Here is a 144,179-nt window from a genome sequence, read left to right as displayed (position 1 = left end):
CGTGGAGCCCCAGATCGAGGGAGATTATCAGTGGTCTTGTATGTCTTCCATTTCCTAATAATTGCTCCCACAGTTGATTTCTTCAAACCAAGCTGCTTACATATTGCAGATTCAGTCTTCCCAGCCTGGTGCAGGTCTACAATTTTGTTTCTGGTGTCCTTTGACAGCTCTTTGGTCTTGGCCATAGTGGAGTTTGGAGTGTGACTGTTTGAGGTTGTGGACAGGTGTCTTTTATACTGATAACAAGTTCAAACAGGTGCCATTAATACAGGTAACGCAGTGGAGGACAGAGGAGCCTCTTAAAGAAGAAGTTACAGGTCTGTGAGAGCCAGAAATCTTGCTTGTTTGTAGGTGACCACATACTTATTTTCCACCATAATTTGCAAATAAATTCATTAAAAATCCTACAATGTGATTTTCTGGAATTTATTTTCTCACTTTGTCTGTCATAGTTGACGTGTACCTATGATGAAAATTACAGGCCTCTCTCATCTTTTTAAGTGGGAGAACTTGCACAATTGGTGGCTGACTAAATACTTTTTCCCCCCACTGTAACCCTAAAGGTTCCGCATGCAGTATCCATACTGTTGATGGAGCATAAGATGGCCTATATGTCACCCGCTAGACATTTATCTTGTATGATAATCCTGTTAAATATGCCTAATTTGACCATTGAACGGTGTACAACACTGAACCCCTCTACTCTGGTTCCTATTGCAATAGATGGCAGCCCATATGATTGTATAACTGAAACTGAGAAACTTGTGTTGCCAAGACCTGACTTGAAAGAACTAGCCTTAGTAGATGGGGAAGTGACTATGTTTGTTGATGGTTCATCTAGAAAAAATCCTGATGGTACGAATGCTACAGGATATGCAGTTGTAACAGAGACCGACGTCTTGGAAGCTGAATCATTACCTATAAATTATTCTGCACAACACGCCGAGATAGTGGCTCTCACTCGGGCATGTCATTTGGGTAAAGGGAAAAAGATTACTATTTACACCGATAGTGCCTATGCATTTAATACAGTACACATATTTGCTGCACAATGGAGAAACAGGGGAATGGTAACCACTTCTGGCAAAACCCTTACACATGCCCAGTTAATTTTGAATCTTTTAGATGCTGTACTCCTACCAGAGAAGTTAGCTATCTGTAAATGTGATGCTCATGCTAAAAGGTGTAGATGGCATAAGCAACAGCAACAGAAAGGCAGACGAGGAAGCGAAAAAGGCAGGTCTCAAACCACGAGCACCCACATACTTAAATCTGAAAGAAGAGGTGGACATTGATAATGCATTACTGATGGAGAGCCAGTTGAGAGCACCAATGAAGGAAGTGACTAGATGGGAGAAAATGGGAGCAGTCAAGAAGGGGGAAATTTGGCATCAGGGTAATTTACCTATATTACCAAAATCTCTGTTTAGATATGCAGCAATTTTGATACATGGGCAAAGCCACGTATCAACCGGGGGGATGGTGGAAATAATTAGAAAGCACTTTGTAGCGTACGGGATAACAAATTACTTAAACTTTTTTTGTTCTAGGTGTGTTATATGTGCACAAAGTAATCATCAAGGAAAGCAGAGAGCACCAAAAGGGGAATTTCCCCAGGCCAGATATCCATTCCAACAGTTGGAAATTGATTTTATAGAACTTACAAGAAGTGAAGGGAAATAATGGTGTTTGACTGTAATAGACAAGTATACCAAATGGGTAGAAGTCTTTCCAACCTCCTCCGCTGATGCATTAACAGTAGCCAAAGCTTTATGTCAGGAAATAATCCCTAGATTCGGATTGCCAGAAACTATCTATTCCGACAATGGGTCTCACTTCGCCAACCAGGTGATAGATAATATTGGACAGAAGTTACATATTAATATGAAGAAACATTGTTCATATCATCTGGAATCAGCGGGTTTGATTGAATGCACTAATTCAACGATTAAATCACGTCTGAGAAAAACGCACATGAGTACAGGAAGAAATTGGGTACAATGTCTACCAATAGTATTAATGACGATTAGGGTAACACCGGATAAAGATGGGTTATCCCCCTTTGAAAAAGTGTTTGGGAGACCATATAGAATGCCCGAGTTAGGCAGACTAGAGCAGGCAGATATAGAAGTAGAAGGGACGTTGGCAGGACATATGAGAAGACTGTTCATTAACCAAACACGTATGTCAAAGATTTTGTGCCCCACAGGAGAACTAAAGGAGAGGGTAACCCACTCTATCCAACCAGGTGACAGGGTGTGGATACAATCCCTAAAGAAGAAAGACTGGAAGCAGCCCCGTTGGGAAGGCCCCTATCAGGTTTTGTTGGTCACCGCCTTTGCCATTAGAATAGCAGAAAGAGCAACCTAGGTCCATGTTACCCACTGCAAGAAGGTAAGACCACATACAAGCACCACTGAACACACACAGAGTTAGAGAGAAGAACTGGACCAATAGGGTCCGGGGATCACCTCTGATAACGAAGATCTCCTACCCCGACCTATCATCACTGTAGTGTGTTCTTAGGGTGTGAGTATGGGGTGGTACCAAGCAGAAGGACTAAGGGCAGGAGAGGGTTGGCGGTTTTTGGGAATATGGGTGACCCTGAGCTGCATCATAGTCTCGGCAATAGTCTTGGTATGTCAAGATCCACCACCACCCGCACCAATTACGCTATGGCCTTACCATTATTAAGAAATAAAAGGGAAGCGACCCGACATACTGACCGTCAAGGACGAGTGATCTACAAAATAGGAGTCAGAGAAGGGTGGGGAGTAAGATTCAAAATTAGGATTAGGGATCTTATCAGGGCGGATAAGCAAGCAACGTGGGATTATAAAATCCCATTGTATTTATGTTCAGCTCCCTCTGCGGATTGTTCCTGGGCACAGGTATTTAGACATACTGGGGGACGGAGATATGAGACGGGGGGTATAACGACATCCCCACGGAGATGGTAGTAACAATCGTAAAGGTCACTAAAGAGGACATGAAAATAACTTACTGGGCTTGCGCGGACGAATGCGGATGGGATACTTGTCTAAGATTACATTTGATGGAGTCGAAAGATATGGAGGGCACAGGTACTGTCATTAATCCATTAATAGCAATAGACCGAGTAGATCAGTCAAGGGATGACGGAGTCAATTCGACTAACCCGTCCACTATGAAAGATTTTCTCCTCTAAGAATGGAATCAAGGGGAAGTAGAGGGAGTCCCTGATGAAAATCTCTGGTTAAAGTGGATGAAGTACACCGCTAGGGCCTTGGGGGAGACCAATTGTTATGCATGCTCCATTGGGCGACCGACAATGTTGACCGCCCCAATGCCAAAGGCAATGTTTCCCTGTGTATTAGACCTGGGGTCCAATCAAAAAGAGCCCAATTGCACAGGGATTGGGCTGGCAAAGTTGACTTACTCGGCCAGCCCACCTAGATTCACTTTAACTCCTGGTGAATACCAGTGTTACAGACATAGAAATGGCACCCGTAACTTGGGTGATTTTGATGGCTGTAAGGAGAGAATTAATGTGACTGATTTAGATAAGGAAGGGAGGGGAAAAATTATTAACCTTACCATCCCTCTGACTGATGTGTGGTGGGCATGTACTAACAAAGGGAGCATTCGACAGACATTACCAAAAGGATTGGTGGGTACTTGTGCACCAGTATTGTTGGTCCAACCTGTAAGAATTAGTCATCAAAGACCAGTGACAGGAAGAATAATCAGGAGGAAAAGAAATTTAGGTCAGGAAGGAAATAGCCCAATTTGGATAGATGGTATAGGCATCCCCAGGGGTGTTCCAGACGAATACAAAGCTATGAATCAAATATGGGAGGGTTTTACGACAACATTTTTCTGGTGGGTGACAATAAACAAAAATGTGGATTGGATTAATTATATCTATTACAACCAACAACGATTTATTAACCAGACTAGAGATGCAGTAAAGGGGATCTCCGAACAATTATCCGCCACCTCACTTATGACTTGGGAAAATCGGTTGGCTCTGGATATGTTGCTGGCAGAAAGGGGCGGAGTCTGTAAAATGGTGGGGGGCCATTGTTGCACATTTATCCCTAACAACACCGCAACGGAGGGGACGGTCACCAGAACTCAGGAGTTAGTACATCTTGGACAGGGTGGTTTGATACCATGTTTGTTAAATGGAAAACCATAGCAGCCACCATCTTAGGGGCAGTCAGCGTTTGTATGGGTATTCTTGTATTATGTGGTTCTTGTTTTGTTCCCTGTGTCCGAGGATTGGTGAGCAAGGCGTTGGTGAATGCAGTATCTCACCAAATGATAAGAGATGGACCGACTCCGGACTCTGACCAGGAGAGTGGGAAATACGATCCTCCAGGCTTGGGGGATAATGAGGGCTTTGACCCTGATGAAACGTTTATTGGTTCTGACGTATGAAGGTCATAGGGAAAATCCTAAAAAGAAGACCTATGATTGGAAGTAGATAAATAGAACTAATCTCAGAGATTAATCATGTTTGTAAATACATTTATCCTGAGTGTGAAAACATTTAGTCAAAGGGGTGGATTGATAGATTAATTTGTATTTTAAGAATAATGACTAAAGGATTTCACCCCAAATACAGTATAAATGTGTAAACGGTGTTAGAGTTATAATGTTGTGTCAACCCACCTACAGAGGGGGGCGGGACTAAACATTCCAGGGTGAAGGAGACTGAGGAAACTGTTTAAGAAAGCCTCCTAAAGGTGGGCGGAGCAAAGTGCCTTTGTGTGTCAAGGGGTATAAAGCTGTATGTACAGTGGGGAAAAAAAGTATTTAGTCAGCCACCAATTGTGCAAGTTCTCCCACTTAAAAAGATGAGAGAGGCCTGTAATTTTCATCATAGGTACACGTCAACTATGACAGACAAAAATAGATTTTTTTCCAGAAAATCACATTGTAGGATTTTTTATGAATATATTTGCAAATTATGGTGGAAAATAAGTATTTGGTCACTTACAAACAAGCAAGATTTCTGGCTCTCACAGACCTGTAACTTCTTCTTTAAGAGGCTCCTCTGTCCTCCACTCGTTACCTGTATTAATGGCACCTGTTTGAACTTGTTATCAGTATAAAAGACATCTGTCCACAACCTCAAACAGTCACACTCCAAACTCCACTATGGCCAAGACCAAAGAGCTGTCAAAGGACACCAGAAACAAAATTGTAGACCTGCACCAGGCTGGGAAGACTGAATCTGCAATATGTAAGCAGCTTGGTTTGAAGAAATCAACTGTGGGAGCAATTATTAGGAAATGGAAGACATACAAGACCACTGATAATCTCCCTCGATCTGGGGCTCCACGCAAGATCTCACCCCGTGGGGTCAAAATGATCACAAGAACGGTGAGCAAAATCCCAGAACCACACGGGGGGACCTAGTGAATGACCTGCAGAGAGCTGGGACCAAAGTAACAAAGCCTACCATCAGTAACACACTACGCCGCCAGGGACTCAAATCCTGCAGTGCCAGACGTGTCCCCCTGCTTAAGCCAGTACATGTCCAGGCCCGTCTGAAGTTTGCTAGAGTGCATTTGGATGATCCAGAAGAGGATTGGGAGAATGTCATATGGTCAGATGAAACCAAAATAGAACTTTTTGGTAAAAACTCAACTTGTCGTGTTTGGAGGACAAAGAATGCTGAGTTGCATCCAAAGAACACCATACCTACTGTGAAGCATGGGGGTGGAAACATCATGCTTTGGGGCTGTTTTTCTGCAAAGGGACCAGGACGACTGATCCGTGTAAAGGAAAGAATGAATGGGGCCATGTATCGTGAGATTTTGAGTGAAAACCTCCTTCCATCAGCAAGGGCATTGAAGATGAAACGTGGCTGGGTCTTTCAGCATGACAATGATCCCAAACACACCGCCCGGGCAACGAAGGAGTGGCTTCGTAAGAAGCATTTCAAGGTCCTGGAGTGGCCTAGCCAGTCTCCAGATCTCAACCCCATAGAAAATCTTTGGAGGGAGTTGAAAGTCCATGTTGCCCAGCGACAGCCCCAAAACATCACTGCTCTAGAGGAGATCTGCATGGAGGAATGGGCCAAAATACCAGCAACAGTGTGTGAAAACCTTGTGAAGACTTACAGAAAACGTTTGACCTGTGTCATTGCCAACAAAGGGTATATAACAAAGTATTGAGAAACTTTTGTTATTGACCATATACTTATTTTCCACCATAATTTGCAAATAAATTCATTAAAAATCCTACAATGTGATTTTCTGGATTTTTTTCTCTCATTTTGTCTGTCATAGTTGACGTGTACCTATGATGAAAATTACAGGCCTCTCTCATCTTTTAAAGTGGGAGAACTTGCACAATTGGTGGCTGACTAAATACTTTTTTCCCCCACTGTATGTTTTTTGGCGGCAGAGCTTTCCATGAATAAAAATACAGATCATTCTTGCTGGTAGCGGACCTCTGTTTAATTCATGATTAAACCAGAGAATTTACACCCTCTGGGAATTATTCAGAGCATTAAGTTTGATTAATTAGAGATAGAAATTATCATGACAGTAGGTAGAGTGAGTCTGGAAGGGCATCTAGGAGTCTTTGGGTTGTCTGAGAATTTATAGCGCGGCTTTTGACAATCCTTGGTTGGGATCTGATCAGATTATTTGTTGCGATTGCAAACGTAGTAAGATGGTGGTCCGATAGTCCAGGATTATGAGGAAAAACATTTAGATCCACAATATTTATTCCACGGGACAAAACTAGATCCAGGGTATGACTGTGGCAATGCGTAGGTCCGGAGACTTTGGACAAAACCCAGAGTCGATGATGGCTCCAAAAGCCTTTTGGAGTGGGTCTGTGGACCTTTCCATGTGAATATTATCTGCCATGACTACAAGGTCCGATAGGTATTCAGGGAACTCCGTGAGGAACGCGGTATATGGCCCAGGAGGCCTGTAAACAGTAGCTGCATAGATTAGTAGCAGTAGAGTAGGCTGCATAGATTTCATGACTAGAAGCTCAAAAGACAAAAACGCAGTCATTTTGCTTTCGTAAATATTAGCAACACCTCCGCCTTTGCAGGATGTGCGGGGGATAAGGTCACTAGTGTAACCAGAAGGAGAGGCCTCATTTAACACAGTCAATTCATCAGGCTTGACTATGTTTTAGTCAGGCCAATCACATCAAGGTTATGATCAGTGAATAGTTCATTGACTATGACTGCCTTGGAAGTGAGGGATCTAACATGGAAGTAGTCCTATTTTGAGACGTGAGATATTATCATTACAATCTACAGTGGGGAAAAAAAGTATTTAGTCAGCCACCAATTGTGCAAGTTCTCCCACTTAAAAAGATGAGAGAGGCCTGTAATTTTCATCATAGGTACACGTCAACTATGACAGACAAATTGAGATTTTTTTTCTCCAGAAAATCACATTGTAGGATTTTATATGAATTTATTTGCAAATTAATGGCACCTGTTTGAACTTGTTATCAGTATAAAAGACACCTGTCCACAACCTCAAACAGTCACACTCCAAACTCCACTATGGCCAAGACCAAAGAGCTGTCAAAGGACACCAGAACCAAAATTGTAGACCTGCACCAGGCTGGGAAGACTGAATCTGCAATAGGTAAGCAGCTTGGTTTGAAGAAATCAACTGTGGGAGCAATTATTAGGAAATGGAAGACATACAAGACCACTGATAATCTCCCTCGATCTGGGGCTCCACGCAAGATCTCACCCCGTGGGGTCAAAATGATCACAAGAACGGTGAGCAAAAATCCCAGAACCGCACGGGGGGACCTAGTGAATGACCTGCAGAGAGCTGGGACCAAAGTAACAAAGCCTACCATCAGTAACAGACTACGCCGCCAGGGACTCAAATCCTGCAGTGCCAGACGTGTCCCCCTGCTTAAGCCAGTACATGTCCAGGCCCGTCTGAAGTTTGCTAGAGTGCATTTGGATGATCCAGAAGAGGATTGGGAGAATGTCATATGGTCAGATGAAACCAAAATAGAACTTTTTGGTAAAAACTCAACTCGTCGTGTTTGGAGGACAAAGAATGCTGAGTTGCATCCAAAGAACACCATACCTACTGTGAAGCATGGGGGTGGAAACATCATGCTTTGGGGCTGTTTTTCTGCAAAGGGACCAGGACGACTGATCCGTGTAAAGGAAAGAATGAATGGGGCCATGTATCGTGAGATTTTGAGTGAAAACCTCCTTCCATCAGCAAGGGCATTGAAGATGAAATGTGGCTGGGTCTTTCAGCATGACAATGATCCCAAACACACCGCCCGGGCAACGAAGGAGTGGCTTCGTAAGAAGCATTTCAAGGTCCTGGAGTGGCCTAGCCAGTCTCCAGATCTCAACCCCATAGAAAATCTTTGGAGGGAGTTGAAAGTCTGTGTTGCCCAGCGACAGCCCCAAAACATCACTGCTCTAGAGGAGATCTGCATGGAGGAATGGGCCAAAATACCAGCAACAGTGTGTGAAAACCTTGTGAAGACTTACAGAAAACGTTTGACCTGTGTCATTGCCAACAAAGGGTATATAACAAAGTATTGAGAAACTTTTGTTATTGACCAAATACTTATTTTCCACCATAATTTGAAAATAAATTCATAAAAAATCCTACAATGTGATTTTCTGGAAAAAGAATTCTCATTTTGTCTGTCATAGTTGACGTGTACCTATGATGAAAATTACAGGCCTCTCTCATCTTTTTAAGTGGGAGAACTTGCACAATTGGTGGCTGACTAAATACTTTTTTCCCCCACTGTATCTGCAGAATATCTGGAGAACAACGTCCCAATCTGTAATATGTTGTTCTGTCCTCCTTTGTTTTAACCAAGTATTTATATCCTATGCCCTATGTAACATAATATGGGTGTTTTCCCTACAGACCAATCCCAGGAGGCCACCTAACAGACTTCCTCGGCTTTAGGGTGCCCCTATAGAACTACTCCCCAGATGCTCCCTTTAAGCTTAGTCAACATCCTCTAAAACCATTTGAAACCATTAGCAAAGTCATAAATTCCTCAGATACCACAGTTGCATTACAACCTGTATGTCAGGAGTGGAGTGTAGTGGGATGTGGAATCACACGCAGGACACAGAGATATAAATCCAAAGGTCTTTTTAGTGAAGTCCGTAGTACACGCCAAACACGGCAACAGGCCACAGGCGAAAACAAACGCACACTAAACTGTACAAAGTAAGTGTGCACAACGTGCAGGACTCTCTATAACAACACGAAATAAGAGAGAACAAAAATCCAGAGGACCAAACAACCACACGACAGTAGAACAATTACACACAACACCTGACCTAACACAAGGGAACTAAATAGGGTGCCTAATGAGACTAAACACTAAACAGGTGTGACAAACAGACAAAACCAATCAAACATGAAACATCGAACGGTGGCAGCTAGTACTCCGGAGACGACGACCGCCGAAGCCTGCCCGAACAAGGAGAAGGGGCCGCCTCGGCCGAAACCGTGACAGTACCCCCCCCTTGACGCGCGGCTCCAGCCGTGCGCCGCCCGGCCTCGGGGACGACCAGGAGACGCGGAGCAGGGCGCGCAGGATGACCACGATGGAATTCGGTCAGAAGGGACGGGTCCAGGATGTCCCTCCTCGGCACCCAGCACCGCTCCTTCGGGCCGTACCCCTCCCACTCCACGAGATATTGGAGACCCCCCATCCGGCGTCTCAAATCCAGGATGGCCCGAACCGTGTACGCCGGAGCCCCCTCGATGTCCAACGGGGGCGGAGGAGTCTCTTCTATCTCAAAGTCCTGGAGTGGACCAGCTACCACCGGCCTGAGGAGAGACACATGGAACGAGGGGTTAATATTTTTGTAATCAATGGGCAGTTGTAACCTGTAACACACCTCGTTCAACCTCCTCAGGACTTTAAAAGGCCCCACAAACCGCCGACCCAGCTTCCGGCAGGGCAGGCGGAGGGGCAGGTTTCTGGTTGAGAGCCAGACTCGATCTCCAGGTGCGTACACTGGCCCCTCACTGCGGTGGAGGTCGGCGCTCGTCTTCTGTCGACGGATGGCTCGCTGCAAATGGACGTGTGCAGCGTTCCACGTCTCCTCCGAGCGCCGCACCCACTCATCTACAGCAGGGGCCTCGATCTGGCTCTCATGCCAAGGTGCCAGAACCGGCTGGTACCCTAACACACACTGGAAAGGGGTTAGTTTAGTGGAGGAGTGGCGGAGAGAGTTCTGTGCCATCTCGGCCCAGGGCACATATCTCGCCCACTCCTCCGGCCGGCCCTGACAATATGACCTCAGAAACCTACCCACATCCTGGTTGACACGTTCGACCTGCCCATTACTCTCCGGGTGGTAACCCGAGGTAAGGCTCACCGAAACCCCCAACCGTTCCATAAACGCTCTCCAGACTCTGGAGGTAAACTGGGGGCCTCGACAGACACTATATCCTCGGGTACCCGTAATGCCGGAAGACGTGAGTAAATAGAGCCTCAGCGGTCTGTAGGGCAGTAGGAAGACCCGGCATGGGAAGGAGACGACAGGCCTTCGAGAACCGATCCACAACGACCAGGATGGTGGTATTCCCCTGTGAGGAGGGAAGGTCGGTAACAAAATCCACCGAGAGGTGAGACCAGGGTCGTTGTGGAACGGGCAGGGGTTGTAATTTACCCCTGGGCAAGTGTCTGGGCGCCTTACACTGGGCACACACTGAGCAGGAGGAGACATAAATCCTCACATCCCTGGCTAACGTTGGCCACCAGTACTTTGTACTAAGGCAGTGCACTGTCCGGCCAATACCTGGATGTCCAGAGGAGGGTGACGTGTGAGCCCAATAAATAAGACGATCCCGGACCTCGAGCGGGACGTACGTCCGACCCACCGGACACTGTGGAGGGCTAGGGTCGGTGCGTAATGCCCGCTCGATCTCCGCATCGACCTCCCATACCACCGGTGCAACCAGACAAGACTCAGGTAGTATGGGAGTGGGCTCCACGCACCTCTCCTCTGTGTCATACCGCCGAGACAGGGCATCTGCCTTCCCGTTCTGGGACCCAGGGATGTAAGTGATCTTAAACACAAACCGGGCGAGAAACATAGTCCATCGAGCCTGGCGAGGATTCAGTCTCCTAGCTGCCCGAATGTATTCCAGGTTACGGTGGTCAGTCAGAATGAGAAAAGGGTGTTGAGCCCCCTCAAGCCAATGCCTCCACACCTTTAGGGCCTGTACTACGGCTAACAGCTCCCTGTCCCCTACGTCATAATTCCGCTCCGCCGGACTGAGCTTCTTAGAATAAAAGGCACAGGGGCGGAGTTTAGGTGGTGTGCCGGACCGTTGTGAAAGAACAGCCCCGATACCGGCTTCAGACGCGTCCACCTCCACTTGGAATGGTAAGGTGGGATCCGGGTGCGTCAGAAGGGACGTTATGGGAGCTGCCACCTGTCCAAAACCCCGGATAAACCTCCGGTAGTAATTCGCAAAACCCAAGAACTGCTGCACCTCTTTAACCGTGGTTGGGGTTTGCCAATTACGCACGGCAGACACACGGTCAACCTCCATCCTCACCCCTGACGCAGACAACTGATAACCCAAAAAGGAGACCGACTCCTGAAAGAACAGACATTTCTCGGCTTTGACATACAGGTCATGCTCCAACAATCTCCTCAATACCCTGCGCACCAGGGCTACATGCTCGGCCCGAGTAGAACTGTACACCAGAATATCGTCTATGTACACCACTACTCCCTGCGCCTGCATGTCCCGGAAAATCTCATCTACAAAAGATTGGAAGACTGATGGAGCATTCATTAACCCGTATGGCATGACGAGATACTCGTAATGACCGGAGGTAGTACTAAATGCTGTCTTCCACTCATCGCCCTCTCTAATGCGCACCAAGTTATATGCGCTCCTGAGGTCCAATTTTGTGAAGAACCGTGCCCCGTGTAAGGACTCCATCATGGTCGCAATCAGCGGGAGTGGATAACTATATTTCACAGTCACCTGATTGAGACCGCGGTAATCAATACACGGACGCAAACCTCCATCCTTTTTCTTCACAAAAAAGAAGCTCGAGGACGCGGGAGAAGTGGAGGGCTGTATGTATTCCTGTCTCAGAGACTCGGCAATGTTTGTCTCCATTGCCTTCTTCTCCTCCTGTGACAAAGGATACACATGGCTCCGCGGGAGCGCAGCTCCTGCCTGGAGGTCTATCGCACAATCCCCCTGTCTATGAGGCGGCAACCGTGCCGCTCTTGTCTTGCTAAACACGAGTGCCAAATCCTCATACTCAGGTGGAATGTGCAGTGCGGGCATCTGGTTCGGACTCTCCACCGAGGTCGCCCCTACGGAAACACCCAGACATAGCCCCTCACACTGAGCAGACCACCCTTTAAGAGCCTTCTCTCGCCACGAAATCGTAGGATCATGGGTAATCAACCAGGGAAGCCCCAGTACCACCGGATACGCAGGAGAGTCGATCAGATAGAGTTGAATCGTCTCCTCATGACCCCCCTGCGTCTTCATCCTAAGTGGCGCTTTGACCTCCCCAATCAACCCAGATCCCAACGGACGACTATCTAGGGCATGTACAGGGAAAGGATTATCAACCGGAAGGAGGGGAATCCCTAACTCAACACAGAATTTACGATCTACAAAATTCCCAGCTGCGCCTGAATCTACTAGCGCCTTATGCTGGGAACGAGGTGCAACCTGTGGAAAACAAACAGGTATAGTTATGTGTACGACAGAAAGCTCTGGGTAAGTGGGGCGCCTACTCACCTGGGAGGACTCCTCACTGTGTGGCCTGCCGTCTCCTCCACCAGGGGACCCTCCCCAGCACCTAGCCGCGGTGTGCCCTCCACGGCCACAGTTGGTGCAGGGGACGGCCCCCCTCGGGCTCCTTCTTCTCCCTCCTCTAGCGCCAGCACCTCCGAGCTCCATCGGGCTCGGCTCGGAGGCGCCGGAGGGTGGAATGGGCGGCCCCCACCTGGGACGTCCGCGGGTAGCGAGCAGGGTGTCCAGCCGAATGGCCATGTCCACCAACTGGTCAAATGAGAGTGTAGTATCCCTGCACGCCAACTCTCTGCGGACGTCCTCCCGGAGGCTGCAACGAAAGTGGTCTATGAGGGCCCGCTCATTCCACCCTGCATCTGCCGCTAGAGTCCGGAACTCCAGCGCAAACTCTTGAGCGCTCCTCATCCCCTGCCGGAGGTAGAATAGACGCTCCCCCGCCGCCTTCCCCTCTGGTGGATGGTCGAAGACCGCACGGAAGCGGCGGGAGAACTCCGCATAGGTGATAGTGGCGGCGTCTATTCTCCTCCATTCGGCGTTGGCCCACTCCAACGCCTTGCCGGTGAGACAGGAGATGAGGGCGGAAACGCTCGTGTCCCGAGGGCGCCGGGTGTACGGTGGCAAGGTAGAGTTCCACTTGTAACAGGAACCCCTGACACCCGGCAGCGGTGCCGTCGTACGCCCTCGGGAGCGAGAGCCGAATCCCACTGGGTTCCGGTAGTTGTACGGGCGGGCTGACCGATGGTGATGGTGCGGTAGGTGGGGGTGTGGGTACCCCGCTGGTCTCCCATCGATGGAGGGTGTTCATCACCCGGTCCAGGGCGTGCCCGATTTGGTTGATCCGATCTTCTTGACCACGAAGGCGCTCCTCCATGATCTCGGTGGGTGCGGGTGCTCCTGCTGATTCCATGAGATGGTGTGTAATTCTGTCAGGAGTGGAGTGTAGTGGGATGTGGAATCACACGCAGGACACAGAGATATAAATCCAAAGGTCTTTTTAGTGAAGTCCGTAGTACACGCCAAACACGGCAACAGGCCACAGGCGAAAACAAACGCACATTAAACTGTACAAAGTAAGTGTGCACAACGTGCAGGACTCTCTATAACAACACGAAATAAGAGAGAACAAAAATCCAGAGGACCAACAACCACACGACAGTAGAACAATTACACACAACACCTGACCTAACACAAGGGAACTAAATAGGGTGCCTAATGAGACTAAACACTAAACAGGTGTGACAAACAGAAAAAAACAATCAAACATGAAACATCGAACGGTGGCAGCTAGTACTCCGGAGACGACGACCGCCGAAGCCTGCCCGAACAAGGAGAAGGGGCCGCCTCGGCCGAAACCGTGACAATGTAATTTAAATTGATTTTTGTTTGGATTTCATGTAATGGACATACACAAAATAGTCCAAATTGGTGAAGTGAAATAAAAATAAATAACTTGTTTCAAAGAATTCTAAAAAATAAATAACGGAAAAGTGGTGCGTGCATATGTATTCACCCCCTTTGCTATGAAGCCCCTAAATAAGATCTGGTGCAACCAATTACCTTCAGAAGTCACATAATTAGTGAAATAAAGTCCACCTGTGTGCAATCTAAGTGTCACATGATCTGTCACATGATCTCAGTATATATACACCTGTTCTGAAAGGCCCCAGAGTCTGCAACGCCACTAAGCAAGGGGCACCACCAAGCAAGCAAACAGGTCAGGGACAAAGTCAGGGTTGAGTTATAAAAAAAATATCTGAAACTTTGAATATCCCACGGAGCACCTTTAAATCCATTTTTAAAAAATGGAAAGAAAATGGCACCACAACAAACCTGCTAAGAGAGGGCCGCCTACCAAAACCCACGGACCAGGCAAGGAGGGCATTAATCAGAGAGGCATCAAAGAGACCAAAGATAACCCTGAAGGAGCTGCAAAGCTCCACAGCGGAGAGAAGTCCATAGGACCACTTTAAGCCGTACACTCCACAGAGCTGGGCTTTACAGAAAAGTGGCCAGAAAAAAGCCATTGCTTAAAGAAAAAAATAAGCAAACACGTTTGGTGTTCGCCAAAAGGCATGTAGGAGACTCCCCACACATATGGAAGAAGGTACTCTGGTCAGATGAGACTAAAATTGAGCTTTTTGGCCATCAAGGAAAACGCTGTCTGGCACAAACCCAACACCTCTCATCACCCTGAGAACACCATCCCCACAGTGAAGCATGGTGGTGGCAGCATCATGCTGTGGGGATGTTTTTCATCGGCAGGGACTGGGAAACTGGTCAGAATTGAAGGAATGATGGATGGCGCTAAATAAAGGGAAATTCTTGTTTCAGTCTTCCAGAGATTTGAGACTGGGACAGAGGTTCACCTTCCAGCAGGACAATGACCCTTAGCATACTGCTAAAGCAACACTCGAGTGGTTTAAGGGGAAACATTTAAATGTCTTAGAATGGCCTAGTCAATCCAATTGAGAATCTGTGATATGACTTAAAGATTGCTGTACACCGTCGGAACCCATCCAACGAAGGAGCTGGAGCAGTTTTTCCTTGAAGAATGGGCAAAAATCCCAGTGGCTAGATGTGCCAAGCTAATAGAGACATACCCCAAGTGACTTGCAGCTGTAATTGCTGCAACAGGTGGCTCTACAAAGTTTTTTGTTTTCTTGTCTTACTTCTTGTTTGTTTCACAATCAAAAAATATTTTGCATCTTCAAAGTGGTAGGCATGTTGTGTAAATCAAATGATACAAATCCCCCCCAAAATCAAATTTAATTACAGGTTGTAAGGCAACAAAATAGGAAAAATGCCAAGGGGGGTGAATACTTTCGCAAAAGTCCATCTTTCCAAGTCCATTCTTGGAAAGGAATCATCAGTTATTTAGCAACTCGGACAGACAGTGCACAGTAACATAGCTCCCGTGAACCTGTAGAAACTAGAACGGCCCCCGTTTTGAAAAGCCCGCCTTCGAGGGTGGGAACACAATTGGACAAGGAAGTAATGCTCCCGTCAGGCTGTAGTCTTTACAAAGTCAGGGAAAATGAGTCAACCTAGATACTGTATCTTGCAGTGGAGGCTGCTGAGGGGAGGATGTCTCATAATAATGGCTGGAATGGAGTCAATGGAGTGGTATCAACCACATGGAAACCACATCTTTGGTGTGTTTGATACCATTCCATTTACTCCATTCCAGCCATTATTATGAGCTGTCCTCCCCTCAGCAGCCTCCACTGATATCTTGCAATCATTGAGACAAGTCCAGTGGCTCTATTGAATAAGGACAACCATATCTACTCGCTGCTAGCATGGTCGTGTAATCGGCGTCATTTAGCAGACGCTCTTATCCAGAGCGACTTACGGTTAGTGAGTGCATACATTTTCATAGATCAGACAGCAGGCTGTGTTCTGTGTTTTGGATTGTTTTTATTATAATTATAATTTTATTTGTATTCATTTTTTGCGCCTTGGGTCTGAGAAAAGCGCTTTATAAATTAAATGAATTATTATAATTATTATTGTTATTATTATTGGTTGAACTCGCTCACTACGAAAAAAAAAAAAAAACGCCATAGTGCAGAATTATGTCTGAAACACCTCTCATCACTCAGAATTATGTGTCTAGCAATGAAGTTTCCCTTTAAGCAGTTAACATCCCATCATACTTAGGTTCATGTATAAAATGCCCAGTTGCCCATTATTTTGGCTACCATGACTAGAAGAAGAGATTTCAGTGATTTTGAAAGAGGTCTCTCAAAGGAGCATAGGGGGTTTAAAAGTGTGTGTGTGTGTGTGTGTCTCTCAGTCACCAGATCTGAACCCAATTGGACACTTATGGGAGATTCTAAGACAGAGTTTTCCACCGCCATCAACAAAACACAAAATTATGGAATTTATTGTGGAAAAATTGTGTCACATCCCACCCATAAAGTTCCATACACTTGTAGAATTTATGCCAAGGCGCATTGAAGCTGTTCTGGTTCATTCAGATCAAACAGTCACATTAGCGGAGAGAAAGGCCAGTGCCTGTTGCACACCGCACACATCCCCCACCTTGCAATTTGAGCAGTATTTTAAAACTATTTACCATGAACTTAATTGTTTCAAACCTGGAGGTTTTATGTCATTTTATGAGGCATGTCTTACCTTGATTCAAAGTGGCCTAGCCAAAATTATAAACACTTCCGTATGCCATTGAAACCAGCATTCTCTCATGTTCTTTTGGTTTACAAATTAACTTTCTTTCATTCTCCAGCAGCCAAAGACATAATCCTAGTCATATTAGCAACCCATGCTAGTTGTTGCATCTTTAGATCTCCCATTTTTCAAAATTTCCAATGGATATTTTCATCTCTGTCATATGAAACCATTCGCATGTGAGGTGCTCTTTTTTAGAATGGTCCGTTCCCGCTAATTGCATTATGGAACATTCGCGCGTAGCCTACTGCCGTGTGCACATTGCTGGCTTATAATGTGAAGAGATAATAGTTTATCAACATTTTAAAGGCGCTACACCTAGAATTTCTCAGAATTTCTCCCCTATGTGGAAGCTAGGTGAATTGCAACAGTACAAGGCTGCATTCAAAACAAATCTCCCCCTCCCCCTCCCCCGCATCACATTTCCCGTAACATGGCGGAGACTGGCGCTTGAGCCTTTTACTTTATAGGTTTTGGTCCACCAGCTTTAAACAGGTGTAAAAATGTCTCACATTAACTGAAATTTAGCAAACAGTGTAGAATTTTAGCAACCAGGAATTGACAGAGTGATTTCTACATTTAGCACTTGACCTGATTTCCACTAGATAACACAGCCAAAAAGTAACAGTGTTCCCATTTTGACAACAGATGCTGGTCCGGCAGGAGAAGTCAATAGGTGAATATCACAGCCAATCATAACACAGGTGGGTAAGTAATACTGTGAGACACTATCATTCCACTGTTACTGCAGATATGTTCTGGACATTTTCTGAAATTACAATGTATCGTCTGAGATCCCCAGAGATTGGAAAGCTGCCGCGGTCATCCCCCTCTTCAAAAGGGGGTGACACTCTAGATCCAAACTGTTACAGACCTATATCCATCCTGCCCTGCCTTTCGAAAGTATTTGAAAGTAACAAACAGATCACCAACCATTTCGAATCCCACCGTACCTTCTCCGCTATGCAATCTGGTTTCCAAGCTGGTCATGGGTGCACCTCAGCCACGCTCAAGGACCTAAACGATATAATAACCGCGATCGATAAAAGACAATACTGTGCAGCCGTCTTCATCGACCTGGCCAAGGCTTTTGACTCTGTCAATCACTGCATTCTTATTGGCAGACTAAATAGCCTTGGTTTCTCAAATGACTGCCTCGCCTGGTTCACCAACTACTTCTCAGATAGAGTTCAATGTGTCAAATCAGAGGGCCTGTTGTCTGGACCTATGGCAGTCTCTATGGGGGTGCCACAGGGTTCAATTCTCGGGCCGACTCTATTCTCTGTGTATATCAATGATGTCACTCTTGCTGCTGGTGACTCTCAGATCCACCTCTATGCAGATGACACCATTTTGTATACATCTGGCCCTTCATTGGACACTATGTTAACAAACCTCCAAACGAGCTTCAATGCCATACAACACTCCTTCCGTGGCCTACAACTGCTCTTAAACGCTAGTAAAACTAAATGCATGCTCTTCAATCGAACGCCGCTTGCACCCGCCCGCCCGACTAGAATCACTACTCTCGACGGGTCTGACTTAGAATATGTGGACAACTACAAATACCTAGGTGTCTGGTTAGACCGTAAACTCTCCTTCCAGACTCACATTAAGAATCTCCAATCCAAAGTTAAATCTAGAATCGGCTTCCTATTTCGCAACAAAGCATGCTGCTAAACATGCCCTCGTAAAACTGACTATCCTACCGATCCTAGACTTCGGGGATGTCATTTACAAAATAGCTTCCAACACTCTACTCAGCAAATTGGATGTAGTCTATCACAGTGCCATCCGTTTTGTTACCAAAGCCCCATATACTACCCACCATTGCGCTCGTTGGCTGGCCCTCACTACATATTCGTCGCCAAACCCACTGGCTCCAGGTCATCTATAAATCACTTCTAGGCAAATCCCCGCCTTATCTTAGATCATTGGTCACCATAGCAACACCCACCCCTAGTATGCGTTCCAACAGGTATATCTCACTGGTCATCCCCAAAGCCAACACCTCCTTTGGCCGCCATTCCTTCCAGTTCTCTGCTGCAAATGACTGGAACGAACTGCAAAAATCTCTGAAGCTGGAGACACTTATCTCCCTCACTAACTTTAAGCATCAGTTGTCAGAGCAGCTTACCGATCACTGTACCTGTACACAGCCCATCTGTAATTAGCCCACCCAACTACCTCATCCCCATATTGTTTACATTGTTATTTATTTTGCTAATTTGCACCCCAGTATCTCTATTTGCACATCATCTTCTGCACATCTATCACTCCAGTGTTAATACTAAATTGTAATTATTTTGCACTATGGCCTATTTATTGCCTTACCTCCATAACTTACTACATTTGCACACACTGTATATAGATTGTCTATTGTGTTATTGACTGTACGTTTTGTTTTTGTTTATTCCATATGTAACTCTGTGTTGTTGTTTTTAATCACACTGCTTTGCTTTATCTTGGCCAGGTCGCAGTTGCAAATGAGAACTTGTTCTCAACTGGCTTACCTGGTTAAATAAAGGTAAAGAAATAAAAAAATTAAAGGAACATTCCAACCAGTCTGGTCTCTGTCAGGCCCTGTCTATTGTAGATATGTCCTGAGAAATAATGGACAAATGCCACTGTAAGGTTATTTTTGATACGAAAATATCTAGCCGTAGGGACAACAACCAAAAACAGAAAGCCATTGAAGTGAAGTGCAGACAATCACCTTTCTCACCCTTTATTAAACTACTTTAGCGAGGGCCATTGTTAAACTCCAACAATTGTCATTGAATTAAAAGTGTTGCTGTCTTTTGTTCTGGCGATGTGTGCTGCTGTCAGGGTCCTGTCGTTAATGTGCCAACACCACGCCTCAGTGTGTGTGTGTGTGTCTCTCTCTTTCTCTCTCTCTGTCCTACATATCCCTCAGCAGGAGAGGAAGAGCCTTACGGTGCGAGATGGTCATGTCATCCAACATCTGAGAGACCTGGGGCTCTGTGATACATATATTGTATACACATACAAACGCGCACTCACACCACACACACACACACACACACACACACACACACACACCCACACACACACACTTACACTTGAGAGACCTAGGCCCCGTTTCCTTGCATTTGCCTAATAGGAATGGAGATTTTTTTATATATTTTATCGCATCACTACAGTTGGATTCAGATGTTTTATTGCAAATGAAAAGTTAAAATGTCTTGAGTCAATAAGTTTTCAACCGCTTTGTTGTGGCAAGCCTAAATAAGTACAAACTTGCTTACGAAGTCACATATTAAGTTGCATGGACTGTTTAACATGATTTTTGAATGACTACCTACATTTATCTGTAAGGTCCCTCAGTCGAGCAGTGAATTTCACACACAGATACAACTACAAAGACCAATAAAGTTTTCCAATGCCTTGCAAAGAAGGGCATCTATTGGTAGATTGGTTTTTAAAAAAAAGCAGACATTGAATATCCCTTTGAGCAAGGTGAAGTTATTAATTACACTTTGGATCGTGTATCAATACACCCAGTCACTACAAAGATACAGGTGTCCTTCCTAACTCAGTTGCCGGAGAGGAAGAAACCTGCTGAGGGACTTCACTATAAGGCCAATGGTGAATTTAAAACAGTTACAGAATTTAATGGCTGTGATAGGAGAAAACTGAGGATGGATCAACAACATTGTAGTTACTCCACAATACTAACCTAATTGACAGAGTGAAAAGAAGTAAGCCTGTACAGAATAAAAATATTCCAAAACATCCATCCTGTTTGCATTAAGGCACTAAATAAAACTGTAAAAAATGTAGCAAAGAAATTAATTTTATGTACCAAGTGTTAGGTTTGAGGCAAATCCAACACAACACATCACTGAGTACCACTCTTCATATTTTCAAGCATGGTGGTGGGTGCATCATACTATGGGTATGCTTGTCATCGGCAAGTACTAGGGAGTGTAGGATTTTTTAAAAACGGAATAGAGCTAAGCACAGGCAAAATCCCAGAGGAAAACCTGGTTCAGTCTGCTTTCCAACAGACACTGGGAGACAAATGCACCTTTCAGCAGGACAATAACATAAAACACAAGGCCAAATATACACTAGAGTTGCTTACCAAGATGACATTGAATGTTCCTGAGTGGCCTAGTTACGGTTTTGACTTAAATCGGCATGAAAGTCTATGGCAAGACTTGAAAATGGCTGTCTAGCAATGATCAACAATCAACTTGACAGAGCTTGAAGAATTTTTAAAGAATAATGTACAAATATTGTACAATCCAGGTGTGCAAAGTTCTTAGAGACTTACCCAGAAAGACTCACAGCTGTAATCACTGCCAAAGGTGATTCTAACGTGTTGACTCAGGGGGTTCAATATTTATCTAATCAAGATACAAAGTATGTGGACACCTGCTCGTCAAACATCTCATTCAAAAATCATGGGCATTAATATGGAGTTGGTCCCCCCTTTGCTGCTATAACCGCCTCCGCTCTTCTGGGAAGGCTTTCCACTAGATGTTGGAACATTGCTCCGGGGACTTGCTTCCATTCAGCCACGAGAGCATTAGTGAGGTCGGGAACTGATGTTGGGCGATTAGGCCTGGCTTGCAATTGGCGTTCCAATTCATCCCAAAGGTGTTCGATGGAGTTGAGGTCAGGGCTCTGTGCAGTCCTGTCAAGTTCTTCCACACCGATCTTGACAAACCATTTCGGTATGGACCTCGCTTTGTGCACAGGGGCATAGTCATGCTGAAACAGGAAAGGGTCTTCCCCAAACTGTTGCCACAAAGTTGGAAGCACAGAATCGTCTATAATTTCATTGTATGCTGTAGAGTTAATATTTCTCTTCACTGGAACTAATGGGCCTAGCCCGAACCATGAAAAACAGCTCCATACCATAGGCTTGTGTGCGGCTGCTTGGCCATGGAAACCCATTTCATGAAGCTCCCGACGAACAATTATTGTGCTGACGTTGCTTCCAGAGGCAGTTGGAACTCGGTAGTGTGAAGACCCTCCTACTCTATCTGCCGAATTCTTTCTCCTGTTCTTCTTCTTCTGTGGGTGTTATGGCGGATTATAATCCAAAAAGGTGTATTGCCGCCACCAACTGGACGGGTTGAAAAACCAAAACAAGGTAAAAAGAAAATCCATATGTGATAGGGAAACTAACTTAATCCACCTAAATAAAAATTGTACATTTACAAAACAAGACTCCCGCTTCTTCCATCTTTCAAATCTCCATATCTCCCTTCTCAGTCTCTAAGGCCTGAGAGGGTGGTATGGCTTGTGACAATATTCCATGTAACTCCTCCTCCGAGAAATCTTTCAGTCCCAGCAACCGCTCTGCCGCATCCACAATGATTTCTATCTTCCTGGACCTTCTCTCCACCTTGGCAGTGCCATTAATCACCATAGCTATAAAGGCCACAAAGTCCACCTTCTTAACCTTTAAAATGTCAGGGTCCTGCTGGTGAAAGGCAACCCCTGAAGCGTGTGTAGTGTCGAGTCAATGTTGCTAATTATGCTGTAACAAAGGAGTCCGCTTATACTGAGCTTTGATCATAAGTTTTATTTATATCACAAGATTTCAGCATAAGTTTACAGATGTCTATAGCATCCGGAGAGCAGAGTCCCAAAATAATATGTCTGCTCTGATCTTCTTTGTTCCCTAGCCCATACTTATAATGTTTCCCAAAATATGGGTGGCTCCCTCTACTGTCCAATCCCCTGTCTACAACACACAGACTCCCTCTGTTCTATGGGGCGTCACTCTAAAACAACTCCCTCTGAAACTGAATAAACATCCTCTCAGGTTCCACTTGAAAACATTAGCAAAGTCATAATCCATCATACACTACACATGCAGTGAAGGCCTATCCACCATCATGGACTCTTCAGGAGCACCATTAAAAACCCTCAAACCTTTTGACAGCTGCTGCATATGAAATACTCTGGACAGCCCTGACTTTGGCAACCTCATTCTCTTTCACCCTTGTCGGGCAATCGAAAGATGTAGCCTCATGGTTCCCACCACAATTGCAACATGTCACATTTTCCTCACTTTTATAACACATGATATGATCTTTTCCACAACTTGGACGTCTCGGCTTCTCCTTTCTGCAAACACTTGAAACATGACCAAAAGCTTTACAATGATCACACTGCATTGGTTGCTCCTGTAAGTCGCTCTGGATAAGAGCGTCTGCTTAATGACTAAAATGTAAATGTTACTTTGTGACTATGGCGTCTAATGTAGATGAGTTCATTCGCATTCCATCAGAGGAACTGTTAGAATTATGTACTAAAGAACAGCTGTTGAAGATCGCTGAACACTACCAGGTTGAAATTAGTGATAAACGTCAAAAAATTCTATTAGGTTGATATTGAAGGCCAATCTGATGGAGAGTGGTATACTCGTAGTTACCACTGGGGCAGCCTCTTCCGAGGACTCGCCACTTCCCCAGCCGTCTCCCGGTTTCGCTACAATGGCCGCTCCGTCTGTTAGCCCTAGTAGTCTTTCTTTTGAACAGCAGAAAGAACTGCTTATGTTACAGCTAGAGCATGATCGTGTTAAGCATGATAAGGAATTGGAATTTAAACAGGATTTGGTGCGTGCTGATTGTGTTAAGCATGATAAGGAATTGGAATTTAAACAGGAATTGGAGCGCGCTAAAATCAAGCTGCAACAAGAGCGGCTATACTTGGTTAGGGATGGAAAGCTCTCGGGGGAGAGTTTGCTTGGGGAAGAAGACGAGTATGTTTTGACTCACAAAAGTGGCTTTGCAGCGCCCTGCATTCAGAGTGAGTGGGGGCATTGGGAGAGATTTGGGCCTGGCCCACCGAGACACTCTGGTTCACGGGCAGAGCTTCACTCATCTAGGGTTGAGCCTAGCTCCCGTGGTAAAGCTGACTTCAGTCAAGAGTGTCACTACTGTCAGCGTTCAGGACATTGGAAAAACGGATGTCCTGTTCTCAGGGCTAAGGGTAAATTCTAAACCTACGGCGTTAGCAGTGCCTGTCCCACATCCATTCACTCCTGTCAGTCTGTCTCATGCACAGGTGCATGTGAAAGTCCCAAATTACACAGATTATTTACCTTTCATTATGGAGGGTTTTGTGTCTGTTAGGAAGTAACGACCCAGTGCCAGTGAAGATCCTAAGGGACACAGGTGCCCTCTGAGTCGTTTGTGTTAGTCTGTTACCCTTCTCTGCTGAGACTGATTCGGGGGAATAGTATTTTAATTAGCGGAATCGGGAACACTGTCAGTTCCATTACATAAACTGATGTTGGATTCTGAACTGGTGAAAGGCGAGGTAGTTGTAGGGGTGCGTCCTTCGTTGCCTGTTGAGGGTATCGACGTTATCCTTGGGAATAACTTGGCTGGTGGGCGTGTATGGCCTGTCGTGTCTCCATCTCTAGTGGTTTCCGCTAAGCCGTTTGTAGGGATGTCCCGATGAGAGCGTGCTGAGTTTCCCCAGAGGTGTTCTCTGCATGCGCGGTGACGCATTCCATGAGCCATGGCGACCTGGTCACAGCGCCGGCTAATGATTGTACAAAGAAATATGTCACTACTTTCCCTGTTATCCCGTTATCTGTGCCACGCTCTGATCTAATCAAGGAGCAGTGGGCTGACCCCACATTAGAAGAGTTGCGTGACCATGTTGTGCCTGTGGAACAGTTGGGAGATGTCGCCCATGGCTATTTTCTCCAGGATGATGTCCTGATGAGAAAATGGGTGCCTCATAGTAGTTGTTTTGTGGGGGATGCTATTAGTCAGGTTGTTGTACCAGTTAAGTTACGTGAGTTGGTGTTGAAAACTTCCCACAACGACGTTGCTGGACATCTGGGCATGAGGAAAACCTACAATCGCATACTGAGACATTTCTTATGGCTTAGGTTAAAGAGTGATGTTTCTGTGTTCATCAAAACCTGTCACACCTGTCAATTAACGGGTAAACCTAATCAAGCTATTAAGCCAGTACCGTTGTTTCCTATTCCTGTAGTCAGCCAGCCTTTTGAGTATCTGATTGTTTACTGTGTTGGCCCTCTGCCTCGCTCTAAGAATGGTAGTAGTTACCTGTTCACTATGATGTCAGACCACTAGGTTTCCTGCTGCCTATCCTCTCCGGTCTATCACGACTAAGTCCATGCTAAAAGCTTTGACTTAGTTTCTCGCTGTTTGGAATCCCTAAGGTTATTCAGAGGGACCAAGGTTCTAATTTCACCTCTAATCTGTTTGGTCAGGTTCTCCAACAGCTCCATATTAAACACAATTTGGCTAGCGCCTATCACGTGCAGAGTCAAGGAGCGGTGGAATGTTTCCATCAAACACTTAAGTCTTTGTTGAGAGCTTATTGTACAGAGATGGATAAGGATTGGGAGGAGGGGTTGCCATGGTTACTATATCACAGGAGAGCACAGGTTTCAGTCCAAATGACCTAGTGTTCGGACATAGTGTGCGTGGGCTTCTAGCAATGCTCCAGGATGACTGGAAGTCTCCCAAGCCACTTCAGTCCCTGTTCTCGTGTGTGATTTCCGGCGCGCCTGTATGCTGCTGGTGAGATGGCTAAAGAGAAGCTGTCATCTTCACAGGGGAGGATGAAAGGAATATTTCATTGGCGAGCTGAGCCTTGTCACTTTAGCCGAACAGTGGGAGTCCGCAGAGGACGTTAAACCTGTTATTTTGTCCGGTACTATTACATCACTGGGTTCAAATGTTTTTCATTCTGTGTTTGTGCATGGTGAGGAGGATGTCCCTGGTCACGACGATTGCGTAGTGCAGGGTAGATTGAAAAATTCAGAGTCACTGGCTGTTTTGGATAGCTTTCTCGGTCATCTACCTGCTGATAGGAGAGACGAGTTGGTAAGTCTGGTCCAGAGTTTTCCCGTTTTGTTTTCTGATACGCGTACACGTACAAACTTAATAGAACACGATATTGACGTTGGGGATGCTGATCCCATCCGTTAGCGGGTCTATAGAGTTTCTTCAGAGAAACGTAGTTGTCTGCATAATGAGATCAGGTACATGCTGGTGAGTGATATTGCAGAGCCTTCTTTCTCCAGCTGGGCTTCTCCCTGTATCTTGGTCAGTAAACAGGATGGGACAAAAATATTTTGTCACTAAACAGTGTCACCAAGCGAGATTAATTTCCTTTTCCTCGGATGGAGGACTGCGTTGATCAGGTCAGAGCAGCGAAGTTTGTGAGCAGGTTTGACCTGTTAAAGGGCTATTGGCAGGTGCCACTGACACGTAGGGCACGTGAAATCTCTGCCTTTATTACACCCTCCGGTCTGTACTCGTATTCGATTATGCGTTTCGGCCTGCGTAACGCACCTGCCCCTTTTCAGCGCCTTATGAATAGGGTCTCCGGTCTGGTCGGGTGCCCTGTTTATCTGGATGATGTAGTGCTTTATGCAGATACTTGGGAGGAGCATCTGTCCCGTATTCAAGCCTTGTTCGACCTCCTAGCTGCGGGTCGCCTCGATATCAACTTGGCAAAGTGTGAGTTTGCTCAGGTGCTGGCTGCTCCTCGCATGGATTTGTTATTCCTCTTGCAGGTGGGGGCAGGTGCAGTCCTGCTGCAAGCAGATGTGTCCGGTGTTGAGAGGCCCGTTAGTTTCTTTTCCAAGAAGTTTAACCATTGTCAGTTGAACTACTCCGTGGTGGAAAAATAAGCGTTAGCACTCATATGGGCGCTACAACACTTCGAGGTGTACATTGGGTCGGGTGTAGTACCTATTGGGGTCTACATCGACCATAACCCTTTCACCTTCTTGAGGTCTATGACATGTCCTAACCAGAGGATAATAAGATGGTGTTTGTTCTTACAGGCATTCCATCTCAATGTGCGGCACATCAGGGGGGCTGATAATGTCGTTGCTGATGCTCTCTCTCGTGTGCCCTGTTCCTGAACTTGTCTGGTCCTATTGATCGGTGGACATGTGTTTTCTCATGCGCGTTCCCGAGTGTTGTGACGTCTGCATGTCGTCCACGTGACCGGCCACTGTTTATTTTGTGTTGTCCTGTTGTCCCGTCGCTCCTGTCATCTGTTCCCTGCTGTTCCCTGCTGTCCTCATTTTCTTCTTTCCTCTTAAAGGTTGCTTCCTGTGCGCAAAGGTTGCTGAGGTCTGGGGAGGATGAGGTTGGTTGAGGCAGTGGGGCAGCTTTAACCAGGGCAGTATGTTTGTGTTTATTTATGATTGGTGTGGTGTTCCGGGGTCCTTGATAGTGTGACGACCCTCCAACTACCGAATTATTTCTCTCTGCTCTTGTTTTCCTTAATAGGATGTCGGTGGGCGAAGCTGGGAGGGTCGACAGCAAAATGGGACACACCTGGACTCGGGTGTGTCCTGGGGGATAAATACACCTTTCCCCCATACATCGTGGCACCTCTCAACACCCCTCATTATCACCATCTATGCACTCACCCACTCACTTACACTACTGACTACACACCATTGTTACTTGTATATAGGTTACTTTATTTAATAAATATATGTTTATTTCTTTATCTCCGTGTTGTCTCCCTCTTTGTTACAGGCTACGAGCCGGTTCGTAACAGTAGTGAGTATTGCAACCGAGGACAGACAATTTTTATGCGCTATGCGCTCCAACACTTGGCAGTCCCATTCTGTGAGCTTGTGTGGCCTACCACTTAGCGGCTGAGCCGTTGTTGCTCCTAAATGTTTCCACTTCACAATAACAGCACTTACAGTTGACCGGGGCAGCTCTAGCAGGGCAGAAAATTGACAAACTGACTTGTTGGAAATGTGGCATCCTATGACGGTGCCACGTTGAAAGTCACTGAGCTCTTCAGTAAGGCCATTCTACTGCCAATGTTTGTCAATGGAGATTGCATGGCTGTGTGCTAGATTTGATACACCTGTCAGCAACAGGTGTGGCTGAAATAGCCAAATCCACTAATTTGAAGGGGTGTCCACATACTTTTGTGTATATATAGTGTATATAATGACTATCAATGATTTTCAGTTTGGTATGTCTGTTGATGTAATGACATGACAACTGTGTCTGAGTTTTGGGCAACCCTTACCCCGCTTTTGTTCCATGCTGGCTGAAGACCTAGCTACCCAGTAATTAGCTAACACCAGACAAAGAAAGCAGAAACCTAGATGAATATGGGTTAGACACACGACATCTGACTGTCGCATGCTTCCCAGTTGAAACAGTTTGCGCGTATGTCATGACGAAATGTTGTGATGTTTTGGTGTTCGGCAGGTTTTTTTTCCGGCTGTTCGCGCACACACATTTTTTTTTCTTGAGGCAAGTCGAAGTTCGGTAGCCGAAGTCTACACCCCTTCGTCGGTGATTGGTCAACAGTTCTACTCCTAGTAGGAGTCGGAACTATGGACGGGATTCTTCAATGAAGTGTTGTAATTTTTTCACTTGAGAAATAATTAACCAAACTTCTCCCAGCTAGCACATTTGTTTCCTTGGAAGTTGTGGGAACGTATGTTTTTTGGGCAGTGGTGTAGTGCAATTATTTTAGGTACAGCAGCACAATTTAATTTTTTTAATTACTTAATTTCTCAATTAAAGTTTCTACAGATTTAACCTATTGAATTTAATTATACTTTATGCATAAAATGCATCCTCCAATTGCAACGTCTGCCTTTGCCCTCCCTTTTTTCATTTTGAGAAAACACAGAGCTGGTAAAAATATTTCAATAAGATCCGGATAAAAAACGTCCCAGGAAAACTTTCAGTGAACCATAGTAAAACGTTCTCAGAACCTTCCTGAAATCTAGAAATTAATGTTCCCAGAACAGGCAAAATTTTCACTTCCGTTCTCAGAATGTTTATAAAAACATTCAATTTTACCAGGTCAGGAAAGGTATGGCTTCGTTCCCAGAACCAATGGGAAACCAAAAATGTAAGTTCCCACAACTTCAAAGGAACCAAATGTGCTAGCTGGGGTTGGACTGACAGTCACTTGGAGCCTAAGTTCAAGTCCCGGTAGAGCTATCCCCAAATTTGCTACATTGGTGTCAGTCAGAACCCAAAGGTGGGATGTCGCAAATATGAATATATATTAGAAGTATATCCCATCAGTCCAGGCACAATGTTTAATAGTGAAGCGTGCCTACACGCTGTTAGTCTGTCGAGCCAGACTGCTTACTTTCGCAATCTTTGAATGGTACACTTTTGTGTCGTTGCCTATAGGCTTAGGTTTCTCCAAGGTCGAGGATATCCAAGACTAACATGCTGTCTGAAGGAAGGGGGTAGTGTAGTAACCTTAGTACAACACTCCCAGCTAGCACATATTGTTCTGAGAACAATATATTTCTTAGAGCATGGTGAGAGCAAAAAAACTTTATTTCTTGGTATTTTATTACTTTAACAGAATGTTTCTTAAAAGTTCAAACATGGTTGCATTTAATTTCAATGTTGGTAATGTTCTACTAGCATTCTCCAACTGGTTTGATATTGGGAATGTTCTCAATTAGTTCGGAGAACGTTAAGAAACAATGTTCTTCTGTGGGAATTTCAGTACTTCAGCATAACGTTTCGTACAGGTTTCCACATGGTTCTATTTATAATAATAATAATATAATATAATATGCCATTTAGCAGACGCTTTTATCCAAAGCGACTTACAGTCATGCGTGCATACATTTTTGTGTGTGGGTGGTCCCGGGGATCGAACCCACTACCTTGGCGTTACAAGCGCCGTGCTCTACCAGCTGAGCTACAGAGGACCACGATTTAAAGTCATGTTCTCAAATTGTTCCGAGAACTTTAAGAAAACTTTCCATAAAAACTATAAGACCTTTAGTAACGTTCAGAGAAAAAACATACATTCTGTTCTCAGCATCAACAAAACTCTCTCTATCCTCTATCTTGTTAAGTGTGTTCGCCGCACCCACTAATTTGCCACACCTGATCTTAATGAGTGCTTGTTTCCTTTGAAATGGGTGTGTTTGAATAGGCTCAAATGAACAGCTTTGTATGCGAATATATATATATCTCATGCTAGCGCCAACCTGGTGGAGCAGTGGAGTAATTCCATGGATAAAGAACAGAAGATTATAGGTTTGAATCTCACTGATGCCGTGTCACAATAAAAACAAATATATAAATGAATTTCTATCTGTGCTTGGAGTTCAAAAAAGTTAACCCCCAAAAAACCTAGCAGTGTTATTGAAACATTCAGTGAAAGTTTAACCTATAGTTTCCGTTCTCAGAGCATTAATAAAACCTCCCGGGAAAACTTTCAAGGAACCATACTAAAACATTCTCAGAACCTCCCTGCAACCTAAACATAACGTTCCCAGAACAGGAGCAATTTTCTCACAACTTCCAAGGAACCAAATGTGCTAGCTGGGCTTAGCGACCGTGTCCTGACATTCAAATCTGTTTTATGGCTAAGATGTAAGACTGACAGTCGCAGGGACCACCACCACCAGGATATGTCCCACTCCAAATGTTGTACTAATGCAAACACTCAAACACACACTTACTTTACTTCAAATATAATCTATAAGGACCATATGCTTCATCAGGGCAAGTTTTGTTTAGGTTGTACTGTTACTATACTCAGATACTTTACATCAGAAGAGTTGAACTGGGCCTACGGTTGTTTTTGCTGTAAAATTAGTTTTTCATTCACATACATAGCTGCACGCGAGAAGTAGTTTGGGGGTGGGGGTGCTGTGTAATGAATACTCAGGGAGAAAAAGGTGTAGATTCACGTGTAGTGCACGGCAGGTGTTTATTTCGCCTTCGCAAAAGGCAGGAATCGTGGTCACAGGCAGGCAATGTGTCACACTCTGGCTCCAGGACTTGTGTATTTGAGCCAGGGTGTATGTTGCTTTGTTGGGTTTTGGGTGATTGTTTATGTTTGCATGTCTGTCACGTTTATTTCTAGGTTGGGAGTTCTGGGTGTCTATTTCTAGGTCGTTGATTGGTGTCGTGTGACTCCCAATCGGAGGTAACGAGTGTCAGCTGTCGGCTCGTTATCTCTGATTGGGAGCCATATTTAAACTGTTGTGTTTCACTGTTTGGTTGTGGGTTTTTGTTCCATGTTTCTGTCAGTGTTACAGAGGACTTCACTATCGTCATTTGTTGTTTTTCGTGGTTGCTTTATTAAATAAAGTCATCATGTTCACTCCACGCGCTGCGTATTGGTCCGCTTCTTCAGACGATCGTGACAGAATAACCCACCACAAGAGGACCAAGCGGCGTAACAAGCGGCAACAGGACCTACCTACACAGGATGTATGGACGCCTCCAAAAGATTCATGGACATGGGAGGAGATACGGGCTGGAAAGGGTCCTTGGGCACAACCGGAGGAATATCACCGCCCTCGTGAAGAGCTGGAGGCAGCTGCAGCCGAGAGGAGGTGGTATGAGGAGGAATATCACCGCCCTCGTGAAGAGCTGGAGGCAGCTGCAGCCGAGAGGAGGTGGTATGAAGAGGAAGCGCGGAGTCGAGGCTGGAAGCCCGTGGTTACTCCCCAAAAATTTTTTGGGGGGGGCACATGGCTTGGGCGCCTGGGCAGCAGGAGGCTGCCACAGGGAGAGCTGGAGAGAAGGCTATCGGATTACGGGAGCCATTGGCGAGTAGAGGGAGGGAAGTTGTTGTGGCACGGCATGAGAGACTGAAGTGTGTTACCAGTCCGGTCCGGCCCGTTCCTGATCCCCAGTTAAGGCCAGTGGTGTGTGTTCCCGGTACGGACCGGCCTGTTCCTGCTCCAAGCACGTATCCTACGGGGTGCGTCACCAGCCCAGCCCGGCCTGTTCCTTCAGAGCCGTCCGCCAGACCGGAGCCGCTAGAGCCTTCCGCCAGACAGAATCATACACCTGCTATGGAATCAGCAGGAGCCGACGCAGCCTATGCTGGACTGGAGGCTCGGGTTCGTGACGGGCAGGAGCGGCTCATGCGGATGGGAGCCGCCCTGCTGGAGGTGATGACTGCTATCCGAGGCTGGTGTCCGCCTCCACCGCTAGCCGCCCAGCCAGCACCATCAGCCAGCCATGAGCAGCCAGACCCGTCAGCCAGCCATGAGCAGCCAGATCCGTCAGCCAGCCATGAGCAGCCAGATCCGTCAACCAGCCATGAGCAGCCAGATCCGTCAGCCAGCCATGAGCAGCCAGATCCGTCAGCCAGCCATGAGCAGCCAGATCCGTCAGCCAGCCATGAGCAGCCAGATCCGTCAGCCAGCCACGAGCAGCCAGATCCGTCAGCCAGCCACGAGCAGCCAGACCCGTCAGCCAGCCATGAGCAGCCAGATCCGTCAGCCAGCCATGAGCAGCCAGATCCGTCAGCTAGCCACGAGCAGCCAGATCCGTCAGCCAGCCATGAGCAGCCAGATCCGTCAGCCAGCCATGAGCAGCCAGACCCGTCAGCCAGCCATGAGCAGCCAGATCCGTCAGCCAGCCATGAGCAGCCAGATCCGTCAGCTAGCCGTGAGCAGCCAGATCCGTCAGTCAGCCATGAGCAGCCAGATCCGTCAGCCAGCCGCGAGCAGCCAGATCCGTCAGCCAGCCATGAGCAGCCAGATCCGTTAGCCAGCCATGAGCCGTCCAGCCAGGATCCGCCAGAGCCGTCCAGCCAGGATCCGCCAGAGCCAGCCAGCCAGGATCCGCCAGAGCCGTCCAGCCAGGATCCGCCAGAGCCGTCCCAGCCAGGATCCGCCAGAGCCGTCCAGCCGGGATCCGCCAGAGCCGTCCAGCCGGGATCCGCCAGAGCCGTCCAGCCGGGACCCGCCAGAGCCGGTCCAGCCGGGGACCCGCCAGAGCCGTCCAGCCAGGATCCGCCAGAGCCGTCCAGCCAGGATCCGCCAGAGCCGTCCAGCCAGGATCCGCCAGAGCCAGCCAGCCGGGATCCGCCAGAGCCGTCCAGCCGGGATCCGCCAGAGCCGTCCAGCCGGGATCCGCCAGAGCCGTCCAGCCGGGATCCGCCAGAGCCGTCCAGCCGGGATCCGCCAGAGTCGTCCAGCCGGGACCCGCCAGAGCCGTCCAGCCGGGACCCGCCAGTGCCGTCCAGCCGGGACCCGCCAGAGCCGTCCAGCCGGGATCCGCCAGAGCCGTCCAGCCGGGATCCGCCAGAGCCGTCCAGCCGGGATCCGCCAGAGCCGTCCAGCCGGGATCCGCCAGAGCCGTCCAGCCGGGATCCGCCAGAGCCGTCCAGCCGGGATCCGCCAGAACCGTCCAGCCGGGATCCGCCAGAGCCGACCAGCCGGGAGCCACCAGAGCCGTCCAGCCAGTATCCGCCATTCAGCCTGGTACTGCCCCTTAGTCCGGTACTGCCCCTTAGTCCGGTACTGCCCCTTAGTCCGGTACTGCCCCTTAGCCCGGTGCTGCTCCTTAGCCCGGTGCTGCCCCTTAGCCCGGTGCTGCCCCTTAGTCCGGTGCTGCCCCTGAGGCCGGTGCTGCCCCTTAGTCCGGTGCTGCCCCTTAGCCCGGTGCTGCCCCTTAGCCCGGTGCTGTCCCTTAGCCCGGTGCTGCCCCTTATCCCGGTGCTGCCCCTTATCCCGGTGCTGCCCCTAGGCCGATGCTGCCCCTTAGTCCGGTGTTGCCCCTTAGTCCAGGTGGGGTTAGTTGGAGGGTGGTCATTGGGAGGAGGCTACCGAAGCAGGTTGTGACTGTGGTGGGGTGGGGATCACGACCGGGGCCAGAGCCGCCACCGTGGACAGACGCCCACCCAGACCCTCCCCTAGTCCTGATGTTGGTGCGCCCGGAGTTCGCACCTTTAGGGGGGTACTGTGACACTCTGGCTCCATGGACTTTGATATTTGAGCCAGGGTTGTTCACTTTCATTTGTTTGGGTGTATTTCATTTGGTGGTGTTGGGGATGGGTGAGTTTCATTTTGTTTGTGTCTATGGTGATTGGTCTATGACTCCCAATCGGAGGTAACGAGTGTCAGCTGTCGGCTCGTTATCTCTGATTGGGAGCCATATATATTCTGTGTGTTTTCTCCTTTGTTTTGTGGGTTATTGTTTCCGTGTTCCTGTTTAGTCTATGTACTGTTGGACTTCACGTTTCGTCATTTTGTTTTGTAGTTACGTGCTTTGATTATTAAAGTCATCATGTTCACTCGCAACGCTGCGCATTGGTCTCCTCCTTCAGACGATCGTGACACAATGGTCATACACAGGTAGGCAAACAGGCAGGAGAATCAAAAACTAGGACTGAAGGCTATAGCTTGTACTCACAAACGAGCTAGAAAAAGGCTTCGTAGAGTCAAAACGAACAATACCTCACAAGGCACAAACAGAATGAACTGAACTGAATAAGGAGCTAATGAGACCAGGTGAGTAACAAACACAGGTGAAATCAATGAACAAAAATTAAAGACAGGACTACGTTCAAGAACACAAAGAAACAGGGCTACGTTCAAGAACACAAGGTTGACTAAGAAAATAAATACAGAACCTTACATGCGGTTTATTTTTATTTATTATTATTTGTTCATTTTTTTCAAGGGGGGGTGCTGAACATTCTTTTTTGCATGCGCTATAGATGCTAAATCAGTCTGCTAATTCAGCACTATTAAAGGCCCAGTGCACTACTTTTGTGAGAAAATGTATCTTTTCTTTTTTATTCTGAATTTTCAGGGGGTGATGCAGCACCCTCTGCACCTCTACTTTTAGCAGCTATTTTCACATCAGATGATTATCACCGATATTTGGCATACAATTATTTTTGTGCAATGGATTTTTTATAAATGGCTGTTTGGAGCACATTTGGAGTCTGTTGCGTGCTTGCCACCACAAGTAGCGTTGTTCAGCAGTATTTTTTTCTATAGACTATGTGGTGTTGTGTCATCGTATTTGCTTATTAAACTGGATGTTTAATAATATAATTAAATCACATTGTGCTCTTTTCAAAGTCGAATTAAGCTACATTGTGGCAACTTGCAGCCTATGATTAACCAATACATTTAAAAGCAGACTTGCAAAAATATTTATAACTAACCCAAGATAGACCACAGCCTGTCGTTTCCAATGGGAACAAATTAATTATAGTGGGCAGAACAAGGAAGGAGGTGGGCAAAGCCAAGCACGAACTAGCGAGGTCCTATTGGCGTGTTCTAGCAATTATTTGCATATTTCCGTTAGGGAATGCCTACTCTGTGAAGTGCACGTATGCAATAACTCAATTCGCCCTTTCGCTCTTTCTAAACAATGCAATCTTTTAAAACTTTGACAAAGGGTAAATTCTACAAAACTTAGTCCACTCTGTTCATAACAGGTTCTAGTTTCGGAAACATAAAACTGTATTGAGATCAAATGTTTAATTGATGAGAAAATTAGCAGAATGTCGGCCAAAATCCATCTCGCGACATCCTCTCCCACTGCCGGCCACTGGGCTTCCTCTCATCACCATATTTGGTGGTGAGTGGAAATGCTAACCGGATGCTTCAGATTTATACATCTGATGAAACATCTGGCTCATTGTTCTATCTGTTGTAACGTCAACAAAATTATGTGAGCCATGTTTTGGTTGATAACATATTTAAAATCTTAATATCTATATAGAATTTTCATAGCTATAAAATTGCTATATCTATAATGAAGATCAGGCTGAATTAAAGAAAAAATACTACATCTGAAGAAAGACTTCTGGAAAACTGCATTGACTGACAATACACATGTGCAGACCAGTTGGCTGGAGTGTTTACGGACATATTCAATCTCTCCCTATCCCAGTCTGTTGTCCCCACTTGCTTCAAGATGTCCACCATTGTTCCTGTACCCAAGAAAGCAAAGTTAACTGAACTAAATGACTATCGCCGCATAGCACTCACTTCTGTCATCATGAAGTGCTTAGAGAGGCTACAGTGGCTTACGAAAGTATTCACCCCCTTGGCATTTTTCCTATTTTGTTGCCTTACAACCTGGAATTAAAATGTATTTTTATAATAATAATAATATGCCATTTAGCAGACGCTTTTATCCAAAGTGACTTACAGTCATGCGTACATACATTTTTGTGTATGGGTGGTCCCGGGGATCGAACCCACTACCTTGGCATTACAAGCGCCGTGCTCTACCAGCTGAGCTACAGAGGACCACCCATGGAGGGTTTGTATCATTTGATTTACACAACATGCCTACCACTTTGAAGATGCAAAATATTTTTTCTTGTGAAACAAACAAGAAATAACACAGAAAACTTGAGCATGCATAACTATTCTGGAATGGGCTACAAGACCATCGGCAAGCAGCTTGGTGAGAAGGTGACAACAGTTGGTGCGATTATTCACAAATGGAAGAAACACAAAAGAACTGTCAATCTCCCTCGGCCTGGGGCTCCATGCAAGATCTCACCTCGTGGAGTTGCAATGATCATGAGAACGGTGAGGAATCAGCCCAGAACTACACGGGAGGATCTTGTCAATGATCTCAAGGCAGCTGGGACCATAGTCACCAAGAAAACAATTGGTAACACACTACGCCGTGAAGGACTGAAATCCTGCAGCGCCTGCAAGGTCCCCCTGCTCAAGAAAGCACATATACAGGCCCATCTGAAGTTTGCCAATGAACATCTGAATTATTCAGCGGAGAACTGGGTGAAAGTGTTGTGGTCAGATGAGACCAAAATCGAGCTCTTTGGCATCAACTCAACTTGCACTGTTTGGAGGAGGAGGAATGCTGCCTACGACCCCAAGAACACCATCCCCACCGTCAAACATGGAGGTGGAAACATTATGCTTTGGAGGTGTTTTTCTGCTAAGGGGACAGGACAACTTCACCGCATCAAAGGGACGATGGACGGGGCCATGTACCGTCAAATCTTGGGTGAGAACCTCCTTCCCTCAGCCAGGTCTTTGAAAATGGGTCGTGGATGGGTATTCCAGCATGACAATGACCCAAAACACACAGCCAAGGCAACAAAGGAGTGGCTCAAGAAGAAGCACATTAAGGTCCTGGAGTGGCCTAGCCAGTCTCCAGACCTTAATCCCATAGAAAATCTGTGGAGGGAGCTGAAGGTTCGAGTTAAAAAACGTCAGCCTTGAAACCTTAATGAATTGGAGAAGATCTGCAAAGAGGAGTGGGACAAAATCCCTCCTGAGATGTGTGCAAACCTGGTGGCCAACTACAAGAAACGTCTGACCTCTGTGATTGCCAACAAGGGTTTTGCAACCAAGTACTAAGTCATGTTTTGCAGAGGGGTCAAATACTTATTTCCCTCAATAAAATGCAAATCAATTTATAACATTTTTGACATGCGTTTTTCTGGATTTTTTTGTTGTTATTCTGTCTCTCACTGTTCAAATAAACCTACCATTAAAATTATAGACTGATCATTTCTTTGTTAGTGGGCAAACGTACAAAATCAGCAGGGGATCAAATACTTTTTTCCCTCACTGTATGTCTCTATAAGCTTGGCACATCTAGCCACTGGGAATTTTGCACATTCTTCAAGGCAAAACTGCTCCAGCTCCTTCAAGTTGGATGGGTTCCGCTGGTGTACAGCAATCTTTAAGTCATACCACAGATTCTCAATTGGATTGAGGTCTGGGCTTTGACTAGGCCATTCCAAGACATTTAAATGTTTCCCCTTAAACCACTCAAGTGTTGCTTTAGCAGTATGCTTAGGGTCATTGTCCTGCTGGAAGGTGAACCTCCGTCCCAGTCTCAAATCTCTGGAAGACTGAAACAGGTTTCCCTCAAGAATTTCCCTGTATTTAGCGCCATCCATCATTCCTTCAATTCTGACCAGTTTCCCAGTCCCTGCCGATGAAAAACATCCCCACAGCATGATGCTGCCACCACCATGCTTCACTGTGGGGATGGTGTTCTCGGGGTGATGAGAGGTGTTGGGTTTGCGCCAGACATAGCGTTTTCCTTGATGGCCAAAAAGCTCAATTTTAGTTTCATCTGACCAGAGTACCTTCTTCCATATGTTTGGGGAGTCTCCCACATGGCTTTTGACGAACATCAAACGTGTTTTCTTTAAGCAATGGCTTTTTTCTGGCCACTCATCCGTAAAGCCCAGCTCTGTGGAGTGTACGGCTTAAAGTGGTCCTATGAACAGATACTCCAATCTCCGCAGTGGAGCTTTGCAGCTCCTTCAGAGTTATCTTTGGTCTCTTTGTTGCCTCTCTGATTAATGACCTCCTTGCCTGGTCCGTGAGTTTTGGTGTGCAGCCCTCTCTTGGCAGGTTTGTTGTGGTGCCATATTCTTTCAATGTTTTAATAATGGATTTAATGGTGCTTCGTCGGATGTTCAAAGTTTCAGATATTTTTTTTTAACCCAACCCTGATCTGTACTTCTCCACAACTTTGTCCCTGACCTGTTTGGAGAGCTCCTTGGTCTTCATGGTGCCGCTTGCTTGGTGGTGCCCCTTGCTTAGTGGTGTTGCATACTCTGGGGCCTTTCAGAACAGGTGTATATATACTGAGATTCTGTGACACTTAGATTGCACACAGGTGGACTTTATTTAACTAATTATGTGACTTCTGAAGGTAATTGGTTGCACCAGATCTTATTTAGGGGCTTCATAGCAAAGGGGGTGAATACATATGCATTTACCACTTTTCCGTTATTAATTTTTTAGAATTCTTTGAAACAAGTTATTTTTTTTATTTCACTTCACCAATTTGGACTATTTTGTGTATGTCCATTACATGAAATCCAAATAAAAATCTATTTAAATTACAGGTTGTAATGCAACAAAATAGGAAAAACGCCAAGGGGGATGAATACTTTTGCAAGGCACTGTAGTTAACAGATCTACAGATGATGCAATCGCCATCGCACTGCACATTGCCCTATCCCATCTGGACAAGAGGAATACCTATGTAAGAATACGGTTCATCGACATCAGCTCAGCGTCATCACTAAGCTTGGGGCCCTGGGTCTCAACCCCGCTCTATGCAACTGGGTCCTGAACTTCCCGATGGGCCGACCCCAGGTGGTGAAGGTAGACAACAACACCTCCGCCACGCTGATCCTCAACACGGGGGCCCCACAAGGGTGCATGCTCAGCCCCATCCTGTACTCCCTGTTCACCCATGACTGCGTGGCTACGCACGTCTCCAACTAAATCATCACATTTGCTGACGACACAACAGTGGTAGGCCTGATTACCAACAACGACAAGACAGCCTACAGGGAGGAGGTAAGGGCCCTGGCGGAGTGGTGCCAGGAAAATAACCTCTACCTCAACATAAAAAAACGAAGGAGCTGATCGTGGACTTCAGGAGACAGCAGAGCGAGCACACCCCCATCCACATCGACGGGAAGAGGATGAAAAGCTTCAAGTTCCTCAGCGAGCACATCACTGACAACCTGAAATGGTCCATCGGCAAAGACAGCGTGGTGAAGAAGGCACAACAGTGCCTCTTCAACCTCAGGAGGCTGAAGGAATTTGGCTTGGCCCCTAAGACCCTCACAAACTTCTAGAGATGCACCATTGAGAGCATCCTGTCGAGCTGTATCGCCGCCTGGTATGGCAATTGTACCGTCTGCAACCGCAGGGCTCTCCATAGGGTGGTGCGGTCAGCCCAACGCATCACCAGGGACAAACTGCCTGCCCTCCAGGACATCTACAGCACCCGGTGTCAAAGGAAGGCCAAGAAGATCATCAAGGACCTCAGCCATCCGAGAGGCAGAAGGCGGAGACAGTACAGGTGTATCAACACAGGGACCGAGAGACTGAAAAACAGCTTTTATTTCCAGGCCATCAGACTGTTAAATAGTCATGTCTAGCCGGCCTCCGTCCAGTACCCTGCCCTGAACTTAGTCACTGTTACTAGCCGGCTACCAACCGGTACTCTACCCTGCACCTTAGAGACTGCTGCCCTATGTACATAGTCATCTAACAATGGTCACTTTAATAATGTTTACATACCGTTTTACCCACTTCATATGTACTGTATATACTGTATTCTAGTCAAGGCGCATCCTATATAACTACTGCTGTACACACCTTTCCTATTCATACAATGTCCATACTGTCTATACACACACCATTATATACACACACATATATATATATATATATATATATATATATATATATATATATATATATATATATATATATATATATATACACACACTACCAGTCAAAAGTTTGGACACACCTACTCATTCAAGGGTTTTTCTTTATTGTAGAATAATAGTGAAGACATCAAAACTATGAGATAACACATTTGGAATCATGTAGTAACCAAAAAAGTGTTAAACGAATCACAATATATTTTATATTTGAGAATCTTCAAATAGCCACCCTTTGCCTTGATGACAACTTTGCACACTCTTGGCATTCTCTCAACCAGCTTCATGAGGTAGTCACTTGGAATGCATTTCAATTAACAGGTGTGCCTTGTTAAAAGTTAACTTGTGGAATGTCTTTCCTTCTTATTGCGTTTGAGCCAATCAGTTGTGTTGTGACAAGGTATACAGAAGATAGCCCTATTTGTCAAAAGACCAAGTCCATTTTATGGCAAGAACAGCTCAAATAAGCAAAAAGAAATGACAGTCCATAATTACTTTAAGACATGAAGGTCAGTCAAAATGGAACATTTCAAGAACTTTGAAAGTTTCTTCAAGTGCAGTCGTAAAAACCATCAAGCGCTGTGATGAAACTGGCTCTCATGAGGACCACCACAGGAAAGGAAGACCCAGAGTTAACTCTGATGCAGAGGATAAGTTCATTAGAGTTACCAGCCTCAGAAATTGCAGCCCAAATAAATGCTTCACAGAGTTCAAGTCACAGACATATCTCAACATCAACTGTTCAGAGGGGACTGTGTGAATCAGGCCTTCATGGTCCAATTGCTGCAAAGAAACCACTACTAAAGGACACCAATAAGAAGAAGAGACCTGCTTGCTCCAAGAAACACGAGAAATGGACATTAGACCGGTGGAAATGTGTCCTTTGGTCTGGAGTCCAAATTGGAGATTTTTGGTTCCGTGAGACGCAGTGTGGGTGAACGGATGATCTCTGCATGTGTAGTTCCCACCGTAAAGCATGGAGGAGGAGGTCTGTTGGTGTGTGGGTGATTTGCTGGTGACACTGTCTGTGATTTATTTAGAATTCAAGGCACACTTAACCAGCATGGCTACCACAGCATTCTGCAGCAATACGCCATCCCATCTGGTTTGGGCTTAGTGGGACTATCATTAGTTTTTCAACAAGGCAATGACCCAACACACCTCCAGGCTGTGTAAGGGCTATTTTACCAAGAAGGAGAGTGATGGAGTGCTGCATCAGATGACCTGGCCTCCACAATCCCCCGACCTCAACCCAATTGAGATGGTTTGGGATGAGTGGGACGGCAGAGTGAAGGAAAAGCAGCCAACAAGTGCTCAGCATATGTGGGAACTCCTTCAAGACTGTTGGAAAAGCATTCCAGGTGAAGCTGGTTGAGAGAATGCCAAGAGTGTGCAAAGCTGTCATCAAGGCAAAGGGTGGCTATTTGAAGAATCTCAAATATAAAATATATTTTGATTTATTTAACACTTTTTTGGTTACTACATTATTCCATATGTGTTATTTCATAGTTTTGATGTCTTCACTATTATTCCATAATGTAGAAAATAGTAAAATAAAGAAAAACCCTTGAATGAGTAGGTGTTCTAAAACTTTTGACCGGTAGTGTATATGACCTTCTAGGCAGAGTTGCAAAGAAAAAGCCATCTCAGTGTCACGAGTGTCAGTGTAATGCGGTGGATCGAAGGACACAGAACTCTAAGAAACGTACTTTACTGAAATAAGTAAAGATCACAATACAGAATACCTTCACACAGGGAGGAACTAACCCGCTCACCAATGACACACAAAACGAAAAAACAAACACGCACAAAACACATTGGAGCCACTGGGTTAAATAGGGAAGGAGTAATCACATAATGGGCAACAGGTGTGTAACAATAGACAACAGGTGCAACATAGAAAATAGATCGGCAGCAGCTAGTATTCCGGTGACGACGAACGCCGAAGCCTGCCCGAGCAAGGAGGAGGGGCAGCCTTGGCAGAATCCGTGACAGTACCCGCCCCCGACGCGCGGCTCCAGCCGTGCGTCGACACCGGTCTCGGGGACAGCCAGGAGGACGCGGCGCGGGGCGAGTCGGATGACTGCGGTGGAAATCCCTCAACATGCAGGGATCGAGGATGTCCCTCCTAGGGACCCTGCACCGCTCCTCCGGACCGTACCCCTCCCACTCCACGAGATACTGCAGGCCTCCCACCCGACGCCTCGAATCTAAGATGGAACGGACCGAGTACGTCGGTGCCCCCTAGATGTCCAGTGGGGGCGGAGGAACCTCCCGTATCTCAGACTCCTGGAGTGGACCAGCTACCACCGGCCTGAGGAGAGACACATGGAACGAGGGGTTAATATGATACTCAGGAGGAAGCTGTAACCTATAACATACCTCGTTCAATCTCGGCACGGTCGGCCCGCTGCAGGCGCACATGGGCAGCGTTCCAGGTCTCCTGCGAGCGCCGAAACCATTCATCCACCGCAGGTGCCTCGATCTGGCTCTGATGCCAAGGTGCCAGAACCGGCTGATAACCTAATACACACTGGAATGTAGTAAGGTTAGTGGAGGAGTGGCGGAGTGAGTTTTGGGCCATCTCTGCCCAGGGGAGGAAAACCGACCACTCCCCCCGCCGGTCCTGGCAATACGACCTCAGAAACCTACCCACCTCCTGGTTGACTCTCTCCACCTGCCCGTTACTTTCGGGGTGAAACCCTGAGGTCAGGCTGACCGAGACTCCCAGACGTTCCATGAACGACCTCCAAACCCTCGAGGTGAACTGGGAACCCCGATCAGACACTATATCCTCAGGTATCCCATAGTGCCAGAAGACATGTGTGAATAGGGCCTCAGCAGTCTGTAGGGCCGTAGGGAGACCGGGCAGAGGAATGAGGCAGCAGGACTTAGAAAACCGATCCACAACAACCAGGATCGTGGTGTTCCCTTGTGAGGGGGGGAAGATCCGTCACGAAAGCCACCGATAGGTGGGACAATGGTCGTTGTGGAACGGGTAAGGGTTGCAATTTCCCTCTGGGCAGGTGTCTAGGAGCCTTACACTGGGCGCACACCGAGCAGGAGGAAACATAAACCCTCACGTCCTTAGCTAAGGGGGGCCACCAGTACTTCCCACTAAGACAATGCACTGTCCGACCGATGCCAGGATGACCAGAGGAGGGTGACGTGTGAGCCCAATAGATCAAACGGTCGCGGACCTCCAGCGGGACGTACACACGACCCTCTGGACACCGGGGAGGAGTGGGTTCGTTAAGCAACGCCCGCTCGATGTCCGCGTCCACCTCCCACACCACCGGTGCCACCAGACACGATGCCGGAAGTATGGGAGTGGGCTCCACTGACGCGGACATGTGGTACTCTAGGAAGGAGATGAACTCCTGAAAGAACAGGCATTTCTCCACCTTGGCATACAGGTCATGCTTCAACAGTCGTCCAAGTACTTTACGCACCAGGGACACATGCTCGGCCCGTGTAGCGGAGTATATGAGAATGTCATCAATATACACCACTACACCCTGTCCGTGCAGATCCCAGAAAATCTCATCGACAAAGGCTTGGAAGACTGATGGAGCATTCATCAACCCGTATGGCATGACGAGGTACTCATAGTGTCCTGAGGTGGTGCTGAATGCCGTCTTCCACTCATCTCCCTCCCGAATACGCACCAGATTGTACGCGCTCCTGAGATCCAATTTCGTGAAGAAGCGCGCCCCGTGCAGTGATTCAGTCATACAAGCTATCAGAGGAAAGGGATAGCTGTACTTGACAGTGATCTGATTAAGCCCACGGTAATCAATGCACGGGCGTAACCCACCATTCTTCTTCTTCACAAAAAAGAAACTAGAGGAAACAGGTGAAGTGGAAGGTCGAATCTATCCCTGTCTCAGAGATTCGGAGACATATGTTTCCATAGCCGCCTTCTCCGCCTGTGACAGAGGATACACGTGACTCAGGGGAAGTGCAGCGCCTACCTGGAGATTTATCGCACAATCCCCCGGACGATGGGGTGGTAATTTAGTCGCCCTCTTTTTACTGAAGGTGAGAGCCAAATCGGCATACTCGGAAGGAATGTGCACTGTGGAGACCTGGTTTGGACTCTCCACCGTAGTAGCCCCCAAGGAAACCCCTACACACCTCCCTGAGCACTGACTGGACCATCCCTTGAGAGTCCTCTGTTGCCAGGAAATAGTGGGGTCATGAGTGGTTAACCAGGGAAGTCCCAACACCACAGGATACGCAGGAGAATCAATCAGATAGAGACTAATCCTCTCCTCATGACCCCCCTACGTCCTCATTAAGAGTGGTGCGGTAACCTCCCTGATTAGGCCTGACCCTAGCGGGCGACTATCTAATGCGTGTACAGGGAAGGGCACATCAACACGAACAGTAGGGATCCCTAAACTATGTGAATATTGACGATCAATAAAATTCCCAGCTGCGCCTGAATCTACTAGCGCCTTATGCTGGAAATGAGGAGAAAACTCAGGAAAAACAACCTCTATACACAACTGACCAACAGGGAGCTCTGGGTGAGTCGGGTGCTTACTCACCTGAGATGGTCGACCAGTGCTCTGCTTACTGCCTCGACTCCCTGGGGACCCTCCCCAGCACCGACCCGCATTGTGTCCTCTGCGGCCACAGTTGGTGCAGGGGACGGCTCCTCTCCTGGTCTCCCTAAGCGCAGCACCTCCGAGCTCCATGGGGGTAGAGTCGGAGGTGCTGGGGGATGGAATGAATGGGCCCTGATCAGAACGTCCACGGGTCTCCAACAGGTTATCCAGCCTGATGGACATCTCCACCAGTTGGTCCAGGTTGAGATTGGTATCCCTGCAGGCCAGTTCCCGCCGAACGTCCTCCCTAAGGCTGCAACGATAGTGGTCGATCAGGGCCCACTCATTCCATGCTGCGCTGGCTGCCAAAGTCCTGAACTCCAGCGCAAAATCCTGGTTTGCTCCTCCTCTCCTGTCTTAGGTGGAACAGATGCTCGCCCGCCACTCTCCCCTCTGGTGGATGATCGAATACCGCCCGGAAGCGGCGGGTGAAATCCTCGTAGCGGACCGATGTAGCGTCAATTCCTCCCCACTCGGCGTTGGCCCACTCGAGCGCCTTCCCCGACAGACAGGAGATGAGGGCGGACACGCTCTCGTATCCCGAGGGCACCGGGTAAATGGTTGCCAGGTAGAGCTCTACCTGGAGAAGGAAACCCTGACACCCGGCTGGTGTACCGTCATATGCCCTCGGGAGCGAGAGCCGAATCCCACTGGGCCCAGGTGGCGAAGGGGTGGACTGTGGTATGGGTGGTAGAGTGGTTGGAGGAGGTGAAGGAAGGCCACCTCTCTCCCATCGGTCCATAGTATTCATCACCCTCTCCATAGCGGTGCCGAGAGCCTGGATTATACTCTCCTGTCGTTGAACTCGTTCCTCCATAGATTCGGACTGACTGGCTGTACCTGCTGACTCCATAAATGGTGCGTGTTTCTGTCACGAGTGTCAGTGTAATGCGGTGGATCGAAGTCAGGCGCAGGACCAGTGGCGGCTCCTGAAAAAATTCTCAGGGGGGGCAATTTTTCTGATGATTTAGGTGACCTACACACATTTAAAAAAAGATATGTCCAGCAACAACATGAAGACAGGGGCAGCATATAAGTCAATGCCAGAAGCATTTATTGACTGATCTCAAAAGTGTTGGCTTACAAAAGCAAAATAAGTTATCACAGTAAAAATAATCAAGGGTGTTCTTTCACATTCCTCAACACTGCATAAACAATATGCATTTCCATAAACAAATGAAATATCAGCTGAAAATACAGCATCTTGGTATTTGTTCAGATTGCAGGATCAACAAGAGCTTTTACCACATTTTTTGCCTCATGGTTGAATTGGAAATATGTGCACCTGAGCATAATTCACAACAAGCAAGCAGGAGCTTTTGATAGAGGCTACTGAAAACATTGATGCAAGTTATTGGTAATAAGAAATTTTTATAGACTTCCATATTCTGCCCTCTTGTATAGATTTGTGAAAATGAACAGTGATAGACATTTTGCCTGAAAACAGAATTTGAAAATAATTTCTAGAAAAGGTAAACACAGCTATCTGTATGGCTTTGTAAAAATGAACAACCATATTCTGGCCAATTGTATAGATTTGTAAATATGAACAACCATATTCTGGCCAATTGTATAGATTTGTAAAAATGAACATGAACAGATTATTATTTTTTTTACTTTTTTAAAATGAAAAATAACTATTTTAAACAACATCAACTGTGAACTGATTTGGGCGTGTGTGTGTTAAAGAGACAGACAGGGAGGGACAAAGAGAGAGAGAGGCTACATTACTTGTACTGAAACTGTTCTCTTCTCTCTTTCAATGCAGCAAAGCGGTCAATGACTTTCTCATTGAAATCAGGCATGCTGAGGACTAGTTCCCTCTCCATGGAAAGCATGGCCAGTGCATTCAGACGTTCCTGGCCCATTGAATTTCGCAGGAATGTCTTAACTCGTGTCAAAGTTGAGAAACATCTCTCAGCTTCAGCTGTTGTCATGGGAGTAGTTATGAGGATGTTCAACAGAGTCACAGTCTCAGAGAACGTCTCCTGGAGGTTGTAGCTCATGAGAACCTGGTACAGTGCCAGTGCACCACAGTTTGACTTTCTCTTCGTCGGCAAAAAGACCGTTCAGTCTCTCCAAAAGCACACTGGCGATTGAGACTGAGGTTGATTCCGAGATGGGAAGGAACTCAAAAAAGCGCTCCTGCACGTTGTGGTTGCTATCTATGTACCTCAGCACAAGCACCAGCTGTGTCTGTGTAGAAACGTCCGTGGTCTCGTCAGCTTGGATAGCTACGAAGTTCGCCGACTTCACCTCCTCCACAATATGTTCCCTCATGACCGCTAGCATACACTCCAGTAGCTCGTTTTGAATGGTCTTTGATGTGAACTTCTTTCAAAGAGACAATCGAGTTGCACTGAACGCTAGCCATCTTTTGATAGTAGTACGTGAATTGATTGACGCTGCTACCCGCTCTTTTCTTAGTTACGTTCATGGTTATGTTACATTTGACGAAAGCGCGTAAGTGCAAGCCCTCAGAAACCCATAGAGATTGTATTGAAAGCTCTGATATTTGAAAAAAAAAGATTTTACATGAGAGGCTATGACAGACTTCTTGGGCGATTTTCAACCTGACTGAAATCGCCCCAGAAGGGGCGGGGCCATTTGAAGCACGACTTTAGCCTGATTGGACATTTAGTGGCAGATCAGACGTCTAGATTAGAACACTGATAACTACTGTTGCCGTGATATAATTGATTAGAAAAAAAATCCCTTCCTTTTCCCGTTTGGCAGTGCGTCGCCCATATCGCCCTAATGAACACACCGCCCCTGCGCAGGACACAGAACTCTAAGAAACGTACTTTACTGAAATAAGTAAAGATCACAATACAGAATACCTCCACACAGGGAGGAACTAACCCGCTCACCAACGACACACAAAACGAAAAAACAAACACGCACAAAACACATTGGGAGCCACTGGGTTAAATAGGGAAGGAGTAATCACATAATGGGCAACAGGTGTGTAACAATAGACAACAGGTGCAACATAGAAACATAGAACATAGATCGGCAGCAGCTAGTATTCCGGTGACGACGAATGCCGAAGCCTGCCCGAGCAAGGAGGAGGGGCAGCCTCGGCAGAATCCGTGACACTCAGACTGCCCATCTTAATCTTTTCTTTTTATTGCCCAGTCTGAGATATGTATTTTTATTTGCAACTCTGCCTAGAAGGTCAGCATCCCAGAGTCGCCTCTTCACTGTTGACGTTGAGACTGGTGTTTTGCGGGTATTATTTAATGAAGCTGCCATTTGAGGACCTGTGAGGCATCTGACACTCTAATGTATTTGTCCACTTGCTCAGTTGTGCACAGGGGCCTCCCACTCCTCTTTCCATTCTGGTTAGAGCCTGTTTGCGCTGTACTGTGAAGGGACTAGTACACAGCGTTGTACGAGATCTTCAGTTTCCTGGCAATTTCTCGCATGGAATAGCCTTCATTTCTCAGAACAAGAATAGACTGACGAGTTTCAGAAGAAAGTTATTTGTTTCTGGCCATTTTGAGCCTGTAATCGAACACACAATTGCTGATGCTCCAGATACTCAACTAGTCTCAAGAAGGCCAGTTTTATTGCTTCTTTAATCAGCACAACAGTTTTCAGCTGTGCTAACTTAATTACAAAAGGGTTTTCTAATGACCAATTAGCCTTTTAAAATGATAAACTTGGATTAGCAAACACAACGTGCCATTGGAACACAGGACTGATGGTTGCTGATAATGAGCCTCTGTACGCCTATGTAGATATTCCATTAAAAATCTGCCGTTTCCAGCTACAATAGCCATTTACAACATGAACAATGTCTACACTGTATTTCTGATCAATTTGATGTTATTTTAATGGACAAAAAAATTGCTTTTCTTTCGAAAACAAGGACATTTCTAAGTGACCCCAAACTTTTGAACGGTAGTGTATATTTATATTAAGGACTCTGACTTTGCTCGTTCTGATAATTGTGTGTTTTGTTTTGCATTGTTAGGTGCACTGTTGAAGCTAGAAACATAAGCATTTCGCTGCACCTGCGATAACATATGCAAAATATGTGTATGCGACCAATAACATTTTCTTTGATTTGAAAGTCCTGCCTACTTCCTTGATCAAGTCCCGTACTGTTTTTGAATGGGCTTCAAACCTATCATCAAATTCATGAAAGCGTGGACATTTAAGATATACAGTGGGGAAAAAAAGTATTTAGTCAGCCACCAATTGTGCAAGTTCTCCCACTTAAAAAGATGAGAGAGGCCTGTAATTTTCATCATAGGTACACGTCAACTATGACAGACAAAATGAGGGGAAAAAATCCAGAAAATCACATTGTAGGATTTTTAATGAATTTATTTGCAAATTATGGTGGAAAATAAGTATTTGGTCAATAACAAAAGTTTTTCAATACTTTGTTATATACCCTTTGTTGGCAATAAAACACGGCAAACGTTTTCTGTAAGTCTTCACAAGGTTTTCACACACTGTTGCTGGTATTTTGGCCCATTCCTCCATGCAGATCTCCTCTAGAGCAGTGATGTTTTGGGGCTGTCGCTGGGCAACACAGACTTTCAACTCCCTCCAAAGATTTTCTATGGGGTTGAGATCTGGAGACTGGCTAGGCCACTCCAGGACCTTGAAATGCTTCTTACGAAGCCACTCCTTCGTTGCCCGGGCGGTGTGTTTGGGATCATTGTCATGCTGAAAGACCCAGCCACATTTCATATTCAATGCCCTTGCTGATGGAAGGAGGTTTTCACTCAAAATCTCACGATACATGGCCCCATTCATTCTTTCCTTTACACGGATCAGTCGTCCTGGTCCCTTTGCAGAAAAACAGCCCCAAAGCATGATGTTTCCACCCCCATGCTTCACAGTAGGTATGGTGTTCTTTGGATGCAACTCAGCATTCTTTGTCCTCCAAACACGACGAGTTGAGTTTTTACCAAAAAGTTCTATTTTGGTTTCATCTGACCATATGACATTCTCCCAATCCTCTTCTGGATCATCCAAATGCACTCTAGCAATCTTCAGACGGGCCTGGACATGTACTGGCTTAAGCAGGGGGACACGTCTGGCACTGCAGGATTTGAGTCCCTGGCGGCGTAGTGTGTTACTGATGGTAGGCTTTGTTACTTTGGTCCCAGCTCTCTGCAGGTCATTCACTAGGTCCCCCCGTGTGGTTCTGGGATTTTTGCTCACCATTCTTGTGATCATTTTGACCCCACGGGGTGAGATCTTGCGTGGAGCCCCAGATCGAGGGAGATTATCAGTGGTCTTGTATGTCTTCCATTTCCTAATAATTGCTCCCACAGTTGATTTCTTCAAACCAAGCTGCTTACCTATTGCAGATTCAGTCTTCCCAGCCTGGTGCAGGTCTACAATTTTGTTTCTGGTGTCCTTTGACAGCTCTTTGGTCTTGGCCATAGTGGAGTTTGGAGTGTGACTGTTTGAGGTTGTGGACAGATGTATTTTATACTGATAACAAGTTCAAACAGGTGCCATTAATACAGGTAACGAGTGGAGGACAGAGGAGCCTCTTAAAGAAGAAGTTACAGGTCTGTGAGAGCCAAAAATCTTGCTTGTTTGTAGGTGACCAAATACTTATTTTCCACCATAATTTGCAAATAAATTCATTAAAAATCCTACAATGTGATTTTCTGGAGAAAAAAAATCTCAATTTGTCTGTCATAGTTGACGTGTACCTATGATGAAAATTACAGGCCTCTCTCATCTTTTTAAGTGGGAGAACTTGCACAATTGGTGGCTGACTAAATACTTTTTTCCCCACTGTATATAAAATTATATTTGTATTCGTGGATTAATTTTCTTCTACCTGACGCCTTTCATTAAAGTTTTCGTTTGCATTGTTTTTCTTCGGTAATCGAAAACCTTCATAAAAGGCATTGGGTAAAGGCAAACAAATCCACGAATACAAATATAATTTTACATATATATTAAATGACCCCATTTTCATGAATTTGATGATATAATCTTGAAGCCCATTCAAAAACAGTACAGACTAGAACCAGGAAGTGGACTATTATAACGTATGCCAGTAAGCAAAATGACGTTGAAAAGACGTCTAAAATACATATTTTCCAGACGTTGAAGTTAAGTTCATTTTAGGTTACAAATGAAAGGTGAAAATACGTATTTTCCAGATGTTAAAAATACCTATTTTCTGGACGTTGAAATCAGGTTCATTGTCAGTTCTGAATGAAAGTTGAAAATACTTATTTTCCGGTTGTTGAAAATACGTATTTTCCGGACATTGAAATCAGGCTAATTTTCGGTTCTGAATGACAGTTGAAGAAATTGTAGCTTTTTCAAAAAAATTTTAACTGACAGATGATGTTCAAAATAGTCCAACCAACAGAATAAACTAGTGACTAGTTTGCTAAGTAGCTAACTTTGATGCAGTGTGCCGATGCGTGTATCACTTTATCAGAAGTACTTCATCAATGACGTCCGAAGCGTCGTTTGATCACGTGATTTTTCTAACCATGTGTTGCAAAATGCTAGATCCCACTGATTTTGCCATGGTTCCTGTGCTTTCTTCGATTCCAAGCTGATTTCAAACACCGATCTCTACTGGACACCATATTTACAAATATAGTTAGGATTTTGTACAAAAAGTTTCACCTGACTGGTAGCTTAGCAGGTAGAGTAGAGAACTATGGAACATTCAGGGACATATGGGTATGCGGTCGAATCCTTTCGAAAGCACACTATTTTGAAAATTGTTTTGTGAAACCACACTTTCTGCACTGTTGTTAAAATCATTTGTTTTATTTAGTATAGTATAAGCTTCTGTCTTATGCATCCTAAATAATGCCATAGGTTCAGTTTTTAAAAATAGTAAACTTGAAGGCAAAAAATTTAAACATTATGTAAGAACCTGGTATTCGAACTGATTATAAGCTACTAAAGCCAACGACTTACCACTGCAACACAGAGTTGATGAAAACAGTGAATAAAAAGTATATCTCATAACCACACACTGTTATTTATTGCTGACCAGCAGATGTCACTAATGTATATTGTGAACAGATAATGAAGCTCAGTGTTTTCCGGTGAAAGCGCAGAAGCGTTCTGAAAGCCTCGGTTTCCCATCATTAGAATAAACCAACAGACCACTTCAACTACAATAATATTCTCTGTAACGGTTACAGAAATATGTTTTTCTTGCTATGACTGTGATATATTGTTGTTTATCTACCAAGAGTGTCTGCTGAATGACCAAAATATCGGTTTCCAGATTTTCCGATTTTCATATCCTCATACTCTCATTCCGGGATTTACGGTATTATTGGTTTAGTACACAAGGGGGCGCCAAAAAACACTCAAAAGGGCATCTGTTACCAGAATGCTAACAAAATTAGCACAATAATAGCTAACAAGCGCAAACGAAAATAAATGAATTGCAAAGACAGGCAATCCAGCTCATAAAGTTATACAGTGTGGGAAAAAAGTATTTGATCCCCTGCTGATTTTGCACGTTTGCCCATTGACAAAGAACTGATCAGTCTATAATTTTAATGGTAGGTTTATTTGAACAGTGAGAGACAGAATAACAACAAAAAAATCCAGAAAAACGCATGTCAAAAATGTTATAAATTGATTTGCATTTTAATGAGGGAAATAAGTATTTGACCCCCTCTCAATCAGAAAGATTTCTGGCTCCCAGGTGTCTTTTATACAGGTAACGAGCTGAAATTAGGAGCACACTCTTAAAGGGAGTGCTCCTAATCTCAGCTTGTTACGTATATAAAAGACACCTGTCCACAGAAGCAATCAATCAATCAGATTCCAAACTCTCCACCATGGCCAAGACCAAAGAGCTCTCCAAGGATTTCAGGGACAAGATTGTAGACCTAAACAAGGCTGGAATGGGCTACAAGACCATCGCCAAGCAGCTTGGTGAGAAGGTGACAACAGTTGGTGCGATTATTCGCAAATGGAAGATACACAAAATAACTGTCAATCTCCCTTGGCCTGGGGCTCCATGCAAGATCTCACCTCGTGGAGTTGCAATGATCATGAGAACGGTGAGGAATCAGCCCAGAACTACACGGGAGGATATTGTCAATGATCTCAAGGCAGCTGGGACCATAGTCACCAAGAAAACAATTGGTAACACACTACGCCGTGAACGACTGAAATCCTGCAGCGCCCGCAGGGTCCCCCTGCTCAAGAAAGCACATACAGTGGGGAAAAAAAGTATTTAGTCAGCCACCAATTGTGCAAGTTCTCCCACTTAAAAAGATGAGAGAGGCCTGTAATTTTCATCATAGGTACACGTCAACTATGACAGACAAAATGAGGAAAAAAAATCCAGAAAATCACATTGTAGGATTTTTAATGAATTAATTTGCAAATTATGGTGGAAAATAAGTATTTGGTCAATAACAAAAGTTTCTCAATACTTTGTTATATACCCTTTGTTGGCAATGATTGGTCAAACGTTTTCTGTAAGTCTTCACAAGGTTTTCAACACACTGTTGATGGTATTTTGGCCCATTCCTCCATGCAGATCTCCCTCTATAGCAGTGATGTTTTGGGGCTGTCGCTGTGCAACACGGACTTTCAACTCCTCCAAAGATTTTCTATGGTGTTGAGATCTGGAGACTGGCTAGGTCACCCAGGACCTTGAAATGCTTCTTACGAAGCCACTCCTTCGTTGCCCAGGCGGTGTGTTTGTGATCATTGTCATGCTGAAAGACCCAGCCACGTTTCATCTTCAATGCCCTTGCTGATGGAAGGAGGTTTTCACTCAAAATCTCACGATACATGGCCCCATTCATTCTTTCCTTTACACGGATCAGTCGTCCTGGTCCCTTTGCAGAAAAACAGGCCCAAAGCATGATGTTTCCACCCCCATGCTTCACAGTAGGTATGGTGTTCATTGGATGCAACTCAGCATTCTTTGTCCTCCAAACACGACGAGTTGAGTTTTTACCAAAAAGTTCTATTTTGGTTTCATCGGACCATATGACATTCTCACAATCCTCTTCTGGATCATCCAAATGCACTCTAGCAAACTTCAGACAGGCCTGGACATGTACTGGCTTAAGCAGGGGGACACGTCTTGCACTGCAGGATTTGAGTCCCTGGCGGCGTAGTGTGTTACTGATGGTCGGCTTTGTTACTTGGGTCCCAGCTCTCTGCAGGTCATTCACTAGGTCCCCCCGTGTGGTTCTGGGATTTTTGCTCACCGTTCTTGTGATCATTTTGACCCCACGGGGTGAGATCTTGCGTGGAGTCCCAGATCGAGGGAGATTATCAGTGGTCTTGTATGTCTTCCATTTCCTAATAATTGCTCCCACAGTTGATTTCTTCAAACCAAGCTGCTTACCTATTGCAGATTCAGTCTTCCCAGCCTGGTGCAGGTCTACAACTTTGTTTCTGGTGTCCTTTGACAGCTATTTGGTCTTGGCCATAGTGGAGTTTGGAGTGTGACTGTTTGAGGTTGTGGACAGGTGTCTTTTATACTGATAACAAGTTCAAACAGGTGCCATTAATACAGGTAGCGAGTGTAGGACAGAGGAGCCTCTTAAATAAGAAGTTACAGGTCTGTGAGAGACAGAAATCTTGCTTGTTTGTAGGTGACCAAATACTTATTTTCCACCATAATTTGCAAATAAATTCATTAAAAATCCTACAATGTGATTTTCTGGATTTTTTTTCTAAATTTGTCTGTCATAGTTGACGTGTACCTATGATGAAAATTACAGGCCTCTCTCATCTTTTTAAGTGGGAGAACTTGCACAATTGGTGGCTGACTAAATACTTTTTTTCCCCACTGTATACATGCCCATCTGAAGTTTGCCAATGAACATCTGAATGATTCAGAGGAGAACTGGGTGAAAGTGTTGTGGTCAGATGAGACCAAAATCGAGCTCTTTGGCATCAACTCAACTCGCCGTGTTTGGAGGAGGAGGAATGCTGCCTATGACCCCAAAAACACCATCCCCACCGTCAAACATGGAGGTGGAAACATTATGCTTTGGGGGTGTTTTTCTGCTAAGGGGACAGGACAACTTCACCGCATCAAAGGGACGATGGACGGGGCCATGTACCGTCAAATCTTGGGTGAGAACCTCCTTCCCTCAGCCAGGGCATTGAAAATGGGTCGTGGATGGGTATTCCAGCATGCCAATGACCCAAAACACACGGCCAAGGCAACAAAGGAGTGGCTCAAGAAGAAGCACATTAAGGTCCTGGAGTGGCCTAGCCAGTCTCCAGACCTTAATCCTATAGAAAATCTGTGGAGGGAGCTGAAGGTTCGAGTTGCCAAACGTCAGCCACGAAACCTTAACTTGGAGAAGATCTGCAAAGAGGAGTGGGATAAAATCCCTCCTGAGATGTGTGCAAACCTGGTGGCCAACTACAAGAAACGTCTGACCTCTGTGATTGCCAACAAGGGTTTTGCCACCAAGTAATAAGTCATGTTTTGCAGAGGGGTCAAATACTTATTTCCCTCATTAAAATGCAAATCAATTTATAACATCTTTGACATGCGTTTTTCTTGATTTTTTTTGTTGTTATTCTGTCTCTCACTGTTCAAATAAATCTACCATTAAAATTATAGGCTGATCATTTCTTTGTCAGTGAGCAAACATACAAAATCAGCAGGGGATCAAATACTTTTTTCCCTCACTGTACATATATACTGTCATTTTTGGTGAGTTTGGACATTTACAAGTAAATGTGAACGAGAGACATTGTGCAAATGAACAAAGTTTTGATGCAAGCTTGTCTGCTCTGAAGTAGCATGTGTACACGCTGTGTCTGTCTGGAATGGCTAGGGCAAAGGGCCTGCCTGCTCTGCTCTGAGAATATGGGGAGGAGCAGACAGGCGAGGAGAAAAAACGCAAGGAAATCAAAAGATAGCAGTGGCAGCTGTACAGATAACTCATCCAAAGGGCTTTGACTTCTCAAACACGGCAGAAAGCTTAACCAATATGATGCCCCGTCACCTTATTAATTCAGTAACTTAGATAACTAGCAAGTTAAACTTAGGGGTCGTGTTAACGCAGAATTCTTCATTTTTCATGCAGGAAATAAAATATTAAATATGCAAGAAATCTCTTGCTGCGTTTTGTAAACGCATATGTAAAATGCTTTTTATTGTAATTTCTGCTCTACGTCAGACTCATTTTGTGCTTCAGTTGCATTTCTCCACTTGGATGAGAATTCACGAACGGGTATTCTATCAGCAGAGTCTGGCTTTTCTCTGGTATTTTCTTGGTGTAGCCATCCTACTTTTCTCCAGTAAAATTCAAGATGAACTTTAAGCAAAACATTAGGGAATGTAGCTGGATACATTATTTCTATGATAAACATTAGAAATTATGGCCATGCATCGTTTTTTCAAAAAAATCCTTATTTTTCATTGTAAGCTCATTTCCTTGTGTGGATGCCAGCCAAATAGCATTGCATTTCTGTTGTAATCTGATTAAAATGAAGCTATTTTCTGCCGAATGTGTTGCACTAATGTATTTTCTGTGAAGGAAAACTGTAGTTGCAAGTCCCTGATCCCTCTGTTGAAGTAAAAAAAACACAGTTGACTTTCAATATAAAACACAACTCCTGTCAATACACAGCTGGACTCACCTGCTTCCACTTTCACCCATTGTGCTATTTTCAAACAAACACGTGACTGGCTCAACCATTCTGGGGAACTATGGTAAGCTCATAAAGTAAAATAATGTGACAGGTAAAATGAATAACGTGACCTGGTTTATCTCCTAACGTATTTCAAAAGTTGACTGCAGGTATTTACTTAAAAAGTAGCTACAAATATACACATTTATTGAAAAACTTCAAATAAATAGTTTAAATGGTATTAACAGTATTGAAAAACCATCCTGTGGCTATTTCCAAATAACCTGGTATACGGTATATACAGTATACCGCCCAAGCCTAATACAAACACTTGCAAAGCATGCTGGTTATTATTCTAATGAGCTCCGCCCCCAAACAAGTACACAGTTAGTCGGTCAGGACCAGACCAAATCTGAACAAATCATAGACCTCTAGGCTGTTTCACAAGTTTGAACAGCACAGGACAGTAGATTTTTAATTCATTAGAGTAGAGTACAGTAGAGTACAGTTTAATTCAGTAGTTTAATTCAGTAGCGTACAGTACAGTTTAGTTCAGCAGAGCATATTAGAGTAAAGTAGGGTACAATACAGTACATTATACTGTACTATACTCTACTGTGCTGTACTCTACTGTACTGAACTATACTTTACTTTTCTTTACTGTACTCTACTGTACTCTACTGTGCTCTACTGTACTGTGCTGCACTGTCCAAACTTGTGAAACATAGATGCAATGATTTGTTTAGATTTGTTTTATTTTTTCCAATACATAAATGTCTCAATAGATGAAATGTGTTTTAGATACATCATTCTTTCAGAATACTAGAAATCACCGTATCCCATCGAATTCTTGAATTCTCCAATGATTTATGTACGCCAATCATAGACAGAACGCCAATGCGCAACCCTCCCAGAGTGCAGTGCGTTTTCTTGCCATCTTGTCGAGTGGTGGAGAATGAGCAGAGCCATACTTGAGCTAGCCTGCTAGTAAGTGAGTTTCAGTCACAGCAGGAGTTCTAAAGAGTGAGAGAACCAGAGGACTGGGAAGCTAAACTTTCTTCAATTCAGGAATTTCTGTCTGACGTAGGAGGATATAGATTCCATGTGAAGAGTTGAAGAAGGATATGGATTTGTTTACATGATGTCGTGCAGGCTGGTTCCTAGGTAGGGAAAGAACTAACGATAGCTATTTGGCTAGCTAGCTAGTTCGCTTTTAACAACATTAGCTAGCTAGCTAAAAGGGAGAGTGGTGAAGAACGGGGCCCGCCAGTCAGACTAAAGTATCGGTAGCAGCTGGTGAGCAGTAACTGCGACAGGGGCCTGCTTGCAACTCCGAGGCCGGGAAATTACCTCACGCGGGAGGCCAGGTCTGGAAGAACCGGAGGAGAGGAGGAGGTGGTGGTATCGGGAGACTTGTCACATCTCGTGATGACGGAGCCTAGCTAGCCAGCTACTTACCCTGTCCGAGTTCGGAGGAAGTGTGCTTGTTCGTTTTTCCACTCAGACACAATCTGCAACAGGAGAGGGGAGCAAGGAAGATGTCGCATACTTGTCTCTCGTTATGAACTGTGAGTTATTTAGACATATAAGTTGGATAGCTACCCAACTAACTAATTCAGCTCATACTTAACACACTTTAATCTGGAAATAGAGAGCTGGAGTGAATAACATATTCAACATGTCAAAAATGCCAGCAAAGAAGAAAAGCTGTTTTCAGATCACAAGTGTGACACAGGCTCAGGTGGCGGCCAGTAGCATCACGGATGACACCGAGAGTCTGGACGACCCTGACGAATCCAGGACCGAGGATGTGTCATCAGAAATATTCGACTTGTCCCGGGCCGATTTTGATACGGGGGTATGTGACAGAAGTTCATCTGAGGAAACCTTAAACAACGTAGGGGAAGGGGAGGCTGCTGTCATGGTGTTACGTTTACCTCAAGAGCAAGAGGCTGCAACAGGTCATCTTAACGGGGGACACGCTTTTAGAAGTACAGGCGCGAGTCATGTCAATCCAAACCTTTTAGGAGGTAGTGTGCCTGTACCAGCCGCGAGTCAGCCCTCCATTCCAACCTCGACCACTCAGCAGCCGACAACAGTTAACGCTGGCCCTGCTGTGAATGTCTCCCCAACAAGTGTGTCTCAGACGCCCCCAGCTGCGCCTAGCTCTACAACTACTGTAAGCTATAGTTCACGTTTCAGAGTCATTAAACTTGACCATGGTACAGGGGAGCCTTTCAGACGGGGCAGATGGACATGTACAGAGTTCTATGAGAGAGATTCTGAGGGCTCTAGCATGAGCAGGACTGTGGATAGCATAAAACATGCTGTCACTCTTGACCACAATGCAGACAGGGACACTGGACTCAGTGCCACAGGAGACTCTGTGGTTGCTTCTAGTACCCTCTCCACACAGGCTCAGGAGTCCACGGGTGATAGTGGCTACTCCACTATCCACCATGGCCATCCTCCGGAGCCTCAGCAGCAAGGCTACAGCCTAGCGCCCCAAATAGGGAACGGGGGGAGTGCCTTCCAGGCCATGGGTTACTCAGCAGCGGTATCCCAGGTCAACGTGCAGCCCGCTGTCCCCCAAACGCTTCACCCTACTGGCCTCAACGGGGTGCCCCAAGGCGGCATGCTGCAAAAATCTCCCCTTATGCCTCTTGCCACGCAGGCCCAGCAGTTTTCCTACTCTGCTCATCCCTCTGGAATGCTCCCCAGTCAGCTGGACTACCGACAGCAGCACTTACCCCCTCTCCAGCCTCAGGGCTCCAGCACTCAGACCCTCCCCATGGCCTCCCTCTCTGTGGGGCCTCCGGCGAGCCAGGGCCCCTCGCCTGTCATCACCCCAGCCGGCCCCAGTGCTCAGGGGCTGTTGGCTCAGGCCGGGGAGCTGACTGGGTCTCTGCCTAGCGGTCCATTAGCCTCAGTCCAGGGGCTGTTACTGCAGGTGGGCAGCGGTGCGGTGATGACCCCTCTCCTGCCCGGGGGTGCCATACAGCACCCTGTGAGTCAGCCCCTGCCTTCAGGAGGAGTGGGCAGTGTCCTCGCACCCTCCACAGCCTCCGTTGTCCAGAACGTGCCTGCCACAGTGCCCAGCGCCACCAACACCCCCCCAGGCATGCCAAGCCAGGCCCCCGGCCCAGGAGGACTCCCCCAAGGCCAGGTAGTTCGCAGTGGGGCCACGGCGGGATCAGCTGGGCAGGGCCTTCCCGCAGCCAGCCAAGAGGACGACAGCCGCAGGAGGTCGGACACCCTACCTCAGCCCAACGCCACCCTGGGAAAAGATTTCATGAGGCCTTTCATCCCAGAGAGCCTGCAGCTGGCCACTCCCACCGTCAACAATCTGTTCGGGATAGCCATTCCCATGGATGAGGATGAGGATGGGTAAGAAAGATTTCTGTTTCAATTTCACTTAAAATGCCAGCGGGCACTCCCTATCTCAATGTTCAACCTCATTTGTATTCTTTAGTGTACACACAAGGTGTTTATGCATTCACACTCAACAGGTGTCAATGGGCATCATGTTAAGATGAAAAAAAAAAACGTGTTAGAGAACTGATTAACACTGAGGGACTGAGTGAGTATCTGGAAGGCATGTTTTACATCGCATTCTGCAGCAATGCAGTCATACTCAACATTGTGTAGTAAACGCCTCCCCTTGCCAAGGCTGGTGTGAGGTATGCTATTCCTGGAATTGTTTAGTTGTATGTAAAAACATGTCTTGCAGTTATGTTTGGAGAGGATATTTTGAGTTTGGGGTTTGGGAGTGCGGCTTGCAGGGGGAAGCATTGCGCCATAGAGAACTGGCATGGAGTTTTGGTGTTGTTCATTAGTGCCCACAAACAGAGGGCACAAAATACGTGAGGATGGCTAGGGGGGTGAGGTGGGGGGTTGAATATATGACCCTGTCCTAAAGTCAGAGAATTGAATTTTCTAAATACCTGAAACAGCTTTTTCCTGCAATCTAGATTCATAATCATTATGCTTAATTCTAATACAAAAATGTCAGTTCTGCATATCTAAGCATACCTCTTGAGCTGTCTGTATCCTACTGACTAGTGGTTCTTTTTTTAAAGAAACTAAATATGCATCTCTGCTATAATCTGGGTAAAAGATTTAAAGGACAGTCTTATGTGAGTCTTATTCAGCACATGTAGTTATTCCTTACTTTTCCAAAATATACCAACCTTGCCAGCAAGCATGCCAGCTATGATAGTTAGACACATAGGCGTCACCATAACAATGCACCTTTATAGTAAAGCATTCTGTGCATTATCGCGTTTGCAGACTGTAAGATGGCATAATATTCCTAATGTGATGAGTAGATTGGATAGTCATGTTTGCAAAAAATACAGTTTAATGCATGGCTGAGCGCGTAGTGGCGTACAGTAGGCCTAGGCTATAAGCTAGGCCTATATCTGATAAGTTTATTCTCCTTTCTTTTTACGGGAACATTTTTGCCTTTTTATAAACATATTTCATGCAAATCTACTACACTTTATATGACTGGAGAGTGGAGACATTAGCATAATCTTTTTTAATACAACAAAAATGACAGGGTAGCCTACTCTGACAAACAATAAAAACAACGTTGTCTGATCCATCTAATAGGCCTACGAGAAGGGGAGACACAAATACAATTTGACATCCTTCTAACCTGGAGGAGGAAATTATTGTCCAAAAACAAACTTTCAAGTGGCACTGACCCAACAATGATAGAGTGAATATGCGCACTCACTGGGAATATGATCGATGCTCTCTGCTGGTGCCAATAATATAGGCTCTACTGTTAGCTCAATTAAGTTGAGAATTCTTTGTCTTCTCTTTACAGCAATAGCCATTTGCTTTCCAAACTACGTTTTCCCGTGATTGCATTTAGAAATATTGCGATATGCCTGGCTGAGCCTCTACTTTTCACTGACAGTCGCAACTCAACAATCATCTATTTGGTATTTGCCGCGCGCGCTGCCCAAATTGCGTGCCCTTCCGACTGTAGACAATGCGATTTAAAACAATATATTTTGAAAGAAGCTAATGATCCTCTGTGGCCAAATCATACTTTCTGGTGTAGTAGCCTATTTTGAATGATTTCATTTATTTCTGTATAGACAGGAGTAGGCTAATTAGGCTATATAATTTTGGCAATTTAATTCAGTTTACTTTAGGGGAAGCTTAGCCTTATGGACGCGCCACCTATGGCTAGACAAGCTAGCTACTCTAACTTTATTGATAGCCTGAAATGGCTTCTTGGTAGCTAGCTATGAGGTTGGGTGATTGGGAACCTATCTGGGCTAGCCAAAGCCAACTTCATAAAATTGCTAGGTTGCTAGTAGTTTTACAGAGCAACAACAAAACATGTTATTTTTAAAATTGATTTTTTTAGTTACAGGACAAATCTGAGGGGGCACGTGCCCCTGTGCCCCCTATGGTTATGATGCCTCTGCCCACAAAAACTGGATAATAACCCACTTCGTTATAGACGATCAGAACCCCTTATTTACCAGCTCTCCTTTTTGATTTGAGGGCTCTTAATTACTTTTAGTGTAATTTATTTATGTTTCGCAGCTGACACTTTCAGTGGAGTGAATACTCTCCTAGCATGTAGCCCTGTGTTTTGTTCTATATATGCGGTAGAATACCTCCTGGCTCTCGTCCTAGCATGCCACCTCATAAATACCCACTTTTCAATAGTCTGTAGTATAGCGGGGTGTGCGTGAGTGGAAATTAGGTCTGGTTATATTGTCCCAATGCTATTTTCCTGAAGCGAATCATTGTTTACCGAGAGACTTTGTTCCAGGCCAGCATCACAGAGTTGTTGATGTGCATGATAGGACAGAGGGGGGAATGGTGGTGGACAGAGCGAGTTGTTGCCAGTGTGATGTCATTGGGGAACAGCCGTGCCCATTTCCTAATCGTTCTCGTATGTCGGCCATGACATCAGTGGAGCCCTGTGTAACCGACACGGAGCCGCAGTGGCAGCAGGTTAGGGCTGCGTCCCAAATGGTATCCTATTCCCTATATAGTGCACTACTTTTGACCAGAGCCCTACAGGGTGCCATTTGGGACACAGCCCAGGACAGGATGTGTCAGAGGAGGTGGAGTGGACAGACAGAGAGGGGATGGGTGGCGATGATAGCCAATGGATCTGGGGCCCAGTTAGCGATGAGATGACATGGCTCGATTGAGTCACCAGGTCTCGCCTCTGTCAACTGCCTAGATCGGTCCTGTCCTGACCTGGGCTGGTTGATGTTGACATATGGGCTTTTCTCTGTCCTTAATGTCTAATTTTTCAGGCTCTCTTGCTGACTTTTACTCTCACTGTTATAGACTCTTGGGGGATCTCCAGAGGCTTCCTATAGATTCACACCGAAACACTTGTGTAGAATGTTCCTGTGCTGAAGTTTGGTTAACCTGGAAGTGTGTATGCTGTTAGGCTAGCCTATATTTGTTTATTTGGATCCTTTGTTTATTTGGATCCCCATTAACTTTTGCAGAAGCAGCAGCTACTCTTCCTGGGGTCCACAAAAAAACACAAAACATGACAAGTAACAAAACACTAATACATTGATAGACAAGAACAGTCACAGATTTAATATACAACGATATACAGTGGCTTGCGAAAGTATTCACCCCCCTTGGCATTTTTCCTATTTTGTTGCCTTACAACCTGGAATTAAAATGCATTTATAACATGCCTACCACTTTGAAGATGCAAAATATTTTTTATGTAGGATTTGAAGTGATGCAGACAATTATATTGATGGAAGTTACAATCTATCTGCAGTATTAAAGCTGATCTACCAATATCTGTTTGGGAATAGTTATCCACGCTCAAGTTCTGTTTTATTGTCTTATTTCTTGATTGTTTCACAATAAAATATTTTGCATCTTCAAAGTGGTAGGCATGTTGTATATATTTCCCTTATTACTTTCTAACCCCACCACCCCTTCCCTAATTGGAGTAAACTAGTGAACAACAATGCTTAGGCCTCTACTTCCAGCTTATACATACTATATACATTTTATGGACACAGTCAATTTTACAATAATTCTATTTTGTTTGTTTTTACTCCTGAACTTCCTCAACCTCTCCGATCATTTTCATGATGTCCTTCCGGTTTGCTTCTATATGCCATATCTTTCTAACTGTGCTCTTTCACAAAAGCTCTCTACCTATAACCTATATACTTATTATGGACACAGTATGCTTTACATTATTAGTTATCTTGTTGTTATTAGTTGTTGTTATTAATCCAATCCTTCAACTTCATTCAACACCACCCATCTATCTCTTAACACCATCCATACCAGATTTCTATTTGCCATATATTTTTCAACTGTACTGTGATGTTTTACAAAAGTTCTGAACCTTTCTATTCTCATTGTTTCTACAGATTGTAAATTGAAAATAAACATTTTTGCTAAAAATATTATTGATCGATTGACTATGACTTTTCAGATCACCCAGTAGTGCTATCTGCAGGGTTAGCTCCAGGTAAATATTGCAATCCTTAAGCCATTCCTGGACCTGTGTCCAAAAACAAGCTACAAATGGACAGTACCAAAACAAATGGTCTAATAATTCTGTCTCTTCGCAGCAAAATCTGCAGAGCTGGGAAGATTGTATCACCCATATAAATAACATTCTATTGGTAGCAAGAATTTTATATAATAATTTAAATAGAAAAAGTTTTGAATCCGGCGTCGTTTTGCGTATCAGTTCATAAACACTATGCCATGGAATCGGTACGTCAAAAATCTCTTCCCAACTATTTTGCAATCTATATGGGATGGCTGTCAATCCTTTGGTCCTTAAATGAAACTGGTATACTTTTTTATTTATCACAATTTTCTTTAACCAATTATGTTCTTTAATGCAAGGCCGACAGACAAGTTCCTTACTTTTTCCCCCTTCCACTTTCCTCTTCCATTTTTGCGGTAATGCTGCAATTATTTGGTTGTACGTTTGGGTAGAGCAGACATTTCCATATGTTTTTGTTAGCTGCATGTGCGACATAATTCCACCAGTCCTACTGATGATATAATTTACGAAGATTATACCTTTTTTAAACATTTTGTCAAAAAGAAAAATGTTTTTTTATCAATTAGTATATTTGAGTTTAACCACAATATTTGTTGCATTATTTGTTCTGTCGTTTCTGGAGGATTAAATTGAAATTGCAACCAACTTTCCATGGCTTGTTTTATGAATAGTGATATTTGGGAGATGATTTCCTTTTCAAATAACTGAAAGTGAGAGGTTGTAATCTGAATACAGGGAAAAAGGTCATTCTTGAACATGGGGTGAGACAATCTTACTAATTTGCTAGAGAACCAGTTCGGATTTAAGTATAACTTTTGTTTAACTGAAGCTTTTAGTGATAGGTCTAATGCTTTAATATTTAATCATTTCTGTCCTCCGAATTCATATTCATTATATAAATAGGCCTGTTTAATTTTGTCTGGCTTGCCGTTCCAAATAAAATTGAATATTTTTTTCTCATATAATTTAAAAAACTGTTCGCTAGGCGTAGGCAAGACCATAAGCAAATAGGTAAACTGGGATAATACTAAAGAGTTCATCAGGGTGATTATTCCACAAATTGACAGGTATTTACCTTTCCATGGTAGCAAGATCTTATCTATTGTTGCTAACTTTCTATTAAAATGTATTGGAGTGAGATCATTTATTTCATTTGGGATATGTATTCCGAGTATATCCACATCACCATCAGACCATTTTATTGGTAAACTATATGGTAATGTATTTTTTTATTTTTTAGTGATCCAATACGTAATATAGTACATTTATCATCATTTGGTTGTAATCCAGAGAGGTTAGAAAATGTATCTAGATCCTCTATGAGGCTGTGGAGGGATTCAAGTTGTGGATTTAAAAGAGAACATGAATCATCGGCGTACAATGACACCTTTGTTTTTAAGCCCTGGATTTCTAATCCCTTGATATTATTGTTGGATCTGATTTTAACAGCTAACATCTCGATGGCCATAATAAATAGATATGCCTATAGTGGACAACCTTGTTTCACTCCTCTTGACAGTTTAAAACTTTCTGAGAAATAGCCATTATTTACTATTTTACACATAGGGTTACTATACATGATTTTAACCCAATTTATAAGAGATTCTCCAAAATTGAAATGCTCCAGGCATTTATATATAAACCCCAGTCGTACTTTATCAAATGCCTTTTCGAAGTCCGCTATGAATAGCAGGCCTGGTTTCCCAGATTTTTCAGAGTGTTCTATTGTTTCCAGTTCTTGCCTTATATTATCTCCAATGTATCGTCCATGTAAAAAACCTGTCTGATTAGAATGAATAATGTCCGACAATACCTTTTTAATTCTATGCGCTATACATTTTGCTAGAGTTTTTGCATCACAACACTGAAGTGTAAGGGGCCTCCATTTTCTTTAATGGACTGGATCTTTATATTTTCCACTTGTATCCTGTTTCAGTAATAATTAAATCAGACTTTCTTCTTGAGTGTCTGATAATCTACCATTTACATAGGAGTGTTTAATACATGCTAATAACGGTCCTCTGAGTATATCAGAAAAGGTTTGGTATACCTCGACTGGTATGCCATCCAACCCTGGAGTTTTCCCGGACTTAAAGTCTTTAATTGCATCCAGAAGTTCCTCCTCTGTAATTTCACCTTCACATGAGTCTTTCTGTATGGCTGTTAATTGTACATTATCAATAGAAAGAGGAGTTAGAGGAGATGGAGTCGACTGAAACGAAAACATATGCTTAAAGTACTTTGTTTCCTCCTTCAAAATATAATTTGGTGAATCATGGGTGACTCCGTCATTTGTAACCAGTTTCAGTCAATTCTTTTTGGTAGCATTCCTATGTTGAAGATTAAAAAATAATTTGGTGAATTTTTCCCCATATTCCATCCAGTTTGCTTTATTTTTTATAATATATTACACTTGATCTTTCTTGAATTAGTTTCTCAATTTCTTTTTGTTTTTCCTCTAATTTATTCTGAGCCTCTATGTTACAGTTTTTATTGCTATCCATCTGTTCTGTTAGACCTTTTATTTCCTTTGTTAGTATGGATTATTTTGACCTAAATTGCTTTTGTTGTTGAGATGAGTACTGAATTGCATGGCCTCTAAAGGCACATTTAATGTTGTACCTATGTTATGTCGGAGAAAATCAATTATAAATTCCTCTGTCCTAGTTACAAACAAGTTATCATCCAATAGGCTTTGATTAAATTTCCAATATCCTCGCCCACGTGGAAATTCAGTAAGAGTAATGTATATGCCAATTATATGATGGTCCCACCGCATTCTGTCCCCTATCAACACTTTTAAAACTTTTGGTGCCAACGAGAATGACATAAGAAAGAAGTCAAGGCGACTAGCTTGATTGAGTCTCTGCCATGTATATGTCACTAATTCAGGATATTTAAGCCTCCGTATATCTACTAGTTCTAATGTATCCATGACATTCACGATATCCTTAAGAGCATGAGGGTGATTGTTTGTAGTGTGTGATTTCCTTTACGGTCCATTGAGGTATTTAAAACGGTATTATCTCCCACCATAATAATAAAGTCTTGAATTGCTTGCAGGGTTGATAATTTATTATATATATTGTCAAAGAAGTGTGGATCATCATTATTTGGTCCGTAAAGGTTAATGAGCCATATCTGTTTATGGTCCAATAACATATATAAAATAATCCATCTACCTTGCGTATCTGTTTGGACAATTTGCACATTCGGATCGAAATTACTGTTCATTAATATCATCACCCCTTTTGAGTTTCTTTGCCCATGGGACTGCCCATCTTAATCTTTTCTTTTTATTGGCCAGTCTGAGATATAGCTTTTTCTTTGCAACTCTGCCTAGAAGGTCAGCATCCCGGAGTCGCCCTCGTCACTGTTGACGTTGAGACTGGTGTTTTGCGGCTACTATTTAATGAAGCTGCCAGTTGAGGACCTGTGAGGCATCTGTTTCTCAAACTAGACACTCTAATGTATTTGTTCTCTTGCTCAGTTGTGCACCGGGGCCTCCCACTCCTCTTTCTATTCTGGTTAGAGGCAGTTTGCGCTATTCTGTGAAGGGAGTAGTACACAGCGTTGTACGAGATCTTCCGTTTCCTTGCAATTTCTCGCATGGAATAGCCTTCATTTCACAGAACAAGTTGAGTTTCAGAAGAAAGTTATATTTTTCTGGTCATTTTGAGCCTGTAATCGAACTCACAATTGCTGATGCTCCAGATACTCAACTAGTCTCAAGAAGGCCAGTTTTATTGCTTCTTTAAACAGCACAACCGTTTTCAGCTGTGCTAACATAATTGCAAGTGTAAAGTGTTTTCTAATGATCAATTAGCTTTTTAAAATGATAAACTTGGATTAGCAAACACAACGTGCCATTGGAACACAGGACTGATGGTTGCTGATAATGTGCCTATGTAGATATTCCATTAATAATCAGCCGTTTCCAGCTACAATAGCCATTTACAACATGAACAATGTCTACACATTTCTGATCAATTTGATGTTATTTTAATGGACAAAAAAATTGCTTTTCTTTCGAAAACAAGGACATTTCTAAGTGACCCCAAACTTTTGAACGGTAGTGTGTGTGTGTATGTATGTATGTATGTATATATGTATATACATATACACACACACACAGTGAGGAGAACAAGTATTTGATACACTGCCGATTTTGCAGGTTTTCCTACTTACAAAGCATGTAGAGGTCTGTAATTTTTATCATAGGTACACTTCAACTGTGAGAGACGGAATCTAAAACAAAAATCCAGAAAAATCACATGTATGATTTTTAAGTAATTAATTTTCATTTTATTGCATGACATAAGTATTTGATCACCTACCAACCAGTAAGAATTCCGGCTCTCACAGACCTGTTAGTTTTTCTTTAAGAAGCCCTCCTGTTCTCCACTCATTACCTGTATTAACTGCACCTGTTTGAGCTCGTTACCTGTATAAAAGACACCTGTCCACACACTCAATCAAACAGACTCCAACCTCTCCACAATGGCCAAGACCAGAGAGCTGTGTAAGGACATCAGGGATACAATTGTAGACCTGCACAAGGCTGGGATGGGCTACAGGACAATAGGCAAGCAGCTTGGTGAGAAGGCAACAACTGTTGGCGCAATTATTAGAAAATGGAAGTTCAAGATGATGGTCAATCACCCTCGGTCTGGGGCTCCATACAAGATTTCACCTCGTGGGGCATCAATGATCATGAGGAAGGTGAGGGATCAGCCCAGAACTACACGGCAGGACCTGGTCAATGACCTGAAGAGAGCTGGGACCACAGTCTCAAAGAAAACCATTAGTGACACACTACGCCGTCATGGATTAAAATCCTGCAGCGCACACAAGGTCCCCCTGCTCAAGCCAGCGCATGTCCAGGCCCGTCTGAAGTTTGCCAATGACCATCTGGATGATCCAGAGGAGGAATGGGAGAAGGTCATGTGGTCTGATGAAAAATAGAGCTTTTTGGTCTAAACTCCACTCGCCGTGTTTGGAGGAAGAAGAAGGATGAGTACAACCCCAAGAACACCATCCCAACCATGAAGCATGGAGGTGGAAACATCATTCTTTGGGGATGCTTTTCTTCAAAGGGGACAGAACGACTGCACCGTATTGAGGGGAGGATGGATGGGGCCATGTATCGCGAGATCTTGGCCAACAACCTCCTTCCCTCAGTAAGAGCATTGAAGATGGGTCGTGGCTGGGTCTTCCAGCATGACAACGACCCGAAACACACAGCCAGGGCAACTAAGGAGTGGCTCCGTAAGAAGCATCTCAAGGTCCTGGAGTGGCCTAGCCAGTCTCCAGACCTGAACCCAATAGAAAATCTTTGGAGGGAGCTGAAAGTCTGTATTGCCCAGCGACAGCCCCGACACCTGTAGGATCTGGAGAAGGTCTGTATGGAGGCTGCAGTGTGTGCAAACCTGGTCAAGACCTACAGGAAACGTATGAGCTCTGTAATTGCAAACAAAGGTTTCTGTACCAAATATTAAATTCTGCTTTTCTGATGTATCAAATACTTATGTCATGCAATAAAATGCAAATTAATTATTTAAAAATCATACAATGTGATTTTCTGGATTTTTGTTTTAGATTCCGTCTCTCACAGTTGAAGTGTACCTATGATAAAAATTACAGACCTCTACATGCTTTGTAAGTAGGAAAACCTGCAATATCGGCAGTGTATCAAATACTTGTTCTCCCTACTGTATGTATATATATATATATATATATTAGGGCTGTCAAAAATAGCGCGTTAACGACGTTAATTAGTTGTTTGCTGTTAATTACGTCAATTTTTTTAACGCATTTCACGCATGCGCAGTGTGACAAATTATTCAGGTCAGGAAAGTGGTTGGGAGCTAGAGGCGAGATGGAGCAAGGTGAGCCTATTGACGGATACAAATATAAAAAGAATGATGATGGTACAGTTAACAAGTACAAGGTTATTTGCAAGATTTGTAAGAAGGAGTTTCAATTTCACCGGAGCTGTTCAAGCTTGAAGTACCATGTCAACGCCAAACATGCGTTTGCTGGGCCGTCAGATTCAGCAAGTGGTTTGCGCCAGACCACGCTGAATGTTTGCAGGCAATTAACAAAATCAACCTCAGATAATTTGACCAACACAATAGCAAAATGGATTGCAAAGGATTGTAGACCCATTAGCATTGTAGAAGACTCAGGTTTCCTTGATGTTTTGCAAGTGGCGTCTCAAGACTCATTCTATAAGCCACCGTCAAGAGCCACAGTTATGAAGAAAATCCACGAGCTCTATGAAAACGAAAAAGAAAAAAGGAAAGAGGTCTTGGCTCAAGTAAATCATATCGCCCTGACAGGAGACCATTGGACATCAGTGAGTAACAACAATTACCTCGGAGTAACTGCACATTTAATCAGTGACACGTGGGAACTGGAAGTCTTTGCGCTGACTATATTAAAAACTGAGGAGCGTCATTTTGCGGAGGCTTGTAAAGAACAGTTCCTGTCTGTTGCACGTGAGTGGGACATCGTATGCATTTCAGAAAAAAAATGGTTAGGATTCAGGTGTAATTGCAAATAGTGATTAATCATGATTAATCCACTGAAAATTCTGATTAATTTGATTAAAAATTTTAATCATTTGACAGCCCTAATATATATATATATATATATATATCACACACACACACACACTAACAGTCATTCAAGGGTTTTTCTTTATTTTTACTCATTTTTACACTGTAGAATAATAGTGAAGACATCAAAACTATGAAATAACACATATGGAATCATGTAGTAAACCTTGATGACAGCTTTGCACAGTCTTGGCATTCTCTCAACCAGCTTCACCTGGAATGCTTTTCCAACAATCTTGAAGCCACATATGCTGAGCACTTGGCTGCTTTTGCTTCACTCTTCGGTCCGACTCATCCCAAACCATCTCAATTGGGTTGAGGTCGGGGATTGTGGAGGCCAGGTCATCTGATACAGCACTCCATCACTCTCCTTCTTGGTAAAATAGCCCTTACACAGCCTGGAGGTGTGTTGGGTCATTGTCCTGTTGGAAAACAAATGATTGTCCCACTAAGCCCAAACTAGATGGGATGGCGTATCGCTGCAGAATGCTGTGGTAGCCATGCTGGTAAGTGTGCCTTGAATTCTAAATAAATCACAGACAGTGTCACCAGCAAAGCACCCCCACACCATAACACCTCCTCCTCCATGCTTTATGGTGGGAACTACACATGCGGAGATCATCTGTTCACCCACACCGCGTCTCACAAAGACACGGCGGTTGGAACCAAAAATCTCCAATTTGGACTCCAGACCAAAGGACAAATATTTCCACTGGTGTAATGTCCATTGCTTGTGTTTCTTGGCCCAAGCAGGTCTCTTCTTCTTATTGGTGTCCTTTAGTAGTGGTTTCTTTGCATCTATTCAACCATGAAGGCCTGATTCACACAGTCCCCTCTGAACAGTTGATGTTGAGATGTGTCTGTGACTTGAACTCTGTGAAGCATTTATTTGGGCTGCAATTTCTGAGGCTGGTAACTCTAATGAACTTATCCTCTGCAGCAGAGGTAACTCTGGGTCTTCCAATCTTGTGGGGGTCCTCATGAGAGCCAGTTTCATCATAGCGCTTGATGGTTTTTACGACTGCACTTGAAGAAACTTTCAAAGTTCTTGAAATGTTCCCTTTTGACTAACCTTCATGTCTTAAAGTAATGATGGTCTGTCGTTTCTCGCTTATTTGAGCTGTTCTTGCCATAATATAGACTCTGTCTTTTTACCATATAGGGCTATCTTCTGTATACACCCCCTATCTTGTCACAACACAACTGATTGGCTCAAACGCATTAAGAAGGAAAGGAATTCCACAAATTAACTTTTAAGAAGGCACACCTGTTAATTGAAATGCATTCAAGGTGACTACCTCGTGAAGCTGGTTGAGAGAATGCCAAGAGTGTGCAATGCTGTCGTCAAGGCAAAGGGTGGCTATTTGAAGAATCTCAAATATAAAATATTGTGATTTGTTTAACACTTTTTTGGTTACTACATTATTCCATATGTGTTATTCCATAGTTTTGATGTCTTCACTATTATTCTACAATGTAGAAAATAGTAAAAAATAAAGAAAAACCCTTGAATGAGTAGGTGTGTCCAAACTTTTGACCTGTACTGTACAGCCATACAATGCATTCGGAAAGTATCTAAATGAGTTTCAGCTGCATTGCAGGGGTTCAGCTGTGTTCCCACTGTACTACCATCAGGACAAATTGGACAGATTTCCTTAGGATTAGCAACTTATGAACTATTTACCATGCTTGCCAAATATCAGAACTGAAAATCAAACTGATCATGCAATATAATGTTTTTGATGTATTTTGGACCATTTCCAATGATGTTGACTATTTTAAACGTCGTCTTCTCCAGAAGCACTGGACCAATCGGCACAACATTTTTCCCAAGACTCTAGCCAGTGAAATTGCATGAATGTTTTTTTCTGTCCTACAGCGCCACAATGTGGCCGAACTCAACAATACTTTACAGGTTAGCTAGACTCCTATCCTTGAGAATGTGTGCCAAATGCCATCACTCTGAGTCAAACAGATCAAGAGAAATAAAAATGTCCCTGTTATAGCGCCACCATGTGGTCAGTGTGAATGTGCTTGCGTATGTTAAGTCAGTGTTTGGAACATGTGTACCAAGTTTTGTTACAATATGAATATCCGTGACTGATTTATATGCATTTGTGACAGACCACTCCCATGTGAATGTTTATTGGTCAGTTGCGCTCATGTTGTTTGACACACTAGCCTGGATTATAGTGCGTTTACAGACCTTGGTCCATCGATGCCATATATCAAATTTCGTACAGGTCGGTCATACATTAGGAGTAGCGTTTTAAGTGTTTTTCACAATTCCAAATGTTGGAAAATCCATCATGGCAGATGTTATGGGTCCTTGAGGCAACTTTGTTCCTTGTGAGGAGAGGGACCTATGTACCAAATTTCATGACTCTAGGTGACACTGCTTGCAGGGCGTGAGCTTTCAAAGTTAGTATTTTCAATATTTTATTATATTGCCACCATGTGTCCAATTGGAATGGCATTGCATGAGAGTGTGTGGCCCATGGCCCTTTACCATCATGCACATTTGCATCCTCCTAGGCCTTATTATCTCACAGGAATTTGCATGTGAATTTTGGCCTTACGGAGGAATAATAATAAACCAGAGGAAACACAATATGGTTTCACCAGCTTCGCTGCTGAACCGCTAATTAAAAATATAAACAGTGATTAGCTAATAGTCAGTCAATCAGGCACTTGTGAGTGTCAGTTGGTATGTGTGTGCGTGCGTGTGTGTCTGTGATGTTGGGCTGAAGCTACTGAAGCTTGGCTCTCTCACTCCTCCCTGGCTTTTGGGAGGGAGGGTGGACAATGAACAGGGTGGACAATGAGCTTTTTGTAGCAGATGTAAGCAATGTCTACATGCTCTCTGGCAGCTTTCATAGCTGGGATAAGTTCTATCCGTCTCTGGCGCACAGTATCAGAGAAGTCCTCGTTGAGAAAGATGTTTCCTCAAGTTTTTGGCACTCTCCTGAACAGCCATCTTGTCCTTGAACCTTAGGAACTTGACCACTGTCGGCCTAGATCTGTCACCTGAGCTGGTTAAAGGTTTTCCAGACCTGTGGGTGCGCTCCACCTCAGTCTTTCTATGATCCATCTGCAGCTCTTTGTGACAATTTATCTAACTTTCTCCTCAGACTCCATCCAGGTCTCATGTGGAAACTCAGGTATGCCATCCACGACAATGTTATTCCTCCTGGATTGTCCCTCTAGATAGTCCGTTTTCCCAGTCATCTGTAATAATTCAGTGCTGATGTCATCTTGCATGCACTTAGTTTGTCATCTTGCTGCAAGTCTTTTTCAGGACATCCACCTCTCCCTGGGAGAACTGCAAACTGTTCTTAAGGTCTTGGACCTATCTAGTAAGATCGTCCATTCTTTTGTTAGTTGAGTCCACCAGTATTTGGACAAAGCTCTTGAAGCTATTTTCCTGTTGCTGTAACAATTGCTTGTAGATATATTTTTATTGATTTTAAAAGATCACGCACCTGTGATAGAGAAACACCGTCCTCACCATTCCTCCAACCTTCGTTAACTTTGGGCGGCATGATGGTAGCAACGTAGGCTAAAGCTGGTACTCCGCACTTCTAGCCAGCTTGCAGGGCCGATGGAAACAGCAACAAAGAGCAGGGATTTAAACCGCCACAAGCCCGGGACTATCCGCGATCCCAGCCACAAGGGATAACCGCGTCGCGGGCTGTGTTCAAACTGTCAAGGAAACCTGGCTAGCTTGATAGCTAGCTGCTAGGCTAGCTGCTTTGCCCAGAAGCAGATCGTTAGACTTTAGGTTTTGTCAGTATCCCGGGACAAATAGTAGCGTTCCCAGCAACTGAGGCTAACCGCGTTGCGGGTTCCAAATTAAACAGGTAGGCTAGTAAACACATTTTTTTTCAAGGATAAACTTTCAAAACAACAAACCGAGCTCTTGCTCATTCCGCGTTCAGCATGCACATGTCCATTACAGGTCACAAAAGTGTACAGTAAGAGGAAAAAAGTATTTGATCCCCTGCTGATTTTGTACGTTTGCCCACTGACAAAGAAATGATCAGTCTATAATTTTAATGGTAGGTTTATTTGAACAGTGAGAGACAGAATAACAACAACAAAATCCAGAAAAACGCATGTCAAAAATGTTATAAATTGATTTGCATTTTAATGAGGGAAATAAGTATTTGACCCTCTCTCAATCAGAAAGATTTCTGGCTCCCAGGTGTCTTTTTATACACGTAAGGAGCTGAGATTAGGAGCACACTCTTAAAGGGAGTGCTCCTAATCTCAGCTTGTTACCTGTATAAAATACATATGTCCACAGAAGCAATCAGTCAATCAGATTCCAAACTCTCCACCATGGCCAAGACCAAAGAGCTCTCCAAGGATGTCAGGGACAAGATTGTAGACCTACACAAGGCTGGAATGGGCTACAAGACCATCGCCAAGCAGCTTGGTGAGAAGGTGACAACAGTTGGTGCGATTATTCGCAAATGGAAGAAACACAAAATAACTGTCAATCTCCCTCGGCCTGGGGCTCCATGCAAGATCTCACCTCGTGGAGTTGCAATGATCATGAGAACGGTGAGGAATCAGCCCAGAACTACACAGGAGGATCTTGTCAATGATCTCAAGGCAGCTGGGACCATAGTCACCAAGAAAACAATTGGTAACACACTACGCCGTGAAGGACTGAAATCCTGCAGCGCCCGCAAGGTCCCCCTGCTCAAGAAAGCACATATACAGGCCCGTCTGAAGTTTGCCAATGAACATATGAATGATTCAGAGGAGAACTGGGTGAAAGTATTGTGGTCAGATGAGACCAAAATCGAGCTCTTTGGCATCAACTCAACTCACCGTGTTTAGAGGAGGAGGAATGCTGCCTATGACCCCAAGAACACCATCCCCACCGTCAAACATGGAGGTGGAAACATTATGCTTTGGGGGTGTTTTTCTGCTAAGGGGACAGGACAACTTCACCGCATCAAAGGGACGATGGACGGGGCCATGTACCGTCAAATCTTGGGTGAGAACCTCCTTCCCTCAGCCAGGGCATTGAAAATGGGTCGTGGATGGGTATTCCAGCATGACAATGACCCAAAATACACGGCCAAGGCAACAAAGGAGTGGCTCAAGAAGAAGCACATTAAGGTCCTGGAGTGGCCTAGCCAGTCTCCAGACCTTAATCCCATAGAAAATATGTGGATGGAGCTGAAGGTTCGAGTTGCCAAATGTCAGCCTCGAAACCTTAATGACTTGGAGAAGATCTGCAAAGAGGAGTGGGACAAAATCCCTCCTGAGATTTGTGCAAACCTGGTGGCCAACTACAAGAAACGTCTGACCTCTGTGATTGCCAACAAGGGTTTTGCCACCAAGTACTAAGTCATGTTTTGCAGAGGGGTCAAGTACTTATTTCCCTCATTAAAATGCAAATCAATTTATAACATTTTTGACATGCGTTTTTTCTGGATTTTGTTGTTGTTATTCTGTCTCTCACTGTTCAAATAAACCTACCATTAAAATTATAGACTGATCATGTCTTTGTCAGTGGGCAAACGTACAAATTCAGCAGGGGATCAAATACTTTTTTCCCTCACTGTATGTGTGTAGACTAATGAGTAGACATATTGTTCTGTACACAAGTTCAACTCATATGTGGAACCAGGGCCAACTAGAGTGCATCACAAAGTAGAACAAAGCTGGGGGCGGAGTGGGACTGGGGAGAGATTGAGTCAATGCTGTCCTTTAGCCAAATAAACCAGTGGGGATGCGCTTGGAACAAATTGGCTCCATTCAATAAAAAGGCTTGGTCTTTAACTGAATTACAACCCCGCAGCCTGACTCTCAATGGAGAGGTAAGGGCATAGTAGTTGGATCCTTGGTGCGTTGCTGGGAACAATCAATCAATCAATCAATTTTATTTTATATAGCCCTTCTTACATCAGCTAATATCTCGAAGTGCTGTACAGAAACCCAGCCTAAAACCCCAAACAGCTAGTAATGCAGGTGTAGAAGCACGGTGGCTAGGAAAAACTCCCTAGAAAGGCAAAACCTAGGAAGAAACCTAGAGAGGAACCAGGCTATGAGGGGTGGCCAGTCCTCTTCTGGCTGTGCCGGGTGGAGATTATAACAGAACCATGCCAAGATGTTCAAAAATGTTCATAAGTGACAAGCATGGTCAAATAATAATCAGGAATAAATCTCAGTTGGCTTTTCATAGCCGATCATTAGAGTTTAAAACAGCAGGTCTGGGACAGGTAGGGGTTCCATAACCGCAGGCAAAACAGTTTAAACTGGAATAGCAGCAAGGCCAGGCGGACTGGGGACAGCAAGGAGTCACCACGGCCGGTAGTCCCGACGTATGGTCCTAGGGCTCAGGTCTCTCAGTTGGCTTTTCATAGCCGATCATTTAGAGTTGAAAACAGCAGGTCTGGGACAGGTAGGGGTTTCGTAGCCGCAGGCAGAACAGTTGAAACTGGAATAGCAGCAAGGCCAGGCGGACTGGGGACAGCAAGGTGTCATCATGCCCGGTAGTCCTGACGTATGGTCCTAGGGCTCAGGTTCTCAGAGAGAAAGAGAGAACGAGAGAATTAGAGAGAGCATACTTAAATTCACACAGGACACTGGATAAGACAGGAGAAGTACTCCAGGTATAACCAACTAACCCCAGCCCCCCGACACATAAACTACTGCAGCATAAATACTGGAGGCTGAGACAGGAGCGGTCCGGAGACACTGTGGCCCCATCCGAAGAAACCCCCGGACAGGGCCAAACAGGAAGGATATAACCCCACCCACTCCGCCAAAGCACAGCCCCCGCACCACTAGAGGGATATCCCCAACCACCAACTTACAATCCTGAGACAAGGCCGAGTATAGCCCACAGAGGTCTCCACCACAGCACAAACCAAGGGGGGGGCGCCAACCCAGACAGGAAGATCACGTCAGTAACTCAAGTAAACATTGCTCATAGTTAGTATGACGCTGACTGTGTTGGGCCTAGATTTGTGTCGTGTTAGTAGGGTAGTAACAAATCACTCATGTCAAAGTAACACTAACTTTGTAGTCGACCAGTAGTCAGTTCTTTAAATCTGAATGTTTGCCCGCCACTTAGCTACTTGACAGTTATTGTAACGGTGATATTTCAGTATTACTATTTCAAGGAAGTTTAATGAAGATGAGCTGAAATAGATCCACTTGCAAATTCATTTGTTTACCAATCGGGGAAAGGTTATGTTGCTTCAACCACCACACCAGTAACTTAAGCCTAAATCTTAATAGGTTAACAATTATTTGAACTTTATTTATCACTAAAATATTTTAACCCTTGAGTTAGGCAAATAGTCAGCTCTCCCTCTTGTTGGTCACTCCTGCACACTCTACAACAGCGTATGGACCTCTCTAGCCAAACCAGGGCCTATCTCTGTCCGTAGAGTTGTGGGTGTGTTTTATTTCCACTTGTGGTGTTTTGTATCAACGCTTTTGTGTCTTTGCGCGACCGTCTACTGCAATAAGAGGTAAAGAGGGAAGGGGTTGCAAGAGAGAAGGCCAGATTGAAATCCGTACATTCTGTTCCTGGATGTACAGTATACATGCATGTACAGGAGTAGCTCACCTGTACAGTTGTTCCGCTCTGCTTCGACAGACCGGCTTCTCAGAGGTGTTGAGTGAGTTCAACATCCATTGTGCAGAAGCAAGATGGGCAGGCTGTACTCACAGGGCCCCAGACTGCGACAATTTCATTGCATTTTGTGACCCTTTGACTTGGCTGTGCTAGGTACATGTTTTATTAGTTGCATCAGTGCGATCTTTAGCCCCACACATCTCGTTTCGCTCTCGGAGCGTTCAGAGCGCGCACTGGACGCTCTGGCCGATGAGTAGGGTTGATCCGAGCGTTCTGACCTCACAACGGCAGTCAAGCACCCAAGCTAACTGGTTAACATTGGCTAGCTTGCTAGCTACTTCCAGACGCAAATGAGAGAACATCCCACTTACCATTTTACTCGCTCTAGCAAAGCTGGTTAGGCGGTTTTCATGTTTTCCAGAGCGTCGGTGACTGTAACTATGCTGCGGGCAACAATTTAATTACGTTTTTTTGCCGACCTTTACTGACACCGGCCATATTCAACGGGTGTTGAGCGTTCGTAAATTAATCAGTTATTCTGCACTCTGGAATTCTCAGAATGAGTTTACGAATGCACCCGAAATGGTTACTTGCAAAGTGGAGTCTTTTGTTAAGACATGTAGCTAGCTGGCTAGCTAGGTAAACAATTAACCATAATCCCAACTCATGACATTACTACCTTGCATGAATCTGCAGGTAGCTAACCAACCAGGTTCAATGTTAGCTAGCTAACATTAGGCTATAACTAGCAAAGCAAATGGCTCTGAGATACCAATAATAAGATCATACACATAACGTTAGCTAGCAAGCCAGCCAGCTAACGTTAGCTAGCTAGCTAACAGTACACTTTAACTTGAAATGAAACTACTTTCTGTCAAAATTAGAAACGTGTAATATCTGAAAATGTAGCTAGCTAGACTATCTTACCCGTATACATCATGGATGGACGCGTCTCCCTCACGGATGCCATGGTTGCCCTTAGTTTGAAGATGTAATCCAGAGACAGGTGTTTTCTCCATATCCTTAGCTATCATACTCTAATTCCACTGATTTCAAAACTTGGTCCTCCAGAAAGTGGAGAGCAACACTTATGCAGTTTAACTACGCGATACATTTCTAAAAAAGCAGCGTTAGAAAGGATTACATACACATACTGACCAGCTCATATTATATAGACAGAAGCGTGGTACATGGCAGACCAATCCGAACTCATCTCTCGGCGTGTCCAGCCGACTCATTATCTCAGCCAATCATGGCTAGCGGGAAGGTTGCTGTCTTTTTTAGTGACTAAACCAACTAGGCTCGTAATTTAACAATTGTATTCTTATTTACAGATGGCATCGAAGTTTGTTATTAAGACACATGAAAGTTCACATGTTCCAGAAGGCATTTCTGCGTTTAGATTTTAAAAAGAAAGTTTAAGTTCAAATGACTCTCCTGTGAAGTAGTGACCCCCGACTTACGCCTAGTTTCCTGAAACGAGTCACATATGTTTGGAACATAAAATCGCAATAAAATCACAGTATATCGAATCGCAATATATACTGAACAACAATATAAACGCAATATGTAAAGTGTTTGTTTCATGAGCTGAAATAATAGATCCCAGAAATTCTCCATATGCACAAAAAGCTTATTTATCTCCAATTTTTGACACAAATTTGTTTACATCTTGGTTTCTCAAATGAATGCCTCGCCTGGTTCACCAACTACTTCTCAGATAGAGTTCAATGTGTCAAATCGGAGGGCCTGTTGTCTGGACCTATGGCAGTCTCTATAGGGGTGCCACAGGGTTCAATTCTTGGGCAGACTCTTTTCTCTGTGTATATCAATGATGTCGTTCTTGCTGCTGGTGACTCTCAGATCCACCTCTACGCAGACGACACTATTTTGTATACATCTGGCCCTTCATTGGACACTGTGTTAACAAACCTCCAAACGAGCTTCAATGCCATACAACACTCCTTCAGTAGCCTCCAACTGCTCTTAAACACAAGTAAAACTAAATGCATGCTCTTCAATCGAGCGCTGCTGGCACCCGCCCACCCGACTAGAATCACTACTCTCGACGGGTCTGACCTAGAGTATGTGGACAACTACAAATACCTAGGTGTCTAGTTAGACTGTAAACTCTCCTTCCAGACTCACATTAAGAATCTCCAATCCAAAGTTAAATCCAGAATCGGCTTCCTATTTCGCAACAAAGCCTCCTTCACTCATGCTGCCAAACATGCCCTCGTAAAACTGACTATCCTACCGATCCTTGACTTCAGCGATGTCATTTACAAAATAGCCTCCAACACTCTACTCAGCAAATTGGATGTAGTCTATCACAGTGCCGTCCGTTTTGTCTCCAAAGCCCCATACACTACCCACCACTGTGACCTGTACGCTCTTGTTGGCTGGTCCTCATTACATGTTCGTCGTCAAACCCACTGGCTCCAGGCCATCTATAAATCACTGCTAGGCAAATCCCTGCCTTATCTTAGCTCATTGGTCACCATAGCAACACCCACCCCTAGTATGCGTTCCAATAGGTATATCTCACTGGTCATCCCCAAAGCCAACACCTCCTTTGGCCGCCATTCCTTCCAGTTCTCTGCTGCAAATGACTGAAACGAACTGCAAAAATCTCTGAAGCTGGAGACTCTTATCTCCCTCACTAACTTTAAGCATCAGTTGTCAGAGCACCTTACCGATCACTGCACCTGTACACAGCCCATCTGAAATTAGCCCACCCAACTACCTCATCCCTATATTGTTATTTATTTTGCTCATTTGCACCGCAGTATCTCTATTTGCACATCATCTCTTGCACATCTATCATTCCAGTGTTAATACTAATTGTAATTATTTTGCACTATAGCCTATTTATTGCCTTACCTCCATAACTTACTACATTTGCACACACTGTATATATATTTTCTGTTGTATTTTTTGTTTTACCCCATATATAACTCTGTGTTGTTGTTTTTATCGCACTGCTTTGCTTTATCTTGGCCAGGTTGCAGTTGTAAATGAGAACTTGTTCTCAACTGGCTTACCTGGTTAAATAAAGGTGAAAAAAAAACACACAAAAAAACATCCCTGTTAGTGAGCATTTCTCCTTTGCCAAGATAATCCATCCACCTGACAGGTGTGTCATATCAAGAAGCTGATTAAACAGCATGATCATTACACAGGTGCTGGGGGACAGTTTTGCAGTTTTGTCACAACACAATGCCACAGACATCTCAAGTTTTGAAGGAGTGTGCAATTGGCATGCTGACTGCAGCAATGTCCACCAGAGCTGCTGCCAGTGAATTGAATTCCATTGTCGTTTTTAGAGAATTTGTCAGTACGTCCATTTGGCCTCACAACTGCAGACAACGTGTAACCACGCCAGCCATGGACCTCCACATCCGGCTTCTTCACCTGCGGGATTGTCTGAGACCATCCACCCGGACAGCTGATGAAACTGAGGAGTATTTCTGTCTGTAATAAAGCCCTTTTGTGTGGAAAAACTCAGTCTGATTGGCTGGGCCTGGCTCCCTAGTGGGTGGGCCTATGCCCTCCCAGGCCCACCCATGGCTGCGCCCCTGCCCAGTCATGTGAAATCCATAGATTAGGGCCTAATTTATTTATTTCAATTGACTGATTTCCTTATATGAACTGTAACTCAGTAAAATCGTTAATTGTTGCACGTTGCGTTTATATTTTTGTTCAGTGTGTATATATAGAATCCTAATACATATAGTATCAGTTTTTTTTTACCTCGCCCAGTTTCTTTGTCCCCCTCTGTCACTTCAAAGCAGTTTGTCAGTATTTGGGCAAAAAAAATAATCCTCTATCTTCACCTCACTGTGGATGGCCTCCATGACAGACAATAATGACAGGGTTGTGAGATGAACCTGTCACTTGGATTACACCTTTTGGAGTTGAGGTAGTGGTATGCAAGGGCCAATTGTGCACAGCCCTATGGGACTCCCGGTCACGGCTGGTTTTGACACAGCCTGGGATCGAACCCCAGGATGCAGTGCCTTAGACCGCTGCGCCAATCGGGAGGCCTAGAACTAAAAGCTTTCATACATTTTAAGCTAAACATTCCGATCTGTTCCTTCAGCCTTAACATGGTTTAACATTTTTGGATGTAACAGTGGTTGTAAGAATTGTGGATTATTGTCCCAGGACTGTCCCAGAGTCTGTTTTGAAATGTCCCAGACATTTTTTTTTTACCATCCCCGGGACAAGAGGCCCTTAATTTCGAGCCCTGGTTATAATAACCTTATCTTTCTTGTCAGATGATTGCTAATAGACTTGGTGCTTGGAATCAGCCTGCGAGACAGTTTGTCACATGTACCTTTCTGCAGCAAAACAATACATTTTAAAAAGTTACTTTTGAATGCCTAGAACAGTACATTACATTTTGGATCTGAATTCCTCACTGTTAACAAACATCACAAAATGTTTTTTGGATTTTCACTAAATGTAATTCATAGAATGGACCTTTTGGATATAGGATTGTTGACATATATATTTGTATCTAAAAGCATAATTGAGAAATAATTAATCAAAATTTGCATATTTATGACATTTTGGCCTAACCCAGGCCTCCTTTAAGACTCCATAATGTTGCATCTGTAGGTGCTACAAAGCAAACATTTGTGTCATATGAAGCTTTTACCACTATCTCTGTAATATGAGTCATATTTTGATTTAATTATTTGGGCTTCAATCTGAGGTGCAGTTAACTAATGAATTTATCCTCTGCAGCAGAGGTAACTAACTTTCCTGTGGCGGTCCTCATGAGAGCCAGTTTCATCATAGCGCTTGATGGTTTTTGCGACTGCACTTGAAGAAACTTTCAAAGTTCTTGACATTTTCCGTATTGACTGACCTTCATTTCTTAAAGTAATGATAGACTGTCTTTTCTCTTTGCTTATTTGAGCTGTTCTTGCCATAATATGGGCTTGGTCTTTTACCAAATAGGGCTATGTTCTGTATACCAACCCTACCTTGTCACAACACTGATTGGCTCAAACGCATTAAGAAGGAAATAAATTCCACAAATTAACTTTTAACAAGGCACACCTGTTAATTGAAATGAATTCCAGGTGACTACCTCATGAAGCTGGTTGAGAGAATGCCAAGAGTGTGCAAAGCTGTCATCAAGGGAAAGGGTGGCGACTTTGAAGAATCTAAAATATATTTTGATTTGTTTAAGACTTTTGGTTACTACATGATTCCATATGTGTTATTTCATAGTTTTGATGTCTTTACTATTATTCTACAATATAGAAAATAGTACAAATAAAGAAAAACCCTTGAATGAGTAGGTGTGTCCAAACTTTTGACTGGTACTGTATATCTATATATATAGATGTATATATGGGGCAATTTAGCAATTCAAATGTATCTGTAATGGTTATGATAAATTAGACATTATCGCGCACTGTTGGCATAGGCCTGCAGATACATGCGCACACTTTCCATTCGAAAGAAAATCATGTGAGTACTCTAACAGTTAAAACATTTCAAATGCCCATCGCTAGCTCAGAGGTGCCTGCAGTTAAAATACATAAATAAAGGAACAGTTAATTAGAAAGTCAGAGAAAATGAGAGCCTTTTTGACAGCTGCCTCCAAAATTGGTCTCTGCTGGTTTTGCTCTTACTCCTCAAAGGCTCTCTAAGCGGCCTGGTTTAATACAGGTCTTTCTTGACCTCAGGCAAGAGAATCAGACGGGCCACTGGTCTGAGGTAGGTTCGATGCTGGCACAGAAGTGGTCAGCCTGGATTTGGCAAGGGCGCCAGCGCCGTCGACCAATGTCATGAGACCACCGTCAGCGTAGATAGCTCGAGGCAGAGAACTGTTGCGCCGCCCCATGGGGAGCTAGTTGGTAATGTCTGTGTCCGGGCCAGGTAGGAGGGTGATGAATGAGTGGAACCCCCGTCCCATGGAGCAACATTGGTGGTGGTTCTGGAGGAGGGTGGCGTGCCTGAATGGCAGTTGGAGGAAGGGAGTATGGTTTGCTATCTGTCGGGACAACACTATGAGGATATGACCCCCCCTACCTCAGTGTAGGATGAGGTAGTGACCATAAGGATGGGCCTGCGCTCTTGCAGTATCACCTCCTGTAGCAGCCACTGTGGCAGGTAAATTAAAAAAATCTACCAGCCCCTCAGATTTTTTTACCAGCCCTAATATTTTTTTGGGCGAAAATTACACCAACAAAACACAAAACACGGATGAGCATGCTTTTTAATGTTTCAAAAAAAGAAGTATTACTTGTAATAAGTAATGTGGTATATTGTTTAATTTAATGTTTTATGACCGAAGTCTTTTAACCAAAATATCACAGATGAGACAAAAATGTTCACCTGCCCCTTTAAGGGCGGGAGGTTACCGTGGTAACGTGACTCATGTTTATGCCTGTGAGATTGAGTCTGACTAGTAGAAGTGTTGTCTTCTCTTCCCTAGCAGTTGAAACTCAAACATAGAAAAACAACCTAGCTTGTGAACAATGTAAATAGCCAAGAAACACAAGGACAAAGTCTCACTTCAGTAGAGTTTCAAGTAAATTAGACCAGTTTGTGCCTGTGCCCAGTGCTTCTAAAAATGAATCTTTACTCAGCTTTTCACATGCGCACAGCCCCCAGGCAGTGTTGCAGCGCGAGGGGGAATAGGCTATATAGGATTCGTAGTTCTTTGACTTTGTGCGATTTCATTTACCAGCTATGAAATAAAACGGCGGAAATACTTTGAAAACAGCTACTGCAGCATTTATTTTATTATAAATGTGATCATACTTGACTATTTTTATTCACATGCGCATCAAATGCTCCCACTGGAGCCCTGACCACCCGCCAATGTGGCTGGTGAAATAAACATCTTACCCTCATTTGGCAGGTGGTGGGTGATAATTATAGGCCCTGGAAGGCTGTCATATCCTACCCTCACATGTTGCCAATTTCACTCTGCACGAGCTGGGAGGCTGTCCATGCTTGGCATTCAGGGCATTGTGAGCTGAGGTGTATGACCTGATGTCGTACATGTATGATTTCGCTTGTTTCTGTGCACTTGGCAGTTTCAGATGATCCAGGAGCCCTTGAAACTTGTACTGCTCTGAGATGTGACCATGGTTACCTAGGAGGCTGTCTAGGGCTGTCTACAAGAGTATGAAATCTCTCTATTTTCCACTTTCAAAGTAAGGCAGATTAGGTCTGGGTATACCATAAGCAGAGGCGACAAGGAGCTCCATCACGTTGGCCCCATTGTCTGGCTGTGGTAGCGATAGTGAGAGAAAGGGATCAGGGTGCTCCACTCCTGTCAGTTGCTGAGTAGAAGGCTGAGAGGATGGCTGTGCTGGCCATTCAGAGCCAGTGCCAGACTGGGCACCCTGAGGTCCTTCTATTGGGCGTGGCCCAGAAGGTTGAGGTGGGTTTGAAACCCAGGTAGACTGTGAAGGCTGGAGTAGGTCATCGATATGGAACCCACTGGCTGAGGTGAGTTCAGATCCTTGCTTGGAAGCACTGGCTGAGGTGTGGTTTGAGTTTGGACCCCACTGGTAGTCAGCGGAGGCTGAGGTTGGTTGGGAACCTAGCTGGGCAGCGGAGGTGGGACTTGTGTGTAGACCCCACTGGTGGTCAAGGAAGGCTGAGGTTGGTTGGGAACCTGGCCAGGCAGCGAAGACTGGAGGTGGTTTCGGGTCTGGTGGAAGAAGCCAATAAGGTGATCGTATAGGAGACCGTGGTGATGGTGACTGATCCTGTGAACATCCGACTCATCCTGATCTGGATCTTGAACCTGCGACTCATTCTTCGACTCCTGATCCTGTGCCTCATCTTGAACCTGCAACCCCTGGAAGAGGAGAATTACAACATTAGTGATGTGGGAAAAAATGGATGAAGCTACATATCGGGATATTGTTTTTGGCGGTATATCGTATCATTTTGACTATCACAATAATATTTTTGTGCTAGTTGGCTGTACTTACACACAAACTCCAGTATTTTTCCTTTACAACTTGTTCTCCATCTACTTTTTAAATAGGGAGCCAATTAGTTTTCATCACTTATTTCCATGACTGATCAAAACTCGCTTTTTCATGGCTCTCACTTGTCCCTCTGCAGCAGACATATACTGTATGTGACCCGTTCCCAGAAGCTAGGCGTATGTCACTAATCAAAATGCGTTTTTTGGCAAAAATGCTTTCTGGAACATGTGAACTTTCATGTCCTTTAATAACAAACTTGTATGCCATCTGTACATGTAAATACAATTGTTAAATCACTAGCTTAATTGGTTTAGCCACGGAAAAAGACAGGAACTTTCCTGCTTGCCATGATTGGCTGAGATAATGGATGGGCTGGACATGCTGAGAGATGAGTTTGGATTGGTCTGGCATGTAGCATGCTTCTGTCGATAACATGAGCTCAGTATGTGTAGATATTCCTTTCTTCTGTGGCTTTTTTGAAAGATATCATGAAGAACTGCACAAGTGTTGCTACTGCTCTCCACATTGCTGCCCTGAATTTAACAGGCGCTCTCGACAAAGATCAGTGGGAAAAAGTTGTGATGGACTACTTTCTGGAGGACGATCGTGCCATGTGAACTCTCTCTGACTCTGAAAATGAATCAGACAATGAGGAAATCCCTGATTGAGTTAAAAACATTTTCATTAAACCAGACATTGTAGAGTCTTCTGATGAGTGATGGGGAAGAAATGGCAATCAATAGTGTTGTCACAGAAGTTGACAGAGTTTTGATATCAGTGGAATGCCCGGTGAAAGCAGAGAGATGATTGCCAAATGCGGTGAGAATCGAAAAGATCACAAAAGGCTGTTGTATAAAACACCTCTCTGGATTACATCTTCAAACTAAGGGCCACCATGGCATCCATGACCGAGAGGGAGAAGCTTTCATCCATGTACAGTTGAAGTCGGAAGTTTACATACAGTGCCTTGTAAAAGTATTCATCCCCATTGCCGTTTTTCCTATTTTGTTGCATTACAACCTGTAATTTTAAATGGATTTTTATTTGGATTTCATGTAATGGACATACACAAAATAGTCCAAATTGGTGAAGTGAAATAAAAAAAAATTCTAAGAATTCTAAAAAATAAATAACGGAAAAGTGGTAAATGCATATGTATTCACCCCCTTTGCTATGAAGCCCCTAAATAAGATCTAGTGCAACCAGTTACCCTCAGAAGTCACATAATTAGTTAAATAAAGTCCACCTGTGTGCAATCTAAGTGTCACATGATCTCAGTATATATACACCTGTTCTGAAAGGCCCCAGAGTCTGCAATATCACTAAGCAAGGGGCACCGTGAAGACCAAGGAGCTCTCCAAACAGGTCAGGGAGAAAGTTGTGGAGAAGTACAGATCAGTGTTGGGTTATAAAAAAATATCCGAAACTTTGAATATTCCACGGAGCACCATTAAATCCATTATAAAAAATTTAAAGAATATGGCACCACAACAAACCTGCCAAGAGAGGGCCGCCCACCAAAACTCACGGACCAGGCAAGGAGGGCATTAATCAGAGAGGCAACAAAGAGACCAAAGATAACCCTGAAGGAGCTGCAAAGCTCCACAGCGGAGATAGGAGTATCTGTCCATAGGTCCACTTTAAGCCGTACACTCCACAGAGCTGGGCTTTACAGAAGAGTGGCCAGAAAAAAGCCATTGCTTAAAGAAAAAAATAAGCAAACACGTTTGGTGTTCGCCAAAAGGCATGTGGGAGACTCCCCAAACATATGGAAGAAGGTAATCTGGTCAGATGAATAGTTATGCACGCTCAAGTGTTCTGTTTTTTTGTCTTCTTTCTTGTTTGTTTCACAATAAAAAATATTTTGCATCTTCAAAGTGGTAGGCATGTTGTGTAAATCAAATGATACAAACCCCCAAAAAATCCAGGTTGTAAGGCAACAAAATAGGAAAAATGCCAAGGGGGGTGAATACTTTCACAAGCCACTGTATACCTTAGCCAAATACATTTAAACTCAGTTTTTCACAATTCCTGACATTTAATCCTAGTAAAAGTTAAGATCACCACTTTATTTTAAGAATGTGAAATGTCAGAATAATAGTAGAGAGTGATTTATTTCAGCTTTTATTTCTTTCATCACATTCCCAGTGGGTCAGAAGTTTACATACACTCAATTAGTATTTGGTAGCATTGCCTTTTAAATTGTTTGACATGGGTCAAACGTTTCGGGAAGCCTTCCTCAAGCTTCCCACAATAAGTTGGGTGAATTTTGGCCCATTCCTCCTGACAGAGCTGGTGTAACTGAGTCAGGTTTGTAGGCCTCCTTGCTCGCACACGCCTTTTCAGTTCTGCCCACATATTTTCTATGGGATTGAGGTCAGGGCTTTGTGATGGCCACTCCAATACCTTGACTCTGTTGTCCTTAAGCCATTTTGCCACAACTTTGGAAGTATGTTTGGGGTCATTATCCATTTGGAAGACCCATTTGCGACCAAACTTTAACTTCCTGACTGATGTCTTGAGATGTTGCTTCAATATATCCATATAATTTTCCTTCCTCATGATGCCATCTATTTTGTGAAGTGCACCAGTCCCTCCTGCAGCAAAGCACCCCCACAGCATGATGCTGCCACCCCCATGCTTCACGGTTGGGATGGTGTTCTTCGGCTTGCAAGATCCCCCTTTTTCCTCCAAACATAACCATGGTCATTATGGCCAAACAGTTCTATTTTTGTTTCATCAGACCAGAGGACATTTCTCCAAAAATGTTGCAAACCGTAGTCTGGCTTTTTTATGTCGGTTTTGGAGCAGTGGCTTCTTCCTTGCTGAGCGGCCTTTCAGGTGTTGTCGATATAGGACTCGTTTTACTGTGGATATAGATACTTTTGTACCTGTTTCCTCCAGCTTCTTCACAAGGTCCTTTGCTGTTGTTCTGTGATTGATTTGCACTTTTCGCACCAAAGTATGTTAATCTCTAGGAGGCAGAACGCGTCTACTTCCTGAGCGGTGTGACGGCTGCGTGGTCCCACAGTGTTTATACTTACATTTACATTTACGTCATTTAGCAGACGCTCTTATCCAGAGTGACTTACAAATTAGTTCATTCACCTTTTTTTTTGGGGGGGTAGAAGGATTACTTTATTCTATCCCAGGTATTCCTTAAAGAGGTGGGGTTTCAAGTGTCTCCGGAAGGTGGTGAGTGACTCCGCTGTTGGGGTGCCAGAGCAGTGAACAGTTTTGACTGGGCTGAGCGGGAACTGTGCTTCCGCAGAGGTAGGGGGGCCAGCAGGCCAGAGGTGGATGAACGCAATGCCCTCGTTTGGGTGTAGGGACTGATCAGAGCCTGAAGGTACGGAGGTGCCGTTCCCCTCACAGCTCCGTAGGCAAGCACCATGGTCTTGTAGCAGATGCGAGCTTCAACTGGAAGCCAGTGGAGTGTGTGGAGGAGCGGGGTGACGTGAGAGAACTTGGGAAGGTTGAATACCAGACGGGCTGCGGAATTCTGGATGAGTTGTAGGGTTTTAATGGCACAGGCAGGGAGCCCAGCCAACAGTGAGTTGCAGTAATCCAGACGGGAGATTACAAGTGCCTGGATTAGGACCTGTGCCGCTTCCTGTGTAAGGCAGGGTCGTACTCTCCGAATGTTGTAGAGCATGAACCTACAGGATCGGGTCACCGCCTTGATGTTAGCGGAGAACGACAGGGTGTTGTCCAGGGTCACGCCAAGGCTCTTTGCACTCTGGGAGGAGGACACAACAGAGTTGTCAACCCTGATGGCGAGATCATGGAACGGGCAGTCCTTCCCCGGGAGGAAGAGCAGCTCCGTCTTGCCGAGGTTCAGCTTGAGGTGGTGATCCGTCATCCACACTGATATGTCTGCCAGAGATGCGATTCGCCACCTGGTTATCAGAAGTGGGAAAGGAGAAGATTACTTGTGTGTCGTCTGCATAGCAATGATAGGAGAGACCATGTGAGGATATGACAGAGCCAAGTGACTTGGTGTTTAGAGAGAATAGGAGAGGGCCTAGAACTGAGCCCTGGGGGACACCAGTGGTGAGAGCACGTGGTGCGGAGACAGATTCTCGCCACGCCACTTGGTAGGAGCGACCTGTCAGGTAGGACGCAATCCAAGTGTGAGCCGCGCCGGAGATGCCCAACTCGGAGAGGGTGGAGAGGAGGATCTGATGGTTCACAGTATCAAAGGCAGCAGACAGGTCTAGAAGGACAAGAGCAGAGGAGAGAGAGTTGGCTTTAGGAGTGCGGAGAGCCTCCGTGACACAGAGAAGAGCAGTCTCAGTTGAATGACCTTTCTTGAAACCTGACTGGTTTGGATCAAGAAGGTCATTCTGAGAGAGATCGCAAGAGAGTTGGCTAAAAACGGCACGCTCAAGAGTTTTGGAGAGAAAATAAAAAAGGGATACTGGTCTGTTGTTGTTGACATCGGAGGGATCGAGTGTAGGTTTTTTGAGAAGGGGTGCAACTCTTGCTCTCTTGAAGACGGAAGGGACATAGCCAGCGGTCAAGGATGAGTTGATGAGCGAGGTGAGGTAAGGAAGAAGGTCTCCGGAAATGGTCTGGAGAAGAGAGGAGGGGATAGAGTCAAGCGGGCAGATTGTTGGGCGGCCGGCCGTCACAAGTCGCAAGATTTCATCTGGAGAGAGAGGGGAGAAAGAAGTCAAAGCATAGGGTAGGGCAGTGTGAGCAGGACCAGCAGTGTCATTTGACTTAACAGACGAGGATTGGATGTCGTCAACCTTCTTTTCAAAATGGTTGACGAAGTCATCCACAGAGAGGGAGGAGGAGGAGGAGAGGGAGGGGGGGATTCAGCAGGGAGGAGAAGGTGGCAAAGAGCTTCCTAGGGTTAGGCAGATGCTTGGAATTTAGAGTGGTAGAAAGTGGCTTTAGCAGCAGAAACAGAGGAAGAAAATGTAGAGAGGAGGGAGTGAAAAGATGCCAGGTCCGCAGGGAGTCTAGTTTTCCTCCATTTCCGCTCGGCTGCCCGGAGCCCTGTTCTGTGAGCTCGCAATGAGTCGTCAATCCACGGAGCAGGAGGGGAGGACCGAGCCGGCCGGGAGGATAGGGGACATAGAAAGTCAAAGGATGCAGAAAGGGAGGAGAGGAGGGTTGAGGAGGCAGAATCAAGAGATTGGAGGGAGAATGATTGAGCAGAGGGAAGAGATGATTGGATGGAAGAGGAGAGAGTAGCGGGAGAGAGAGCGACGGTTGCGACGGCGCATTACCATCTGAGTAGGGGCAGAGTGAGTAGTGTTGGAGGAGAGCGAGAGAGAAAAGTATACAAAGTAGTGGTCGGAGACATGGAGGGGAGTTGCAGTGAGATTAGTAGAAGAACAGCATCTAGTAAAGATGAGGTCAAGCGTATATTTGCATACTATTGTTTGTACAGATGAACGTGGTACCTTCAGGCGTTTGGAAATTGCTCCCAAGGATGAACCAGATTTGTGGAGGTCTACCATTTTTTTTCTGAGGTCGGCTGATTTATTTTGATTTTCCCATGATGTCAAGCAAAGAGGCACTGAGTTTGAAGGTAGGCCTTGAAATACATCCACATGTACACCTCCAATTGACTCAAATTATGTCAATTAGCCTATCAGAAGCTTCTAAAGCCATGACATCATTTTCTGGAATTTTCCAAGCTGTTTAAAGGCAAAGTCAACTTAGTGTATGTAAACTTCTGACTCACTGGAATTGTGATAGTGAATTATAAGTGAAATAATCTGTCTGTAAACAATTGTTGGAAAAATTACTTGTGTCATGCACAAAGTAGATGTCCTAACCAACATGCCAAAACTGTAGTTTGTTAACAAGAAATGGTTGAAAAAACGAGTTTTAATGAATCCAACCTAAGTGTATGTAAACTTTCGACTTCAACTGTATGTGGGTAAGATTCTAGCTACATTTTGAGATATTATACGTTTCTAATTTTGTCAAAGTCGTTTCATTACAAGTTAAAGTGTACCATTAGCTAGCTAGTTAATGTTAGCTGGCTGGCTCTTAAGCTAACGTTATGTGTATGAGCTGTGTAGTAATATTATTTGTATCTCAAAATCCATTTGCATTGCTAGTTATAGCCTAATGTTAGCTGACTAGAACCTAGTTGGTTAGCTTTAGCTACCTGCAGATTCATGCATGGTAGTAATATTATGAGTTGGGATTATGGTTAATTGTTTATCTAGCTAGCTACATGTCTAAACAAATTACACTATGCAAGTAACCATTTTACTGTACCGTTTACACCTTCTGTATCCTGTGCATGTAACAAACTTTGATGTTATTTGATAGTGTGTTTACCAGAGATGGTAATGTGAAGAACAACATGACCTGCACCAAAGTAAAATTAGGATATAGGCCATTTTTATTCATATTTACAGATGGCATAGAAGTTTTAGGCACATGAAAGTTCACAACTTTCAAATGTCTTTCCTTTGAAGTAGTGCGACATAAGCCTAGCTTCCTGAAACGGCTCACATATGTGTCATGATTGTTTTGACCATATATTGACCAGTTATGTCAGCTGTTATGACATGGTCATGACCTTGTCATAACGTGTTATTACGCAGAGTGTCAAGTAAAGTGTTACTGAAAATGGAGGCTATTTCAAAATAACATAATACCATATTTTTTGTTGACTGTATAGGCCAGGGGTCTCCAACAGGTAGATCGCGAGCTACCAGTAGCTCGCAGCCCACCAATGAGTAGCTCGCCAAACAATTCTGAAAGTACATGTAATTTTCACGTGTTCAACCGCAAACTGTCATAAACAAATGTCACGAATATCAGACCCCGCAAGCTCTCAGCTTCGCCAGTTGTATGGTGTTTCCTCCGACACATTGGTGCGGCTGGCTTCCGGGTTAAACGAGCATTGTATCAAGAAGCAGTGCGGCTTGACAGGGTCGTGTTTCGGAGGACGCATGGCTCTCGACCTTCGCCTCTCCCGAGTCCGTACGGGAGTTGCAGCGATGGGACAAGACTGTAACTATCAATTTGATATCACAAAATTGGGGAGAAAAAGGGGTAAAAGTAAAAGATATAAATGAATAAACATAACACTATCTCCCAATTCATTTCAAGCAATATCGCCTGTCTATGTGGTGCGCGCGTTTGTTTATCACTCCGTGTGTAGCCAGTTGATGTGATAACCGTCTTGTGGGTTGACAGAAATACTTTCCCCAAAACCTTCTCAATTAAATGTTAACTGCAAAGTAGGCTTACCTGGCAGAAGTATATCAAGAGTAAGTATATAATTTGTATCTATTATTTGTCATTTTTGCTAACTTTGCCATGAAATGAGCAGCAGCAGTACAGAACCATCACTAGACCGGCACATTAGACAGCCCATTCCTCACTCACTAGATGTGCAGTTAAAGGGCCAGATGCGCAATTAAAGGGGAATTACACAAAAAAAAAGTATTTCAGACCTAACCAAATTGTCTTCTGATGTGATTTAAGCATTGACATGGACTCAGAACATCCATTTTAGTTGTTTCTCTATGAACAATTGTAATTTTAAGATTTAAGAATAAAACTGGAGAATATAAAACAGAATTTGGGAAAATAATCTGATTTTATAGGGTCCCCCTTAGTTGTTTATTTACCATTATTTTACCAGGTATATTGACAGAAAACAGTGCACTATGTTCTCTTGTACACTAAGGACCTGAGGAAGAGTTGCAGGGGAGAAGAGAAGAGAAAAATTGCCTATTTGAAAGCTAGAAAATAATGAGTTGCTTGCAACATGTTTAATTTTTTTAAAGTAGCTCTCATGCTAGAAAAGGTTGGAGACCCCTGGTATATGCTATTATGCTAAATATCTGAGGTTCGACTTTAAGGCAAGGGCATCTTTTAAAACTATTTTGATACTCACCTCATTTCTTGATATTATGAATGAGAATGTAGTCCATTTTGTTTCTCCCATTTCTCCCCATTTTCAATAAAGAATATGCATTAGAGATTCACAAGACTATAACATTGGAATGTTGTGAAGCGCTGCCCTACCCTGGCAGGCAAAGAAACTCAGGTGACGCCATTGAATAAAATGTATTACAAGGAAACAAATAATTTTTGCTTTTGAACCTGTTTTTAAAATACTATAGTTATTTTTAGCCCTGTTAGTTCCTTTTTGTAACATATGAGACATTTTAGAAAAACCTTGTGTGCTATATAGCACCACATCTGTTCACTTTCACACGATTTTGGTAAAGAAAAATGTTATTAGATTGTATTAAAATGTTACATTCCCATGACGCCAAAAAGACAGTTCTAGCTTTAGGTCCTACTTAAATGTAAAATAATAATAGGCACACAAACAAAATACTTTTTTTGTATTTTATTAACTTAAGATTCTCACCAAGACAGGCAGACAGTCAAACAAACAGTACAGTACATTGCGTAAGAAGAGTACAGGCTATTTTAAGAGATTTAAGAGAATGAATGCAAAATTATGCTGCTAATGAACAATAACTAGGCCCAATGACAGACAGCAAATAAGTCCTTCTGGAAGTGCACTGAATATGATGCTTTCGAATGCTGAGGTCGCATAACCCTCACTGAAGGGTTTATCTCCAAGTTATCTGGAGAACACAACCATATCCCGGACAATGCTCGCATTCGGATCCGAAAGGTGATGATGAATGACCTGAAGGAGAGAAGCCTGGAGACCCAGGAAGAAACCGAGCGTGGTACCCATGGCTTGCCTGCGTCTATTTGGGGAGAAAATACATTCTTTAAAACGAGAACACATTGTAGAAACTAGATATAGCAAAAAAAGAAATGTCCTCTTACTGTCAACTGCGTTTTATTTTTAGCAAACTTAACATGTGTAAATATTTGTATGAACATAACAAGATTCAACAACTGAGACATAAACTGAAGAAGTTCCACAGACATGTGACTAACAGAAATTGAATAATGTGTCCCTGAACAAAGGGGGGGTCAAAATCAAAGGTAACAGTCAGTATCTGGTGTGGCCACCAGCTGCATTAAGTACTGCAGTGCATCTCCTTCTCATGGACTGCACCAGATTTGCCAGTTCTTGCTGTGAGATGTTACCCCACTCTTCCACCAAGGCACCTGCAAGTTGAACTAGCTCAATGAGGCCTGTTCTTGAGAATCTTGTTTATCATGGTGTGAGAGTCCTTTAGGTGCCTTTGGGCAAACTCCAAGCAGGCTGTCGTGCCTTTTACTGAGGAGTGGCTTCCGTCTGGCCACTCTACCATAAAGGCCTGATTGGTGGAATGCTGCAGAGATGGTTGTCCTTCTGGAAGGTTCTCCCATCTCCACAGAGGAACTCTGGAGCTCTGTCAGTGACCATCGGGTTCTTGGTCACCTCGCTGACCAAGGCCCTTCTCCCCTGATTGCTCAGTTTGGCCGGGCGGCCAGCTCTAGGAAGAGTCTTAATGGTTCCATGCTTCTTCCATTTAAGAGTGATGGAGGCCACTGTGTTCTTGGGGACCTTCAATGCTGCAGGTATTTTTTGGTACCCTTCCCCAGATCTGTGCCTCAACACAATCCTGTCTCGGAGCTCTATGGACAATTCTTTCGACCTCTTGGCTTGGTTTTTGCTCTGACATGCACTGTCAACTGTGGGACCTTATATAGACAGGTGTGTGCCTTTCCAAATCATGTCCAATCAATTTAATTGAACACCGGTGGACTCCAATCAAGTTGTAGAAACATCTCAAGGAAGATCAATGGAAACAGGATGCACCTGAGCTCAATTTCGAGTCTCATAGCAAAGGGTCTGAATACCTATGTAAATAAGGTATTTTATTTAATTTTTTATACATTTGCAATAATTTCTAAAAACCTGTTTTTGCTTTGTCATTATGGGGTATTGTGTGTAGATTGAGGAAGAATAATAATTTCATACATTTTAGAATAAGGCTGTAACATAACAAAATGTGGAAAAAGTCAAGAGGTCTGAATGCTTTCCGAATGCACTGTAAGTCCCAAATGGAAGGCATCTGTAGCAACATAGACTCCACTGATCAGCCAAAACAAACTCAATAACTCAATGCATGCACACAATCCCTATTTAATATGCATTCACATGTATTGTGAGTAGGCCTATGCCATCTTAATTTACCCAGTTTATCAAGAGATGTACCATTCAAATACAATTATTATCATTGTTATGTAGTTAGATTGTTAAAAACAATGTCAAATGTATTGTTTGATTTTTAAATTGCTGCATTATTGTATACATCGCTGTCTCTGGGAAATTGTCAGAATATTTTTAAATATCGGCCATCGGCCAAAAATCGGTATTGGCCCTAAAAAATCCATATTGGTCATTCTCCAGTTCCTACGTTCTCCCATGGCTCTGAGATGACCGATATGGAGAGCGGCCCTCTGTTCTCATTGAATTAGATTATTGGGATGATCTCTGATTTTACAGAGCGTCGCTCTGATCCCCCAGTGTGCCTCCTCCGTGAGGTGTCTTCAAGAGACTGGTTTAATGGTAGGCCTTCTTGTGTTAGGGCCTCCAAATGTTCTGAGGAACAGGGCTTGGATGTTGAGCCAGGTAGGCTGCAACAAAAAGCTGCTGTGGTTGTGTAGATAATATCTTCTGAGATTGGATTGTTTATGGGTAAACCTCATTGTCTTTCAAATAAACCGGGGGCTGATTCCCCCTTCGGCTCTTTCCACGCTAAACAGGCTCCTCTTTAGGCCTAGCTCCTGCTGGATGTGCCCTTGCCGCACTTGGCTGTGAGACAGTGGAGGTTCCGCTTGCATTTCATTTTTGCCGGGCTCAGCTATGGCACAGTCAGGCTGAGGTTCCCAAGTGAGGGTGGAGGAATTGAGGTCCCCATCTGTGGTAACACCAGTATCCCATCCCATCCCATTCCATATCCGGCCGAAGGACCACTTAAGCCAGGTTGCCTATTTAAGAATTCACTGGGTAAAGGTAGGAGCTGATACAGAGGGCAGGTGTCCCGGTGAGAACAAGGACAGGGCAGAGACTTGAGGTTCCGGTTTAGACAGTTTTATTTATTTTCTCCTTTTCATCTGTTTAATTTCCATCATTGATTTCTAAATGTGCTAAAAATAATAAACAGGAAAGGCAAAAACATATTTGCAATAACATATTTTCATGTAAAGAATCCACGTTATCATATTGCATATAATGATAATTCTTAAACAATAAATTCCCTCCAAAACATTTACAAAATAGATTCATTATTTTATGATTACATCATTTTAATGCATATCCAAACAGTATCCACACGCAGCAACATTCAAACATTCTGCCCCCATTTTACAACAGTGGGTATTTAAATGCGCATCAATTGAAACATCAAGAAGAAAGGAAAATGTAAACAATATGGTGGGTTACTCATGTTTGATATTGGACGCACCGATTAAAGGCATTAACTTAATTAATTTTCACAACTGCCTGAATTGTTTGGCACTGAAATAAAAGACAAGGGAACTCCGTGAATTTAACAAGGGAATTGGTTGCAGGTTGCTCAGAGCAGGGCCGGACTACCGCATTTGGGGCCCTGGGGCACTGACCTCCTTACTGTATGTCAACACATTTTGCCATGAGGCTGAGAGAAAATGTTGCAGTTTTAAAGCAAATTTCCTGCTATTCTACACATTTTGCTATCATATGCAATCAGGCTCCCTGGAGGGCATGTGCCCTGTGTTCCCGTTAAGTAATCCGGCCCTGGCTCAGAGCATAGAGATTTATAGAGGTATCTAGTGCCCAAAATACTTTATTAACATGGGCCATTGAGGACTAATACTTTGCAATCTCTATACATCTCTATGGCTCAGAGGTGCCTGCAGTTAGAGACAATTCCCTAAACAGTGACATTAAAGGAACAGTTAATTAAAAAGTGAGAAAATGAGTCTTTTCTACATTACTTGTTGAACAAAATATATTTCTCTGAGCATTCTTTTGAGCGTACAATATAGTTCAGTATTTTATTTATTTATTTTATACAGTAATTTTTGCTTATCTTTGTCAAGGGTGTCAATAATTTTGGACCCCACTGTGTGTCCAATGTCTTAGGCTGCTTTTGTTTGTTACAGGCTTTGTTTTTTCCATTTATGTTTTGAGGTTAGACTTTAACACGTATAGCTCGTTAGCACCAAGGGCGCATCGATTGGTGTCACCTCGTTAGTCAGTATGTGTTACACCTGTGCTGGTTGCCATCTCGTTAGTGGGAAGGGGTTTGACCTGTGCTGGCCCAGGAGCTATTTAAGAGCGGCTGGCCCAGTGCTCCAGTTGTCTTGAGACACCTTTAGTTGGCTCTCCCTATTTTGATTTCTAGACAAACAATAGCCTTTATCTGATTTTGTTTTGCTCCACCTTTTTGGTTTGATACCTGTCTTTACATTTGGTGTGGGTTTTAATTTAGTTTGCCTGTTCTTGGGCAAATGTAATGGGTGCTCATGGCGGGTGTCTTTTAGGCATCAGTTGTTGTTACTAGTCGACTTTCAGTGGACACCCCCATGAGTGTCTTTCAGCACCCCTCGTAAAACCCCGCCTGTTTCGTTTTGGATGTTGGTTAGCCAAATTGCCTCCAGAATGTCAGTGTGTGTAAATTCAGAGTGTTGTCTAATTGTCTGTTCGTAAATCCAGAGTGTTTCGCTCTCCGAGTGTTCAGAGCGCATACTGCAGGATTGACAATGAACGCTCTGGCCGAGGAGTAGGGTTGATCCGAGCGTTCCTCACAACGGCAGTCAAGCACCCAAGGTAACTGGCTAAAGTTGGCTAGGTTGCTAGCTTCTTCCAGACATGAGAGCACATCTCACTCTGACCATTTTACTCGCCCTAGCAGAGCTGGTTAGGCTGTTTAAATGTTATCTAGCGCGTTCATGACATACTTTCTTTGCCTACGTTTACTGACACCGGTCATATTCAGCGGGTGTTGTGTGTTTGCAAATTCATCAGTTATTCTGCACTCTGGTACACTCAGATGAGAGTGCTCTGAAATTGGAGTGAATTTGAAGTGAATTTACGAATGCAATAAATATGCAAACTGTATACAAGTCGTTCAAGTTAGCTAGCTAGCAAAGCGATTCACATTTTTTGCTAGCTAACCAAATGACGCCTGCAGCTCTAGCTGTAGCCACCGAAAAACGATATGTGGGGAAAAAGTTGGCCAGTGACCCACTCCTCCCAGCAGCTAACAAGCTAGTTAGTTAATGTTAGTCTCCGTGTTTTTAGCTTGCTAACTAAATAGCTACATAAATAGATACGCTAGCCTATTAGCAACGCTATGACTGACTTGTGATCATTGCCCTTGCTAGTTTGATTGTATTTACATTCTCAGCCTTAGTAACATTCCATTTTTAGTCCAAAATATTGAGTCATTGAAACTGAAACAGTCCATCCTGAATGGGTGGAGGCAGCAAACAATGTACCTGTTATAAAGTTGGTTTTATAGCATAAACTGATATTATGATTCTGCAAATTTAAAAGATTTTACTGAGTTACAGTTCATATACGGAAATAAGTCAATTGAAATAAATTAATTTGGGGGACCAAGTGGCGCAGCGTTCTAAGGGACTGCATCGCAGTGCTAGAGGCGTCACTACAGACCCGGTTTCGATCCCGGGCTGTATCACAACCGGCCATGATCAGGAGTCCCATAGGGCGGCGCACAATTGGTCCAGTGTCGTCCGGGTTAGGGGAGGGTTTGGCCGGGGTAGGCCGTCATTGTAAATAAGAATTTGTTCTTAACTGACTTGCCTAGTTTCATTTTTTAAAATGTGGCCCTAATCTATGGATTTCACATGAATAGGAATACAGATATGCATCTGTTGGTCAGAGATAACTTAAAACTGTTATTTATTTGTAATACATTTGCTAAAATGTCAAAACCTGTTTTTTGCTTTGTCATTATGGGTTATTGTGTGTAGATTGAGGGAAAAAATGAATTTAATCCATTTTAGAATAAGGCTGTAACGTAACAAAATGTGGAAAAAGGCAAGGGGTCTGAATACTTTACGAATGCACTGTAAATAATTATCGGCCTATTTCTAAACTTTCTTGCCTAGCTAAAATATTAGAATCCTTGATTAATTATCAGCTCAGATCGTTCTCATCTTTGAAATTTATTCTGAAATTTATTCTAGGCCAGGCTGCATGTAACTTGTTTAAAAATTACTTGACAGATAGTTCTCAATGTATATCTACTGATGGTGTTAAATCAGGTTTCCTGGATATTACGAAAGGTGTCCAGCAGGGATCAATTCTGGGTCCTGTACTTTTTACTGTTTACATTAACAATATCCACTTGTCTGTAAAAAATGGTAACCTGCACTTGTATGCCAATGATACTGTTGTGTATGCTATTGCCCCCACGGTTGACCAGGGGGAACTACAGTCTGCCTTCATTGTATTACAGAAAAACGTTATTGACCTGAAATTAGTACTGAATGCAGGTAAAACAATGTTCTCTAGAGCGCATACAAATAAGTCTGATTTAAGCATATGTACTTTGGATGGTGTCCATATTGATTGTGTCCGTGCTTACAAATATCTGGGCATCTGGATAGATGAAAAGCTGTCTTTTAAAAAGTGTTTTGATGAGTTAAGAAGCTGAGAATAAAAATGGGCGTCTTCTATAGAACTAGGTCCTGCCTCTCGCTAAATAGTAGAAAGCAGATTATTCAGTAAACGTTCCTAACGGTCCTAGACTATGGCGACATCATCTATATGATGGCAGCTGCCATTTTAATTAAAGCCGTTATATGCAGTTAATCATAGTGCACTGCGCTTTATTATGGGCAACAATTTTAGTACTCATCACTGCATTCTCTACCAGAAAGTTGGCTGGCCCTCTTTGATGTCACGTAGGTTGATACATTGCTATGTTTTCATTTATAAAGCCCTTTTACAAAAAGTCCCATTTGTACCTAACATCATTACTAAACTTTAGACATACAAGTTACCACACCAGGTCTCAGGAATGGCTAATTCTGGAAATTCATTTGGTCTCTACTTAGTTAGGTAAATCAGCTTTTAGTTTTCTTGCACATTATTTGTGGAACAATCTTCAAAATGGGCAGCCCTGCTCTAGGGCAATTCAGAAAGTTGATTTGAGGTCCTTATTGATGAATGTGGTTGTTTTTTATGACTGGGTTTTTCCTTTCTGCTTGCATTTTGTATTTATATTTTGATTTGTGTATTTTATGTAATTTGTAAAATAAACCTTGGGCTCAGTATGACTCCCTGATAAAATAATGGTTAAATTTTTTTTAAATGCAGTCAGGAGCGGAAGGTCGTCACTTGTTAGCACAGCCACAAAGTCATGAACCCTGCCTATTTCTACAATTGCTCTTCTTGAAATCAGATTTTAAGCCTAATCCTAACATTAACCCTAACCTTAACCACACTGCTAACCATAAATTAAGACAAAAACAAATTAGCCGGTTTTGACTTTGTGGCTGTGGTAACTAGTGACGACCGGAGCGGAAGAGGAGAAAATGTGCGTCTTTTATAAAATGTTTTTCTATTCAAATGGTTATTACGGTGACCGCGGTTATTGGGCTGGCCAATTACCATCATCCAAAAATCCATGACCGTCAGAGCCATACGTGTATGGATCTTAGCTTTTTCCTGTGTGAGTAAGGAAGTAGTGGCGCATGGAACAATGGAGCCACTACGCAGGAAGAGAGACACTGGAAAAAAGTCACTTACATTGGATTCTGTGTACAGGATGATTCATGGTTTCCTGCAAAGGAGGCCAGTGTCTTGTTGTGTGTGGCTAGTGGTTGTTTTTTTGGAAGGGGTAGCGAAATCATGCATTTACCCAGAGAGTGACAGAGGATTCACTCAGCTCTGAGTGACCCGAGTATGAGTGGCTGCATTCATATTCTATTCACACCACATTTTTGGTGTCCGAAAGGAGATTAATAACTTGGATAATGTTAACCCCACCTCAGGTTTGTTGATGCATTTGACTTGTCAGGGTAAATCGTGTATTTATGTTTGTTGTCTCCCACAATAAAATCGTGAAGGGGACTGTGAATTTGACGTCTCCGTACGTCTGTCACAAGCGATATCTCAGACAGCACTGGTCCGATTTTGACGAAACTTGGGAGAATGATGTGTCTTGCCGTAGAGATTTGGATTTACAAAATTACACTGATTGACCAGATGGTGGCGCTTTAACAAGCGATTGAAAATGATAACTTTGAAAGGTGACGCCCCTAACCCCGTTTGACCTAAAGTCATGAAATTTGGTACATAGCCTCAGGGACCCATAAGGTCCACCACGATGGATTTTCCGCCTTTTAGAATTTTGTGAAAAACACTTAAAACGCTACTCCTCTAGCACCGAATTACTGATCTGCAAGAAACATAATAAGTGGCATCTATGGACAAAAGTCTCTCAACACAATACTTGCCAGACTAGTACCTAAAACAATATGGCCGCTATTGAGAAATAAACATTCACGTGGGCTTGGTCTGGCACATAAATGCATATAAATCAGTCAACGATATTCGTATTGTAACAATATTTAGTACACTTGTTGCAAACACTGTCAAGACTCAACATATGCAAGAACGTTCATATCGACCACACGGTGGCGCTATAACGGTCACATTTATATCTCTTGATCTGATTGACTGATTCAATTTGGCACACATGCTCAGGGATAGGAGTCTAGCTGACCCACGCGATATCTCAGACACCACTGGTCCGATTTTGAATGATGCTTCTTGCCACAGACATCCGTCATTTCAAAATTACACTGATTGGCCCAAGGGGGGCACTGCATCATTTATGGGGGACGGCATGTTTAATGTTGCCTTGTTATGTTCAGGTTGTGTTTATGAAATTCGCTTCAAATATTCACTTTGTTAAGTCTAATCTGAACTACAATACTCTGTCATTGATAAATTATGTAAAGGAACCTTTTCCCTCATCACCTTATGTAATATTTGACGCATTTGGTAACTGCTGCCAATGGCTAAGATAGCTGAAAGGATAACTCTTAAGAATCCTTCTCCTTTCATTTGTTAAAAGGTATTGTTGCACATAGCTTCTCTATTTACTGAAGTGCTTGTTTCGAAATCCCCTGTCAAGCAGGCATCATGGGGCCAATGCACTCTTTTAACGGTTCTGTCATTATGACTCGCTCCCTCAGCCGAATGGCCCGATAAAGACCTTGTCATATGTCTTGCAACCTCCTGGTGGCTTGGGTACCTTCTCTCAGCAGTTGAGTACCTAAACTGTTGTGGTTGTCTATTTTCTTTGTACTGTTTTGATTTCCTATGATTCGAGACAGATCCAATGCATAATATTAGACAGGTGTGCCCCAGGGCTGTATACTAGGAACAATACATTTCTTCTCTCAGCTCACCTGTCACACTGTTTTGATGGATGTGACCTTACCTGCCAGCCAAATGCAGTAGTGCTCTAGATAAATACTCCTGAATGTTTTCAGGTAATGATCTGACAAGACAATGCCAGAGGGATGCACAAAGGTCATGTTTCCAATGTGGACTCGGGGCTATAGGTCACCCAGATAGGAATCATTATTTTGTGGCATCAACCTCTGCCTTGCAGCGTTTCCTCACCTTTGCACACTCTTATTTAAAGCAATTATTTGACTACAGTCTACATTTTAGCATACAGTTGGGAGAACAAGTATTTGATACACTGCCGATTTTGCAGGTTTTCCTACTTACAAAGCATGTAGAGGTCTGTAATTTTTATCATAGGTACACTTCAACTGTGAGAGACGGAATCTAAAACAAAAATCCAGAGAATCACATTGTATGATTTTTAAGTAATTAATTTGCATTTTATTGCATGACATAAGTATTTGATACATCAGAAAAGCAGAACTTAATATTTGGTACAGAAACCTTTGTTTGCAATTACAGAGATCATACGTTTCCTGTAGGTCTTGACCAGGTTTGCACACACTGCAGCAGGGATTTTGGCCCACTCTTCCATACAGACCTTCTCCAGATCCTTCAGGTTTCGGGGGCTGTCACTGGGCAATACGGACTTTCAGCTCCCTCCAAAGATTTTCTATTGGGTTCAGGTCTGGAGACTGGCTAGGCCACTCCAGGACCTTGAGATGCTTCTTACGGAGCCACTCCTTAGTTGCCCTGGCTGTGTGTTTCGGGTCGTTGTCATGCTGGAAGACCCAGCCACGACCCATCTTCAATGCTCTTACTGAGGGAAGGAGGTTGTTGGCCAAGATCTCGCGATACATGGCCCCATCCATCCTCCCCTCAATACGGTGCAGTCGTCCTGTCCCCTTTGCAGAAAAGCATCCCCAAAGAATGATGTTTCCACCTCCATGCTTCACGGTTGGGATGGTGTTCTTGGGGTTATACTCATCCTTCTTCTTCCTCCAAACACGGCGAGTGGAGTTTAGACCAAAAAGCTCTATTTTTGTCTCATCAAAAAGCTATATTTTTGTCTCATCAGACCACATGACCTTCTCCCATTCCTCTTCTGGATCATCCAGATGGTCATTGGCAAACTTCAGAAGGGCCTGGACATGCGCTGGCTTGAGCAGGGGGATCTTGCGTGCGCTGCAGGATTTTAATCCATGACGGCGTAGTGTGTTACTAATGGTTTTCTTTGAGACTGTGGTCCCAGCTTTCTTCAGGTCATTGACCAGGTCCTGCCGTGTAGTTCTGGGCTGATCCCTCACCTTCCTCATGATCATTGATGCCCCACGAGGTGAGATCTTGCATGGAGTCCCAGACCGAGGGTGATTGACCGTCATCTTGAACTTCTTCCATTTTCTAATAATTGCGCCAACAGTTGTTGCCTTCTCACCAAGCTGCTTGCCTATCGTCCTGTAGCCCATCCCAGCCTTGTGCAGGTCTACAATTTTATCCCTGATGTCCTTATACAGCTCTCTGGTCTTGGCCATTGTGGAGAGGTTGGAGTCTGTTTGATTGAGTGTGTGGACAGGTGTCTTTTATACAGGTAACGAGTTCAAACAGGTGCAGTTAATACAGGTAATGAGTGGAGAACAGGAGGGCTTCTTAAAGAAAAACTAACAGGTCTGTGAGAGCCGGAATTCTTACTGGTTGGTAGGTGATCAAATACTTATGTCATACAATAAAATGCAAATTAATTACTTAAAAATCATACAATGTGATTTTCTGGATTTTTGTTTTAGATTCCGTCTCTCACAGTTGAAGTGTAACTATGATACAAATTACAGACCTCTACATGCTTTGTAAGTAGGAAAACCTGCAAAATCAGCAGTGTATCAAATACTTGTTCTCCCCACTGTATATACTGAACAAAAAATCAACACAACATGCAACAATTTCAAAGATTTTACTGAGTTACAGTTCATATGAGGAAATCAGTCAATTGAAATAAATTAATTAGGCCCTAATTTATGGATTTCACATGACTAGGAATACAGATGTGCATCTGTTGGTCACATTAGCCTCACAATGGACCTCAGGATTTCGTCATGTTATTTTTGTGCATTCAAATTGCCATCGATAAAATGCAATTGTTTTCATTGTCCATAGCTTATGCCTGCCCATATCATAACCCCACCGCCACCAAGGTGGCACTCTGTTCACAACGTTGACATCAGCAAACCACTCGCCCACACGACGCCATGCACATGGTCTGCGGTTGTGAGGCTGGTTCGATGTACTGCCAAATTCTCTAAAACGACGTTGGAGGCGGCATATGGTAGAGAACTGAACATTCAATTCTCTGGCAACAGCTCTGGTGGACATTCCTGCAGTCAGCATGCCAATTGCACGCTCCCTCAAAACTTGAGTGTCCTTTTATTGTCCCCAGCACAAGTTGCGCCTGTGTAATGATCATGTTGTATTCGGCGCATTTGACAAATAAAATTTGATTTGCTGTTTAATCAGCTTCTTGATATGCCACACCTGTCAGGTGGATGGATTATCTTGGCAAAGGAGAAATGCTCACTAATAGGGATGTAAACAAATTTGTGCACATTTGAGAGAAATTGACAATTTCTGGGATCTTTTATTTCAGCTCATGTTCAGTGTAGTAATTTATAAACATGACAAAAATATATACATTTTCCACTATAATTCCTCTTGGATCACTAAGATTAGGATCTGTATCTATTTCATAATTATTTGTATGTTTATTGATCAGATATGATGCATTTAACCACAATTTCCACAACTAACAACTAAAACATTCTCATTACGCAACAGTTTTCAAAGTCCCAAAATGTATAAACAAATACATTTCTAATGTTTTTTAACATGGCTCACCTAATCAAAGCGCTGAGTTAAACATAACACTGAAAATAAATATATAAAACATTTAAAATCTATTTTGTAATTTCTCTCATTACTGCGACACCTTTTTCTGAATCTTGTTTTTTGTCATAGGATGTGGATATGTGTGGTTCTAAAATATTTTAGATGTATTTCTAAATTGAATGGTATCCTATGGGTAAATGGCATAATGATATGCCTATATAGTATCTAAATATGTGGCATATGGACCAGAAACTGTCTTGGGATATCAAACAACAGTATAGGTAAGTGCTAAAACAGGTACAAACATGTCAAATGGTGGATATCCTCCTTTTAAGTGGCAGGGTTGGTCTTTACTGAAACACAAACTCCAGATTGTGGCTTTAAGTAAATTAAATGGGGTTTATATTTCTTGACAATCCCTACTTAATCAAATAACTGATGTTTTTACAAAAAATATATTCAATAGGTGTAAGCAGGGGTCCTAGTAAATAATTAAAGTTACCAGCACAGCACACCCATTGACTATACATTAGAATTAGGGCAATTTTATGGAAACGGAATTGCGCTGAGACACCGATTTTTCACTTAAGATGTATGCCAAACAGAAAACATACAACTCTATACACAAGGACTACTTTTAACAATTTACACTGAGAATTTTACAAAAACACATTTACTGGAAGAACTTTGCAGATGCCAAGTTTGGTAACAGAATTTCGGTAAAATCTCCCTCCGTTTTTTGTGTCCACTTTTTCCAAAAACTGTAAAATATCTGCTCCGAATTAAGATTCAAGATAAAAGAATGGGGTGTCAGCTATGACATGACACATTGACTTTGAAAACATCTCTTTTGATTATTGAACTACAGTAAGTGAAGTGGATTTACACCCGGTAACGGAATTGCGGTAACGGAATTTCATCATGGGTCCCTGATCTGTACTAAACAGAAATGCATAATTATGGATATGAATGTCATTCTCTTCATAGTGATGTATCCTAAATAGGTACACAAAGGTTCACATAAACTCAACATGTAAAGTGTTGGTCCCATGTTTCATGTGCTGAAATAAAATAAATGTTCCATACGCACAAAAAGTGTATTTCTCAAAAATGTTGTGCACAGATTTGTTTACATGAGCTTTTGTTTAGTGAGCATTTCTCCTTTGCCAAGATAATCCATCCACCTGATAGGTGTGGCATATCAAGAAGCTGATTAAACAGCATGATCATTACACAGGTGCACCTTGTGCTGGGGACAATCAAAGGCCACTCTAAAATGTGCTGTTTTGTCACACAACACAATGCCACAGATGTCTCAAGTTTTGAGGGAGCGTGCAATTGGGAATGGTGACTGCAGGATGTCCACCAGATGGGTTGCCAGAAAATGGAATGTTCATATCTCTACCATAAGCTGTCGTTTTAGACGATTTGGCAGTACGTCCAACCGGCCTCACAACCGCAGAACGCATGTATGGCGTTGTGTGGGCGAGGGGTTTGCTGATGTCAACGTTGTGAACAGAGTGCCCCATGGTGACGGTGGGGTTATGGTATGGGCAGGCATAAGCTACAGACAATGAACACAATTGCATTTTATCGATGTAAATTTGAATGCACAGAGATACCGTGACGAGATCCTGAGGCCCAATGTCGTGCCATTCATCCGCTGCCATCACCTAATGTTTCAGCATGATATTGCATGGCCCCATGTCGCAAGGATCTGTACACAATTCCTGGAAGCTGAACATTTTCAATTTCTTCCATGGCCTGCATACTCAGCAGACATTAAGCATGTTTGGGATGCCCTGGATCGATGTGTACGACAGGGTGTTCCAGTATCCAGCAACTTCACACAGCCATTGAAGAGTGGGACAATATTCCACAGACAACAATCAACAGCCTGATCAACTCTATGCGAAGGAGATGTCGCACTTCTTGAGGCAAATTATAGTCACCAGATACTGACTGGTTTTCTGATCCACGACCCTACTTTTGTTTTTTTATGGTATCTGTAACCAACTGATGCATATCTGTATTCCCAGTCATGTGAAATCCATAGATTAGGGCCTAATGAATTTATTTCAATTGACTGATTTCCTTATATGAACTGTAACTCAGTAAAATCTTTGAAATTGTTGCATGTTGTGTTTATATTTTTGTTAAGTATATAAATATGCAATATCCTCCTTTGCATATTTGGGTATTATTCTACACACTTGGCTATTATTTTAATGAGCTCTGCCCCCAAACAAGACCAAATTTGGTTGGTCCGGACCAAATCTGAACCAATCATAGACAGCTCAGTAGAGTACAGTTCAGTACAGTACAATACATTGTACTCTAGTGTGCTCTACTCTGTACTGTACTGAACTCTACTCTACAGTACAGTACTGAACTATACTTTTCTTTACTGTGCTTTACTGTACTGAACTATACTGTGCTGTGCTGTACTGTACTGTGCTGTCCAAACTTGTGAACCTACTGTGGTTTGTGACTAGTATGATTTACCATTGTAGCCAATTAAATTGCAGAAATTCCGTTAACGATTTTTCTGAAAATCTGTTACTGATTTGGTAATGGAATTTTGAGTTTTAATCACTTAATAATTCATAAACAAAATTGATATCAGTAAAAACACTATAATTAATTGATCGGTCTACCTTTTACTTGTTACTTCTGTAAACTTCCATTATCCTTCTTCCTCATGAGGGAGATAAATTAGAAAATATCTTAAAGATATGTGGGTTTTTGGTAACGGAAGGCAATGTTTCTTAAACTTACAGAAGGCAGAAAAAGTGTTGATATTAGTTGGCAGGGGTCTTTACTTCAAAATTATTGTGTTTTGAATAGGGATGTAAGGATTCACTGATACGCATCTGTCCCCGGTTCACATGTTTAAGATACTAGTGCATCGGTCTGTGGGAGCCCAAACCGATCCAAATTAAGCATGCATGGTCAGAAAACCAATTCAAACGTTACAAATAGTAGGTTCACTAATGTTTTTTACTCGTTTTGTTTTATTTCGGAAAATATCCTTCCTCTTTTATCTGTTGTGACTGAATTGATGTGTCCTCTCCTTCAGTTCAGTAGCCTATCGAACTTTTATGCATGTACTGTAACTGTGTATGACTGTCAGATAACAACTGTGTGTGCACAGTGCGGGAGACACAGCTGCTCACGCCAACGAGAGTTAGGCCTATCCCTGTTCTAATATGATACATCTGTGAGGTACCTTCAACATTCAGATGCTTGTAAAATAGTTTTCGCAATGTCAAATCATAGGCTTTATTATTTGAGTGACAACCAATGTAATTTGCTGGGTCATTGTTACAAAATGTGCTGTAGAATATTTGTGTTTTACCGGAGTTGTGTAGCCTACCGGAGTGGATGTAACTGCTCATTGGGCTTTTCAATCGGTCTGATTTTATTTAGATTGTTCAGGTTCGCCATAAGAAATAGTTTTGGTAGTTTTGCTTTAAACAGTCAGTGTATTTGGTCATTTGTACATGAACAAGGTAATTTCATAAAGGACAGCAACCATTTTTGCATGTTGCGCATGGTCACATTCATTGGTCTGAGCAGGAGAAGCTCTCTATAACATTTCAAAGTTGAGACCAGGTAAAATCCAAGGCTGCATTATATTAATTGACTAAATGCCATGCTAATTTCTAAACATTAATATTCACATAGGACAAGCTAAAAAAAAGAATCTGCAAGAAATACAAGTTAATCAGTGGGTGATGGTGATTTCAGATAAAAAGTGGGGGGGGGAAGCATGCATTTCCCACACCCCTTATCTGGTGGTTGATGCTCACTCTGCCCTATGGCTCAGCTCAGGTGCCTACACACACCATTGACCCACACATAAGCAAATACGTATCTAAGCTGAGGGCCACTCAGCTTAGAGAAGTCATCCCATCACCAGCAGATATTTAATTTTAAATGGAAAATGAATGTGTTCATGCAAAAAAGTGCATGGAATTGTATCGAATCACATCAATTCATTCCCCTAATCAATCTGAATTGCACTGAATCATTTCAAACTAAAATGTATTGTAACTGTATCGGAGCCCTAGATAGATGTATCTAGATGAGTATCGAATCGTTCATGAAAGGAGAGATGCACATCCCTAGTTTTTATGTATTTTTCTAATACCTTTTAAGAGTTTTTCTGGTAGATGTTTTCTAAGACCTGTTTTCCATCTGTTTGACCAAAAAATCAAAGCCTTTGCTTATTCCTAATTTTTTGGATGGAAAATGGTTGAAAAAAAATATATATATGCCTTAATTTCTCAAAAATATAGACTAAGCTTGCATTAGACACCCGATTTGACATGTTCCTATGAACTTCACATGTTGGTGCTCATGGATCCTTTTACATGGAAATGACCATTAGTTTATTATCATTACCGAAATGGACCTAAAAATCATGCGGTAATGAGAAATTTGTGTTTCGGTAATGAGAGGCCCTTAGATCAATCTGCAAGTAATAGGAGACGGCCATTATGAGTCAGCAAACAATTGACCACATCACTAAAGCCCATTCATGCCTCCATGTTGGTAAGGAAATGGTTTAAGTGTCGTGAAGGGGGTGTTTTGAGAATAAGATCCTCATTCTGAAGGCATAGAAGTGAAGGAATTTCATGAACTTGTGCTCATCTAAGGACTACTCCTGGGTGAATAAAACTTTATTTAAGATATGATTTGAGTTTTTACAGTAACTTGAAAAAGTGTTATGGTTATGAGAAACAAGTCCACAGACAGTGTTGTTGCGTAATAAATATTATAGGTGCTTGTAAGCTTCAAATATAAAAATGTTATGATTTATAGACAAACTACAGCAACATAGTTTGTGTTTTATTCAAATAAGTTAGGTAAAGTAAAATGGTATAAAATGGTATAAAATGACCCGAGAATTTAATCCGGACGCATTTCGGTAATGAACATTTGGGGTGAAAATTTAAAAAATTCAGGCGCAAATGTAAATTTAGTTTAAAATAAGACACTGTGCCATAAACTAGGCATCTTAGTCTTCAAAATGATAGTTGATTGTTGTAAATGCATCATGGTTTTCAAACTCAATTTGCTACTGCCATGGTTAAAACAGATTTTCAAACTAGTTCTATATAACCCAATAATGTTTAAGAAAAAAAGGCAGTTCCTATATGCTAGCAATGGTTTTAGTTATCAGGGGACTCAGCACTAGGCCTATAATAAAATGGACAGTGGCTCAAGGCCTATACTTCCTCTTCCAACCTCCCTCCCTTTTGCTGATGCAATTGAATCATCTTTCCACTCTTTTTTCTTTCTAAGCACTTTCTCTCTATTTCTGTCTGACCCAAATTAACTCACCTTAGGCAGGTTAAGGGTTTCTGATTTGCCTTACTCTTTAAACCAGTCATTTGGTTTCTTACCTTGGTTGTTACTGAGCGACCTCCTCACAGCTGCTCTATCTGAGGTACTTTGTTTACGTGCCTGTGAAACATAGAGTAAAAATGCCTTTTTACAGTGCTCACTTATGAGGTTATTGCACAACATGGGCTATGAGCGAGTCTCGGTGAAGAGCGGCGAAAATAAATCTGTCATGAGCGAAGATATTGAAAAGAGCCTTAAATCAGTAGAGTTCAGTCGTCGCTACTAGGCCACAGAAGCCATCTCCGAGAGTGGATGGATGACCCAGCTTTTCCAGTTTCACTCTCGCATTCTGCGCTCAACTGCGTGAGCCCTCAGGGACCTTTGTTTGGGGGGCTCTATCGTGCAGTAGAGCAGTCCAGTTTACAGTTCCGGAGACCACCCCTGCTCTCGTTTGAGATGTAGAACCAGTCTATGAAGTGTGTTTTTACACTGTAGTAATTGGCCCTACCCCTTAACACTAGAACCGCTGGGCCTCGACGGACCCTCCTTCATTCTGACTGCAACATTCTAACAGTGTAATTAATAAATGTCATATGTGCTATCGCAACAATAATCATTTGGTTGTTTTTATGAAGGCCTTGGGTAAAATTAGAGTACTTGTATTTTTTTAAAGTAAAGAAATTGTTCATAGTGACATTTCTCCACTTGCCAATGTAAGGTTCCACAAGCCTCATCACCACATTCTCCGACACTCGCTCACCTGCTGCCCGATGTGGATATTTTCCCAGATATTGAAAGGCGTTCAGCATGTACAATTACACACTCTCTCACTGTGTAGCCTACTCCAAGTAGGCCAGAGTATGCTGATAAGACTGCATGATTCGGTGGACTGATATAGGGTACATACCATTTTAAGATTATAATTAAAATGGATCTTGATAGAATGGCCCGCCCTGTTCTTCATTCACAATTGGTGATTACATAATTATGCATCGTTCGTGTCCCCTCACTCATCAACTCACCCATTGTCCCTCTTTCTCCCCATCATACTACTTTTATTTCATATTTTATGTGTGCAATTAGTTTCGGTATAGTTTCGGTTCAGTTTAGAGGCAATTATCGGGGTGATTATCAGCTGGGCACTGCACTTTAAACTGTCGGAAGAAGGAGCGGAGCAGACCCTACTGTCGGGAGGAGGAGAGGCAACAGGAAAACCATTTAAAAAATGACATGCCCTCCTAAAACTGTTTTGCTCTGCAACAACACAGCTGCTTGCACCATGCTGCTACTGCCAGTCATAAGAAGTGAATGCAAACAAACCTAGGCTACTGTATATAGCTAGCTACAGTTGAAGTCGGAAGTTTACATACACCTTGGCCAAATACATTTAAACTCAGTTTTTCACAATTCCTGACATTTAATCCTAGTAAAGATTCCCTGTCTTAGGTCAGTTAGGATCACCACTTTATTTTAAGAATGTGAAATGTCAGAATAATAGTAGAGAGAATTATTTATTTCAGATTGTATTTCTTTCATCACATTCCCAGTGGGTCAGAAGTTTACATACACTCAATTAGTATTTGGTAGCTTTGCCTTTAAATTGTTTAACTTGGGTCAAACGTTTCGGGTAGCCTTCCACAAACTTCCCACAATAAGTTGGGTGAATTTTGGCCCATTCCTCCTGACAGAGCTGGTGTAACTGAGTCAGGTTTGTAGGCCTCCTTGCTCGCACACACCTTTTCAGTTCTGCCCACACATTTTCTATAGGATTGAGGTCAGGGCTTTGTGATGGCCACTCCAATACCTTGACTTTGTTGTCCTTAAGCCATTTTGCCACAACTTTGGAAGTATGCTTGGGGTCATTGTCCATTTGGAAGACCCATTTGCGACCAAGCTTTAACTTCCTGACTCATGTCTTGAGATGTTGCTTCAATATATCCACATAATTTCCCTTCCTCATGATGCCATCTATTTTGTGAAGTGCACCAGTCCCTCCTGCAGCAAAGCACCCCCACAGCATGATGCTGCCACCCCTGTGCTTCACAGCTGGGATGTTGTTCTTCGGCTTGCAAGCTCCCCCCTTTTTCCTCCAAACATAACGATGGTCATTATGGCCAAACAGTTCTATTTTTGTTTCATCAGACCAGAGGACATTTCTCCAAAAAGTACGATCTTTGTCCCCATGTGCAGTTGCAAACCGTAGTCTGGCTTTTTTATGGCGGTTTTGGAACAGTGGCTTCTTCCTTGCTGATGACGATATAGGACTCTTTCTACTGTGGATATATATATTTTTGTACCTGTTTCCTCCAGCATCTTGACAAGGTCCTTTGCTGTTGTTCTGGGATTGATTTGCACTTTTCGCACCAAAGTACGTTCATCTCTAGGAGACAGAACGCGTCTCCTTCCTGAGCGGTATGACGGCTGCGTGGTCCCATGGTGTTTATACTTGCGTACTATTGTTTGTACAGATGAACGTGGTACCTTCAGGCGTTTGGAAATTGCTCCCAAGGATGAACCAGACTTGTGGAGGTCTCCCATTTTTTTCTGAGGTCTTGGCTGATTTCTTTTGATTTTCCCATGATGACAAGCAAAGAGGCACTGAGTTTGAAGGTAGGCCTTGAAATACAGCCACAGGTACACCTCCAATTGACTCAAATTATGTCATTTAGCCTATCAGAAGCTTCTAAAGCCATGACATCATTTTCTGGAATTTTCCAAGCTGTTTAAAGGCACAGTCAACTTAGTGTATGTAAACTTCTGACCGACTGGAATTGTAATACAGTGAATTATAAGTGAAATAATCTCTGTAAACAATTGTTGGAAAAATGACTTGTGTCATGCACAAAGTAGATGTCCTAACTGACTTGCCAAAACTATAGTTTGTTAACAAGACATTTGTGGTGTGGTTGAAAAACAAGTTTTAATGACTCCAACCTAAGTGTATGTAAACCTCCAACTTCAACTGTAACTGTATAAGTATGATACAATTATTCACATGAACACCACATTTCTGGCAGTCATCTATCAATCATTAAAAGCAATATTGTGTTAGGCAAATTATGCATTGGATCCAAGAAGTCTCGTTCTAGGAATTGTTAATTCTGTACACCAAATCAAAGGTATATAGAATCATACCTCGCAGTGTGTGATGTACAAACGTGGTGATAATAACCACAAAGTGCTTTGTGATCTCATGCAAAATAACAAGTGCTCTACTGTATATGTTGTATCTCACAAAGTGAACATACTGCATCTCTCAACCAAATTACAGTCAAACAAGGTTTAGCTGTAGCCAACCGATTTCAGTATTAGGCCTATTTATTAGGGTTAGGTGATATACGGGAGACCTCTTCTACGATACGCTACTCCAAATATTGCGATATCCGATATAATCGGTTTGCGCCCTTAATGACTAGATAATTCCAGGCTGTGCGATTGTTGTGCTTGTTTACGATATTATAGTCACATTCTCATTAAATAAGCTTCATATGGCGAAAAAATAAGGCTTAGTTTATTCATTTAGACTTTATTTTTTGACATTGATCCAGCCTAACTGATAATACTGAACCGTTTTCATTTGTAAAGTCAAATAGAGTGTAGTCTTGCACATCACAATGTATCGTCTTACACTTCATAATATGTTGTCAATGTCAAATATCACGATACATTTAATCATATATCGGCCCTACCCTACTACCTAGGCCTATAGCCTAGATTTGCTTCAAAAACACGACTCAGTTGCCCTTAAAAGAACATCCTAGGCTGCAACATGTTCAGTTAAAGCCAAATGGGTAAGGAAAACACAGGTAAACTGACCATTTTAACGAAACATAGTGCTGATTCATGGAGCTGTGGAACATACAATTTCTGATATGAGAGCTCAGCCTGGATTCTTCTCAGTTTTCTTTTCCCCTATTTCCTCTCTCCCTCTCCTTTCTTGTTTTGATTAGGCCTATACCTATTTTTTCATACTCATGTTTCTCTTCCATTTATTTTATTCCTATGTTAATGTGCAGGAACCCGTCCACTGCTTTCTACAAAGCCTTCTCGACTAGCAAGTTACTGGGGTCAAAGCCTGTCAGTGATAGGTATGGGCTTGTGTGTGTGGACCAGCCATGGCTGGCGATCCCCAAGTTTGCATGGTTGAAAGTATGGCATTGTGGGAAGTCGGAGTTTCTCACACTCAATTCAGGCAACACTTCAGGACCCGTTCACATTTTTAGTGTGGCAATCTACCAGTCACAAGGACCCAGCGTTCAAGTGTCTTTGGCCCCGTAGGTGTACAGAGTAGCGCCACGGGTTTAGCACTGCAAATAGAAGATCACATCAAGATATTACTTTGTATAATATCCCATATTATGATGCAACTTAAGTAATATTTTGTAAGCTCTATGTTGGATTGTTTGGGAGAGCTGAAGAGCAGATGATTGGTGAATACCTTCACCTCGTTTAACCCAGGCAAAGTATTTCTGGCTCGTCCATTAGCCTTAGTGATTGGTTATTATCTAAAATATCACTGTTGCATAGAAAATGATTACGTACAAAACTGAAGAGCAACACCCAAAGAAACGTATATATTGAAATTGAATTAGAAGATAAATCAGGCAGTAACAGAGGACATATATTTTCTATGTTGACGTGATTGATGGAACTCCCTTAGTGAAGTATCAGTTCAGTCTTGTTTGGGGTTACTGGCATAAACTAATGATTTAATCGATAACCAACTGTGAAGTGTCCCAGTAACATGGTTTTGGCTTGTTTGACAACACCTAACTCCTATGGAGCATAAATCATTCACTTGTGTTAAATTGACAAATTAACTTTCACACTCTTAACTGTATGTATCAAAGGAGAAGAGTAGACTTGTGCATTATTGAAACACTTGGATAAAACTTGAATCATGTGTGTTGTATTGCCTTAGTAACAAAACAATAAGTGTCGATTTTTGCAAGTATAGACAGACATTGTATCAAATCCTTCCCTTCTACCCACCTGGAACTGAATATATGCATATTGTAAATCAATAATTTAATCTCCTTTTGTAATGAAATGTGCTATTGGTAATACAAGTGACAATGTTGGATAATGTTGGGTTTGAGAGAAATCCAGGAGTTGTTTTGATGTGGTGGCAGATGTACGTTGTTCGGAGAGGAGCATTCATTACTCATGTCCCTGTTTCGAAGATGTTTAAAGGAAGATGAAAGACTTTCCCATATGCTGTCTCATGCCTCTGCAGTGCCTTGACTCTCTGCCATGGACGTTATTGGCTGCGAGCTAGCGCCTTTGTTTTATGGGTTAGCTGGCAGTACACATCTCATTCATGTCTGTTTGTCGAGACGTCGTAGCAAGGTCCTGTATACATACACTGATCTCATGGTTGATGTAATGAACGGTCACCCATGAAGAATGTGCTTTAGTGGTACAGGGTCTGTGGTAGGTATACAAAAGGCACCAGTGGGTAGCCTATGCTGAAGCTATCTCTAAGGAGGTGTTTCTCAAGAGTTATTGCCATATTCAATTTCATGCAAGGTCACTGCCATAGAAGTTTGCATGCAGGGTGGGGTATGTTTTCTATTGCTGTTTTGTCAGACTTGGCAAGAGATTTTTCAGCTAGGGCTGGGAATTGCCAGGGACCTCACGATACGATATCACGATATATCTATACAATATCGTCCGAAAATAATATTGCGATATGTAACTGCATAGATCTTTTCCCCCATCACTAAAGTCAGCCGTCACAAAATGCAGGCTCCGTGACCTTTACCAATAGAGTTCAGTGGAATAGCCCTGTACGTCATGTATAAACAGTAGTTTGTGTAATTGCCATGCTGAGCATGAATGGCGGAGCCCGTGGTCCGTATAGCCGCATTGTTCTTCAAAAGGGGAAGCAAGGAACCTGCTGTTGAAATGGGTTGTGTTGGGGTAAACAACAGTAGCCAGGTTGTGCAAGAGCCGTGGCTCAGTGTGCCGTGGGTACGCCGCTTATGTGTTTGATCCCCATCTAGCTGAAGTGCCTGTGGGCTGCTGTGATGAACAGTTAGTCTTTATTCCCAACTGTTTCAACAAACCACAGGTAAACCTGAGAGCTTCCTCCCATCCACCCTCCCTTTGTCTGGAGTCAGCTAACTATGCTCCTCTGCAAGGTCTGACTTGTTGGAAAGGGGCTAACATGCTCGAAAGTAATTTGAGGGCAAAAGCATTCCTCTCGAAATATTGACTTTTTGACCAATGTCAAACCATGTGAGCGGTGGTAGGTGGAGGGCTGGGAATTGCCAGTGACCTTACGATACGATATTATCACGATACTTAGGTGCCGATACGATATGTATTGCAATTGTAATGATTCTCACGATTCCATATGTATTGTGATTTGATGTTCAAAACATATTGCTCACCATATGTCTGCTGCAGAGGGACAAGAGAGAGCCATGAGAATACAAGTTTTGATCAGTCATGGAAATAAAAGTGATGAAAACAAATTGTCTCCCTATTTAAAAAGATGGAGAACAAGCTATAAAGGAAGTTTTTGTGCAGGTACAGCCAACTAGCGCAAACATAATATTGCGATATTGTCAAAACGATACAATACGATATATATCGTCAAAAACATGGAGCTAAAAATCCCCCCATCACTAGGTAGGTGGGTCGGATCAGTCACTGTTTTGCGCCTCCATCGATGGCGTTTTCGTTGGCTTATCCCTAAGTTATATTATAATCGCCATTCAAACTTTATAGTGCAACCACTGGTGTAAGCCAACACAGAAACTGAGTTGGTATCATGTTTCCTTTGGCTATTTTAAAACGGGTGTTGTGTGAACTTAAGTGACTCCGCTCGCATCTCTAGCTGTTATGGGCTTCCTTTAAACAGCAAAAAGCAGAGCGATGACTACATTTTTGCTCACCAGAACGGAATTAGCGATCACACTCACTGTGTTTGTAAACATTCCAGGAAAGCTACCGGTTGGCATGCTAAATGCGATCATTGTAAAAGGCAGCAGCACCAAAATTAACTTGGCCCCAAACTAAAGTAACAGAGGCCTTCTCTTGTTTACTACCCATATCCTTGAATAAAATACTTCATGATTATAGGCCATAAAAGTGGACAGATTTATATTCATAGTGATTGTACCTCACTAGTCCCCTGTCAGTCTAGTATAGAGGGTGATTTTGGCGTGAAAAATTAAAATTTTATTGTGTAGAGAGAGAGGGGGAAATTCAATCGTGGGAATGCAGGGGACTTATTATTGATGCACCTCGTTAGTGCCCTATGTGATCATGGAGTCCGTTATCGCATTTAGTAGGACTCTATCCAGATAGACCAACTTTAAGGTTTTGCTCATTCAATGATGGTGCTTTTTCGGTCACAACAACGACCATGATTTAAGGTTGTTGTTTCAACTAACACCCCCCCTAAACCAGCCAAATAGAGTCAACATTTTAATCTTGGCAAACCTCTCCACATCGTGACTGCTGCCCTTTTCATGCCACCCATTGGGGCCAATCCAGTTGGCTCTGAGCAGACATGGAGAAGCTCCCACTTGTCAGCATTCACATCAGGGTAAGAAGTAGCTACTAGCAGATGAGACGCAGATGATACGTGGATTAGGACCTAACCCCTGGTGTTATGCGACAAACTGTAGGCTCTTTTCACATTGACAAGGATTAAGGAGCTTCTCGAGAGGTATTGATTCTCAAGAGACATTACTGTAATGTAAACCTGCAAATTTCTCACGTATCGAACGCTACCTCAGACAGTTGCCCCCCTCTAAGCAGGGCAGTGTAAACAGAATTGTCTCGTTGAGCCCAATATTCCTACAGTAAAAATCGTAATAGCAGAACAACGTTTTTGAAACAGCTAAAATGTATAGACATTTTCATTATATTTGAGACCTGTTTTTTTGTTGTTTTTTTTTACCTGAAATTGCAGTAACAGCCTGTTACATTCTGAAATTGTCACTGTGGCTTTAAGAAAAGGAATCTCAAAAGTGTTTTTCCCCCTTGGCTGCAGTGCTCTGAGCCACCATCCAGGCAAGAAGCCATACGATCTAGCTATGCAAGCAAGAAGCTGATCAACTCCCCAGGAAATTATCAATATTTTCAGTCACAATTTGCCTTTACCTCATATAATGACTGCCATGATATTAATAAAATGAGGCCTGTTTTATTCTAAGGTAACTTTAATACACTACAATTGTAATTTAGCTAGGCCTAAGAGCTAGCTATCTAACAATGGTTAAGCTAACGTCAGCTCCGGTAAAACCATTTACAACTACGTGCCGTTTTCAAGGGATTGTTAAATAAATGTTAGAACTATTTGGTTTAAATATCATCACCTCTTGAAGAGCATAGTCAGAACTACACATTTTCCGATTATTCCACATTTAGCTCCATCAGAGTTATACAGCAAGTAACTGAATGCTTTTCATTATCAGTAAACGTCAATTGATCATGTATCTTCAGATACGTGAGGGTAGCCAGATCAATTTGGCATATAGCTAGCTAGCTAAGAAAACAATGTGTCATTTAGCTTGCTTAGATTAGGCTTTTGTAAAGAGCTTGACATTAGCAAGTCCTCATCCTGGTAAAGTTGTCAGTCGGACTACTGTCATCACCACTATAGATAGCAAGCAAATCAAACAATATTTGGATATAGCCATCTAGTTTATCCCCTGAAAGTTAGCTTGTTAACTAGCCATATTGACGTGATCTGTTATTAGCTAGTTAGCCAATTTGACGTGGTCCATCAATCAATGTAGCCTATCATGTCTGTCAGCAGCAATCGTGATTAAACACTATTTTTAAAACAATGTTGAAAGGGGGATAATGTTAACTAACTTCGCTAGGTAGGCCTACTTACTACTATGTTTAGCCAACTGTACAAAGTTTCTGCCGGTAGCTTACAAAGTAAACATTATCAGCTAACAGTAATGTTACATCGGCAAATGCCCCCTTCTGCTGCTTGACAGGCAGAGCCCACTAAGGATGAGAAATTAACCGAAACCACTCATACTTGTCAGGTATAGTTCACTTTTATTTTATATCACTCAATTATCCAATTAATGGTGGCCAATATTGAGAGATATATTGAGGCTACTCTCACATAGCCTATCTGAAATTACATGTTCAATTGATGCTTGTTTACTGATTATGAAAAGCATGCATTTACTTGCTGTAGGCCTATAACTCTGATGATAGAGCTAAATGTGTGCAATTGTTTTGCATGGAATAATCGAACATTTGTAGTTCTGACTATGCTCTTCAAGATGTGATATTACAACCAAATAGTTAACATTTATTTAACAATCCCTTGAAAACGTCACACTGTTCTAACTGGTTTTATCGGATCTAGCAGGTAAATCAAGCACTGCACCTTTATTGTGAAGCTTTATTGATAACGACCTATTTGTATGAGAGGGGTAAACATTCATGTTTGATATGCTAACGTTACTAGCTAGCAGTAGCTAGCTAACTGTGCTGTATTGTCTTGCAAGCTACATTTAATGCGTGTACGAACGAGAAAATAAACAATTTAATTGTCTGCACATGCTTGTGAATTGTTGCATTATTCAAGAGTGTAATATGGTTTGGTTACATTATTCAAGAATGTAGCTAGCTAATATGTTTTAGAGGAAAAGTTGCTTGCATTGTTGAATTATGCTTACTGGCTAGCGGCTACTGTGATATTGATATTTACGGTACATTTGGAGCTGCAGAGCAAAAATGTCACATTGCCAGCCACAACGAAAGGTAAGGCAAGGACGTAATGTAAATTGAAAAGTTTATGAACATATTACTTAAATTGAAATCTCGTTGCGGTGCCTCTCCTTAAACTTTTATCAATGTGAATAGCCCCATAGCGTGTCTTGATGTTGAAAGGGGAGCCGCGGCTGCTCCACATCAGAGGTGAAGCCCTAATTGAGTCCCTGTACCTGATCCTGTGGTAATGATCTGATTAATATAGAGGCTCATTAGCGGCCAGGTGCTGTTTGTCCTCTTAACTACTGGTCTCGCACCAGGAGGGGGGGCTGTGGAGGTAAGACTACTCCACCACTACTTACGCCTTACTTTTTACACATTGAAGGAATTGTCCGTAGAGCTCAGAGACAGCATTGTGTCGACGCACAGATCTGGGGAAGGGTAACAAAAAATGTCTGCAGCATTGAAGGTTCCCAAGAACACAGTGACCTCCATTTTTAAATGGAAGAGGTTTGGATCCACCAAGACTCTTCCTAGAGCTGGCCGCCCGGCCAAACTGAGCAATCGGAGGAGAAGGGCTTTGGTCAAGGAGGTGACCAAGAACCCGATGGTCACTCTTGACAGAGCTCCAGAGTTCCTCTGTGGAGATGGGAGAACCTTCCAGAAGGACAACCATCTCTGCAGCACTATATAGTATATATGGCTTTTATGGTAAAGTGGCCAGACGGAAGCCACTCCTCAGTAAAAGGCACATGACAGCCCGCTTGGAGTTTGCCAAAAGGCACCTAAAGACTCTCAGACCATGAGAAACAAGATTCTCTGGTCTGATGAAATCAAGATTGAACTCTTTGGCCTGAATGCCAAGCGTCACGTCTGGAGGAAACCTGGCACCATCCCTACGGTGAAGCATGGTGGTGGCAGCATCAAGCTGTGGGGATGTTTTTCAGCGGCAGGGACTGGAAGACTAGTCAGGATCAAGGGAACGATGAACGGAGCAAAGTACAGAGAGATCCTTGATGAAAACCTGCTCCAGAGCGCTCATGACCTCAGACTGGGGTGAAGGTTCACCTTTCAACAGGACAACGACCCTAAGCACACAGCCAAGACAACGCAGGAGTGGCTTCGGGACAAGTCTCTGAATGTCCTTGAGTGGCCCAGCCAGAGCCCGGACATAAACCTGATCGAACATCTCTGGAGAGACCTGAAAATAGCTCTGCAGCAACACTCCCCATCCAACTTGACAGAGCTTGAGAGGATCTGCAGAGAGGAATGGGAGAAACTCCCCAAATACAGGTTTGCCAAGTGTCATACCCAAAAAAAACTTGATTCTGTAATCGCTGCCAAAGGTGCTTCAACAAAGTACTTAAGTATTCAGACCCTTTACTATGTAAATGTGATATTTCAGGTTTTTATTTTTTTATACATTTGCTAAAGTTTCTAAAAAGCTGTTTTTTTCTTTGTCATTTATGGGGTATTGTGTGTAGATTGATAAGGGGAACATTTAAAAAAATAATAAGGCTGTAACGTAACAAAATGTGGAAACTCAAGGGGTCTGAATACTTTCTGAATGTATGTATAATTGCAGGAAATAGCTTTAGAATGGCTAATTATCTCTCAGCCCTATGGAAAAATGGGTAGAATTGCAGGAAATTAGCTTTGAAACAGATTTATTTTCTCACAGCCCCATGACAAAATGTGTAGAATTACATGAAACTAGCCTTAAAACTGTAACATTTTATTTCCGCCCCATGGCGAAATCCGTAGAATTACGCGAACGCTGCGTAAATAAATCATAGGGGAAACACTGCAGCCTATAAGCTCACAGCGCAGCATGCAAGGTACATCTGCAGACAGAGCAGCTGTTTTTGTGCCTGTGTGCGTACATGCACCCGCCCAAGGATTATGCAACAGGACAGTGAACGAGTTGCCAGCATCAGTTTTTTTATTAAGGCCTGTTTACAGGATGGGCATGGGAGGAACACTGCTCGTGACTCTGATTTCGCACTGGAAAAATAGCACCAGTGATCTGATTCTGCACAGGCCAGGGGCGGTTGAGGCTATCCACTCTTTCGTTGTCTGTATCGTTTCTATTGTCAACCAATCCCCACGTACAGTAGACGACATATCCTAACAATGCAGCCTCAGAAGAGCCATTGTTCAGATGAACCCGTTTCTCGATTTCCCACATCCTTCAATTGTCATCGTTCATGGAAAGATGGCATTATTCCTTTAAAAGGAATTGAGACCGGCAGATAATCTTCTGCTTTATCTGAGTGTGTGTGTGTGTGTGTGTGTTTTCAATGTGTAGGCCTATAAAGGTGTTTGTTTTTTGTGGCACATGTTCGCCCTGCCATACAAGCTGACTGCCTTGAGTACACACCTGACAAGATGGTCGACCTGTATAATAGCACTCTAAGCAACACATTAAACAGCCTTGCCCCTGAAAAAACACGCCAAGTATCCTTCCAACAGTCCTCCCCATGGTTCAGAGGAGCTGCGCAGCATAAAGACCCATGGCCGCAGTTTAGAGCGTCTGTGTAGTAGTAGTGGCCTAACTGTCCACCTACTGGCCTATAAAGACCACCAGGCTTTCTATTTCAAAGCACTAAAAGCTCTACCTTCTACTCTGCCATGATAGACAACGGACGAGAAAATCCCAGGACCTTGTTTTCCACCATCAGCAACTACCGAACAATGCAACTGATTTTGCTGACTTCTTCAAGGCTAAAATCAACCCCATCCAACAGAACATTGTATCCTCCAACCCCAACCCCACACTGGCTCATACCCCATCACCCATATCCACCCGAGTGACTTTGCTCTGGTCGCACCTGCTGCTGAAGTAGAAATCGTCTAAAAAATCAAGACTACCAGAGGCCCCCTCGACCCTATTCCAACAGCCTCTCAAACTACAGGACCTTTTTCAACCTCCCATTTGTATCTAAAGGCCTGGAGAAGATGGTGGCAACACCGCTTCACGCACATCTCAGTGCTAACCAGCTTTATGAGGCTCTCCAGTCTGGTTTCAGGCCCATGCAAAGTACTGAGCCCTGGTGAATGTTGTAAATGAACTGCTCATGGCTTCAGATACAGGATCGCCCACCATCTTGATTCTTCTGGACCTCAGTGCTGCTTTTGACACAGTAGATCACACCATTCTACTGCAGTGCCTCAGAGAGCACACTGCCATCTGTGGGACTGCGCTTAACTGGTTCACCTACTACCTCTTTAACCGCAAGCAGTACATCACCCTCGGTGAAGCAAGATCAGAGGATTCCACCATAACCTGCGGTGTCCCACAAGAGTCAGTGTTAGGACCTACCCTCTTCCTGCTTTAAATGCTCCCACTTGGCCAGATCTTCAGACAGCACAGTGTCCAATTCCACTGCTACGCAGACGACACACAGGTGTACATTAAAACAAAGCCTGACACAACATCTGCTCTGTCAACATTGTCCAACTGTCTGGAAGAGGTAAAATCTTGGATGCAGAACAACTTCCTCCAACTCAACAGCAGCAAGACCGAGGCAATGCTGATAGGCACCTCCCAGCAGATCACCAACTCCTGCAGCGTCCGCCCTGTCATAATGGCCACATCATCCTCCTCTCCTCTGTCATCACTAATTTGGGTGTGAAATTCGACCCTGCTCTCTCCTTCAATGCCCACATTAGTCATGTTTGTAAAACATCATTCTTTCACCTGAACATCTCCTGCCTAAGACCCTTTCTCACCTCTGACACAGAAATGCTAATCCATGCATTAATTTTCTCCAGAATTTGTGGGAACGCAGTACTTGGGGGCCTGCCTGCCAATTCAATTCATAAACTACAGCTCATCCAAAATGGTGCCGCTAGGATTCTGACACAAACAAAAAAGTCTGCCCACATCATCTTTGCGGATCTCCATTGGCTACTTGTTCCTCAAAGAATTTACAAAAAAAAATCCTCCTTATCTACAAAGCCCTAAATGGCATTGGACCTGCCTACCTGTCAGACCTTCTCTCCCCATATTAACCTCCACGCACCCTACGTTCAAGCCACGCAACTGCACATACCAATGACAACTGCACCGCCCTTAACAGCAATGTGCTACAGAGGATGGTGCCGACGTCCTAGTACATCACTGGGGCCGAGCTCCCTGCCATCCAACACCTCTATATCAGGCGGCATCCGAGGAAGGCGCGAAAAATTGACAAAGACTTCAGCTACCCAAGCCATAGACTGTTCTGCCTGCTACCGTCCGGCAAGTGGTACCGTAGCTTCGGGTCTCGGACCAACAGGCTCCGAGACAGCTTCCATCCCCAAGCCATAAAACTGCTAAATAGTTAACCACATGGTTACCCGGACTATCTGCATTGACCCTATTTTGCACTGACCTTATTCACACTCACAAGACTCTACCCACACACTCACACACACTACACTGACACACTACCTTGTACACCTGCACATTGATATGGTACTGATACTCCCTGTATATAGCTTCATTCTTGTGTATTTATATTCCTCTTGTGTTATTTTTTATTTTTTAACTCTGCATTGTTGGGAAAGGGCTCTGAAGTAAGCATTTCACGGTAAAGTCTACCCCTGTTGTATTCGGCGCATGTGACATACAATTTGATTGGATTTTTTGGGATCTGACCCATACCAATTCAAGAGACTCAAAAACAAGCTTGTACATAAACATGGTTTGAATTGCAGTGGTGTCCGTTGTTGCAAATCACATCTATAACATAACAATCTACAGCAGTGCTTCCCAACCTTTTTTAACCTTGGCACATCTTTGATGGGTAAACATTTCTTTGCGGCATACCTAAAATGTCCATACTGCAAATCATCTATTTTCTGTGAAAAACGTTTTTTATAGATTAAATAGGTTTTATTTGAACTACAGTGGGGGAAAAAAGTATTTAGTCAGCCACCAATTGTGCAAGTTCTCCCACTTAAAAAGATGAGAGAGGCCTGTAATTTTCATCATAGGTACACGTCAACTATGACAGACAAAATGAGAAAATAAAATCTAGAAAATCACATTGTAGGATTTTTAATGAATTTATTTGCAAATTATGGTGGAAAATAAGTATTTGGTCAATAACAAAAGTTTCACAATACTTTGTTATATACCGTTTGTTGGCAATGACACAGGTCAAACGTTTTCTGTAAGTCTTCACAAGGTTTTCACACACTGTTGCTGGTATTTTGGCCCATTCCTCCATGCAGATCTCCTCTAGAGCAGTGATGTTTTGGGGCTGTCGCTGGGCAACACAGACTTTCAACTCCCTCCAAAGATTTTCTATGGGGTTGAGATCTGGAGACTGGCTAGGCCACTCCAGGACCTTGAAATGCTTCTTACGAAGCCACTCCTTCGTTGCCCAGGTGGTGTGTTTGGGATCATTGTCATGCTGAAAGACCCAGCCATGTTTCATCTTCAATGCCCTTGCTGATGGAAGGAGGTTTTCACTCAAAATCTCACGATACATAGCCCCATTCATTCTTTCCTTTACACGGATCAGTCGTCCTGGTCCCTTTGCAGAAAAACAGCCCCAAAGCATGATGTTTCCACCCCCATGCTTCACAGTAGGTATGGTGTTCTTTGGATGCAACTCAGCATTATTTGTCCTCCAAACACGACGAGTTGAGTTTTTACCAAAAAGTTCTATTTTGGTTTCATCTGACCATATGACATTCTCCCAATCCTCTTCTGGATCATCCAAATGCACTCTAGCAATCTTCAGACGGGCCTGGACATGTACTGGCTTAAGCAGGGGGACACGTCTGGCACTGCAGGATTTGAGTCCCTGGCGGCGTAGTGTGTTACTGATGGTAGGCTTTGTTACTTTGGTCCCAGCTCTCTGCAGGTCATTCACTAGGTCCCCCCGTGTGGTTCTGGGATTTTTGCTCACCATTCTTGTGATCATTTTGACCCCACGGGGTGAGATCTTGCGTGGAGCCCCAGATCGAGGGAGATTATCAGTGGTCTTGTATGTCTTCCATTTCCTAATAATTGCTCCCACAGTTGATTTCTTCAAACCAAGCTGCTTACCTATTGCAGATTCAGTCTTCCCAGCCTGGTGCAGGTCTACAATTTTGTTTCTGGTGTCCTTTGACAGCTCTTTGGTCTTGGCCATAGTGGAGTTTGGAGTGTGACTGTTTGAGGTTGTGGACAGGTGTCTTTTATACTGATAACAAGTTCAAACAGGTGCCATTAATACAGGTAACGAGTGGAGGACAGAGGAGCCTCTTAAAGAAGAAGTTACAGGTCTGTGAGAGCCAGACATCTTGCTTGTTTGTAGGTGACCAAATACTTATTTTCCACCATAATTTGCAAATAAATTCATAAAAAATCCTACAATGTGATTTTCTGGATTTTCTTTTCTCAATTTGTCTGTCATAGTTGACGTGTACCTATGATGAAAATTACAGGCCTCTCTCATCTTTTTAAGTGGGAGAACTTGCACAATTGGTGGCTGACTAAATACTTTCCATGTGCATTCCACCTACATCTCAGGGTTATAAGTGAGTGTTCCCAAAAAATTATCAAGATTCTGAAAGGTTTTGTGGCACACGAGAGTGTGAATCAGGGCACCCATGTAAGCAGTCAAAATATAACGTTGGTTTAGACTCACTGTTTTAGGGCAAGCCCCAGAGACCCTGCATATCAGTTATTTGAGCCGTGTATGTAAATGTTCCTCCTGGCTCCCTATTTGATTGAAAAGGTCAATATTAGCCCAATAACCTTCCTAGCTCCCTTAGGACCCTAGAGACCCCCTTCCGGGCAGGTTTATACTGGGCTCCTTACTTAAATAATGGGCACCATCAATTAAGGCAATGGGGGAGCAAAGCTGGTTTATAACAATGTTATGTCTTTCTTGACTTTTTATATTTACCATGTAAGACCACAAGGACCATTGTCCCTTAAGTCTTCTTGTCTTGGGTGAACATGGACAAAATATGAAAGCGTTTATTATTGAAGATACCTTATAACTAGGCTTATTTGTTCTGTTTTACATAGTTCATAATCAGCCGGAGTCGTTTTGTTGTCTTTTGATTTAGGTGAGGATAATAGCTAATAACTCAGACTCTGCTGACATCAACTGGTTTAGCGACTGTAGTGCAGCTTTTGAGAAGATTAGTGAGGCCCATATGCTGTTAACTCTGGGGATAAATAAGGTCTCCGAATATGAAAGCGCCTAGCAGCTAGTCGTCAGTCAATAAGGTCTTCTCTTAGCCCCACCCCCCACCCACCCTCCTCTCTCCATAGTTTGAGATCCATTGGCCGAGGGGGGTAGCCATTGAAGTATGATTTGTACAGCTGCCTCCACCTAGTGTGGTGTTTGTATGGGTTTGCAGGGTGAAGTGTGCCTGTGCATCTGTCCCCTAATGAAGAACACATTGGAGTTTTGGTCTTCGAAAGCATGTGATCAGACGAGAGACAAGGGGAGTCCGTACTCTCTGCCCTCGCACATGTTCTCTGTGTTTTCGTCTCCCCGTTATCCGGTCAGCACCCCCGACCCCGAATGTGGGGTGTTTTGGTTCTGCCGGTGCCCCGTCGGGGATGAGGTGACTTCAATGTGTGGTGTTGGGGTTTGTGCCGCAGGGGTGACTGGAATGTGTGGTGTTGTGTTCCTGGGGTCGTTTGTTGTCTTTTGACACACACATGTGCACTGTTGTGGTCAGCACAGGTCCTTGTTGTGGGTGACACACACAGCAAGCCATCTCTTATATAAACAGCCCATATGTCCCCTCCCGGAATAAAATGTACAGGCTGCCTTGTTTTCCTTGGATGCTGATTGCCAACAAATTAGATTTGGCTGCCAGTGCCTGCCCTCTACTTCCTATTAACCCCTCCCTGCCCATCATCCTTTCCCATCTCTCATTAGGCAGAGACACAGCAGAACATTGCCGACTGCTGTCACTGTGTTTTGTTATGGTTGTTTCAGAAGAGGAAGAATGTATTATTCTCTCCTTTATCAACCAGTCAGATTGCAATCAAGGCGGGCCAAAGATGTGGAATGCGGGCAGTTCATTTAGCTGTCTCGCATGTTATCGTGGACCTGTCAGCATCACATTCCCCTATACCCTTATGTTGAAAGTAGGTCATCACAGCAGGAACAATAACACCTCAATGGTCCACTGTTGAGTAGAGACACCTGAACAGGTCAAATGGTATAACGATCCACAGTTTCACAAGTTTTATTTTTCCATCTTTTGATAACTGCTTTTGATAGTTGGTCGTTTGCATTTTGAAACTCTGCCTCAGACTGGACAGAGAGGACATTGTTGACATGAGGAAAGTTGAGTTGGAAATGTGAATAGTTTAATTATTTGAGGAAATTCACTAACATAAATAGTTTTATCATGGGATTAGGCTAATATTAAAAACTCTTAAAACACTGTAAAGAGTACAATCATAGAAATCTTCTTATGACTAAAATCTAGAGAACAATGTAATACAGAAATAGGTCCCCAGTTGATAGTGTTGTAGTGATATCAATTGGACAAGCAGATGCTTCATGTATGTGTAGTTAGCCACAAGCACTTGAAGAATAAAATGCTGTGCTCTAAACATTAACCTCCTTTAGGGTTTTGCACATTGGAACTTTTAAATAAAGTTAAGGCAAAGGAAATTAGAAGGCACACACAACCTGAAAATAGTAACTAGCACCCTGAAAGAGCCTATCCATATTCAATAATGTAGTTATTTAAAAGTGAGTGCCATAATTTGGGTTTGAGAGAAATCAAAGAAACATCTAATGTGCAGATTTAAGAGATTTATGAGTAAACTTCTATTTAAGAGTAATTAGTGTCAGTCTATATGGATAAAATAAAGGTGTGGGTTGACACATTCGGTGTGATAAATGAAATTTGGCAGTGAATGTGAGTAGATCATATAAGCCTGTCGCTCGAGAAGGCAAATGAGAATCTCAAGCGCACCGAACTCCTCCTCTAACATGCTCCCAAGCAAGTCAATGTGACATTTAAAAAGGCTTTAAAAGACTGTGGAGGCACACACAACCATCAAAACACTGATACCTACGACTGAGATACTGTGGACGCTTCTTTGACTCTACTGCGAGTTGTGTTTAGGGAACTTTTGGGCATCATGCGTTGCAAAATGAGCTACAGTCTTCCCTGCACGCAAGGAACCTCACCCACATATTCAGGACTTTTGGTTTCTTACAGAGCAGGATGCAGGTAATAGCCTTTTAATATTTGGACACATTTGTATGACCTCATCATTGTGTAGCTGTCTTTGCTATTGTATGAAGAAGACTAATCAATAATACTGGATTTTATCAATGGTTTTAGTAGAATTTGATCAACTTAATTGTGCTCTTGCTCTAGTTTTGTATCCATTATCAGTTACTAGAAGAGCAAAGTTGCAAGTGTCCCATGAAGAATTGTTACTGTGTCTTCTCGTTGGTCGTGTTGTGCCACTGTATTACAATTTATATCGACTTTGTAAAAGCAGTGATACAAGCCCTTTGGCTACTTTCTTGTAGCATCAGTAACTTTAATGTGGTGTGACATTTGATGGGCGGTTGTGCCTGTCTCTCTGCACGTCCACTCGTAGCCTTGCTGAGCTGCCGCCAGTTTCATACAGAGAGCCTTGGGAGTACCATGTGCATCGATGATTGACAGGTGCCTTGTGTTTACATTGAATGGAGGAGTCTATGGCATTTATGGAATACTCGGGACCTAATTGCATAGTTTTCTGCAACAGTTGAGATACCATGACACACAGACACACACAAGCATTTGTCACCTCAAGACACTATCCAAAGCTGATGATGCGCTCCAAGTTCAAACTGTAAAGGGGCATTTGATACATATTTACAACAAATTCATATTATGTATGCTGTTCATGTTTGATTTGTGCCAAGGAAACATACAACTTCCGATGTTTTGGAGCAGAACAGCATGGGCCGTATAGTTTTACCTCACCCGTGAATATGGAGGAAGAATACAATTAAATGTATTCAGCTGTATCAGTAAAATATTAAATCACATTAATAGGAAACTTCTACAGACCTGCACAAAATGTTATCTTGCCAGAGCACATTCTAGCGGCGTGTTGCGCGCGAGCCGCTTTGTTCAGTCGTGCGTTTACAGGGCGGTGTTGTACAGGAAAGGCAGCGATGGCGCATTGGTCTTTGTAAAGGGATCTAAAACGACAACCTTTGGGGATTAAATAGCGACCTGTGAGATTATTTAATGTGTCAACGAGACGTTGGGCACTGAACGAAGTGAGTATTGTGCATTTTCTATAAGGATAAGGGTTTAAACGGAGCGATAAACGAGAGGTATGGAACCATCATAAAAGGGTACAATAAACGCAGTGTATTCGACTGTAATGTCGATTAGACAACAAAAGATTGCAACTAATACTATCCTCAAACCTGTTAAGATAAAACATGCCAAAAAAGTATAGGTTTGTATTGTATTACATCTGAAAGGAGAAATATTTATTCGGAGGATGGTGTTTGAAAACATTTTTTCCCAACAGTTTTCACCACACACGGTGGTTGAGAGCACTGCGCGACTTTTGTGCATTTGCATCAAAAAGAGATGCACCGTTGTGAGATTAGTCCATTTAGGTATGATTTTGATTTGCATTAGAAGCGGAAATAATACAAGGTTCAACTTCCAATAGCAATCAGTTTTTGATCATTTCTGTTTTGCATGGCATGTTATTATTCTGCCTCTAGAATGCAGTGACCACCAGGTGCCCAACAACATGTTTTTATATTATTCACTATAACTATTTTATGCGAATTCGTTTATTCCCTAATCCTTGGCCTTTGTATGTACTGCATTAGAAATCATATTTGAGTATTTGCACAGGGTGTGCCGACAAGGCTCGCGGTGCCCTGTAGAGGTAGATGGTGCATTGTGCATCTGAAGGGGCAATCTGCAGTTGCTTTATCCATTTTTGAACTTAATTAATTAAATGTACTCATTGATTCTTGAAGAATATAATTTATAAATGCCTCATGAGCTTTAGTTCAACTGTCGTACCCCATCAGAACCCAAACTATAAGCTTATTTCACTCCAATGTTTGTAAACAAAGTAAATATAAACGAACTATATAGCCTCAAAACATGGTTGAAACTATAATTTTGATATCATGGATAGTCAGTCCTTGCATCCATAGCTCTGTCTATGTAAATTGAGTGGTTACATTTCTCCAGCCTTATCCCTTAGCTGCTTTACGGAAACAGGGGTGGGGGGAGGATGCTTTGTTATTGTTTCAACTGCTGATTGGCGCGTTGATGCCTATTGAAAGTGCATAGCACACCGTGCTGCGCGGTGAAACGCCACTTCCCATTCATTTGCAATGGGCGAGGGACCGTTGGGCGGTGCGGACGTGGCGTGGAAGGCAGTGAAAAAGCTTTATGGAAATCACCAGCGTTGAACGCTGGCCCATGACCAATCATATCGAGTGGTTCCCATGACGAATTTGACGCTAGCGACCCATCGCTGGTGACTTTCTTCAGCAAAGATGGCTGACAAAAATACTAGGATGGAAGCAAATGTAAGTAATTATAACGTCTTAACGAGTCATGTAATAAATGTACAGTTTAGAGGAATATATTAGTTAATGTAGAGACAAACGATTATGCATATTTTCTTGTCATAAACTTAATTTACCAAAATCGCTATTTAGCAAGCTATCTGACTAGCTAACATTAGCCAGCTAGCTAGCTAGCTTTATGGGTGTTGTGACATGTGTATGACATTGTAATTCGTGTTGTTTAATGTTTTAGGGACTCCTGAGAAAACCAGCAAACCAGGCTGTCGTCTTATGAAACAGTGGATATAAAGAATCTAGCTAGATAAAGCATTTACTGCAAATGTAATGTACAATTGTGTAAGTGTAACAATAAATGTAAATGTAAGCTTGCCTTGATGATATTTCCCATGCAATGCAGCTGAAGTAACATAGCTAGCTAACTATTTTCTTGATTATTGTGTAGTGGAGTATAAAACTACCTGTATGCCTATGGATGTGTAGCTAGCTATGTAGCCGATCTGTGTATGGACCCTAAAACATTTAGTATAAATATTAGTTCAGAACCTAGCTGTGAACCTCAGCTATCATAGCCTGTTGGATCGACTTCAAAACAGTCAGAATGGCATTAATGAAGCATACGGATTGAGTAGAATATAATATAACTTTATTGTGCCAAGGATGCAAGTCCTATATGCATGTAGTTATTACCAAGCATGAGATCCCCACATTGTAGCCTGTACATTTAATATATTCACTGATCATGTAGTCTACCTTGGCAAATAAAAGTGCGGTTAAGGTATGAATGTCTGTGAGACATTCTTTTTCAGTCATATCCAATACCAGGAGTATCAAACTCCATTCTTTGAATGATGCTGTGTCTGCATTACAATTATACACTTCAACAGTATTTACCAATCCTGGTCGTGGGACATCAATGGTTACACATTGTAACTATGCAGTAGACTAGAAACATGATTTAAGTAGTTAAAGGCTGATTTTGTAAGTTATGTATACAGAAACAGAATTTAAGAAACAGTACACTACACTTCCTATGCATCATGTAAATACTCTAAAACCGGTTCATCTCAATGTCAAACTCCCTTCATCTGCATTGATCTGAGGACACAGGATATGTGTAGTATTTCATCAAATGAGACTTAATTTCAACCAGTAGAGAATGTGAAACGCTTTATTGAAATAAGTTCATTATCCAAGTGTTATAAATACATAATACATGCATTATAAATATTATAATTGTAATATTATATTCTAAATACAAGTTCAATCTGTACTTCAATGCACATCTGGTGTGCATTATAAAAACAGAGGAGGTGGGTAGAGAGGTGTAAGAAAGAGTGTAAAAGACAGAAAGGGAAAGAGGTAAGAACAGAGGAGCAGAAAAGACGGCATATGATTAATGAATTACAGTGCTACTCTAATATTCTCTCAGTTCATCACAATTACATAATAGTGTCTCTAGCGGTGTCTCCTAACAGCCTTGGACCCCCAGTTGGCCCGAAGGTTATCTTAAGAGCGGGTGAGATGGTGATGACGGGACTGGGGGTTGGCACCCTCTCTCACATCAAAACATACCTGCAGACGAGAGACAGATGGAGAAAGAGAGAGAGAGCATGATTAAGCCTTGTGTTTTTTTTTATTCTAACACTGTCAGTCATCATAATCATCAGGAGGTGAAATGCAAAACTAAAGTTTTATCATTAACTCTGGGACTACTACATCTCTATCTGTATTTCAATGTAAAGCATCCCTTTAATAATACTTCCTGTTGATCCGACCAAGTGACCTCTCACCTCTGATCATCCTGTGCCCTCTGTGTCAGCCAGTTCAGATGCGGGAGGGGTTCACCAGCACAGCTGATATAACCTAGAGGATTTAGGGAGAAGGGGGGAGAGGGATGAAGTGAAGGAGAGAGACTGTTATTGAGAAAATAAGGTAGTTAAAGAGACAATGTTCAACAGGAACTTTTAGTCTGACACTCCAACATTGCTCATCATAATATTTGTAATATTTCTATATTCCTTAATTCCATTCTTTTACTTTTAGGTTGTGTGTATTTTGTGAATTGTTAGATATGCTGCACTGTTGGAGCTAGAAACACGAGCATTTCGCTACACCCGCAATAACATCTGCTGAACGTGTATGTGACAAATATAATTGGATTTGATTTGATAACATTGGATAGATAGATGCATGTGCACACACGTGCATGTGTCGCATGTGACAATAGCAGGATCATATCAAGGATAGCATCACAAATTAATTCAGAAATACCACTTGAAGCTTGATGATGACTCAATCAGCTGTGTAGTGCTAAGGCAAAAACTAAAATGTGCACCCCTTTGAGTCCCCAGGACCAGGACTGAGAACCACTGCTCTTCATTGGGACCTCTTCATCTCTCTGTATCTGAGGACAGAAAACCTCACAAGAAACACTCAAATTAGACCGCACTGAATATTATGTTACTATTATCTCCGTCCTCACTTCTAGGGACTGGAACTACACAAAAGTACCTGCCCTATCCAGAATAGCCTGCTCTCTCACTTTGACAGATGGGGCTGCTATCCTTTCACCCTCCTCCATGGCAGTTAGCTAGCTACCTACAAATGCATTTGGAGTTTGTTTTTTACAGTGATGAATACATCAAGATAGCTAGCTAATATGAAGTTAGGTAGCTGGTCAAATTTAATTTACTTAGCTAGCTATCTATACAGTATGTAAAGTTGGCTAGATAGCTAGCTAGCTACGTTAGCAGCTAATTTGAGTTAGCCTGCACTGTAGCTAGTTAGCTAATAATACATCGGTTTTTTTACATTTTCGAAATGTATTTACTTACTTGAATAGGTTCTCCCAGCCATGTGGACGATTGGAAACAGGGCTCAAAGTTTTTGTCACCAGAGCGGTTTAGAGCATATTACTATTTACCTGTGAATAAATTCATGAAATGGAGAATGGATTAAACTATTTACCCATTTAATAACCAGACCTTCAGACAAACTTGCTATGCTGAATTCTTGACGCACAATCAAACATGCTGCCATATGCTGCCAGTACGCCCACAAGCGAGTCACTCTGGGGGGCCAAAAAGGCACGCGGCAATTTACCGCATGCTAGTGTACACGAGCCGTTAGGCAGGATTAGAGCGGCAGATTGACAAGGGCGGCATTTCCCGAGCTAAACTGACCAAGAATCACCTCCAACAACACCTCACATAATTCTGCCCCAAAACTATGAAAACTTCTCTCTCCCAGTGGTGGGCTATTAAGGTGAGCGCTGATGATGCCCCATGATAAGCAGTGCCCACTTTGCTAAAGGCAGGGACGCAAAATATGTATCGTGTCCATACTGCGGCGTGCCACCACCGCTCCGTCAAAGTCATCTAACATAAATCATGTAGCCTATACAGTGGAGAGTATATAGCCTCTGTGGCCGTTTCGGTCTCCTACAGGGCGACCAAATGTATGACAATGTCATGAGATGGACACTTTTTACATCATGCGTGTTTCCGATCAAATTGCCTAAATGGCGCCCTATCAACAAAAAAAAATGCTTCGATGTGAATATGAATTAACATGTTAACAAACATACCATATCCTAAAAACAGGACAGGTCAAAGTAAAATGGACAATAGCCTATGAAATTAGACTACTCACAACTGCTGTCGAGGAGTTTCACTCAGTGGGCTATAGTGTCATGATAATTACGGATTTCATTAGTCTATTTCTGAGCAGATCATGGCGAAGAAGAAAATATGAACTGCATTTTCCAAGAACGAGATGCCTGATAAACATAGGTAGGGCTATAGCTGACATAGGCGGCGAGGCACGTGAGTTTCTGCGTGACAGTTATGATATTCATATTCGCATTTTCATGGAACAGTTTCATTTCAATAATACCAATGTTGTTTCTCAAAATGATTGTCACGTGATTAATAATACAATTCTGAATTAAAATGATAAAAAATATCAAAGTAAAAATTCAACTAATGCGAGAGCACCAGCTTCTGCCATATGGACATATTGATAGGCCTACATCATGAGCCATTGCCGGCTAAAGAAATGAGCGCATGAAACTCAGAGATAGCCTATAGACCAAATTGGCCAATTCAGCATTGTCAACTAAGTAAAAATACATAGCCGACAAATAAAAACAGTAAGAATATCGTGATGAAAATTCTGGTTTTTCAATCACATTCATCTATCTACTCCGCCTGTCTGCCTCCCTTTCTATCTAAAAACAGTACGAATATTGTGATAAAAATTCTGGTTCTTTGAATCACATTCATCTATGTACTCCGCCTGTCTGCCTCCCTTTCTATCTGTCTTGACTTAAGCAAAATAAAAATCATAAAAAAGAATAATAACAATTTAGGGGGTAGATCAGCTTTTGGCTTCCATCAATGTTATTGTCTGCATAATTTCCAATCCCCCATATTTTTGTTGTGAATATATAAATTATAGAGCAAAAAAAATAAAAATAAAGAATCCTTTATTATTTCCCCCCTAACCCTACCATCCCTCCCCTAATTGGTGTAAACTAATGGACAACAACACTTAGGCTTCTACTTCCAACTTATACATACTATATCATTTTTACGGACACAGAATATTTTACAATAGTTATCTTTTGTTTGTTTTTTGTCCCATCTTTCAGCTTCACTCAACCCCTCCCGTCTATCTCTGAACACCATCCAGTTTAGATTTCTATTTGCCATATATTTTTCAACTGTGCTGTGATGTTTCACAAAAGTTCTGAACATGTCTATTCTCACAGGTTCTACATATTGTAAATTAAAGATACTTTTTATTTTATTATTATTGATCGATTGACTATGACTTTTTAAATCACCCAGCAATGCTATTTGCTGAGTTAGCTCCAGGTAAATGTTGCAATTCTTCAGCCATACCTGAACCTGCGACCAAAAACAAGCTACATATGGACAGTACCATATTTGACTTGAGATATTGCTAGTGAAGTGCTACATTGTATCAAATCAATCAACTAGGTCTGTTGCTAGCAAACTTCCAACACTGTATCAACTAGCCTATTCCGGCAAGGGAAAAGTGTTAAGGCATTTTATGACGTTTCCACTGGATATATGGGATCATCAGAGCATGACATTTTGCTCTTTCACACCGAGACTTGGTGGTTATCGAGGGGGAGAGTGTTGGAAAGATTTTTGGAAAGATTTTTCAAATACTGTGATGAACTATTTCTTACAAGTGTAGTAGCTTGTGAACCGGCAAACAACGTTTCCACTCCAAGAATGAGAACAGTAAATGACTGTGATTAATACAATCATTAACAGAAACTGAATGTAGACCTAACCAAATGACGGGGATTAACAGTAAATTTACTACTGGTGAAATATGTAATGGGGAATTTATACAAATAAACAATTAAAGGGCAAACAATTCACACAATAAAACAATTAATGCAGCAAGAATTGGCGGGAGACAGCTGAGCGGATTCTGGAGAGCTGCGTGCATTCTGGAGAGTGATGCGCCTATATCTTTGCCACCCTCCCACCGACCCCTCCCCTTCTTCTTGTCTCAACATTTCAAATGATACTCAAGACACATCTTCATTAGATCCTTTTCACTGACAGCAGCAACTCAATCAGCTACGCCTATGGTAGCTGATATTCAGAGGTTGAATAGCCAGAATTTTTTGTCTTCAGTGTTTGACAGGTATCAGGACTATAAACCCAATGCAACAGCCTGTTTTACAAACCACATAGATAGGCATTCATAGGCTGACACTGTATAGCCTCGGCTACTATTCTACTTTGAGGGGATAGGAGGAAGGCAGCAATTTTTTGGGGTCTCACCTAGGGCGGCATATCGGCCAGGACCGGGCCATAAGCCTAAACCCCAAACATCTGGCCTGCTTAAAACCCCTTTACATGTAAATAAACTAGCCTAAATCCAAAATGTGCATAGCCTGCTATTTACTAGAGGCACCATTATTTTATATGCTGGAAAAGCAGACATTGACAATGTGGTCTTGAACAGGATTGTGCATAACAAGTCCTTGCGTTCTGCATGGATGAACAGATGACTTTAGCAAAGTGCTACTTAAACACTGAATACACATGAACATCCAATTTATGAGTTGTACCTACACTATATATACAAAAGTATGTGGACTAGGGTTGTTGTGGTGGTAACCATATTACCGCCACACCGGCAGTCGTGAGTTATGACCGCAGTAAAATTCCATGTGACAGTTGAGTCAAGGTAATCTCCTTTTATGCACTCTGGACATGCTTTGGTAGTACACAACTTGCTAACTACCATCAGGTCCTAATGGCCTGGTACTCTGGGCTCTATTGTCCCTCTAACCACTCTGACATTAATGCAAATGAAATCAAAAAATCACATCAGCTACACGATGATGATTAATTGAAAACACCCATACGCATATTAGATCTTATGCATATGCATAGGCTTATGAGGCCAATGTATAAAATAGTAAAACATTAAGAAAAACCCTTGAATGAGTAGGTGTGTCCAAACTTTTGACTGGTACTGTATTTCTCAGCTGGTCATATTAAGCACAGCTCCGCTATAAAACCGAAGTAGCCTACAAAACGGACCAGCGGGAAAGTGCGCTGCATCTATTCGCTATTCAAGTGCATAAAGATGACGTATTTTTTCCCTGCTCCTGTTCCTGCCCATTTGATAATGGGTCATTCTAAATCAAAACTAATTTTACAGATTAGTAAAGACAAGATTAAACTGAGAATAGTCTGATGGGTGATAATATGATCACTTGATGAGTAAACAGCTGTGTGCAGCCTGGGGAAGTATTTTGCTATCATGAATAGCCTATAGTCGCACTATATGTTTTGATTTCTAAGACATTCTAAGATTTGTATCATTCACAACTAAAGTTGCCAAATAACTCTAAATCTAGCATATAGGACCGGTTTCAAATTATCACTTTTACGCTCAACATAGCCATTTCATATGCGCACTCGCGCCGTAATGGGAAAAATATCCTTTCTATTTTATTCAGCTAAGTTCAATTATTTTTTTCTTACTATAAAATCATATAAAATAAAATAATGGCACGGGACTTATAAGCATATCTTGTAAGCTAAATGAACAAGCCTACAGCCTACGGCATATCATAATGTTTCTTTAAACCTGACTAAAACAATGGATTTTTTTGTGATTCTGTATATTAAATTGATTTATTAGACTTTTTTTTATGTAGATGTTCCAAAGGCATGCATCAGCGGCTTGTATGCTGGAGGCCTGGAAATGCTAAACGTGTTTGTTATTTAATGGTCAATTACCATGAGACCTGCACTCTTTTGCATGACAATAACCAGATGACAAAATGTCATGACCGCCACAGCCATAATATGGACACCCCTTAAAATTAGTGGATTCGGCTATTTCAGCCACACCCGTTGCTGACCGGTGTGTAAAATTGAGCACACAGCCATGCAATCTCCTTAGACAAAGATTGGCAGTAGAATGGCCTTACTGAAGAGCTCAGTGACTTTCAACGTGGCACTGTCATAGGAAGCGACCTTTCCAACAAGTCAGTTTGTCCCCGGTCAACTGTAAGTGGTGTTATTGTGAAGTGGAAACGTCTAGGAGCAACAACGGCTCAGCTGCGAAGTGGTTGGCCACACAAGCTCACAGAACGAGACCGCCGAGTGCTGAAGCGCGTAGCATGTAAAAAAACGTCTGTCTTCGGTTGCAACACTCACTACAGAGTTCCAAACTGCCTCTGGAAGCAACGTCAACACACCTGCCTGAATGCATAGTGGCAACTGTAAAGTTTGGTGGAGGAGGAATAATGGTCTGGAGCTGTTTTTCATGGTTCGGGCTAGGTCCCTTAGTTCCAGTGAAGGTAAATCTTAATGCTACAGCATAAAATGACATTCTAGACGAGTCTGTGCTTCCAACTGTGTGGCAACAGTTTGGGGAAGGCCCTTTCCTGTTTCAGCATGACAAAGCCCCTGTGCACAAAGCGAGGTCCATACAGAAATGGTTTGTAGAGATCGGTGTGGAAGATCTTGACTGGCCTGCACAGAGCCCTGACCTCAACCCCATCGAACACCTTTGGGATGAATTGGAACGCCGACTGTGAGCCAGGCCTAATCGCCCAACATCAGTGCCCAACCTCACTAATGCTCTTGTGGCTGAATGGAAGAAAGTCCCCGCAGCAATGTTCCAACATCTAGTGGAAAGTTTTCCCAGAAGAGTGGAGGCTGTTATAGCAGCAAAGGGGGGACCAACTCCATATTAATGCACATGATTTTGGAATGAGATGTTCGACAAGCAGGGGTCCACATAATTTTGGTAATGTAGTGTCCCCTGGAAAAGCAGTTCTGCTCTACTCCAAAGTAAAGGGGAAATCATATGTCATTTTTGACATGCGTAGGCTTGACTGGTGACAGTCATCGTTGAAAATGGAAACATGCATTTGAATGTGTAATAGATGATTTGATGATTCTCTTCAAAGGAATAGGGTGGCCTCTTCCTCATTCCTTCGGTATTAACATTATTTTTCTCTTCGTCTTTCTCCACAGTGCTTCCGGAGCCAGTGTTGTAGCCATCGATAACAAGATCGAGCAAGCAATGGTGAGTGCATCTCTTTGTTTTACTTTCTAACTAGGCACTACTAACATATTGAAAAGTTGAAGTACATGATTTGACCTGATAAAGCTTGTGAGTAACGTATGACATAGTAGTATATCTCTCTTGCTTGCCCTCTCTGTAGTGTGTGTGCAGTGTTCTATGTTCCTTAATTGTTGTGCTAATGGCAGACCTCTCTCCTCAGGACCTAGTGAAGAGCCACCTGATGTACGCAGTGCGGGAGGAGGTGGAGGTGCTGAAGGAGCAGATCAAGGAACTGTACGAGAGGAACTCTCAGCTGGAGCAGGAGAACGCTGTGCTCAAGTCCCTGGCTAACATGGACCAGCTCACCCAGCTGTCTCAGCAGCTACACCCCACCAATAACAACAACGCCAATACCAACACCCCCCTGGAGGGTGCAACCCAGCCTCTCAGCCTGCCCCAGCAGCCCAACGTCACCTCTGTGTGATCCCCTGCCCTCGTAATACACCTCCCCGACATACGGGAGGAGGAGACCCCAACAAACAACCAACCAACCCCTGCCTCTCCCGCCGCCTTGCAACATAAAAAAAGAGCTCAGAACTTCATTTGATTTGTTTTTTGGAGAAGCAAAAAACTATCAAAATCAGCCTTCGTTTGACACCCTTGTCTTTGACTCGCGTGAAGAGCCATGCTTCATTGTGCGTGCTGCTGCTGTCGTCGGGCCTTCCCAGTATTAGACAATCATCATCCTGTGATAGCTTTCTTTTGGCCGGGAATCCCGCGTTAAGTTGGGGAGCTGGGGAGCTGGCCAAGGGAGGAGTGCGGTGCAGGGCCACGGGGGGAGAGAGGCAATGCGGCGCATGGTGGCGGTAGTGGAGGTGGTCAAAGAGTCCGAAAAACAGGGGGGGGGTTCCTACATCCTGGGAGGCCCTTGACTGTTTTCCTATCCCCCCCTCCACACTGGGTTGTTGGTAGCGAGTGGAAAAGATTGGGGGAATGAGAACGAAAAATAGAGACTGAGGTGGAGGAGAAGATTCACCCCACCATAGGAGGAGGAATGTGTCTCACGCCGTGAGAAGACCAAAACTAGTTTTCCCATAGCCACCCCACTTTGACACAAATCAAAAAATACCTTCATTAGTTCAGTTTTAATGTTTGCATTTATTTATTTCAGGGATACTATTTTCATAATGTAAATGAACAATGTCACAGAAATGCATATGTTATTACAAGAACAAGTTTCTCTTTTGGTTTCTGGTATGTTAGATTATCGGTCAGGCAGTCAATTGGTAGTCTAATGCAAAAAGTAGTTCCGTAAATGCAATAGGTTCTTTAAAAAGGCAATTTCCCATGGCATTGCACCGCTAACACTAAAAGGCAGTTAACTTAATGAAATTAAATCCAGGTTGAATGTACATTTTGTAAAGAGTATAAAGTATTAAAAGCATAGAGGGTTTGTACAGGTGAACGCCAGTTCTTGAGATATGAATCTTCTGTGGTTATTTTGATGAAGAAAACTGTTAATTTCCTTTGCTATAGTTTCTTTGTCGGCAAAATTGAAAGACAATTGCCATACTTCTCCAACGTTAAAAAAATTATATTGCGCATATTTACTTTCTGGGCTGGGGGTAAAGAAAGCTGTGAAATTGTTCAACCTACTTTGTAACCAAAGACTCAGAGCTGTGTAATTATTGTATTTCTTAATGCACACTTCTATATGTATTTTTTCTTTTACTTCCTTGTTTTTTTTGTTGCTGTTTAGCATGTTCTGCATGATCTATAATCAAACCACTTTCTTACCTCATCTTTTTATCCAGCACTCTTATTGTAACATAAAGTTAGTCTGTGAATGATGGGTAAAGGACAGCAAAGAGCTGGCAGATAGAAAGAGAGCGGAAGGAGAAAGGAAATGAGAGGGAGAGAGAACGAGGGATTAAGAGGAAGGGAGAGTCAGAAGCACACACTAGCAGAATTTGAGTTTGAACCATCTTTTTGTTCATGTAAAGTGTTTTGAATTTCATATGCAGACCAAAAAAGTTTTGTTAAGTTGCAAATGTTACCGTATTTATAGGCCCAGTGCAGTCAAAAACGTGATTTTATATTTCCACACTGAGGTTGGAATAATACTGTGAAAAGGATAATGCCCTTTTAGTGTAAGAGCTGTTTGAAAAGACCACCTAAAATTTCAGCCTGTTTTGGTGGGAGGGAGCTTTGGTTTTCCATGGTGACATCAACATGCAGTAAATTAGTTAATAGACCAATAAGAAAGAGTTTCAAACCTCTCTCCCAATAACAGCTAATTTTCAGTTTTCCACTCAAACCACTCCCAGACAGTCCTAGCAAATTTCTTGCTTGAGAAATTGCTCTTTGCTAAGTAGCTCTTTATTTATTTTTTACCATTTTAATTTAAAACAATCACAGTAAGGTACTGAATTGTTACCCAGAAATGATTTGATTTTGAGATAAAAATGGCTGCATTGGACCTTTAATGAATGCAAACGTTTAGATTCTGATTGTAGTGTACCAACATGTACTTCAATAAAAAAACTGCTAGACTATAATAACTTACAAACTTAACGGAAACTATTGTACACATTTCACAACTCCAGCTTCAATCTGGTAAATTATTGTATGGTATGTCCTGTCTGCGTTACATGTATTTTGTGCTTCCTGTACCATACTTTGTGGCTTAGAACCAAACCAAAATGGTCTATAATTGTACAATCAGTCATCTTTAGTGGGATGAACTTAGATTTCACCTTTGCAGCTGGGTTTTTATTTTTTGTTTGAAGGAGATACCGTGTACATGCCAGGTGTACTGTATGAACGTAATGATCACTGAGCCTTGGAGAAAATATCTTAACGATGCCCTTGTAATGTGCTGTTGTGGCAATCTTTGTTTTTTTTA

At 43.2% G+C, this 144,179-nt stretch overlaps 1 protein-coding gene across 1 annotated transcript; it reads left to right on the top strand.

Moving 5' to 3' along the window:
* The first annotated feature begins 57,070 nt into the window (after positions 1-57,070).
* On the top strand, positions 57,071-142,175 carry LOC121533774 (TSC22 domain family protein 2). The gene is made up of 3 exons (XM_041840009.2): positions 57,071-59,527; positions 141,244-141,295; positions 141,495-142,175. The coding sequence occupies exons 1-3, from the start codon at positions 57,819-57,821 to the stop codon at positions 141,756-141,758; spliced, it is 2,025 nt and encodes a 674-aa protein (XP_041695943.2). The 5' UTR covers positions 57,071-57,818; the 3' UTR covers positions 141,759-142,175.
* The last annotated feature ends 2,004 nt before the right edge of the window (positions 142,176-144,179 follow it).

This window comes from Coregonus clupeaformis, chromosome 20, assembly GCF_020615455.1.
Source record: "Coregonus clupeaformis isolate EN_2021a chromosome 20, ASM2061545v1, whole genome shotgun sequence".
Classification (NCBI taxonomy): domain Eukaryota; kingdom Metazoa; phylum Chordata; class Actinopteri; order Salmoniformes; family Salmonidae; genus Coregonus; species Coregonus clupeaformis.
Note: the sequence above shows the minus strand (reverse complement) of the source record. Positions and strands in the feature narration are given on the sequence as shown.

Coding starts and splice junctions, on each gene's coding strand:
- LOC121533774 (XM_041840009.2), top strand. CDS start 57,819: ATGTCAAAAATGCCAGCAAAGAAGAAAAGCTGTTTTCAGATCACAAGT. Junction 59,528..141,243: donor ATGGATGAGGATGAGGATGG/GTAAGAAAGATT, acceptor CTTTCTCCACAG/TGCTTCCGGAGCCAGTGTTG. Junction 141,296..141,494: donor ACAAGATCGAGCAAGCAATG/GTGAGTGCATCT, acceptor CTCTCTCCTCAG/GACCTAGTGAAGAGCCACCT.